General features: G+C 34.7%; 6 protein-coding genes across 11 annotated transcripts; 4 read left to right on the top strand and 2 right to left on the bottom strand.

The window, feature by feature from the left end:
- Positions 1–5,298: 5,298 nt before the first annotated feature.
- Positions 5,299–9,446, top strand: LOC129927726 (uncharacterized). Its single transcript, XM_056038108.1, has 2 exons — positions 5,299–7,360; positions 7,474–9,446. The coding sequence occupies exons 1-2, from the start codon at positions 5,299–5,301 to the stop codon at positions 9,444–9,446; spliced, it is 4,035 nt and encodes a 1,344-aa protein (XP_055894083.1).
- An 8,885-nt stretch (positions 9,447–18,331) lies between these two features.
- On the top strand, positions 18,332–24,276 carry LOC106060052 (uncharacterized). The gene is made up of 4 exons (XM_013217801.2): positions 18,332–18,451; positions 19,430–19,532; positions 20,302–20,497; positions 22,248–24,276. Exons 3-4 carry the CDS (start codon positions 20,302–20,304, stop codon positions 23,069–23,071), a joined length of 1,020 nt encoding a protein of 339 aa, XP_013073255.2. The 5' UTR covers positions 18,332–18,451; positions 19,430–19,532; the 3' UTR covers positions 23,072–24,276.
- A 14,028-nt stretch (positions 24,277–38,304) lies between these two features.
- Positions 38,305–45,129, top strand: LOC106060053 (nocturnin-like). Of its 3 annotated transcripts, none has more exons than XM_056039215.1 (3): positions 38,305–38,440; positions 40,744–40,990; positions 41,623–45,129. In XM_056039215.1, the coding sequence occupies exons 2-3, from the start codon at positions 40,816–40,818 to the stop codon at positions 42,441–42,443; spliced, it is 996 nt and encodes a 331-aa protein (XP_055895190.1). In that variant the 5' UTR covers positions 38,305–38,440; positions 40,744–40,815; the 3' UTR covers positions 42,444–45,129. The 3 variants fall into 3 exon arrangements, with proteins under 3 accessions (XP_055895190.1, XP_013073256.2, XP_055895191.1); XM_013217802.2 differs by lacking the exon at positions 38,305–38,440 and adding an exon at positions 38,447–38,596; XM_056039216.1 differs by lacking the exon at positions 38,305–38,440 and adding an exon at positions 38,633–38,926.
- Positions 45,130–48,046: 2,917 nt separating this feature from the next.
- On the top strand, positions 48,047–67,079 carry LOC106053621 (glutathione S-transferase C-terminal domain-containing protein-like). Of its 4 annotated transcripts, XM_056037157.1 has the most exons (16): positions 48,047–48,164; positions 48,833–48,940; positions 49,060–49,118; positions 49,834–50,031; positions 53,418–53,606; positions 54,959–54,994; positions 55,195–55,265; positions 55,392–56,127; positions 57,637–57,860; positions 61,242–61,308; positions 61,461–61,557; positions 61,865–61,980; positions 63,117–63,251; positions 63,512–63,718; positions 65,101–65,164; positions 66,246–67,079. In XM_056037157.1, the coding sequence occupies exons 4-16, from the start codon at positions 49,858–49,860 to the stop codon at positions 66,383–66,385; spliced, it is 2,256 nt and encodes a 751-aa protein (XP_055893132.1). In that variant the 5' UTR covers positions 48,047–48,164; positions 48,833–48,940; positions 49,060–49,118; positions 49,834–49,857; the 3' UTR covers positions 66,386–67,079. The 4 variants fall into 4 exon arrangements, with proteins under 4 accessions (XP_055893132.1, XP_055893134.1, XP_055893135.1 ...); XM_056037159.1 differs by lacking the exon at positions 49,060–49,118; XM_056037158.1 differs by lacking the exon at positions 48,833–48,940 and having other exon boundaries at positions 48,063–48,164.
- A 14-nt stretch (positions 67,080–67,093) lies between these two features.
- LOC106053620 (PAN2-PAN3 deadenylation complex subunit PAN3-like) lies at positions 67,094–108,049 on the bottom strand. Its single transcript, XM_056037155.1, has 18 exons — positions 106,584–108,049; positions 101,286–101,374; positions 99,954–100,100; positions 98,767–99,106; positions 97,412–97,563; positions 97,255–97,326; positions 94,144–94,248; positions 93,932–93,992; positions 92,921–93,073; positions 92,465–92,581; positions 91,091–91,219; positions 90,367–90,517; positions 89,936–90,014; positions 82,736–82,875; positions 81,173–81,302; positions 80,455–80,519; positions 79,722–79,860; positions 67,094–73,939 (listed from the first exon to the last, which is right to left on the bottom strand). Exons 1-18 carry the CDS (start codon positions 106,654–106,656, stop codon positions 73,790–73,792), a joined length of 2,292 nt encoding a protein of 763 aa, XP_055893130.1. The 5' UTR covers positions 106,657–108,049; the 3' UTR covers positions 67,094–73,789.
- A 3,840-nt stretch (positions 108,050–111,889) lies between these two features.
- Positions 111,890–131,514, bottom strand: LOC106053622 (hsc70-interacting protein-like). The gene is made up of 10 exons (XM_013209204.2): positions 131,365–131,514; positions 128,315–128,500; positions 127,324–127,589; positions 126,605–126,689; positions 126,189–126,299; positions 123,611–123,713; positions 114,235–114,351; positions 114,006–114,069; positions 113,548–113,624; positions 111,890–113,037 (listed from the first exon to the last, which is right to left on the bottom strand). Exons 2-10 carry the CDS (start codon positions 128,434–128,436, stop codon positions 112,873–112,875), a joined length of 1,110 nt encoding a protein of 369 aa, XP_013064658.1. The 5' UTR covers positions 128,437–128,500; positions 131,365–131,514; the 3' UTR covers positions 111,890–112,872.
- Between the last annotated feature and the right edge of the window lie 9,402 nt (positions 131,515–140,916).

Genomic DNA, 140,916 nt, shown 5'->3' with positions numbered 1-140,916 from the left:
TGAAGAAACCCGAAGCCTTTACACAAGATTTCACCAAGACTTCAGTTGATGATGTTAAGACTGTTGAGATATCAATTAACAGTAACTTACACTCCAGGTTCAAAAATGCAAATAGCTGATCCGTTATCGCCTTAACCCACTACATCAGTGGTCAAGAACAATCAAATTCCGATGATGACATGGTTATGGGAATACATAACGGCACAGTTTCCAGGAAGTGATCAGAAGATTGTTGGAATTAGACGGAAAACTGAATCTGGTGCTAAATTGAAACAGAGAAGGTTGGCCAAAGTTAAAAACTCAAGCTCATGAAACAGTAAAAGTATATTGGCCACTGGGCATAAAAGGGGGACAAAACTAGAAGTGAAAGAAGAAACTAGAGGTGCACAGAAACAAAACAAATAACAAATTTCTTCAAAAATAACTGTTGTGAAAGGATCTTGGTGTATGTGTGTGTATGTCGCAGAGCATGAGTGTCACCCTTAAGTTGCGCCCCTGTTCTGTACCTGTCCAGCGGTTGAATGGGTCAGCCTAGCGGGGTAGCGAGAGGTCAGGAATGCAGAAGTCAGTAGAGCGGCTAGGCTGTTAGTGTAGGTTGTGAGGTAGAAACTAGAGAGGAAATAAAGTGCTGTATTCATAGAAAAGAAAGCTAGTCGAATTTGTTACTTCAATGTTTTGTGGTTCATTAAAATTAGAAAGTCGTCACATGTTTGGTGGAGCAGCAGTTCGATCCAGCCCTACAGTGTCCACTGTTGGTATTTATAGTGTATAACGGTCGCCTTGTTCGGCACGCCAGGAATTAATATCTGGCTTTATTACACCGATAGTTGTCACACCCAGTCTAGCAAGTCTTGATACCTGCGTGTGAAATACCGGTACTTTGAATACACTGTATCTCATATCCATACGTATCTGACTAACAAATAGGCCTATCTTGTGGCAGGAGTTCTGTATAGTTCCAAGGATATATAGCAGCGAAAAGCATTAGTCTACATTAGTCTACATTAGTCTACATTAGTCTACCTCTTAGAGTTGCACTTGTAGTACATCGTACATCGATTAACATTGGACTGCATAGTGACGTCATCAATGCAACCTACAAGACACTTTAACTAAAGCAGTGTCTGACATCTAAGACAATATTTCCATTTCCATGTGGGTGAAACGTAGACAGATTCAAGCTGCAACAATTTAGACCAGTGTGAGTTCTTCGGACACATTGACAACTGTGTGTGTGTGTGTGTTCAAGGAGGAGAGACAGCAACATTGAAACATCCAGCAGCTAAGTAGCTTCCCTTTCCTCGTTTTCAAAATTAACGCTAATATTTGGGGGTTTTGAGTATTGAGTTGAACATTCAGCTAATAGTTTTAATGTATAGATGTTGATTGTTTTATTGTATAGCTTGTTCTAGTGTGTATTTATTGTCAGTAGAGAGTGTCCTAGGGTAAATGGCGCATTGTCAAGCGCAAGACTCTCTTGTGATCATAAATACTTATATATTAGATGTGACAGAGTTGTGCATACATTCTGTTTACTCTAATCTTCTAGATCGCTAACATAAAATCTGCTTATTTTTGCCCTGTGTCTATATGGATGAAAGTTTGACAGTACCTATTTTATCGTGCCTTATTTCATCAAAAAACAAGATTACAAAGAGAGTTTGTGTTACACAAACTCAGAGGCGGCCCCCGTCGAAGTCGGATCCCTGTCGGATCTGCATATTCGCAAATAATATTCAAGAGGTGATTTAATTTTGATGTAAAATGTTTTACACGTTTCGGATGTTCCTTCAGAGTTGAAGATAATTACTTCCTAGTCCAAACCTCCCGCAGGACGACGGGGGATGGGAGCGGGCAGGGTTTGAACCCTGGGCCATCCATAAATCTGAACGACAGTCCAGCGCACAAACCGCACGACCAGGCAGCCATCCGATGGTCAAAAGTAATAATGTTTCAAAGATTCATTTGCCGTAAATTTAAAATTAAATTTAATAAAAAAAATAGTAGATTAGTTTTAGTATATTAAAACATTACAATATTGATCAAAACGTTTGGAAATGAAAATCTACACTTTTTTTTTACACTTTAAGTTTAGAAATTGAAATTCTACATCTTAATCTAGTCTATTTTAGTCTAAACTAGATCTAGAAATTCTAGATCTAGACTCTAAAATAATTTTAATTAGAATATAAATCCAGATCTAGATATACTGTAATAAAAATCTAGATCTAGTTTAAAAAATCTAGATTAGATCTAAATCAAGATATCATTCCTTTTTTAAACGCGAGTCACATAACGAGGCTTAATAAACATTACTATACCGAGTTCTTTTTTCATTTCATTTGAAGAAAATTAATTCCATATAACGTCAGAGGGAAAAAAAACACTACGTCACACGGCCTAGCTAGACTAAAAATCGCCTTCATCTATAAGAGCCATTTATCGAGTGTTCATAGACTTTGGTGCACCGAGTGCGTTCTTTAAGCATTTCATTTAAAGAATTCATTCCATATGACGTCAAAGGAAAAAAAAACAGTACGTCACAAGGCCTAGCTAGACTAAAAATCACCTTTATCAACACGAGCCATTTCTCGAGTGTTCATAGACATTGGTGCACCGAGTGCGTTCTTTTAGCATTTCATTTAAAGAATTCATTCCATGTGACGTCAAAGGAAAAAAAAAACACTACGTCACACGGCTTAGTTAGACTAAAATATGTTTTCATTAATACAAGCAATTTTTTCGAGGGTTAATAGACATTGGTGCACCGAGTGCGTTCTTTTAACATTACATTTAAAGAGTCCATTCATATGACGTCAAAGAAAAAAAATTCCATTACCTCACAATAGGCTAGTACCGGTACCATAAAAAAAAAATGTCTTTATTTACACGAGATATTTAACGAGGGTTCATAGACATTGGTGCACTGAGTTCTAATAGATATTATTTAAAAAGGATCAAAGCCACATTGTTTTTGCGTTTTGTCTGTCAGTCGGTCTGTCCGTTATCTTGATATAAAAAAAAACAACTAAAAGTTATTAAAAATTGATTAACCTTTATTTTACGTTTCAAAACATCGCAATAATTTTTAGGTATGAACACAATTGAAAAGTTTATATAATAGATTGTTCCGGATGTTTGTATAAATAGTAAAAGAAAAAGAGAATTTCAGATAAATGTAATACCGTTAATTAAATTTTTTGGATGGTCTCGTATAAAAATTAGATGTACTACAGCCACGTGGAGAGATTTTCATACCTTACTTTGGTGTTTGGATTCTGTTTTCCTTAAAAATCGGAACATAATATTAACGATAATTAGATTTTTTAATGTTTTAGGTAGAAAGTTAAATGTACTGTAAGAGAGTAGTGAGTTAAAATATTTTTCATAAAAATCCGTAAAAACATTATTTCGTAAATGAGAAGATTATTTGTTTATTAATTAGAAGAGGGAGTTCAAACAATTATTTGGCGTTAGTAGATTTTTAAATAAATTCGGAAATTTCTGGCGACGATTTGTAAGAAACAAAATCCGGAACTTTCTTTATCGATTACAAAACTTCTATGTTATGTTTTACAAGAAAATTAAATGTCTAAAAAAGTAATTTTCAGTAATCAATTCTAGTAAATTACTTTTTTTAAAAGCCTTATGCGATTTCAAACAATCATTAGGCATAATTCATGTTTTATAAAACAATATCCGGAACATTTTTACACTTAATGAAATATAAGTCAGTATAGAGATTATGATTTAGCATTAATATGCTATTTACATAAAAAACGGAACAACATATTATTGATAATGTGTTTTTGCAACGTTTAAGCATGGAAATGGAATGTAATATAAGTTAGAAGAGCAAACAAACATTTGTTGGCGTTGATTAGTTTTGCACAAAAAAATCCGGAACAATCAATTTTAGATACTTAAAACTATTGAGATGTTATGGGAGGAACATTAAAGGGTAAATCAGATTTTCAATAGCTTTTAGAGTTCTAGTTTTTTAAATCTAATCGTGACGGACAGACCGACCAACAGACAAAACGCACAAAAATAAGCTTCTTTTATTCGGATGGGGGCACTAAACAAAAATAAATAAAATCTGATTTTTAAAAAAAGTTTAAGGAATTGGTTTAGCACCTGATCATGTTGCGACGTTACGCTACTGCACGAAAATCGCTGCATAAAAAGTCCATTTAAAAAAATGTGCGTGATATTTACATACAAAGTGCATTATTAGCCTTTATAAACAAACAGAAATGTTTTCTTTTAATTTTAGCAGCTAGTTGACCAGAAAAAACGTCTTTAACTATTATTTGTATTTGTTGTAAACATTTCCTGTACATTTTAAAAATATATTTGACTTAGTGATACTGAAAATACACAAAAATTGTCCATCTTTGTTAGCATATTGTAACATTGCCTCCCTTACATTTACGTAATTGTTTTAGAATTGGTGTATTTTTATGAAAAAATCGCTTGCATAATTAATTTTATAAATTAAACGGTTTGCTTTTAGAAAACCAAAAGTAGCCGTTGCACCTAAACTTTTCAAGCCGGATTTAATGATGAAATAATATTTTTCATATCTCTTCTAGTTTTCGAGATCTGAGTGTGACAGACGGACAGACGGACAGACGGACAGACGGACAGACGGACATTTTGCACAAACCTAATGGCGGCTTTTTCCCCTTACGGGGGCCGCTAAAAAATCAACTCCCAATTAGCTGTAGAATAGTGTAAAAGACGTATTGCTGTAGCCCTTGTAGTGGGTAAGTATTTCCATTGCCAGGTTAAGGGTTCAATCATTTTTATTTTAGCTTTGAGGTGTGTGGCGGTGTTGACATGGAGAAAACTATTAGTGAAGTTGAGAAAGTAGAAAGATATTATGCGTTGGGAGAGAGAAGAGGGTTATCGGGAACAGAGCTTGACCAGTGGGTGCAGAATTGCCTAGACCAGGAAAGTGAAAGAGCAAAACGTGAGGCAGATAGGAAAGATAAGCAAGCAGAGGCGGAAAGAAAAGAAAGAGAAGCAGAGGCGGAAAGAAAAGAAAGAGAAGCAGAGGCGGATAGAAAAGAAAGAGAAGCAGAGGCGGAAAGAAAAGAAAGAGAAGCAGAGGCGGATAGAAAAGAAAGAGAAGCAGAGGCGGATAGGAAGCAGCAGTTAGAAAAAATTAAATTGGAAAATGAGCATAAACTGAATTTAGAAAAACTAAAAGGCCAACAAGGAACTAGTGAAAAAACAGTAAGTAAAGAGGGAAGTAATACAGACATACCAGGAGAAGAAAGAAATAAGACGGACATGCTAGGACGTAGTAGCCGACTATTTGAAAAAATTCCCAAATTTGACGAACAAACAGATAACCTAGACTCTTATATACGTAGATTTGAGACCATAGCGATATCCACAGACACCCGACAGGAACTTTGGGGACCGCAACTACTGACATTAATAGGGGGTAAAGGGCTAGATGCATGTCAGACCCTGACTGAATCAGGCATGAAAGATTATAAGACATTAAAAAAGACTTTACTGGAATTCTACGACTTTACAGAGGACGGTTACAGACGAAGATACTACGCTATGAAACCCAAAGACGGACATGATTTTAAAGTTTTTGTTAATGATCTGACAACGACATTCGATAAATGGTTTGACGCGACCGGTCTAGACAAAACTTTTTGTAAGCTCAAAGAGTTCCTCTTAATAGACAGAGTACTAACTTTGTGTGACGGACAATTATTTGGATTTATACAAGAAAGACAACCCCGAGATCTCAAAAGTTTGACAGAACTGTGTCAAAGGTATATGGCTGCTCATCCGGACAAACGAGTAACTTGCCAGACTGAGCAACCTGACATTGTATTTGCCACTAGAAATGTATCGAATATACAAGTGGGGCAGCGTTCTCGACCCACACTTAGGCAACAGAATGATGGCATGAGGCCTAGGAGTTTGTCCACTATAGAATCAAGGCGCTGTTTTGAATGTGGCACGTACGGACATATAGCCAGAAACTGTAACAATAGTCGACAGAGAAATAGGGGAGGAAGAGGAGGCCTGCATCAACAAGTGGGGTACAGATCAGATTACAATAACAGAGCCTATGTTGCAGTGCTTAACAAGGGTGATGGGGAAGTTACTTGTTTCACTACGCTTGTAGGCGAGAAGAGAGCCTTGACTATCAGGGATACGGGAGCAACACTAATCGCAGTCAGAGATACATTTGTCGAGAAAGACCAATATACTGGGACCTGGAAGCAGGTTGAGGTCTTTGGAGGACAAAGGTACAGCTGGCCGGTGGCTAAAGTGATTGTAAATACACCGTATGTGAAAGGAGAGGTGATGGCTGTAGTTTTTAAAGATGGCCCATATGATTTGATCATAGGTAACATACATTCACGAATGCCACATTTAGGAAAAGGTGAAATCAACAAATGGTGCAGAGAAGAAGTCCTATTAATGGAGACCAGACAACAAGCTAGACAAAGACAGAGAGAGGAGACTGAAGCAAAAACTTTGATTAGTGACCACGGCATAATGGAGAACGCAACAGATATGTCTCTAGAAGAAAATGGCAGTGTGATTCGGGAGTCTCATAGCGAGAGTCAAATGTGGTCGCCAGAGGAGTTTCAAGAAGGGCAGAGGTCCGATCTGTCACTAGAGAAAATATTTAAATTTGCCATAGAGAAATCAGTGGTGAAGTCGAAAAAAACGGAACATTCCTTTCTGATCAAAAACAACACGTTGGTACGGAAATATACAGATACAAAGGGGGAGCTAATACAGCTTGTGGCGCCACAAAAATATAGACCCCAAATTTTGCATCAAGCCCATGACTTGTCAGTCGCAGGTCATTTGGGTATATTAAAGACAAAACAAAGAATCCAGACAGCCTTCTACTGGCCCAATATGACTAAAGATGTAACAAATTATGTTAGGTCATGTCAGGTTTGTATGCTTAAAGACAAACGACCACCAAGACAGGCTCCATTACAGCGAACAGATCTAGCGGAGAAACCCTTTGAAAAAATAGCCATTGATATAGTGGGACCAATGAACCCAATGTCAGCCAGGGGCCATCGATACATTCTCACAGTAGTTGATCTCGCTACCAGGTGGCCAGAAGCTATTCCTCTGAAGTCCACAACTGCTGATGATATCACGTCGGCATTGATTATGTTGTTCGCTAGAACGGGGCTCCCAGATACCATTCTCTCAGACAGAGGACCCCAGTTCGTAGCAGAACTAACCAAGCAAATAACTGGCACACTAGGAATTCATCAAGTATTTACCTCACCATATTGCCCTCAGAGCAATGGGGTCTGTGAAAGACTGAATGGAACAATCAAAAGTATACTGAGTAAGGTGTCGTCCGAGAAACCAGAAAACTGGGATCTACTTCTTCCTTGCGTTTTGTTTGCGTATCGAGAAATACCGCAAACTTCCACAGGATTTTTTAACCCTTTGAGCTAGTATATGGAGCAAAGCCTAGGGGCCCTATAGACATTCTGAAAACTTTGGTGTACAAACAGAACATTGACCCCGACAGCCGCACCACGTACGAGAAAGTGATAGATCTCCGAAGCAGAATCGTCACTGCATGTCAGGCAGCGAGAGCAGCCCTAGAAGAAAGGGGGGAACTAGTTAGACAAAGAGTCAACAGAGGTCGAAAATTAAGACTTTTTAAAGCCGGGCAACAAGTTAGGGTTCTTCTCCCTTCAAAAACAAATAAATTGCAACTAGCATGGCAAGGGCCTTTTGCAGTCACGAAAAGGATATCCAATGTGGATTATGAAGTTGAAATTAGAGGGAAAAGAAAAATTTTTCACTCAAATATTCTTAGTGATTTTCACCTACGACCTTGCGAATTAGAACTGGCCAACGACAATGGTACAACTGAATCGGCAGTGACAAGTGGCATAGCTCAAATAGCGTGTGCATTTCTTTGTGAAGAAAATGATGGAGATGACGTAGGTCCAGAATTACCGCTACTCCCAAGAGAAAAAGAAGACTGGCATGATGTCAAAATAGGAGCTGCACCACAGGGAGTTAGAATAAAAATACTGGAGGTGTTAGAGTCTTTTAAAGACATATTAACTCCTACACCAGGAAGAACAACGACAATTAGACATGACATAAAGTTAACGTCAACAAAACCGATTAAGTTGCGGCCATATGACATCCCATTACATCACAGAGATGCAGTGCTAAAGGAAATACATGAGCTACTGGAAGAAGGAATCATCGAGAGATCGGACTCACCCTACTCAGCACCAATTATTATTGTAAGAAAAAAAAATAAGGACGAGATAAGATTATGCGTAGATTACCGTCACCTCAACAAAGTAACAGTGCCAGATTGTGAACCCATGCCAAATCCAGAAGATTTGTTTGTTAAGTTAGCACAAGCAAGAATTTTCAGCAAGTTAGATTTGTCTCGGGGATATTATCAGATACCCCTTACAGAAAGAGCGAAGCCACTCACCGCCTTCATCACGCCGTTTGGACTCTACCATTGGAACTACATGAGCTTTGGCCTCTCCAATGCACCATCCACTTTCAACAAACTAGTTCGACGAGTTCTTGAGGGTCGTACAGATGTTGTAGCTTATTTGGATGACATCTGCTTATTCCACAACAGTTGGGAGGAGCATGTAAAGGGCATACAATCCCTGCTATTGTTATTGAGACAGCATGGTTTGACGGCCAGACCCAGTAAGACAGAGGTTGGAATGGGCGAAATCCAATTTTTAGGGCACGTCGTTGGTAAAGGTCAATTAAAACCTGTCCATGGAACGGTGCAGAAAATTTTAGAGCTGAAGACGCCTACATCACTTAAAGAAGTGCGAGCTTTGATAGGTCTTTGCAACTATTATAGGAAGTTTATCCCAAATTTCGCGTCTTTGTTGGAACCTATCACTTCTTTAACGAGAACAAAGACTTACGGGAGAAACACAGACACAGAGCTCAGGACATCCAAGAAGCTCGCATGGAATGATGAATGTGAGCAGGCCTTACAGAACTTGAGACAGGCCTTTCAGACGGAACCTATTCTGAAATTGCCTGATGAATCAAAGCCTTTCACCCTTTTTACTGATGCCTCATCCGTTGGCTTAGGAGCCTGCCTTATGCAGGAAGTACATGGTGATTTACATCCAGTATTATATTCCAGCAGAAAACTGTCGGAAACAGAAAAAAGGTATGCAGTGATAGAAAGGGAATGTTTGGCAATTGTGTGGGCCATCAATAAGTTTTCCAAATACTTAGCAGGGGCACCATTTGTTCTGCACACTGACCATGCACCTCTTATAGCATTAAATACTAAGAAGATGACCAGTGCAAAACTGACACGTTGGGCTCTGAGTCTTCAAGGCTTTACGTTTCAAGTGGTACCGGTGCCTGGCAAGGGAAACGTTATTGCAGACACATTGTCGCGGAATGTCTAGAACAGTCCCTGGACGGTAAGTTCGTTTTCTTCTCCACCCTCCAAAGTCTAAGTGTAACTAACTAAGGTCATGATGTCCACGGTAAGTGTCTGAATGTTCAACTCTGGGTGGGAGAAATAAAAGTTCAATTTTTTATAAAGAGGAAAGGTAACTGCTTAATTTTGCTATATCATTCCATGTCAACTTACACACAACTCTACATATCAACAATGACTTTAACAACAACAAATTTCATTTTAACTATTGTTGAACAGTATCTCCTGATAACCCTGAAAGCAACAAATTGTATCTCTATTCTCTATGAATTCCAACTTGAACTTCAAGACTACATAGGTACATTGTGTATAACAACATTGACGGGGATTTTCAATGTGCATTAACTTTCATGGACGACCCGCACATATTCACATGGAAGTCGCTCTGAACGAAAAACATGAATGTTGTCAAGAGCTGATTTCATTGCTGTTATTATGATTATTCTAATTCTTATTATTACATTTATTTCTTATTACTCTTTTATGAATTGCTTCCTTATGTTCTATGTCCTTTAATTTTTATGCGTATCTTTTCTTGTATCCTTATTCTCCTTTATTGTGTGATTCATACTTTATCTGAAATTTGTTCCTATTTTATAAATCACTTTCATAGGATAGTTAAAATGTTAGTTTTAGGATAGTTTGATGTGCTGTTGTACCAACAGCTTCTGAAAGGTGGGGGGAATGTTGTGAAAGGATCTTGGTGTGTGTGTGTATGTCGCAGAGCATGAGTGTCACCCTTAAGTTACGCCCCTGTTCTGTACCTGTCCAGCGGTTGAATGGGTCAGCCTAGCGGGGTAGCGAGAGGTCAGGAATGCAGAAGTCAGTAGAGCGGCTAGGCTGTTAGTGTAGGTTGTGAGGTAGAAACTATAGAGGAAATAAAGTGCTGTATTCATAGAAAAGAAAGCTAGTCGAGTTTGTTACTTCAATGTTTTGTGGTTCATTAAAATTAGAAAGTCGTCACACTAACGATGTCTAACTATATAAAGACAAATTATAGTTAGGTTGCTTCTAATTTCAGAACAGAAACAACGTTAGAGTTCGGGAATCCCCCTTTTCTATGTTTCAATTCTTACTATGTGGCTGCAATCGGAGGGTATCTCTTGTTTTTAGTTCTTTCGCGCGCAAACGTCAAAAAAAACAAACAAACAAGGTTACAAAGACAGTTTGTGTGGAAACACAAACTGAAAATTGGCCCCCGAAGTGGTCCACCTAGGCAGGTAAAAAGGCAGGTTTCAATATTATCAGAATGAAATTCTATCAAAGACAAATGACAGAAAATAATGGAGAAAAAAAGTTAACAGATCTTGCGTGGTGCCCCAGCGGTCCAGCAGACAAAAGGACAGGTGAAAGTGAATGTGAAGTTAGATGTGAACCTGGCTTAACTGATGTCTTATAATGAATATCTAATTGATCTAATTGTTTTGTCAATGGTCAATCTCTTATTCCTCAAGAATAAAACATTTCCGTAAAAAAAAATAAAAAAATACAAGATTACAAAGACAGATTGTGTGGAAACACAAACTCAATATCGGCCCCCGAAGTGGTCCACCCAGGCAGGCTTCAATATTTTCAGAAAGAACATCCAAATGAAATTATATCAAAGACAAATGAGAGATAAGAATGGAGAAAGAAGGTTGACAGATCTTGTGTAGTGCCCCAACGGTACAGCAGATCAAAGGATAGGTGCAAGTGAATGCAAAGTTAGATGTGAACCTGGCCTAACTAGTTCCCCTTTCAGACCTTGTGGTCTATAGGGCAGATGATGTAAAGTACATGTTTTTGTGGCCTACGGTTAACGAGGTTGTCATGTAGCCAGCACAACGACCAACCGCCTTTACTTTTCCCCAACTAATATCAGGTACCCATTGGAGCTGGGTGGACTCAGAGGCGCCTAAGGATTCCGAAGTTGAAAATCCCAGTCTTCACCAGGATTCGAACCCAGGGCCCCCGGTTCGGAAGCCAAGCGCTTTACCGCTCAGCTACGGCGCCTCTCCTGGCCTAACTGAAGTCTTATAATTGATATAATTGTATTGAAAAGGCTCGATCTCTTATTCGAATGCTCAAAAAAAAAAAAGAAAACATTTTCGCAATTAGAAAAAAAAAGTGCACGAAAATGACGTTTACAAGATTATTATTCGTGTTAATTTAGGTCTAATTTATGTGGTGGGTTCAACACAGAATTATGACAACCAAAATGACGAAGCAAGTCAGGAGGCTTATTTCAAGTTTAATGGAGTAGGTGTGTAGCAGCAAGTTTCAATGGAGGATGCAAGCAGGAAAAGGAATTCAAATCTCAGCTACCGGGGCAGAGGTCAACTTGACCCTTTTGCTGACCGGTGCTTGGTCAAGTTCAGCCGACCCGTATATCAGGTCCTCCCCACTACAGAGCCCCTAGCTTGAAACGACCCGTCTCGGGGCGTTTAGCCTAGTATGTTTCTGGAAACAGAAACAACTGTTTCTTCTCCGAACAGCCATTTTCTTGGACACCATCTATGTTTCTGGCCTGTAGTGTACTTGAACCTTGGATTCTACAGGGTGGCTTATCAGGTTTCTCTTTGTATCAAGAATGTAGCTGGTGCTGTGGGCTTTCCATCTGGTAATCAAGGACACTAAAATCTTTCATAGATGTTTGGGAACCTGATGGTAGTGCGGTAGTGAGGGGTGAACCAAAAAGTCTCTGTTGCTGATGGCACTGTTTGTTTCTCCTGAATAAACAGGGTCTGCGGAACTTATCAATCCGGGACTTGCATGGCTGACAAGCCTCAAACTTTCTGTCTCTGGATGTAGAGCCTGGTTGGGTAAAGTGACTTGCACCACGGGTGTGAATGCGCCCAGCCTGTTTATTGGCCCGTTGTCCTACTTGGTTGGCTTGTAGTGAAATGGCAAGTTCGCTCCTGCTAACTAATTCGGAGGGGGGAGACTTGACTGTTTCTCTGGCAACCTGCGGGGCCTCTCTACATCGAGAGCTAACATTAATAGGCACGTGTGATGGCGTCATATCTTTTATAGTGTGCTTGGATTTAAAAACATCTTGGGTGTATCTTACTCCTTGTCGAGAGGATGCGGTTTGATGCACTGAAGGCAGCTTAATAGTGGAGTTTTGGGGAATTTCCAGCTTTATAAATCTTGATCCAAGTACAATGTCATACAATGAAGATTCGAAAACAGCAGCTGTAATAGTACCATGGACAAAACGGGACTTGACATGCACTTTAGCAAGACGTACTGTTTTGGGTGGGATATCTAAGTCAAGAGATTGAAGGGTCACTGATACATCCATAATGTCTTCAGGTCTTACAAAAGATCTACTGACAATAGCATCAAAAGAGCAGCCAGAGTCTAATAGACATTTAGCCCTACGTCCATTGATCAGCACTTCCTCTTCAACTTGCGGATTACGTCCAGATGAAGATAGGTTGTTCGTGTATCCAGGAAAAAGGGCGGCAATTGTGTGGATTGGCTGTGATCTGCATTCATACAAATTGTGTGAGCGGCTGTTGTGAAAATAACACCATTTTCCTAACTTCTGCCTTTTAGGTATTGTGGGTGGATTTTCTGAAACAGGGGGCAATAGACCATTGACAGAACAACCAATAGCACTTGAGTGAATCAGAGTTTCAGGTTGTGACGATTCCAGACATTGATTCGCCACATGTCCAGACTTCCAACAGTTGATGCAGACTGGTGCTCCATCCTCAGCATATGGGAAGAATCCCCTACTTGTTTGCGCCCAAATCAGCCCTGCATGTGCTGTGGGGCGGTTAACTGCCCACTGAACTTGGTGGCTTGCCTGTGTTTGGGGGAGAGGCTGGTCGGGGTATGGGCTGCTCTGCCCATTTGCTTGTTGAGTGTGCTGTAAAGCCTCCAATAACTCCCCAAACCTGTTCAATTGGGTACTTACCAGTTCGCACCACTGGTTTTGTAGGGAGTTTCCTCGGTCCTGGCTTTCCCATTTGAGGGCCTGGTTTCTAACTGCAATGAATGTTATTGCTGGTTCCTCCTCCACCAGTCTCAGCAGTTCCCTACGTAGTGCAGAGTCGTTCAGCCCGTGGACGAATTGGTCCCTCAGCCTTGCCTCGCTGAAGCACTCAACTCTCTCCCGCCTTTGTTGGCTTACCGCCACCGAGTGTTCGCAGAAGAGCCGGTGCGAGAAGTCTCGAAGGGACTCTGCTATCCGTTGAATGATCTCAGGAAGACCACCTCGGCTTCTCGCACTGGCATAGTCTGGGCAAACGCCTCAAGGAGGGTTTCCAACAAGGCTTCCGGGTCACTCTTTGTCCTTGAGGTCTGCAAATCGAGCTCCTTCCTGGCAGGGCCGCTGACATTGCTCATAATGACTGCCACCTTTTCCTGTGCAGAATAAGGCCTGAGCTCCCATGCCTCTCTTATCTCCCTTGCAAAGTCATCAGCCGTTGGCTCATCGGCAGTGCCCCTACCACTGAACTGGCGTATCCGCTTTGTCTGTTCCGCGATTATGATAGGCCGTTGGCAGGCCAGTTTCAGGGCCTCTAACTGAGCCCGGAGGGAAGCGACTTCGGTTTGGTCCACTCCTGCTCCTCCTTCTGGCTCTCCTTCGCTGCCAAAAGGATCGACCTCACCCCAATCCACCGCAATGTGTTTTGTCCTGTTCTCCATTGGCTGCAGGTTTTTTTTTTGTTTAATACAATTATATACTTTAAAAAAATAACTACCTAAACTACCCTGAAAGAAAAAAAAACAACCGGAATATCTCAAATAGTACAATATAATTTTTAAAAAGTACTTGTTCAGCTTCTGACTTGATTGCAAGGTTCCGAAGGCTCCACTTATCGTCTGACAGGGAGGTCTGGTAGACTCTTTCTTCGGATCCCACTTCTGACACCAAAAGATTCTGTGGTGGGTTCAACACAGAATTATGACAACCAAAATGACGAAGCAAGTCAGGAGGCTTATTTCAAGTTTAATGTACACAAAAAAAACTGCAGCCTTGGTCAAAACAATGAACTTAGGACAAACACAGTAGGATCAGACAAGGTGGTATTGGAGTAGGTGTGTAGCAGCAAGTTTCAATGGAGGATGCAAGCAGGAAAAGGAATTCAAATCTCAGCTACCGGGGCAGAGGTCAACTTGACCCTTTTGCTGACCGGTGCTTGGTCAAGTTCAGCCGACCCGTATATCAGGTCCTCCCCACTACACTTATAATGCATACTAATTAGCTTTTTCTCTTTAAAAAACTGCTTGCATAACTGATTTTAAAAATTAGATTTTTCGCTTTCAGAAAAAAAAAGTAGCCATTGCATCAGAACTTTGAATGGTCTAAAATATTGTGATGTCGGATTTTCAATATCTTTTCTAGTTTACGAGATCTAAACGGGACGGACTGACAGACGGACAGACATTTCGCACAAAACAAATAGCGTCTTTTCCCCTTTCGGGGGCCGCTAAAAAAAAATGTTTTCTTTGGTTTAGGACTTTAGGTGTTCTATAGCGTATAAGTGGCACTGCAGTTCACGCGATAATATGAAAAATTACTTATTAATTGTTGTTTTAAATTATGTTTGACTTTCTCTTTAAAAAAATAATAAACATAAACATTTTTTTGTGTGTAAATATAGTACTTAGTACCGTATAACAGAACTTACATAACTTAAGAATACACACATAAAAAAAAATTTTGACTAAAAATCTACAACCGTTTGCATAAATGTGTTAAAAATATGATACATGGTTGGCCACCCTAATAAAGAGCCTTAAGTGTTTGTTACTATTAATAGTGAATAGTTGTAAAAGTGGTGTAGGCCTATTTTTATGAAAAACTGCTTGCATGATTTAAAAAAATAGATTTTTCGCTTTTAGAAAAGAAAAAATTAGCCGTTGCATCAGAACTTTGAATGATCTAAAACAGTGGCGGACTGGCTATATGGGCATTTGGGCAAATGCCCGGTGGGCCGATACCTAAATGGGCCGGTGGGCCACCGAAAGGGCCGAATGTATGCCACTATGTATTAAATTGTCAAATGTTTTATAATATTCTCTTATAAAGGCGGCATCGTATTTAAACCCTTAAAACGCGTGTGGTAGTTTAGTCTCTAAACATCAGAATTGTCATTCTATTTTGTATGAACTCATTGTAAAACAGCTCAGCACTGTAAGGGTTAAAAGAAATCTCTCTACAGTGCAATACTAATTTGATCTAGCACATTTTCCGAATAATGTTAAAGCCTACATCCAGAGACATTACTACTAGTAGGCTGCATCCTTTTAAAGCCTACACACTTAGCGATTAAAAAGCAACATAAGGCCCATATTTCTGATAAAAATATAGAGCTTATTGTATGCATGTGTACAGTTATTGATACTCAAACTCAACATACCGATTTTGAGGACATGCATGCCTATAATTGGATGCCCATCATATTATATGCAATTTATGGGCCTGATGGAATAGAAATGCCCGGGCCGATTTTGACACCCAGTCCGACCCTGATCTAAAATATTGTGATGTCGAATTTTCACTATCTTTTCTAGTTTACGAGATCTAAATGGGACGGCGACGGACAGACAGGCCACACTAATAGCGTCTTTTCCCTTTTCGGGGACCGCTAAAAATATGTCATGACAGATTAATTTTTGAGTGCAATCACTGTAAGTTATTATCAATTTTTGAAAAATAGTTTTAAAATTTATGAAAATTTATGACATTTTATTCAAATTTGCCTTCTAAGGATTCTTTACTAGTCTAGTATCTTTCATAGAAAGGGGGGGGGGCGCTGGCGGATATTTTTCTAAGAATAAATACAAAAATGGGGCGGTAGACCGTTTGATCGTCTTAAGAGCTGAGCCGAAGTTTGAAAAAAAACACCTGTTTGGATGCCGAACAGTAAAAAAAAAAAAAAAAAACCTGTGTGAACACAGTTCTGTTTGGGAGAGACCCGAGTCAATGCCTATGTAAAGCATTGCTGTTTCCAATGCCTTTGGCCCCGGGCGCATGCTTGGCTGAACATGGCCGAAGGACGAGGACACCGGGAGCCTCCGCCATTTTCCTTCGTTATACCAAGCTAACCGTGGGGGACTCGCCATTTATGTAACGGTCTCTTGAGGAACAGCGCATGGATGTGTGACAGGTTTATGGGGACTCTTTTGCAACTCCGCCCGTGCAAGGGGTGGACTCTCGTCTACCCCACGGGAGTTATGTTTCGCCATTCATTTAGCCTAGTTACCCCCTCAAGTAACTGTTTCCACCCGGATGCCACGATGAGGCAGAACAGCGTATCCGGGGGGCGGTAGACCAAACAAGGTTGAAGACTACTGGTCTATATAGACCAGAGGTTCCCAAACTTTTTTGTCTCGTAGACCCCTTGCTATGTTTTCTGGTTTTCGGTAGACCCCCTGCTTAACTTATACCGGTACTGCATTTTTGCAAATTCACCAACTCCATTTTTTTAAAGTAATTTCTAACTGTAGTGAGTGGAAGAGTAAATAAGTAATTTAAAGCTACTTTGTAAGTTAGAGAGCTCTATCTTTTTTATTCATAAAATTCAAATTTATAACCAATTTAAATAACAATTGATACGTATTACTGAAACCACCAAACACACTGGAAATGTGTTATTGTTGTTGGTTTTTTTTTGCAAGTTCATCATCCATTGTGAGGGATTTTATGTTTCATATAGGAATTTGTTGTTCTATGAAGTAGTTCTTCAAACAAAAAATATTAATTAATTAATTAATTGGCCTTAAGTATCACTGTATTTGTATTTCTTCATCTTTTACATCTGGCTCAAATATTGGGTCCGCAGAACTGTTTTCTTAAACAGGAGAAGGGGCGAAGTAACTGGGGTCTAAACCAGTAAGCTTTGGGAAGGAGGGACTCATTAGCCTAGGTTTCAACCCACCTATCAGGGGGGAAACAGAATTCAAACCTCTGCTTCCTTTGCAGATATACCCAAACATGGGAACTGTTTCGTAGGTCAATCCCGAAGAAAAATAAGGAGCAGAAGATCCTTAGGAAGTATGCAGCACACAGCGCTACACCCTGTCAGAGCCTGCGAGGCCACTGATCCCAAACTGTATATGTTGTTTGCAAAGAATTACATAAGAAGCTTTTGTTATAACTCATACCACTGATGTGTCTACTGTATTGTTGCTTAAAGAAATGTGTTTAAAATAATATCAGATGTACATTTGTGTAAAATAGTTTTTAAAACTACTTTAACAGCTGGTAAAATCAGTGATTTATCTATAGTGTTTTCCGGCTATAAGTAAAGAGATCTTTTAAGACCCGCACACACCATCATCTTCTCTATATGACTTTGAAGAGAGATTTTGTGGACTGAACTTTTATCTTTGGGATTTCTAAAGTTTTTCAAATCTTTATCTTTTTATCAGGGTGGCATTGTCTCAATTGATCCTCCAGCATGATTATTCATATCATCATAAAAAGGCACTTATGAAATCGTTTGTTTGACAAGGGAGAAATGAATTCCAATTTTAAATAACCAACGCTGTATATTATCTACATTTATTTTTGTTACATGTAGAAAAAATTAAGCTATTTAAATAAGTATTGAAATTAAATATAACAATTTTTCGTTTGAGTAGCAGGATAGATATTGAAAGGATTAACTAAGGTACAAATCATATATTAGTGTATGAAATAATTACATTGATGAGATGTGAAAATAAAAGTCCCGACCTGCTGAAATAAAATCCATTTTCGTAGACCCCCAAGGACATCTCATAGACCCCCAATTTAGTTTTTCACTTTCGTAGACCCCTTGGAACTCTTCGTAGACCCCTGGGGGTCTATATAGACCACTTTGGGAATCACTGATATAGACTACTTTGGGAATCACTAATCTATATACAGATCATTCCTCACGCAGACGCATTAGTTTACCGGATGTAGGAAGTTCGATCGTCTTATTTACTAAACATCTCTAGAATCTAGATCTAGATCTAGCTAGATTCTATCTCTAGTGACTCTAGGTAATAATAGTAATAAATAATAGGTCCAGATCTATATATAAATGTTACATCTATTATATTACTAACAACGGTGCTAACCAAGAGTGATAGTACATAGACATAAGTATAGATCTACCATAATTTAGTAGAATTATCCTAATCCTATAGTGAACTATAGTCAGTAGTCAGTATAGACAGTATAGTATACTATACTTAACTATACTGACTATAGAATAGAATAATATTTAAATAATATAGTTTATATAGTCTTACAGTTACAGTTACAGTTTACTAGTCTTAGTCTTAGTACTCTTATGAGTCTTAGGCTTAGGTCTAGATTACTCTAGATCTAACTAATCTAAGTTATAAATAAGTATAAATTATTAATAAATAAGAACATTACGATTATTCTAGATCTAATATTAGATCTATATTAATATAATTTATATATATTATTTTATATATAGAGTCTATTATAATTATATATTTACTGTGACTATCTATGTGTATCATAGTCACTATACTAAATAATAAAGTTAATTAAGTTAATACTAGTTAATTAATTAATTTTTATTTTTTATATTTAAAATTTAATAGAATAAACTTGATTCTTGATAATAGTTTTAGCCTTAGGGGCCTTAGGAGTTTAACGGTAGTTAACCCTCCCTAGCCCTAGGCTAGTACTACTACTAGTCTAATAGATATTTACTAGATCTAGAGTCTAGATCTAGTACTACACTTGTCTACACTGTAGTCTACAATAGTACAATAAAACAATAGTCTACAGTCTACATCATCAGTTTTCAGTACATTATCTAGTCTCTAGTACTAACATTACTAAAGTCTAATTTACTTACTAAGTTGTAAGTTCACAATTATTCATTTTATCACTACAAAAAAACTATACTATACTGAAAATTCTAATTTAAAATGCATGTTACATAATATATCTATATATAATATTATATAATTATCAATTTGAATGAATTATACTCACAGTTTCAGTGTCACAGACACAGTACTCACTACTTAGCCTTTGGGCAGCTTGGGATGTCTTGCTAAACTTTACCTAAGCCTAAACTAGCCAAAGCAGTAAAGAAAGGTAAAAAAAAATATAAATAAATAAAAAATTGTGAAAATAGAATCTAAATCTAGAGTCTAGATTACTAGTAGAGTTAATAAAAACTAGAATCTAAGAAGAGTAGTCTAGTGACATCCTAGTCAGTAGATGTAGATTTAGATCATCTAGATGTAGTAATAGATTGGTAGATCTAGAATCTTAAAGTCAATTCTAGTCTGAGTAAGTCTCTCAACTCTTAGTAGAAAAGATCTTACTCTTAATAGGCTTTCTACTTAGTCTTCCCAGATAAGTGAAGTGGTCACACAAATGTTCTCCCCCTCTATCATGATTGGGTTCTCTTCTCTGTTATTAATCTTCATAACTTCTGTTTTCTTTTTATTGATTAGAAGTCAGGTCTTTTTTTTGCTTCTTCTGAAAGTCTATTCAGTTTGGTCTGAACATTTTGTTGTGAATAGAAGAAGAGGCAGATGTCATCAGTGAAATCCAGGTCCTCTAAATGTTGTGTAGGGTCCATGTATGTCCAATATGTCCCTTGATAATGACTCAGTGGATTGGACAGGCACTGAAAGGCCTCATGTAATTTCCAATGTAAATGGCCCTGAACCATTCGGTAAATCCTTTGTAGATCCCATCCATTGTTAGCCAGTTTTATTTTTAACTCTGTGTATTTAAAGCTATGACTTTAACCAGTCCTGAAGATGGTATATATCTTTATTTTTTTAGTTTCAGAAAACATTAAATAGTTTTACCTAATTGATTAAGATGGCTCTTTTATTGTGTAAATTGTTAGATGACCTCACCAAAGAAAATTACAGCTGCTAAAACTGAAGGAACCAAGAAGTCTCTGGTACAAAATGCTGTATGTGTAGCAGAAAAGAATTTGAGGAACAGCCCTGTCTTCATCAGTTTAATCATCTTTACAGCTCTGCTTTTTTTTGCCGTTCTTTTCTTCAATCTTCTAGCTGGAGATCCATCTCTAAGTAAAGGTAATGTAAAGTTAGATATTTTACTAACTAGGGTTTATATAATGAACATTGTGACTCTATATGAATCCTTAAGGGATCAGAAGTTTACTTTCACCCATTGTTGTCAGTTCACCGTTTAGTCAATAATCTAAGAAATGTGACAGGCATTTAAGTTATTGAAAATAATACTGGTTTTATCAGTATTGTTTTTTCTATTTCTTTCTATCTTAAAATAATTCTTAACCTTTTGTCAGGTGACTTTTAGAAATGCTTACCATTCTACATATATTCTAGAATATAACAATATTATGTAAAAAAAATAATTTAGTTCCCAGTTTTATTCTGATGCTAGGCTTTTTTTTTTCTGCACATTTTTTTTTATTTTGATTCTTTATGCAAATTAATAACAGCACATGTGAAATCATTTTCCCTTAAAGACTGAAAATGCTGATACAATATTATATTACGTGTGCAGCGTACAGAAAATTGGAGCACTATGAACAAGGATATTATTGACATTATTATTCGTTGAATAGGATTAAAGTTCTCATAATTTATGACTTGTAGTTCTGTGTTGGTGTATGATAAAACGTGTCTCATCTTCTCATAAGTTTGAAAAGACCATTTCAAAATAGGTATATCAAGCAGTGCTCTTTCTTTTCATTAAAGTTTCCAGTGGAAACCATTTAAATTGAAAATCTGCTTGATTTACATTTGCTTCATTTTTTTTTCCCCTTCTATGTTCTTATTGAAATAAAAGGGTTCATTTGAAGTCAGTTATGCCCGAATTCTGTTCATTCCTATAAAATATAAACTGGAAGATTTTTTTCTCCACCACATAAATCTGTGTCTAAAAGCTAAACAACACAGTGAGTGATGTCATGGCAGATTTTTTGTTATTACATGATTTATTTAGCAATAGTTGATGGAAACGTAGGTATGCTATATGATTCAGAAATTTAGCTTCATTGGTACTGTACATTAATTATTGGATGAACATTACAGATCTATTAGCTTTTATTTTCATTGATTATTAAGTCCTCTAAAGTATTGTAGAAAAATAAAATAAAAAAAGAAATAGTCAAACTTTTTGTCTTCTCTAACGCATGTACAATGTTGTGGCCTCTAATAAATTCAGTAAAAAAAAATAATAATGTTCAGTACTGGTAGGTGTGGTTTTCTGAAATTCTGCAAGTTGGTTTTCTAAACTAAGTACACTGTATGCATATTTCTGGAAAAAAAATTAGAAGGAAGTTCAGGTTAATCCACACTTGTGTGCAATTAGGTTGTTGTTCATTGTCTCTTGCAGCTGTCTTTTAGTATTTTTTTTTTTATTATCATGTATTTAAAATAATGTGCATATTTGTTAGTCATGTCAAACACTGACCAATATGTGGCTGTGATCTTGTGGTAATTCTATAAATTGATTTTATTGACGCTAACACTCAGGCAATGATGGAGATCTGTTGTTTGAATACAATAAAGTATAACACAGTTCCAATATAGAATATTGAATAATTTTTGCACAAACTTAGTTTGTAGAATAAACAGGCACATTAAATTATTTGAGTATAATACAGTATAAATGGATTGAATAAATAAATTTACAGTAAGAATATAGAAATCAATCAAAATTATACGACTATGAACAATCTTGTCTCCCCTGGAAAATCTTGAAAATAGCTGCAGTTTAGAAGATCAAGATTAACCCATTAGCTCCTTTCTAATTTAACTTAAATACTACAATGTTTTTTCTTTTTATTCTGCACAGGTTTATTCATCCATGGAATCGCTAATATCTCTAACCAGTTTCCTTTAAACATCACACCAGCAGGATGGGCTTTTTCAATCTGGGGTTTGATTTATTTGAACCAATTTGCTTGGGTTCTCTACAACCTTGCATTGATTTGCCGTTCCACACCCAACGGACCTGCCTATCTCAACCCCATAATACTCTCCCCAGCTTTTCTTATTTTTTTTAGCATAAGCTCTGCTTTCAATATAGGCTGGCTGTTTTTGTGGGACAGGATCCTGTTCATGGCCTCTTTTGTTTTCTCTGCTTGCATTGCTCTCTCCTTATTTTTGACTCTGGCTATAGCCTCTGTTAGACTTGTCATGTTCAAGGATAATCTGGTTGACCAGGGAAGAAAAAATGAGGTCACTTTCCTTCAAATTGCTGTTGTAAATGGTATCGGCATGTATGCTACCTGGGCTTCCATCGCAACCTTAATTAACCTGGCTGTAGTTCTGGTCTACAAGTGGAGCCACCCCATCTTGAATGAGAATGCTTCGGTGATTAGCTTGGGGATTCTTACATTCCTGATCATTGTCTACATAGGCCTAGATATGACAGTGCTTGACCAATACACTCGTTACACTTACTCCCCCTATGTCACTGTTGTCTGGGCCCTGTCTGCCATTATTGCCAAAAACTATGACCAGTCGAATATTTCATCCATCATGGCGGTTGTGCTGCTGGGATCTGTGAGCCTTGCAGGTTTGATTAAAGTAGCGTTGACATGCTACCGCAGTAGAAGGATCAATTATCAATACAGACAAATGAGACGAGGACGACCAGCTAATACTGACAACTAAAAATTCTGATGTGAATGTTCAAGCTAGATTGGACAGATTAAACCAAAAAAAAAAATGATCTGTTTATTTTTATTTTTTCTGCTAAGTGACATAATTTATATTTAAACTGAATCTTTTTTTCTTTTGGCTAGTTTTATCTTAAAATATACCGTAATGTAATTTTTTTTTAAATGTGGAAATAGAATTTTTATTAAAGTTTAGTAATTGAAAAGGGGAAAAAATGACTTAATTGTCCACATCAATATAACAGCAAAATGTTTTATAGTATATCAAATTTCTGTAGTTGTCATCAAATATTTTATCTTGTTGAATATTATTTATAATAAATGCTACTGAAAATTATCTCAGGAAGCTGAAGACTTTTTACCATTTTTAAAGAAAGTTTTCTATTAATAAAAATGACACAAATTGAACACCTTATGAACTATCCTGACATACAATTACTCATTGAAATAGGAGGAACATAACAACACTGAGCATGCCCATTTGATGTCGGCACTTTTTGTTTTGGCTTCCATTATTAATACCAAAGCTAACATCTAGAAAGCTTTCTTGTAGATTTTTTGTTGAAAGTGTTATATTTTTCTCATAGCCAGATTTGTTTAATTAGATCTAATATTTCATGTTTGTTTATTGTCCATTTGCATTCATTTTCATAGAGAAGCAAAACTTGCATTCACACAAATTGGGTTCTTATTGTTGTTATATAATGTAAATATGTTATTATTTTTTGTGTGATTGAATAAAACCATAATTTGTAAGAATGTTTCCTTAGCTGTCTGTTCTATGATTCTTCTTTGCTCAACTGTGGCAACAGAACTGATGGATTTGTACTTATCTGTGTACTTTTTGTAATTCTTGTAGTTTTGAATATATATTGTAAGTACTGGTACCTTTTATAATCAATGGCTGAACAAGACAATTATTTTATTCTTAAATATTTTGTTTAATTTGTGAATGTTAGAACTTTTTATTTTTATGGGGGTGGGGGGATGCTTTCATTTGTTTCCTGAAAATAAAAGTTTTGTTCCTAATTGATTTACTATTGTTGCTAATAATTAATTATACTGTTTTAACATGCAGCTAAAAGATAAGTGTTAATGATTAGGCCAGTGTTGATATACACTTTCATGAAGTAGCTAGCTTTGAAGCTGTTGTAATGTTCAATGTGCTAAGAAATTAAAGTTTTTTTTTTACTTTGAAAATTAGTGCATTTCTTGTCTTTTTGTTTGCTGTGTGCAACATGTAAGTAGTAATATCTGTACAGTGGTCAACATTGTTGGAAAGATGTATTATTGTATGTTTGCTTAGACCAATAAGAGATACCTTATTTTGGCATTTACATTTTTTGACAGGTAATACAATAATACATAAGAAAATCTCATTAAATATTAGGATTCCTTTTTTTTTTTTTTTTAAACTAGAACTATGGAGCCTTTTATTTTTAATGAAAATCAAATGAAAGGAGAACAACACTTTTTTGTTTTCAAAAATAAACATTTTGTTTAAAAATAAAAACTCATCTTAGTATCCCCTAACTGACCTCCTGGTATCCCTTTCAATGGCAGGCCCGTGTATTCTTTGATGTTGTCTTCCCATTGCTTTCTCTGTCTGCCTCTTGGTACTGTTCCCCGAAGAAAGGTTTTTGCAGCCTCTGTGGAAAAAAAAAAACAATATTAAAAGCATAAAATACCATTGACTGATTGGTTCATTCATTCATATCGAGAGATCTTAGAAACTGATGAACGGATTCGTATATTTCCTACACAGGCTACTTACTTCTTAGGTGCTTGCTGAGAAACAGTTACGACAGATTCGAATTCTGAACGCCGCATTTCGCGAAAACCCTGGGATTTTAATACCTACGAATTCTTGGTCTAACCTAAGGCCTTCTAATAGGGGTTCCAGACAGAGGGTGTATAAAAAAAGAGGAAACGGGACACCCTTGACAAGACCGATATTTTAATGGGGATCCGCTTACTAAGAGATTCAACGACATGGCCTAAATTGTGCCGATGTGCCTCAAATAAAAAAAAACTAAGAGATTGTTTGATAATTAGCTGATTTGTGGCATCCGTGTAGACCAAATACATATTTTTTTTATATATACATATATATTTACATATTTTGTCAGGGACTTGTCTATATTTGTCTTGTCTAGTACCGGTATCCAAAAGAGGTATTCGGGGTCCACTCTGTCAAAGGCTTTTTCTTGGTCTATGGTCATGAGGGCTGCCTTCCATGTCCTATCAGAAGGGGGATTAGGGGTTTTATTCTAAGGAAAATCATTTTTGTCAGCAGCTTGTAGTCTGTGTTCAACAGGGAGATCGGTCTGAAATCACTGGGTGTGATGTTGTCTTCGGGTTGTTGCTTTTTGTTTTTTTTAATAGAATAATGTATGCGAGATTAAAATCTGTTGGCGTCTGTCCAGTTTCTAGTGTGTCTTTATAAAGTGTTAGTAGTAGGGGCCCTATCTAGGGGAAAAAGGTTTTGTAGAATTCGTACGTCAAACCGTTAGGACCTGGGGCTTTATCGATGTTTTGTGTAATGTCTAGGGCAGCCTTCAATGGACCTCATTCACCAATCGTAGGCCTAAACAAACAACATTTAGCCACGTGATTCTATATATCTTCTATACAAATTATGTAATTCATAAAGGCTGTCACGTGATACGTATTTTTCATTGTTTCATCATTATTATGACGTGGCTAAATGTGTTTATTTAGGCCTACGATTGGTGAATGAGGTCCATTCCTCTAAAGTAAAGGAGGGGGGGGGGGTCTGTAATTGTTTTTTTCTGTCGTCGTTATTGTCTTACAATTTTCTATGAATTTTTATTTGTATGTCTATGTCTGTCAGTTCTTTGTTATACATACCGTACTTTGAAGTGTTCCGTCATTATTTCCAAGATTTTAAAAACATTTTGCGTTTCTGTTCCGTCTTTGTCTTTTAAGGTTTTTATAGTCTTGTCCTTTGTATGTTCTGTTCTATCGCTAAGAACACTTTACTAGGCTCTTCCGCCATTCTAGGTTTCTTACACCGTATCTCGGCCCCTTTGTATTTGTACATAGTTATTGATTCCAATTGTTCCTTTATTTGAGCTTTGTCTATTTCATCCTGTGAAACTTGTAATAATTCTTTCAGTCTTTCCTCTTCTTGACGTCTTTTTTTTTTAACTTTTGGTTGCAGCCAGGATTTTTATTTGTTGCTTGAGTGACTTTTTCATTCTAGGCCATATTTGGATCAAGTGACATTCTCTTTGGTTTTCTCCTTCTATAAACTCTAGCGTTCTTTTAATTAATATTAATGGATCCTGTAGTAGGCTATTGCTATTGTTTATCTTGCAATGTGTGTCCATCTGGGTTTTTTTTTTTGCCACCTTTTTTTCCCTCCTAGCCTTAATAGCACTCCTCTGTGGTCCGTGTAGTCTGGCGTCTCTTGAATGTGTGTAACTCCAAATAATTTACAAGTTACGGGTGTGTAGAAATATCTGTCTATTTTTGTCTCCACAGGGTATGAGCAATGTTTTTTTTTTTGGGGGGGGGGACACGACAATTCGTTCACTGACATTTCGTTCACCGACAAATCGTTCACGACTTTTCGTTCACGCGACAATTCGTTCACCAAACATTTCGTTAACCCGACAATTCGTTCACGCGACTATTTGTTCACGCGACTATTCGTTCATGTGACATATCGCTCACGGACTATTCGCTCACAGACAACTTGTTCACCGACAGTTGGTTCACGACAAATCGTTCACTAACAATTCGTTCACCGACAAATTGTTCACAGACAAATCGTTCACTGGAAATTTCCAAAAACAAACAAAAATGCTAGAGATCGGGCCTAATCCGAAATTCTTTGTTATTTTTAGCGGCCCCCGTAAGGGGAAAAAGCCGCTATTAGGTTTGTGCAAAATGTCCGTCTGTCCGTCTGTCACACTCAGATATCGAAAACTAGAAGAGATATGAAAAATATTATTTCATCATTAAATGCGGCTTGAAAAGTTTAGGTGCAACGGCTACTTTTGGTTTTCTAAAAGCAAACCGTTTAATTTATAAAATTAATTATGCAAGCGATTTTTTCATAAAAATACACCAATTCTAAAACAATTACGTAAATGTAAGGGAGGCAATGTTACAATATGCTAACAAAGATGGACAATTTTTGTGTATTTTCAGTATCACTAAGTCAAATATATTTTTAAAATGTACAGGAAATGTTTACAACAAATATAAATAATAGTTAAAGATGTTTTTTCTGGTCAACTAGCTGCTAAAATTAAAAGAAAACATTTCTGTTTGTTTATAAAGGCTAATAATGCATTTTGTATGTAAATATCACGCACATTTTTTTAATGGACTTTCTATGCAGCGATTTTCGTGCAGTAGCGTAACTTCGCTACATGATCAGGTGCTAAACCAATTCCTTAAACTTTTTTAAAAAATCAGATTTTATTTATTTTTTGTTTAGTGCCCCCATCCGAATAAAAGAAGATTCTTTTTGTGCGTTTTGTCTGTTGGTCAGTCTGTCCGTCACGATTAGATTAAAAAAACTAGAACTCTAAAAGCTATTGAAAATCTGATTTACACTTTAATGTTCCTCCCGTAACATCTCAATAGTTTTAAGTATCTAAAAATTAATTGTTCCGGATTTTTTTGTGCAAAACTAATCAACCCCAACAAATGTTTGTTTGCTCTTCTAATTTATATTACATTCAATTTCCATGCTTAAACGTTGCAAAAACACATTATCAATAATATGTTGTTCCGTTTTTTATGTAAATAGCATATTAATGCTAAATCATAATCTCTATACTGACTTATATTTCATTAAGTGTAAAAATGTTCCGGATATTGTTTTTATAAAACATGAATTATGCCTAATGATTGTTTGAAATCGCATAAGGCTTTAAAAAAAAGTAATTTACTAGAATTGATTACTGAAAATTACTTTTTAGACATTTAATTTTCTTGTAAAACATAATATAGAAGTTTTGTAATCGATAAAGAAAGTTCCGGATTTTGTTTCTTACAAATCGTCGCCACAAATTTCCGAATTTATTTAAAAATCTACTAACGCCAAATAATTGTTTGAACTCCCTCTTCTAATTAATAAACAAATAATCTTCTCATTTACGAAATAATGTTTTTACGGATTTTTATGAAAAATATTTTAACTCACTACTCTCTTACAGTACATTTAACTTTCTACCTAAAACATTAAAAAATCTAATTATCGTTAATATTATGTTCCGATTTTTAAGGAAAACAGAATCCAAACACCAAAGTAAGGTATGAAAATCTCTCCACGTGGCTGTAGTACATCTAATTTTTATACGAGACCATCCAAAAAAATTAATTAACGGTATTACATTTATCTGAAATTCTCTTTTTCTTTTACTATTTATACAAACATCCGGAACAATCTATTATATAAACTTTTCAATTGTGTTCATACCTAAAAATTATTGCGATGTTTTGAAACGTAAAATAAAGGTTAATCAATTTTTAATAACTTTTAGTTGTTTTTTTTTTATATCAAGATGACGGACAGACCGACTGACAGACAAAACGCAAAAACAATGCGGCTTTGATCCTTTTAAAATAAATTCTATTAGAACTCAGTGCACCAATGTCTATGAACCCTCGTTAAATATCTCGTGTAAATAAAGACATTTTTTTTTATGGTACCGGTACTAGCCTATTGTGAGGTAATGGAATTTTTTTCTTTGACGTCATATGAATGGACTCTTTAAATATAATGTTAAAAGAACGCACTCGGTGCACCAATGTCTATTAACCCTCGAAAAAATTGCTTGTATTAATGAAAACATATTTTAGTCTAACTAAGCCGTGTGACGTAGTGTTTTTTTTTTCCTTTGACGTCACATGGAATGAATTCTTTAAATGAAATGCTAAAAGAACGCACTCGGTGCACCAATGTCTATGAACACTCGAGAAATGGCTCGTGTTGATGAAGGTGATTTTTAGTCTAGCTAGGCCTTGTGACGTAGTGTTTTTTTTCCTTTGACGTCATATGGAATGAATTCTTTAAAAGAAATGCTAAAAGAACGCACTCGGTGCACCAATGTCTATGAACACTCGATAAAAGGCTCGTAATGATGAAGGCGATTTTTTTTATAGCTAGGCCGTGTGACGTAGTGTTTTTTTTTTCCTTTGACGTCATATGGAATGAATTCTTTAAATGAAATGCACTTAAAGAACGCACTCGGTGCACCAAAGTCTATGAACACTCGATAAATGGCTCTTATAGATGAAGGCGATTTTTAGTCTAGCTAGGCCGTGTGACGTAGTGGTTTTTTTTCCCTCTGACGTTATATGGAATTAATTCTTCAAACGAAATGAAAAAAGAACTCGGCATAGTAATGTTTATTAAGCCTCGTTATGTGACTCGCGTTTAAACAAGGAATGATATCTTGATTTAGATCTAATCTAGATTTTTTAAACTAGATCTAGATTTTTATTACAGTATATCTAGATCTGGATTTATATTCTAATTAAAATTATTTTAGATAATTTCTAGATCTAGTTTAGACTAAAATAGACTAGATTAAGATGTAGAATTTCAATTTCTAAATTTAAAGAGTAAAAAAAAGTGTAGATTTTCATTTCCAAACGTTTTGATCAATATTGTAATGTTTTAATATACTAAAACTAATCTATTATTTTTTATTAAATTTAAATTTACGGCAAATAAATCTTTGAAACATTATTACTTTTGACCATCTGATGGCTGCCTGGTCGTGCGGTTTGCGCGCTGGACTGTCGTTCAGATTTATGGATGGCCCAGGGTTCAAACCCTGCCCGCTCCCATCCCCCGTCGTCCTGCGGGAGGTTTGGACTAGGAAGTAATTATCTTCAACTCTGAAGGAACATCCGAAACGTGTAAAACATTTTACATCAAAATTAAATCACCTCTTGAATATTATTTGCGAATATGCAGATCCGACAGGGATCCGACTTCGACGGGGGCCGCCTCTGAGTTTGTGTAACACAAACTCTCTTTGTAATCTTGTTGTTTTTGGTTTGTTGTTAATATTTTGTTAATGAGGACAGTATGTGATAAAAATTATACTTAAAAGAAAAAAGAGATCTTACAAGCTAGCTGAAACATTTAAACGGGCCCTCACTTTACTATAGGTAACATTTTTACTTTCAACATGTAGGTGTAGGCCTTCTTTTACACTCATGTCCGTCATGTAGTCTTGTTCGCCCTACCCATATTTGCTATCTTCTTAATAGCGGCCCAAATGTTTAACTAACATACCCATTTTATTGACATCTTATTAACAAAAACAAAGATATGCACAGACACACGAGTATTTTTTCCACAATCCTGTCAGTGTTTTTACGAGAGATAATTTAGATTTTTAACAATGGTACTATATTTGGTACAATATATGGTTTCACTGTTCAACTCTGAACGTCACATACTAGATGCAGATCTAAGGTTAATACTTATCAATTAAGACATCTAAGAAAAAAAAAACTAAGTAGGCCTACATTTAACACTAGGAAATATTTTGGTTCCCTATCAAAAAAAATATAAATTTATCGCAATACAACAAAACAAAATTGTTTCAATAAATTTGTTATTGAAGTCCAAGCAATCAAATTAGTCTATACCAGTGATGCCCAAAGTACGGCCCGCGGGCCAGATCCGGCCCGCGACGTGAGTCCATCCGGCACAAGGTGTAGAAAATCCCCCCTTTTTCCAAAAAAAAAAATTGTAAAAATGTATCTTTACTTACGTTAGGGGCTTAGGGTCCTCTATTTTTTGTCCTGAAGATAAGTTCCATGACATTTAACATTTGTGCGTTTATGAAATAGGTATCTGAGTGTAGAATGTACGTTTTCTACGAGGAAAAGTGACACGGTTCTTTACTTTTTTTGAGGAACATGATAATAAGCCAACATACTTGTTTCATCAAGAAAGTGTGGCTATTTAAAATAAAACAACAACATATAAACGACATTATGAAACAAATGTGATGGCATTCTTTGTTTTAGCCGCGAATAAAAGATTGTTAAACTAAGCCTAGAAATTGGAGGATTGATGGGAATATTTACCAAAAAGAGACAGGAAAATGACTCGGATGTAAAGCTAGCTACAATGTTGCTCAGATTCTAAGTATAGGAATGAAGCCCAATCTTGCTGATATTTTAAGTAGAGAAATAAAGCCATCTTCTGACTAGGGGAAAAAAAGATACATTTCAAATATCCCATTAATTAATGAAGCACAGGATCTACGGGTTTCAAGTTAATATCGTTTTTTTAGGCCAATTTTTTTTTTCATGTGGCCCGCGACATGAGTGTCGGAAATAAAAATGGCCCGCGGGTCGAATTAGGTTGGGCATCACTGGTCTATACCAATGGCTGGTCACATATAGAAACACGTTAACTAAAATATATATTAAAAAAAAAAACTCGTTTTAAAATTGATGGAAAGTACTAAACTAGTGTCTAGTATTTTCAATGTTAACAGATTGAACATGTGTATAGGCAATGTCCAATAGCCTAAAGTTTTATTTCTTCCAGAGGAACCAGTCTGTCTAGCACTCAACTAGGTGTTAACTAGAGTATCCAGATGAATGGGTAGATTCCCGGTAGATGAATAAAAAAGAGGGGGTATATTAAAGGTGAAAGTAAAAATGTTACCTATAGTAAAGTGAGGGCCCGCTTAAATTTTTCAGCTAGCTTGTAAGATCTCTTTTTTTCTTTTAAGTATAATTTTTATCACATACTGTCCTCAATAACAAAATATTAACAACAACAACGAAATTAAATAAACTCGGATTAGACCTGATCTCTACAAATCTTTTGTTTTTGGAAATAATAGCTACAAAAGTTTTAATGTAAATAAATTAAACACGCAATGAGAATATATAGGCCTATATTAATGTAGTGGATTGGATACCTTTTCAGGAAACACCGGCCACCCCGATATCCACGTGACCCTTCCCCCTAGATAGCACCTTGTGTCCGCGCATAAAGAGGCAGCCCAAAGTGGGCACTGTCCATTCGACCGGCATTTCTTGTCGCTGTAATGTCCGTATGTTACTGGACCTAAGTCGTCTCCACTCCCTTTTGTGCTTGGTTCTACACCATGTGTTCACGTATGGCTGCAGGTCTTTAGCGTATAATAAAGTTTGGAATCGTCCTACGAGTTCCTTTCATCATTTAGAATTTAGTTGTCTTCTGTGCCAAACCCACCACAGAAACTTGGTAGCACGAGTGGGGTCAGGAAGAGAGACAACACTGTTGGATCAGAAGACGTCTCAGAATCTGCTTCCTAACAACCGAAACTAAGAAAGTGACAACCAGACGTAGATGTCTACAAGTAACAGTTAGTTTATTCCTGTTTCCGTACTTTTAAATATTTTCTATTTTTGTTTTCTTCTATTTGTTTCAGAGTAGTTAGAGTTAGTTTAGTATTTTTTAAGATAATTTGCTTATATTTTCTTATTTGTGATTTTATTTAGCTTGAAAATTGTTTCTGTTGAGATAGATTTAGTTATTAGGTTACTATTATTGTTAGAGTTTCTTAAGACCTGCAGCCAGATGGAGAGAAATATGGTGGAACCTAGTTCAGTGAAGGAGGGAGACGTGGGTCCCACGTGCAGTGGAGGAGAGCCGGAGGGAATGGAACGTGTAACTAAGGGGATGTTGACTCGACTACAAGCTGAATTTGAGGCATTGAAACTGGCCTGTCAGCGCCCTCATTACATCATAGAACCTGCTAGAAAAAATGAGACAGTTCAGTGGGGATGGCAGAAATGTTGAGGTTTCAATTGAAGATTTCGTCAGAGAAATAAGAGATTTATGGGAACTTTGGCCTTACCTCTCGCCTCAAGAGAAGACAGCAACCATTCTTGCGAACATAAGTGGTCCAGCTCGAGTAGAGGTAGATCTTCAGCCACCTCATATCAGAAGTAATCCAGAAGCTCTGCTCGATGCACTTACCTCTGCGTTTGAAGTAATCATACCTGTGCGAGAGGCAGAGATTACATTTCTGATGTCGCAGCAGAGAAGAAGTGAGTCACTGCTTGAATTTTCTCATCGACTTTTTAAGGAGTTTACAACGGCCATCAGACAAGAACAAAGAGAAGGCTTAGATTGCTTCAAGGAGGAAAGATTGAGGGACCAATATGCCAATGGAATCAGTGATCCTGACCTACGTAGAGAGCTGTTTAAGTTCATGGCGCAACATCCCCAGACAAGCTTTCAAACGCTACGAAACTATGCGTTCAAGTTGGAGAACCAGAACAAAGATGCAGTTCGAGCCCAAGAACATTGGCCTGAAGTTCTCTTAGCACAGTTCGCCAAACTAGAGAAGCAACTTGAAGAGATAAAGGGGTCCGGGTATAACAGTCGGCTAAGTTCAAGGAACCCACTCTCTAGTCAACAGCATAGTCAATGCAGACCAACACAAAGACACATGGAACATAGCCATCAAAACAGAAGTCGACCAACAGCACCACCGGGTCTTTTGTGGACGAGGACCAAGAGAGGATTCTTCCCATACACTGATGATGGATCACAAATCTGCACCCAGTGCTGGGAAGCTGGACATGTAAGGCGTCACTGTCAGCAATCGCCACAACTCACTGCTGAGGTTGTATCTGTGTGCAATAGTGAACCCATTGTTTCACAACCAACTCACCAAGTAGTGCAACGAACCAGTGAGCAACAAGTTGATGCAATTTCCACTACAGATCAAACATACCCCGGATCGGAAAATAGGAACTTTATCTCTGGGCAGCAAAACAAGAACAGGCATAACAGAGTCCGGAGGACACATAGACAAAAAAGAAACTACAGGCAGTTGAACCAGCCACAGAGACGATTTCGCTCACTACTCCCTATCACACTTTCTACAGCTTCCCAGACATTATGTTTAGAGAAAGACAGACCACTTTGTATGACCGATGGAACCAGCACGTTACAAACTGGAAAGATGTTTGTCGTTCCAGAAGACACTGACAAGAAACAATTGTTTCAGTTTTCAGAAACCTACTAGGCTGAACGCCCGGGGACGGGTCGTTTCAAGCTAGGGGCTCTGTAGTGGAGTGGATACCTTTTCAGGAAACACCGGCCACCCCGATATCCACGTGACCCTCCCCCCTAGATAGCACCTTGTGTCCGCGCATAAAGAGGCAGACCAACGTGGGCACTGTCCATTCGACCGGCATTTCTTGTCGCTGTAATGTCCGTATGTTACTGGACCTAAGTCGTCTCCACTCCCTTTTGTGCTTGGTTCTACACCATGTGTTCACGTATGGCTGCAGGTCTTTAGCGTATAATAAAGTTTGGAATCGTCCTACGAGTTCCTTTCATCATTTAGAATTTAGTTGTCTTCTGTGCCAAACCCACCACATTAAATTAACATTATGTTACTATCCAGTGAACGATTTGTCTGTGAACAATTTGTCCGTGCCGTGAGCGATATTTCGCGTGAACGAATAGTCGCGTGAACGAATTGTCGGGTGAACTAAATGTCTGGTGAACGAATAGTTGCGTGAACGATTTGTCGGTGAACGAGATGTCAGTGAACGAATTGTCGTGAAACCGTTTTAGGGTAGTTTTCCTTTCCTCTGGCCGTAACGCTCTATATGCGTCCACCAAGCGAAAGGTTCCTTTGATTTCTCTTAAGAAATCATAAGTTTCCCCAGTTGACCGAGGGAGTGTACCCTGTGTGTTTGTGTATTGCTTGTTAAATGTGTTTCTATGTAGTTAAAGTCCCCCCCCCCCAATATTATTAAAATTGTTTCTCCTATATAAGTCTGCTGTGTAATGCTTCGCTCAGAGTTTCGAAAAAGTGTGGTCTCTCTCTACTCAGAGTCGGAGCGTATGTGTTAATAAGTGTGTATGCTTGTTTTTTGTGCTTCTACCTTGACTATGACCACCCTTCCACTGTCTTAATAGTGGGCCACTTGGCCTCCTTCAGTCGTAGAGCGACTATAGTTCATCTCGAATACTTTTTCACGTGGCTGTGGAGCCCTATTTTGGAGAGACACTCCCGTCCACAAATATTGCAGGTTTAGGTGGCTTTCGCTTTGGTGGTAGAGAAGCTGGCCATTTTTCGCATGGTAGCCTACGCTTTTCTTTCAGAGCTGAGGCCCATGTTTTTTCGCTGTCCTTAGCTTTCTTGGTCATTATCTATCTCCATCTAGTGCGGTCTAGAGATATTTATTCACAATGGTCAGTATCAATGTTCACTGATTTGAGGTCCCATTTTATTACATATATGTAACGGAGGTGGGAGCGACCAGTTTTTCTTGAGCCAGTCGCGAATTGTCCGTAGAGAATGACTTTCGGTAGGCCGCAGGCGATTATCCTCCATCCGGCAAACATGACCGAGCAGGCGGCGTTGTCTGAGGATTGTAAAAAAATTCACAAAACTATAACTTTCTATCGACTTTCTATGCACTATTCAATTTTAATCAAAGGCTTTGCTGGCCTAATAATTCTTTTCGGAGATATTCGGATTGTTTTTTTCTTTCGTCATCGATCATGTAGGGCTACCATATGTATAAATAGTGTAGTTTTGTTTAGAATGGAAGTATCGGGATCGTAGACATAGGCCTATAGGCTACCATATCTAGACTGGGACACCATGTAGAATATTCGCATTACACATATAACAAACTAGTGTTTAAGAGGGAAGACCATGGGGAAGACATATTAGGAACTCCATTTATTACGTAAACACAAGCGGTGTAGCACTGACGCGCTAGTGTGCAAATGTACATATAATACCAATATGTTACAGAGATTTTTTAACACCACAAAAAATGTGAAAAAAAATTTTAAGTTGAAACAAGGCGTTGTTTTGTAAAGCAGTAATAAGAAGTAAAGTTGTTGTTTTTTTTTTTCTACCGTAACCTATGTAACATAGATCTAGATTAAAATCTAGTAATTGAACATCAAAAATAGTACTCTCGTCTCATAATTATTATTTTGCAATTTTTAGATACATAATCTAGAAAGATCTAGCTAATCAATCTATTTAAATGTACATATAAGATGATTAAAATCAACAGATATGAATTATTTCGATCTAGGATTTTTTGAAACATTATCTCAACGGAAACTAAAAGGAAATGGATTTGTTTCATATATAATAATACTAAGGCTTGTCTTGGAGTCCGAAGATTAGTGGGGAGTGCAATATTTCCCGTGGCTGCGCAGCGCCAGCTGTGACCTACATATTTTGCCACATCCAGGGAAAGCATAACCATTGTCTGCAGGTGGTCGATTTAGATTTTCTTTTCGCCGTCTGCGTTTGTCCTCGGAAGCGGATTTTCTTTTGGTCTCAAATGTGAATCCCGCGGCCTTCGTGAGTGACTTCCAGGTGTCTCGTTCTGAGGCCGCATGCAACCAGGTGCTCTCTTCTATGTCAGCCAAGGAATGTTGACGCCTAAGCTAGTCCGTCGAGCCTTTGGTTTCGTAAATGTTGATTTGTAGATATTTTTTGTAGACTCAAAAAAATTTCTTGCTGGAAATAGCATAAGAAAGGAATCACCCCCCCCCCCTTTTTTTAAGCGAAAAAATCTAGGGAAAGCTTCGCCAGGCGCCTTTCTGCGTTCTGGGCTTAATAATTTTTTTTCCTGGCGTCTACAGCACTTTGTTTCTCTTAATATGCAGAGATCATGTGAAAAAAAAAAGGTTAAAATTTAACAGGCAAGGACGTTCCGATATTGAATTATTTTCTTGCAATCAGAAGGCAATATTCATTCAAATTTTAAAAAGTAAAAGTCGCAAGGGAAGCTAAGTCTAATAAAGAAGGAGTCAACATTGGTCAATACTGTTATACTAAGGATATTCGAGCTACACATAAAGCACGTATGTCTGTAGTGGACGTGATGGTCTTAAGATCATTTTCTTGTTCAGTCAGAGATTTCATTTTTGTCACACAAAAGTCGTCAAAATAACGACTTTCAACAGTTGTGAGAATTTCTGGCCTAAGGAAGACATTTGACTGGTTTCATATTAGGACGTTGGTTAATTACTACAACAAAAAAGACAACTTTTAATCTTACTCTTGCAAAATAATTTGAAAGGCTTCTCCCCTTCCACATGTGTCATTCCCCCCTCCCAGTTTGAGAAACACTGCAGAGAAATGCAAGTTTTTAATGGGCTTGATCGTCATTTGATTATATTCATGTTAAACGAGAGGGCTTGTAACAGGCCTGGGCCTGTTCTGTTCACGTCGATAGTACGATTGTACGTCAATCGAGAGAAATTTATCAGTTCTGCCATAAGAAGGTAGAAGACTTTAGAATTGCGTTGCTGAAGACGCATTGAAAAGTCTTATTTAAAAAAAAAAAAAATTTAAAAAAAACAATGTACCTCATTTACCAATTGTAAACAAACAACATTTAGTCACATGATAATATTAATAAAACAACGAAAAAAAACTGTCACAAGATAGCCATTTTGTATTAAAAATGAGATTGTAATTTGTATAGAAGAGACAGAATTACGTGGCTTAATGTTGTTTGTTTACGATTGGTGAATGAGGTCCATTGAATCAATCTTGTAGATAATTGGGAAAGGTTCTAGTCAAAATATATTTTTTAATTTTGGCAACAATTCCGTTTTACTTGATTAATAATAAAATATGAAAGAATCGTAAAATCGTAATGCAAATACAACCAACTTTTGTCCCATTTTCAGCACTTAGCATTTTGGACATTTGTAGGCCTACCAAAAATAAAGTAAATTAAACTATATAGATCAAAGTATGTTTGGGTATCTAGCTAATCACTTATTTTTGTCTACGTTGTCTGTTTTTTTCAAAGTACAATTTTTGTCCACTTGGGTGTCACCCGCCTGGTGGGTGTCACCCGGTGCGGACCGCACACCCAGCACCTGCCTAGTGACGCCATTGGTACCATAACACTAAATATGTTAACTCTTTAAATCCTACATCTTTAAATGCCCGTGGCAAGAGACATGACGGATAGAGATATATGCTAAATGTAAATTGCGGGGCCCCTGCCAGGCGCGGAGTCCAATTTGAACAATAATGATTAATGTACCGTTACGTTCCTGGGAGGGCCATCACCGCTGGGGAACGGTACAATGGATGCGGACTGGGTAGTAAGGCTTTCTTATCTTCACCACGTGCAAGTACACTCGCTAGAGAAGAACTGAGGTATAATATCCCACTGGAGGCCCTGTTTTGTTTGTCGTTCTTAGCCTTTCCGCTTTCCAGGAAGGACGTTTCTACGGAGGCGCCACGCTGAGGCGACAGGAGCATTTCCTCCTCCGCTCACCGGCACCATAGTTTTCACACTCATTGGTCTATGTAGATACCCTTGACCAGACTTTACATAGGCATGATCTTTATTAATTTTTTAAAATGGTATACTAAGTAAACACAACACCGTAAAAAAAAAAAAACACCATCATTTTGATTCTACTTCGACTACAATGACCACATTATTAAAATAATCATTAAATCATTATCATACATAATTAATCTAATACACTGTAAGTGACTAACTCAACTAACTGTAGTTGTAGTGTAGTGTAACTATAGAATAATAGAATTTATAAATACACTAGATTCTAGAGTGTCACTTCTCTAGATTATGCCTAGAACCCTAGTTAGTAGTTACTAGATCTAGTCTTTAGAATTAGACTAGAAGACAGTAAAGTTTTAATTAAATTAAAGTTAGATCTAGAATTCTAGATCTAGAATCTAGATTATTTGGACAATTTGGTAATATTTCTAGATTATATTAAATATAAAGATTATTCGTCTCCTTTGATGGGAAGTTTTACCAATTATTCTAGATCTACTACTATTAGTCACATTTAGTAAGTGTATATAATATATTTATTGACTATCTATAGTATATATTAATATATAGATATAGATGATTCTAGATTAGATTATCATTAGATTTACTCTAGTATAGACTGACACTATTCTATAGTATACATTCACATAGATATAACATAGATATTTATTATAATATAAATGAAAAACTGTCAGGAAAACCAGTGAGTTGGCGGAGTTTAGGTCATTGGTTAATAATATGAATGACGCGTAGCCGTAGGACGTAATCATCTTCTTTTTTAAAGTAACGTCTGTATCTTATAAGATAAGAACAGAATCAACATAAAGAGTTCATTGAATGACTAGTCAACGAGAAGTGCTAATACAGTAAAAATACAGTCTGATTAATAAAGAAGGAACATGTTTTTGTATCAATTTGTTCTAGTCTTGATTGACATAAGTCACTTACTCCAGGATGATTTGACGTAATTTTTGAATGACTAGTCAACGAGAAGTGCTAATACAGTAACAATACAGTCTGATTAATAAAGAAGGAACATGTTTTTGTATCAATTTGTTCTAGTCTTGATTGACATAAGTCACTTACTCCAGGATGATTTGACGTAATTATGAAAGAGCAGGTGACTGTTGTCTTTCAAGATTTTTTTTTTTTAAAAGTTCATTTAAATACAGGTATGGTAGTGTTGTGCTTTTGGTGTTTTGATGGTCTTTTTAATAATGTTGTCTGTATATTATTTATCTTGTTTGTTTTTTCTGAAATCTATTAGGAGTTATTTAGTTTTTGGGACCTTCAGTACTAAAATTTTGTCAGTGCACCAGTTTGTAAAGATTTCTATCGAGCTTCTATACTCAGTTTCGTCTCTTGAAAAAAAAGTCAGACTATGGCAGTATCATCAGAAAATTTATTGAATTTAACTGAGTCATAGAGGCTTCTTATGTCATTGGTGTAAAGAGTGTACAATACTGGATAAAGTACACAACCTTGTGGAGCCCTCCTACTTAGTACTAGGATGGAAAATTTTGTGTTGTTTTCTTTACCAAAATAGGGCATTGGGTTAAGAAGCTTAGAACCAATGCTAGTATGTAAGGAAATACGAAAAACATGCATATATATGTAAGGGCTGACATTTAGATTACTCAGTTTGTTGATCATTATATGTGGCTATATATTTTATATATGGTGTTGAAGTCGACGCTTATTTTGTTACATTTACTCTTCTAATTAGAATAACAGATTGCAATAATTGCAGAATAATAGGTATACGAGTTAACAGTTAGTGTCTGGTCATTTGTCTTGACATTTCTTAATAAAGGTATATGATATCCCAGTTAGTATTTTCATTACATCCTTTTATTGTTTCGATAGCCTCTTCAGACCACATTTTGACCATTTTTATTGCTTTCTTTGTTGTTTTAAGAGTAGGTTTGTATAAGACGGACGAGTGTATGGTCAGATTCTCCAAGTGGGAACAAACATTTACATTAGTGAAGCCTGCTATATGTTTACATAGCATTTGTCGAGCATTTGACTCTGTATTGTGGGAAGGGAGACTTACTGGTTACAGTTTGGCAGGTTGTTGAAATCTCCAGTAACGATACAGAGTCTTGGGTGTTTTGATCCTACACATTGAAGCACATCAAAAATTTGTTTATTTCTAAAAGAAGAAAGTCATGACTTAAAACTATATGAAGTATGCAGTAAAACAACAATATCTTGTAGTCTCTAGGACTATAGCATAGCTGCAAAGTTGCAAATATTTGTTTTTAAAAAATATTAAAAATGAATTTTATGACTCAAGTTTTAAACTTTCAGTGTCTTTTTTTTTTCTTGCAGATGTTGCAGAGATTTATTTTTACATAAGAATAATTTTTGTACTTTGTGGGGTAGAGTCATTCAAGTTTCATCATGACAGAAAGTGAACCTTATACTCAGCTGATCAAGGAAGTCAGAGAAAAAAGCCAAAGTTTCAATCCTAGCCCACTTATAAAACGTGATTTTATTTCACTTTCTGATGGCCAAAATGAAAACATGCGAAAGGATAACATCTTCAGAATCATGCAATGGAATTTACTTGCTCAAGGTATGAGTTGTGATCTTAAACTCTTAGCTCATAGCAGTTTAATTTTGGTTTGTTGAAAATTAAAATTTTACCATTTGAAAAGAAATTATTTTCAAATGTTGAATAATTTTCTTTTTAAAAATTTATTTTTTGCAGTTACTTTTACATGATCACCCTGTATAGTACATTTGGTATTCTAGCTTGTATAGGACCCATTTAAAAAGCTAAATTTTGTTACTATCTCATAGTTTCATTGATTATTTTGACATTTTATAGCCCAGACTGCACATTTTGGAAGATATCCTATGGCTAGCAGACAGTGGACAGAACATTTCTTGAAGAAAATGTAGCTTTTGTGTATTATTTGTTTAAAATTTAAGATGGGGTTGGAACTTGGAAATGTTTGCTCAAAGGAAGTAATATTTAAAAAAAAACAAAGCTGAGTTGTATTAAATTGTAACATTTACATAATTTTAACCACTGGATAGAATCTACTTCTCCAGACAAAAATATCTTCTTGTTCTATTAAGGAAACTTTTAATGTCAGTTCTATCAAACTTTCACAATTTTATAAAAAAGAATGTATAATATATCTTATTAAAAGTTAAGTTTTAAAAAATACTCAGTATTTAATTTTCTGTATTTCTGTTTAGGTCTGTGTCAGTCAAGTGATGGATTTATCCTTTGCCCTTCAGCTGCTCTGAACTGGTGCTATCGCCAGTACCATATACTAGAAGAACTTCTTTCATACTCAGTGGATATATTCTTCCTAGAAGAAGTAGACCAATTTAATTATATTAAAACATGCCTGGAAAAAATAAACTTTGATGGCCTCTTTCTGCCAAAGCCTGATTCACCATGCTTGTATGAAGCTGAAAACTTTGGCTCTGATGGCTGTGCCATCTTTTGGAAAAAGGATAAATTTGAGCTGATCAGTCATGATGAATGTATACTTTTGAATGATGCCAAAAAGAAAACCAATCAGGTTTCTCTCATCTGCAAATTCAGAGACTTAGCTTCAGGAAAAGTTTTCATGTGTGCTGCCACACATTTGAAGTCCAAGCCTGGCTATGAGAATTACAGGTTTCAGCAAGGTAAATATCTAGAAAGTATTCTGCGTGAAAAAGCTGCTGGACTTCCACTGATCCTATGTGGTGATTTCAATGCAGAACCCTCAGAGTTAGTGGTCCAAGTAATGAAGTCAAGTGAGCTGGGATTCCGAAGTGCTTACTCCAATCTTTCAGAGGATGGGCAGGAACCACCATACACAACTTGGAAAGTGCGTTCAGGGAAATCAGGAAAGAATGAAGAGGCTTGTCACACCATAGATTATATTTTTTACACAGAGAAAAATATAAAGTGTGTCAAATTGCTGAAATTACCAACAGCGGAGCAAATTGGTCCAGGCCGCTTGCCATCCTATTCATATCCCTCTGATCATTTATCACTAGCAGCAGACTTTATACTTCTGTGATCGTTTTCTGTCATAATGTATTTTAGTTGCATAAATAGCTATTTTTTAAATAATGTGATGATATTAACTCAGAAAAAGAACACTTGTATTGATTTATTAATAATTTGATATTTTAAACACTTAACCTTTGTAACATAATATTTATAAATATGACTGTTTCCTTAGAATTTGAAGTTGCACTAAACTATCATTAATCCTGAGCTATTTACCAGACAATATATAGTTGATTTTAAGCGTGTTCTTTTTATATACATGCATTTGAAATCTAGCATGTATAATTAATCAGATATACTGACCCATTGTTGTTAGGATAGTAAATTAGCAAATAACAAACAACTTAAAATTAAATACAATTTATTTTTGTCTTAATTGTTGTTGTTTTTTTCACTTTTGTAGCATAGATTTACCAAATTATAAGTACTTCAGGTTTTATTGGAGCAAGAAAAAAATAATTCTGAACTATATTGTGGATTTATTTAATATAAAAAAATTCTTTTCTTGACACTATTGAGTCTTGGATTCATATATTATCCATTATTTGTACGTAGAGAAACTATGATTTCTGTGATGTGAGATCTGTTCTTTCATTACTACTAATAACTGACCACTTTGCAGTATACCAGTACTCATGAGGAATATGCTTACATACATTTTTTTTCCGCTCCATGCCCTTGTTTTACTGAAGTTCTTTTTCTAGCAGTAGGTGGCCTTGGTGTAATGCTCTATAGCATATTTTACAATCTATTGTTTAAAGGAATTGTATATATGATAGCCTTTTCTTCTTTAACATTTCTGAAGGTAGGAGGCTAGTATTTTTCTTAGACTTAGACTTAGGTCCTCCCGCGCCGTTCGGCGCATTGGGCCTCAAGCTGTCTCCATAATGATCTGTCACTGGCAATGTCTGAAGCCTCCTCCCATCTGGTGTCCACTGTTCTGAGGTCCTCCATGAAGATGTGTCGCCAGGTAATACGAGGACGTCCCTGTTTGCGCTTTCCTCGTTTTGGCTTCCAGGTTATCGCAACTCTTGGTGTGCGTAATTCATTTTGACGTAGAACATGTCCCGCAAACCTCATGCGACGCTCAGTCACAACCTCACTAAGTGTTCGACTCCCAGTTCGGCATAGGATTTCCTTGTTTGAGATCCGGTCTGTGTTTCTAGGAGGACAAAAAAGGAATCGTAGTTTGACACACTTTTATAGGGTGGATCTATTACTACCTCTGCATGCCCCATCACATGATAGTTGCTGGATAGACTGAATGATGCTGATAGCTTGACCACATTTTGTATCAAGTAGAAAAATAACTCTATAAACTTTGTTTTGTGTTGCAAAAAAAACAAACACATTTGTATTGCTTTTTTAAATGATTTAATGATGGCAGAACCACTATACCTTTTAGGGAATTATGATACCATGTTAACTTTCCATTGTAAACTTCATTCCCTCACATAATATTTTTTAATAAAGTCCAACATATTAAAGACTTATAACTAATTCTTAATTTATCTTAGACTTTTTAATGTGTTTGAGGATACATTGAAAACCTGTCAAGTCATTTGTAGCACGTCAAGCTTTTTTTTTTTTTTTTTTTAAATGTTAGCATCATGTTTGAAATAACATTATAGGTTGAACTTTATTAATTGCAATTGTATTTGGCTGAAATCGACATTATAAAAATTTGAAATATGATATTTTGATATATCACTATATATATATGGAGTTTGTATCTTAAGAAATATTATATGTACATGTACCCTCTGTTTTTATGAAATGAACGATTTTTTCTAATCATATTTATTTAATTAAAGGAACTTACAGATATTTTTACCCCCTCCCCCGACAGTATTACATAACAAGATAATTCAAATTTAACAAGACTTATTATTAATTATCATTTTCCTAAATTACATTTCTTATCATGGTATCTTTAGAATAGATGAGGAAAGTATCTAGTTTTGTCAGCGCTACAGTGACATATTCAGTTGTTTCCCAAATACATATGCATTGGGAAAAACTGTGATGTTAGAAAAAAAACATGGGGTATTTTTTTTTTAACTCGTGGTCTAGCCCTTCCGCAAAAGCGAACGTCATGGGACCACTGAACCTGAAGGGATAATGCGATAATGTTTGTTCTACAAATATATTGATCAACCATATCTACTCTCTATTGACTGACCTCATTTCTCCTTTAGAGTGATCTAACATTTAAAATATCCCCAAGCAATGTTGTCCTTACAACCTTCCTATCACATTAGTCTGTTTAAAATAATATGTACTTAATTTGTTGGTTTTTTTTTTTTTGTATTTTGTTTCCCTTTTTCCCCCTAGTTGTTATTCCTACCATGTTGTTGTCAAAGTAACATCACAAAACTATGTTGTGGCAAACTGTCATCTTTTTCTTTTCTTGATACAAGTTGATGTCATTATGAGTTTTTGTTTGAAAACCAATAAGTAACTGTTGTAGTGTAGAAGTGAGCTGTGTGCTAGTCATATACAACTGTGGTCATTAGTGGTCTTAACATGTTGGCATTGGAATAGTCTTGGGCAGTCTAACAAAACTGTAATGTGATAATTATTTTTTTTTACTACAAAATTACATTTTTGTTTAAATTATAAGAAATTTAAAAAATGCACATTTTAATTTTACATCTTGTTGACAAAACAAAAAAATAAATAATTTTGCAATAGTTTTTTTGTTTTTTTTTATTGATACAGTGGAATAGCAATCTTGACAACAGGGTCAGTTTGCATGCATGTGAATGTACAGTTTGTTTTTTATAGTTGTAAAAGAGATATCTGCAAACTGCGTGGCAGAGAAAAGACCAGCAAACTGCCCGGTTAGCTTCCTATGGGACTGCAAAGCCCTTACAGCGGCGTCTCAGAACAACACCTCTGAGAACGGGGTTCGTACGCGGTCTAGAAAAAGTCTGGAATTAAAAAAAAATGAATTTCAGTCTGAAAAACGTCTGGAAAAATTACTTTTCACTTCGACTGAACAAAAATGTCTGGAAAAAGACTGGAATTTAAAAAAACGTATAAATATTTCACGCAAAAAAAACAACAAAAAAAAAACGTCTCAATTTTTGTTTTATAATGATACTATGAGAACTACAACAGTGATCGCCACTACCTCAATGTGGGTTGGGGCACTGGCGTCAGCCGTCAATAGGGAGGCGAAGCGACAGCAGTATGATTGGCCAACTGGAAGAGTAGAAAGGGACGCCCGCAGAGCACAGTGAAGATGACTTCGTATGGAATATGCTCTCTGTCGTTCCCACCAATCGACCTCCACCTGAACTGTCAAACCTCCATTGCACAGTTATGAGCCTGTTTCTTTTCGAAACATAAAGCGCTAAGAAGTGGGCATTGTTATAAACATGCCATGCACGCCGACTTCCAAAGCGCCAACGCCAAGCTAGTGCAAATTGTAAGCACTGTTAGAGACTAGACTGAGAAGGAGGTTTACATTAGAGAGAAGCATGGAGTTCCGATCAAGTCTCTCTCTCTCTCTACTCTATGGCCTCCTTCAGCTGTGAAGCGACTATGGATCAGCTCATGGAATGAGACGAATGCCTGGGCATTAGCTGTGGTCGGAACGATGTCGCCCTCACATCAGTTCCCCCTCTCCACGCAGCTGATGTATCCAATGGAACGGCGATACAGTTTGGGGTCAGTGGCGTCGCAAGTTCTGCCAGGGTGTAGCACTGGGTGCTGCAAACTGCCGTAGGGTCGCCAGCTCCTGATTTTTTCTCAGGGTTGACTCCCGAAGCCTTTCCCATGATTGGGTATAGCTGCAATCTTAAGGCAACAGAGGTTTTCCTTCTAAAGTCTAGAACTTATGAAAAGGCTATGCTCAAGGCATCAGACATTGTTATTATGTGTTTGTGATGTCCTGAGAATAAACATCTGTATCGTTGATTTTTTTTTAATGAAATATAGTAGGCCTATAGTAGGCCTATATATATGGCTCCATCTGTCTTGTGAGACAATGGATGCGCAAAGCTGAGTCACTGGCTTATGTAATATAAATTAATATTTACAGTAATATTTTCAACCCATATTACAAAGATGATTTAGGCCTACGTAAAAAAAAAAGCAAAATCTTCATGATTTAGATAATATAAATTAATAAGCCTATTAACAGTAATATTTTCAACCATTGGGGTGGTGGCTGAAAATACCTGTTTCAATCTTGTTTCTTTGGCAGTTGCTGCTTAGTAGGCCTATATCGAGTCGCCCCACCCGCTATTCTTTAATGCCAAATGCACTCATTAGCAGAAATTATAAAAAGGAGCGAGGATTAATCGCTTTCACTATATCGCCCCTCGCCTTTCCAGTCTAAGACATGATTTTTTAAAAAAATAGAATAGTCAAATATGGCGACAGAGTTTATGTAATTTCACATGAATTTATCATAATTTTTTAAAGAAAGACTGCTTTGGAAAATTTAGAATTCTTAAGAAATTGTTCAGTATAAGATTAACGATTGAGATGAGTGCTGAATAGAAATAATCTTTTCCTGGTCGCCTATTTCCATAGCACCCTTTTCTCAATCTGCTATTTTTCTAGTTAAATACATTTGTGACTATGGAATCTATCTAATTGGTCCACTTAATTTCTCTTCCACTCCCGAAAATTTTTGAGCTTGAATCATAGTTCTTTAACAAAACAAAGTTACAAACATGCCTATTGAACAAAATGTATCACTTACAAATGCGCTTTTTTTTTTTTAAATATTTATCGAATAATTTTTTTTTTCGGTGGCGATCCTCAAAGCCTTAATCTAAATATGTGGGGTATCTTCAAATCGTTTTATTTGTAATGTAGTAAGGGCCTATAAATTCATATTAGAATATTTTTTAAAACATTATTGAAAAGGTCATTTTTAATATGCTGAATATAATGAGCTGTAGATGTCAGGAGAATGCGTTTCTACAGTGAAGAATGCAACGGGGCTACGCCCCGAACCCCACTGATACATAATGAGCTGCAAATGTCAGGAGAGTGCGTTTCTACACTGAAAAAATGCAAGAAAACGCCCAATCCAAAGTTCTGGATACGCTAGTGATATAATATGACTGGTCAAGAGGTATTGGCTCAGGCTGATCTGAGGACTATCACTATCAGACTATCACCTCCATTGTCCCAGATTTGAACCCTTCAGATTAGGATTGGCTGCAAGTTAGGTAAGAATTTAATTTATAGCATATATAAATTATATTAGTGACAGATTTTTTTTATTTGTGTAATTTCTTAAACTATAATACAAAAAGAAAAAGTATTGGTTTGTACGATGGGCCGAAGGCGATTGCATGTATCGCCCCTCCCACCTGGTACAACCCTTTTTTTATTTAATATTTACTAATGATAAAATATGATATTAGAGTGTGGTGCGACATAATATAGGGCCTACAAATGGGTTCACATATCATTATGTATTATATAGATATTCAACTAATTTTGTTCACAAACTGTGATTTCTCCATAAAAATAGGACCGCCCCCCACTCAGAGGGCTAGAGTGGGGAGGGCAATACATGCAATCACCCCCTTACCCCACCGAATCGGCCAAAATACCTGGTCAAGGTCGTGTAAACTTGTATGAGATCAACATAGGTCAGTGCAACCTAACCCCCGACTCGAAAACTGGTCTAAAAAAAATTAAATTAATCTTAGATTCTAGAATCTAGATTCCATCATAGTTCATACCCAGAAAGAATTGTGTAAATTTTGGAGTTTCTTATTATTGTATATAATAATAGATCTAGATTATAATATATATTTGGATTATATAGTAATATACTTACTAGTCTGGATGATCTAGCTAGAATCTAGATCTAGACTCTAGTACTCATTATAATGATAGTATTAACTATTATTAGATCTAGTTACTAGTAGTAGATCTACTAAGGGTACTAAGTTAAAGTATGGCCATGGCACCTCTAAGAACTGTTGACTTAATTTCCCATTTTACTGGCAAAAGGGTGGTCTTTGACAAGTATTAAAAGTATCCTGCTGAAATCCCCAAAGCTTGAACTTAATGACTTACCAACATCTGATGTTCTTCCAGAAGAAGTCATGGAAGTTTTAAAAAATCTCTTCACTTATATTTAGTTTATAATGCTGGGACACCACCATCACTACACCCCTGTACAAAAAGGCGACACATTCAACTGCTCTATTAACTACCATGGCATTAATTTACTATCATTAACAATAAAAATTCATTGCTAAAATATTCCTTTACTGACTGCCCAATTCCCTAGTAAGCAATATAATGCTCTCTGAGAGTCAATGTGATTTACAGCTGGTAGAGGATATATTGGACACGATTTTCGTACATCATAATGTTAAAAAAACAACCACAGGTTTTCTTTTTCTTAAATTCTAGATATTTCAGATGGTGTACAATCTGATCAGCATTTATAACACTTGACAAGCCAGTTAAAGTGCTCCTAAGAAAATATTATTTAAATTTTTATCAGATCTTGGATACACGGTATATAAAATTATTTTCATTAAAAAAATATAGTAACAATTTACTTTTGATGATGATTCGATTTAATATAATATAACAACAAAACAAATACATATATCTATATTTTTTTTTTACTTTAGGACTGAGACTATTCGGCATGGTCATGTTTCTTATTAAACTAATTTTATTTTAAAAAAAGGTAACATTTACATAGGGTTTTGGCCACCTGCCATTTATTAATCTTATTGTATTTAGATCTAGAATCTAGATTTTATTCTATATATTTATATAGACTATAAAATGTTAAGCACATACATATGCTGAAGTTTCAATAATTTGTAGATCTAACTTTTAGATCTGGGACTTAATAGAAATAGAATTAGTCTTTACAGTAACATAAGTATACGTATCTAGATCTAAATCAGTAAATCTAGACCTGTCACCTGCTTGGTCGTGTGGTATGGGAGAGAAACTGGCTATAGGTCATGATGGTCAAATTGATGGTCATCGATGGATCCTAGTTCAAACCTTGCCCATTTCCATCCCTTGCCGTCTGCTGGAGGCATTGCCATGGGCAAATAATCTAACAATCTTCCTTTCTGAATAATGTCAGAAACTTATAAAACATTTTAAGTAGTTCTAAGATATGAACTGTCCTCAATCAATTAAATCAAAGTGTCTGACTCACTGTCTCTGCTTGAGAAAGTCAAATCAATTGTTCCTTGCTAGCCACACAAAACATTTATTAATCTAAATTCTTGACCACAGAAACTTAATATTATTTCCAAAATTCACCATTATTGATTCTTAAAGAGGTTCTTCATAAATGCTAATTAAAGTTCAACTGTTCACGTACATTAAATTAGTAAATTAACATTTGTCTTTTTAAAAGTTCTGATGCTCCCTATTCACAGATTATTATAAATACAGATCCAGAAATGAAGGCCAAAATCTACTTACACGGGGATGAGTCAGCTGATGGCAGTACCTTGCACTGTTCATTGTCATCAACTGTCATTATCTTCCTCATTCGCTACTGCCAGACTCATCAATTTGAGTTAGTCTTTGTCACTGACAGGAATTCATCCAATTGTTGTTCTTTAAAATTAAAGGTGATTCCTCAAAATATTTGTACTTAAATTACTTTTTATTACATATTTATGGGTTTTGGAAAATGATCAGCTTTTGGTTAATGGATTAACTAATTAGACAATGGTTTAAAATCTTTGTGAGGCTTGGGAAGTCTCTAAGCTGTTATCTTGAAAGCTCTGAATTGTTATAAAGAAAAAAACATGAAACAAAAGGTAACTAGCCCTCTCAACATGCTATGATCCAGATAGATAAATTAATGAAAACTTAACATTTGGGAGATCTGCACTTGTAGGGATGTGGAAGGAAGAATAAGACTGAACATAGTCATGTTATTTATTTCTGTACCAAAACAGAACAGGACATGGTTTTGAGATCTATTAGATTGTTATCAACTAAAATTTTGTTTTGAACTTCTTCATATGAAACAATTTATTTAAAATCTTTTCATAATTTCTTGTTGAGCTCCATATTGATGATCTTTTAATTTGATGATATTCAAATTGGTTTGTTAACTATCACTACTTTTGAATATTTTTCTAGTTGACAAATTGAAATTTAATTTATATTAAAATGTACTTAATCATTACAAGACCTCATGCTGCCACAGTTTAGAAATTTCATGCCCTACAGTTTAGAGAGTTAAAACTTATAAAGAAAAGTTCTGTAGCTTAAAAACTGTCCAGAAAAGGCTTTACATGGGTGTGCAAGGTCATTTAACTCAGTATTATTTCTTGTTCATTTCTTTTTTACTTAACATTCATTTAAAGCTAATTTCAATTTTTTTTTTAGTTTTCAATACAGTTGAGAGCTATTAAGAAATACGCTGCTAAGTAATTTGAAATGGATTAAATATTTAGTTCACGTGTAGCCATGTTTAAACTAAGGGTGCACCGGATAGTACTTTTTGATATTCGGTCAGAGCCAGATATGACCGGATAGTAAAATTTGATATTCGGCCGGAGCCGAATACCTACATGACTCAAAACTTTGCAAATCTTCTAAATAACATCCATATTTTTTTTTTCTTTTATTTACCTTCTTGCTTTAAACTCTATTACTGATTGATAAATTAAAATTAAAAGCATTTTATAACAGATATGCTTATCGTAAACTAATCTTTGTAACATGAGATAGTGTGTGTTTATATATGAGGCCACCAATTGTAAAGTAGTATGTGGTATGACCCATGTAGTATATATAAACTTATATGTAACTAATGTAAATCTTTCAAAGGTAAAGTGCAATCTTGGTTTTAAAGTGTAAATCTCTCCAAGGTTAAGTACAATCTATTTGCGACTAGGCACAGTGTATCTTTTCTCCAGTACTTTTAAAAGTTCAATAAATCCAGATTTCTTAACTACTTGGTAAAGTTCCATGTCAGTTGCAATCATCTTTGCTATGGCCAAGTGAATGGATTTAGCACTATCACTATTAATATCCCACAATTTAGCTTTTCTAAGACCTCTTTAATCCCTGGTTGCTGCTTGTGTGTGAGGCTTGACGAATCACTGGAGCTCGTATACGTAGTGGCACATTTTCTTGAATAAGTCTGAGTGTTTCGAGTGTAGATGATTATCATAGTGGTGGTTGAGAAGTCTTTAGCTTTGCCTGGTTTACCACGTGATAGTTCTATTTTACAAGCATTGCAAACTGCTTTAGAGATGTCCATTTTTTTGACATTAAAGTAATGCCATATAAGTAATGACTTTTTATCAGCCATTATTATTGATGTCCAATTTACTAAAGGTCCTTACAACCCACTTTTATACCCGTGGCTTGTGTAACAAAATACTTGTAGGGGTGTGTCCTGTAGTTCAGCACCCTAATTGACATTTCTCTCCAAGTAAACAAACTTAGTGTCATTATCTAGTGACCTCTAGACAGAGTCAATATGTCTTAGCAATTTGCGTTAATCCATTCTGGCTTAAGAATGGTCAATGTTTATCAATACATTAATTGTCATGGATTAAACAAGCAAGAAGTTAGGGGTGTTGAGTCTTTTGAGCCCTCCTTTAAAGATACCTCTGGTCAGTGTCTTCTATGCTAATATACACAGATCCTTTCTATTTGTATCTACATTAAAATTAGTTCCTAGCTTACTAAGCTATTAAATATATATTTATTATTAATAATATACTCTTGGTTTTAGGGTTGCAAAAAATCATTTTTTGTACGTGTGTTTTTTTCCAACCTCATAATTGACATTTACCTCCAAGTTAGCAATCTTAGTAACATTGTAGAGGTTTGTCTTGTAGTCCAGCCCCCTAATTGAGACTTAAAGTAAACAAACTTATTACCCGGTCAACAGTATAAAAGGTGTGGCTTGTGGTCCAGACCCTTGATTGACAACCTATCTCCAAATAAACAAACTGATACAAGGTTAACCTTTTAGAGGTATGGCTTGTAGTCCAGCCCCCTAATAAAAATTCTTCTCCAAGTAAACAAACTCACATCCCTCATAAGATGTGACCTCTTGACTGTGTTAACATGTCTATCTGTGAACTCAATGTTGTGGACTAAACAATCAAAAGGGGGTTGGGGTTGCTCATCTCTACCTCTGGAGATATACCTGTACATCTAGACAGATTATCAGCGTGGCGTAGTTAAGGAATATTACATGTTTACTAGACCACTCAAAGGTCAAGACAAGCTTTTAAAATGTGCCAGACATCGCTGCTATGTATGTAATCCAAATTTATAATGTAAAGTTTATTTCTATTTAGATTAACACGCCTTGTCTTTGTACTAAAAGATATTGGTGCATAGTCATAGTTTTAAAAGCAAATTCTTTTATTTGAAACACAAACGTCAATGGATTTCAGAACTGACATTACTAAATCATGTCCACTTATGAATATTGGTATATTTTTATTGACGTGGAGATTTAGTTTGAAGACATTCAACAATTTCCTTCATTGAGTATTAAACTTCTTGTAGGACATCGTTTATCAGCGTCGACTACCTTTATATTGTTTGCCTTTCACCTGTGTTGTTTTAATATTTAAGTGTTACCTCCATTTGGCCTATCTGGAAAAGACTTAGCGTAGAGGTGTCTACAATATTAATAAAAAAATATAGGTACTACGCTGTAGTTTTTACTATCTGGTTTACTATTCGGCAGTGATATTTGGCCGAAGCCAAATATTGCAGAATAGTGAAAAATGACAGAATATTCGTCAGAAGCCAAAGCCGGAGTGACTATCCAGTGCACCCCTAGTTTAAACAATATACAAGTTTTTTTTTATTTAAAAAAAAGCCAAACAATAAAATGAAGTATGATTTAATAAGGTTTAATTGCACTTTAAAAACAGTAGTTTCAACATTTCTCAGTGTCTACTGATCTTTAGATACAATTTTCTTAAAGCACTTTTCTTTAAAGCAATATTTTAACCATTTTTTTCCCCAGTGTCTTACAGACTTAAAGATACAGTTTTCTCCATGGTCTGATGTGCCCTCACTGGTACAGAATGTACAGTTACCCTCTCTCTACCAGCCACACATGTCACTGGTTAGATCTGGTCTATGTGTACTACTCCGCCACATAGTCCAAGAGGCAGACAAAACGTTCCCTGAGCTCAAACTGATTGATGTTCTGGTAATTGTTACATGTATTTACTTTATATTTAGTTCTTGTCTGCCAACCAGAACTTAGTCATGATTCAGTTCTTTTTTGCCAGCTAGAACCTAGTCAAGATGGAGTTCCTGTCTGCCAACCAGAACTAAGTTGCGATGTAGTTCTTATTTGCTAATCTACCAGAACTTAGCCATGATATAAGGGGGCTTATGACGACTATATACATGCTACAGCATGGGACAATTACAATACTGAATAAGGCAATGATTCTGATTGAGAAGAAGAAGATAAAGTGAATCTTAAATCATCTCTAGATTTTTCACTTGAGCAACCAGGATTAGCGCCATATTTAGGATTTACGTCACATATTATGAATGCTTTTATCTTATTGACTGATTTTACGCCTTGAAGCTTTTGTAAAGAATTATATTTACTGTCAAGGGGCGGACTGGGCTTCATAGCCTTAGTTGGCAGCAATTCCATGAGATGGAAACTGCGAAATAAAACCTACAGCCATCTGCTGTCCACAGCTGTCTCAGACTACTGAGCCACTGTGGTTGACATTTGGCCTAAAGAGTGGTTTTGGTCTGTGCAATCCACATTGCACTATAAAAATACATGGCGTGGCTGGATGCCTAACTGCAGTGTTTCATAAACTACTGGAATAATTAACTAGTAGGTCACCACATGAATTAAACTCTCTAAAAAAATAAGCAAAGTGATCTGCTAAATTCTCAGAATGTGCAAAGTGTTCCATTAAAGAAAAAGTTTGGGAAACACAGCTAGACAGTGTTTATGGTGTTGTACAATTAGAAAGATGGAAACTTTAAGGGCCAGCTTTAAATATGTTTAAAAAAAAAAAGAGAAAAAAATCTGAGTAAATGCAATTCTTTGGACTAGCTACACTTATAAGTGATTCTCAGCACTGGTTATTGTTTTGTTTATTATTCCAGCTGATGTCTTTGAATTAACAACTAAGCTACTTGTTTGTTTATTTCTAAAGTACAAGCTGTGCATAGTATTCACATTTCTGTCAGGAAGTACAAGTTTTAGGAATTCTAATCAGCGAGAAATAACTGTGACATTCATGTTCACTTAAGTAGGCTGGCAAACAATTTACTATTTGATGAACTCAATTGATTTCATACACTTATAAATAACCTGTATCTACTGGCATGACTTGCTATTTGATGCTGATATACTACTTGATGATTTAAAAACCAATTCAGTGACATGAAGGGACAATACAATGATCACCATTTTCATTTTGTTTTTCTCTATCCCTCCCCCCACCCTCCCCTCTTCTCTTCCATTAGAACAATAGATTTTCAGATTTATAGATCAAATGTTGACTCTTTATTTTTTTCCCACAGGGTTTCCGAGAAGGGAGCATGAAGATGTGTGCTGAGGTAATTTATAGTAATTTAGATATTTGGTGCTATTTTAACTCACTAGTGAAAGCTCTGCAATAGCAAAATAGAACCTTAAAGAGATTAATCTTAATCTTTTATCATTGCACATTTATGCTATTTTCTTATAAGTAATAAATAAACCTTTTTTTTTTCCTCAAATGTTAAAGAATTATTAAGTTTATTGTATATGATTGAAGGTATCTGGCTGGACTAAGCTCTGTGAAGTGGATCTGGCACAGTCTATTTTAGAACTGATCAACTCAACCAAGTAAGACATTGTGTGGTTGTAAATACCAAAAATATCCTCACTTAAGAGTAGTTAAAATTTCTCTTTTCAAATTTTGTCTTTTCATATACAGATTTAATTATATAACCATATTTGCTTGTTTTACAGAGATGCCAAAGATTTAAAAAATCAAAAACTACCACTGTCCTGCCATTTCCTGAAGCTGGAATCTCACTTTCATAAAAAGTGTCGAGTTCACAATGATAACAGACAACGCAGGGCTGAATTAAATAGAATAAAAAAGAGTTTGATTCAGTGCATAAAGAAAGGTTTGAATCTGAAGAGATTAGAAAATGAATTTTATTCTTGTGAAGATTGTACAGCGCTAAGTCCAGTCAATAAAACTATTGGCAACCGAATAAGTGATGAGGTTAATGATAGAACTAATGCTGAGTTTAATGATAGGACTGATGCTGAGACTAATGACACCCAAAGAGGTTTCAATGTAAACAATTCAAATTTTTTGCCTCATCTTGCAAAAGTGGCTCTCAAAGTGACCACAGATAACTCTGGTGTGATATTAGAGCAAGCTGTTCATTTGAAGCATGGAATTCGTAGAGTGAGAATCAAGAAACAATTAGGTGACATTAGAGCTGTCAAGAAAGAAAAAAAAATTTCTGATCGAGCTTCCTGCAATCTCTCTGATGGAAAAGATTGTAAAGACATACAAATTCAACATCACAATGGAGACACTGAAAATTCCTGTTTTGATTTAACTTCAGACATTTGTAACTTGTTGGAGGCACTTACAGTTCAAGATGTTGAGTATGTTCATACTTACACAGAGGGTATAGAGATGACATTAGCTGACCTCATCCTCTTTGTTTATTTCTACTGTCTTTTGGTGAGCGCTTGGTTTGCTTTTCATTATTTCATTGTACTAGGACAACTTTGACTGAAACATTGTTTTGAGGTATCTCTTTCTCTGTGCTATCACAAAACACTTAAGTTGTAAATGGAACACCTGCAATAAAAAAGTTCTAATAATAAAAATAAGAATATGTCTCAGAATTGTTACATATCAGCTTCTGTAGCAGTTTATACCAATCATTTTAACTGCATCACACTTTATTAGTTTTCAGCTTATTAATGTACTCAAAGCAATTGAACCTTTGGAAATCAGTTTATGATATTTTTATGTAAATTGAGTTAAAACAAGATTCCTCTAGTTTAAAACAAATCGAACATGAAAAAATTTTTTTTTCTGATATTGCTTTATTTCAAGCTAAATTTTTTGTACTTAAAAGTTTACACAAATTTTACCTTTGGTTGTGTGGCCATATAGCATTTAAAAAAAAGCTTTATAGATGTTACAACATTGGGCGTGGTTTTCTTTTGACTAAATAATAGAGACCTGTTAGTGTGTCGTTGTTTTTTCAACTAATTTATATCCTACATCTATTTTAGTCATTAACATACTTAATTTTTCTATTCCTAGTTATTTGAATGAAGCTATGCTAATATAGTCTCAAATATGTTTTCAAAATATTAACATTTGAATATTACAATTTAATTAAAAATGAATAATTAGACATAATAACTATAACATATGAGTATCTTAAGAGTGTGAGGAATTTTAAACAATCTTTCAATTGTAGTTTTCATTTTTTTGCAGTGAAACACTGCTGCATTCATCCTTATCTTTGGAATCGAAGACATTGCCATTATTATTGTTAAAAATATTAACATTTTACAATTTACATATAATTTCTATATTATTATTTAGTGTGTTAAAAATTTGAGGAATGTTTGAATATTGAATATTGCAGTCAATTATATGAGTAAGAGCTAGATTATTGAGTTCAATTTTTGTTTCAAGAATGCCTACATTATTTCATTTCCTACTCTCATATTAATATATAAACCAAACTATATTTATTTACCTGCCTTGAACTGTCTCAATTTTCAAAATATTGAGTGTTCAATAATATAAAAAAAACTACTTATTATTCATCATCAAATCAAAGAGTTCAATCAGCACTTTAAAATATTTTCAAAATAAGAAACATTGTGTTTAACTTTGATCAATGTTATGTGGTTTGCCTTTACCTAGATTTCAATGTATGAAATCCTATTTTTAATAAAACTTATAGGCAATTCATGGCATTTCAATTAAAAAAAAAAGAAAATTTAGAAAACAAGTCAAAATATTTGTTAAATATGTATTATGTGATATCTTTGAAATCAGAAAATATAAAAAAAAATATAACCCATTTTTAATGAAATTAAAATTTTATTTATTTATTATTATAAATGTCATTTGACCTATGCTTCTCTTATTTAGTCTTCATTCATAAGGTCTTAAACTTCTGATATATTAATATTACAATAATTGTATAATTATGACAACCAGGAAGCCCTAGACTTCAACAGCTCTAATCTTGGACACTATGTGCCTGCTATCATGTCATGGTTGACCCACATGTCCACCCTATCTACCATTGTCGGTGTTAGTGAAAGTTTGGGCTGGGAGGTTGGACGCTTGGTGACACATCCATCAACTGCAGGAGCTGATGAGATGTTTGTACTGGCAGTGGAAAGTACGTCTGCTGTTGATGATGATGAAATGGAGTTAAGGTTAGACAAACAGCAGACTGTTTTATCTTCTTTCTGTTCACTTTATGGCCTGCTTGTTGCTGCTGTAATGTCTTGCTGGGGTCTCCTGGAGGAATAAAAGTGAAGTGATACTTTCCTCAAGAAACACAGAAAACACTTTACAATGGGGCTACATTTCAATGATCCATCTGTGTAATTGGGACTCCACTGAAAAATATTTTAAATTCATTTTTATAATACCTCTTTTCAAGTCACTCCTTTATGGAATCTCGGCAAAGGGTGAGTGGACCCTATTCTCGAAAATGGCTCTAACAATTTTCCTAGAAATTTGATAGTTGATGTATATCGTTGTAAAAGAATTACTAGCTTGTTGGCCACACTGGGAAAACTCTGGTTTGACTATTATAATTTTAAAAAGTTTAAAACGAAAATAATTTAATTTGGCTAGAGAACTAGAAAATATTTATAATCAACAGTCTCTACATCTTCAAATCTTGGGTATATTCATTGAAGAGTTTCATAAATTAATGTTCAGGAACCATTCTCTAGGTCTAGATCTAAAGGGCTATCATTAGAATATTTTGAAGTCTTGTAGATTTAATTCTTAAAGTAACCAGAATGTTTTCTTGGGCTGGGGAGATGTAACAAAAACATTGATTAGTTAGAGCAAAATACTTGCTGTATAAGATGAAGAAAGGAGGTATTGTCATTTTTTACAAAGTATTTTGTATATTTGTCTTGTAGATATGCCTGTTCTAATAGTGGCAGTACCCTATTTGAAGTAGCTTCCTCTTCAATTCTCACTCATTCACTATTGCATGGGCATAGCCAGGGGGGGGTTTTTGGGGTTCAAACCCCCCCCGAAATGAAATCCCCCCCCCCCACCCCCGAAGGGGGGAGTCAGAATTTAGTGACTGATTTTTTGCTTTGATTTTGTTTATTTTAGTTGAGATTTTAATACTAAACCATCACTTGCCCCAGCAGAACCAAAGGGATTTTGAGTTTAAAACCCCTTACCAGGGGGTTTTGAGTTTAAAACCCCCTACCAGGGAGGTTCGAGTTTAAAAACCCCTACCGGGGGGGGGGGGGGGTTCGAGTTTAAAACCCCTACCAGAGGGGTTCGAGTTTGAGGATAAAAAATACATCTTCAGTGTAAGAAAAAAAAAAGCAAAGTACGCACTCAAAATGTTATGAGCGTTGCCAAAAGGGGTTTTGAGTTTAAACCCCCATTCAGAGGGGTTTGATGCTAAAAGTACCTCTTCAATATAAAAAAAAGCAAATTACACACTAAAATTATTTGAGCGTAGCCAATCCAATCGGGGGTTTTGAGTTTAAACCCCTCTTCTACAGAAGGCTTTTTTTTTAAAGTTTAAAGCCCCTCCAGATGATTTTGAGTTTAAGATCCCCCTAAAGAGCATTTTGAGGTGGAAAACCCCCAACAGATGATTTTGACAATAAAACTTCTCTTTTCTAAAGCAAACTACAGTCACTTAATTCCAAGAGCGTATTCAAGAGAGGTTACACATTTTTACCAGTGGCTGGGCTCCATTAATAAACTGCAGTGAATAGCCATCTGCCGAAATTGAAAAACACTAAATGTGGCTCAACAAAGATGGCTAAGACAGATTTTTGGAGTCAGTTATAGAGATCGGGTCTAAATCAAGGAAATCCTATGCCGAACTGGGAGTCGACCCCTTAGTAAGATTGTGCGAGAGCGACGCATGAGGTTTGCTGGACATGTTCTCCGACAAAATGAATTGCGCATAAGAAGAGTTGCAATGAGATCCTAGTACAATTTAGCGCCACACTTTCATGGAGGTCTTCAGAGCAGGTGGGAAGAGGCTTCAGACATTGGCAGTGACAGATTTTTGTCGCCAAATACGCCGAACGGCGCGGGAGGGTCTAAGTCAGTAAGAATATCATATTAGGTTTTTGAAATAACTGTAGATACCTCAGAATATGCATTTTGTTAGCTTTCAATACAGGAAATAGTGCATAGCCCCGCGCTCGGGGAGCTCCCGGCGCTCCCCAGACCCCCTTGCTAGCAAGCACGGGGAGTTTACAATTTTTTCACTAACTCCAGAAAGTACCTATTTTAGAGTAGAAAGAATGAAGGGTCAGACGCCACTCATTCATGGAGGTCCTCATGGCGGGTGGGATGAGGCTTCAGACATTACCAGTGACAGATTTTTATGGAAACAGCTTGACGTCAAATGCTCCGAACGGCGCGTGAGGATCTAAGTCAGTAAGAATAGCACATTAGGTTTTTGAAATAAAACTTTTCAATAGCAGGAAAATGCATTGTAGATACCTCAGAATATGCATTTTGTTGGCTTTCAATACCAGAAATAGTGCTTGGCGGCGGGGTTACAATTTTTTACTAACTCATGGAAGAACCTATTCTAGGGCACAATAAACGTCTTCCGAAAGAATGAAGGATCAGAATGTAATAAAGATTATGTACACACACACACATAAAGACATATACTTTTTTTTCCGTGGGGGTGGGGGTCGGGGGGGGGGGGGGGGAGAAAAAAATCCCCCCCCCCCTCCCCCCCCCCCCCCGAAAAAAAATCCTGGCTACGCCCATGCACTATTGTATTGATATTTAGACTTGGTACATTGATCTACTACATTCATTGCTAAGAGAATATTATTAGCTGCTTCTTCAGAGTCTGCATCATCCTGAAGCTTTTTCTTGTTAGAGTAGTCTTTTGTATTTTGTTCTATTTTTCTTTACATCTTAATGCATTGTTTCCTTTTAATTGTCTATCTTTAGCTCTCATCTCATTTGACCAAAGAAGATTTGTTGTAATTTGCACACTGCCTAGATATGAGTATTCTACTCATTAAGTTTTTTTTAAAGCATTCATACACAAAATTCTATTTTGAGACTTGTTAAAAAATAGACGTTTATTTGTTTCTTAAGACAGCAGTTCACCAGAGAAAGTGTTCTGCCTGCATGTTCATTACTTATCTACTAATTAGATTTGAACTCAAAGTAAACGTTGATACACATGAACTCAACCACTGTACACCCATAAAACTTTAATGTTTTTCTAATAAATTTACTCTAAGCATTATTAATATTTAATTTGTTTAGAAAAAAATGGAATAAAAAAAGATACAACCCTCGGGGACCATGATATTATATCTTTGTTATCTTTTTTGGCCATATTAGTTAGGGGGAAGAAACAATCTTTACATTGTCATCACTGTTTGAAATGGGGCATGTTTGCAAAACTTTTCATATAGCAACAATAAGTGAGGGGAAAAAATACATAGAATCTTAATAATTAGCCAAGATAGATAGTTAGATAGAGTTGATTGACTTAATCAAAGTATATTAATGCATCTTTGCATAGTGCATATGTCAACATTTTTATGCTTGACTTATTGCAGTCGATGTGCTAAAATGAAACATCGAGCCCTCAAATCAGATATTGCTGATATTCTGACCAAATTAAAGGTATTATTTCCATTAATAATAGACTGTTAAAAAAGTATTAAAGAGCTTAAAAATTTTAATATGAAGTGTGTAATTAAAATATTTGTGTCTATTTTAGTAACTAAGGCAACAATGTTTGTTTTGTCAGTTAACTAATTTTATATCTTCCGCAGGACAGTAATGTTACACCATTGAGGGGAGATCATCCCTGTGGAGATCAAGTGCATTTAAATTGGTCCTGTCTGCCAGCAGATGTCCACCCTAAAGAAGGTTTTCACTCACTTTTATATGCTGAATAAAACTTTACTAAGGGATTTTTTTTTTCTTAAAATTAGTCAAAGGCTTAGTTACAACAATGTGTTACAATGTTTCTTAGCTGTTGTTACTCTTGATGTCATTCCTAATATTATTTATCTGCAGTTACCCTTGATGTGTTTTTAAATGTTTCTTAGCTGTTGTTACTAATGCGGTCATTCCAATTGTTTCATTTACTCAGTCTGTCTCACAGGTTATAGAATGATGAACCTCTGAAAAATAAAATATTTTAGGGACATTTTGAATGCTATTTACTTGTCAGGTGATGTTCCCGAGAGCAGAATGTTTCGAAAATGTGAACAGTTGGAGAATCTAGCTACAGCTGTACAGGCTCTGGCCAAACCAGGAGACATACTGATAGACTTTTGCAGTGGTGGTGTAAGTTGCACTGGATTTTACCAGTTGTCAAGCTCAAACCCTTTTTTTTTACTCAAGTCATGACAGTGAGTAAATATCACTTTCAGTAAGCAACAAGAAGTACTAACATCAGTAGAAAACATCAAGTAAAAAAAAAACCCATCAAGTATTAAACATCACATACTAAACATTGGTAGAAAACATCAAGTTCTAAACGTCAGTAGAAAACATCATTAGGTATCATTAAGGAGAGTTATTATTTTACAATTCCTTTTATCAACTTGCTAAGTCTTCATGGGCTCAAAAAACAAAAACCTGAAACTGCATGGTCACGGATCTCGAAAACGGCTATAATGATTTTCCTAGAAATTTGAAAGTTTATGTATATCTTTGAGAAACGAATTATTAGCGATTGGCCATACAGGGAATACTCGTTTTACTGTTTAAATTTTTCAAAATATTTCTTAAAATTTGGTTTGGAGGCTTAGACAATCTATATCATGAACAGCATACGCTAGTGGGTACCCTGCATGTATTCATTAAAAGAGTTCAATAAATAAATAGATTTCTAGAACATTTTTGCACACTGTCTTCTAAGTCCTTATCTCTAGGCCTATCACCATCCTAGAAGCTTCCATCCCAGTGTTTCCCAAATGTTTTCCTTAATGGAACACTTTGCACATTGAGTATTTAGCTGAACACTTAGCTTATTTTTTAAAGAGATGAATTCACATGGTGGCCTATTAGTTAATTATTCCTGTAGTTCGTGGAACACCTATTCAGCTATGTGGAACATTAGCGTTCAGCAAAACACAGTTTGGGAAACACCATATATCTAGATCCAGTATTTTAGACTAGACTACTGACTTTTAAAGTTGCCATGTCTGGATTTGTATCACCAAACCACAATTTTATATACTGGTACTAGATTTATACATGAGCTAAACCAGGATTTTTTTTTTTAGGGTAGAGGGGGAATGGGGCATGGTAAAAATGTTTCCTTTTTTTAAATTTATTATACATTTAGTTTTAAGGATGAAGTAATCAGATTAGATATAGAAAGAAAAAACATTATTCAGAAAAAATAGCTTTAAACACTTTAACAGTTAATGTATAAGATGGTTGATGTATTTAAATAAGTATTTTGTCTCTTTCAGGGTCACCTTGGTATTCTGATGGCTTACCTTCTGCAAGAGTGTAATGTCTTTTTGGTGGAAAATAAAGAGGAATCACTGCTTAAAGCTTGCTCTAGGATTACTTCCCTTGGACTTCAAAATGTCACACTTTACCAGGTAGAAGCAATTAGTAATATATATAGAGTATAACATTATTGACTTTTTAGGAAACAGAAGTTGACTTTATAACTATTTTCACAAGGATATGTTGAGGTCTAGCAAGAAGTTGATCTTGTTGATTACTTTTTTATTTCCTATAGTAATGTCTAGCACACCTAGAATTATGTCAGATAATTATTGAACTTAAGAACTAGTATGCTATCACTTACTTCCCTTGCTTAGTGTTCAAGTCATCCCAACTTTGTAATTTTCCTTAGTGCAATTTGGATTATTTCATTGGAAAGTTTGATGTGGGCACTTCTCTGCATGCTTGTGGATCAGCAACAGACATGGTTCTACAACTCTGTCAAGACGCTCAGGCATCTTTTGTGGTATGCCCTTGTTGTTATGGCAGCATCCAGAAAACCCACTTAATGAGCTACCCTCGTAGTCAGCTGTTTATACAACATGCTGTGACTTATAAGGTAAATATACAATTAATAGTATTTACTGTCAAAGCAAAGGACTATTCAAATTCCAAATATGAATAACTTTGTAATAGTTGAGTAGCACCTTACCTAACAAAATATCCATTTGTTACTTTAAAGCAGGCTAAAAAATAATTTTGTTCTGATTTAATAGTTTAAAAAAAAAATTGTTTAAACAAAAAAGGTTGAATTTTGGAATATTTTCTTTGTGGTAAGATTTATTGTTGGACAGTATAGTTTTTGGATGTTGCTAATTTATAACATTTTCTTTCTAAAACTGAAGTCCATGGGTCAGATAAGGTAATTATCACTTGTTTATTTGGTCAATAGTTGAGAGTTATGTGACCAGAACATATAAATGTCAGTAACTTAATCAACTGGCTTGACTCAGGGATAGGCTAAAAAATTTTAAACAGCCTGTATCAGAATTTGACTTTGTCCCCAAAACTCTGTTACTAAATCATGACTCTAACTTCTGTAGTTCACGACCCAATTTGTCATGTTGTTTCTTCTTCTTCATTCTTATTATATTTTGGAGGGTTCAGTTGAACTGCACAGTGCTTTCCAGATCTGGCAGCTCTCCATATGTTGTTTTTTTGTCTTTAGGGGGGTTTTGGGGACAGTGTTAAGACGTCGGGATAAAATATGCAGCTCTGAAGGACATGGTGGGCATTCACTGGTAATGATCCAGTAGGAAAAATCTCACTAGTCCCTATTTTTAGCTTCTGTAACATGTTTTGTTTCTTTCTGTTGTGTCTGGTTCTGGCCTTGTTGGGATTGCTTGTAACAGGCATAGTTTTTTTTTTAACTTTGGGTGAGAGCTGATCTATTTCTCATTTATTCTACTCATGTTGGGATGTACACATGACCCAATCTTTCCCAGCCTTGTGTGTTGTACAAACCCTCTTAGAAAAGAGATACAAGTTTCAGCTCTTTACACATTTACCTAGTTACTAACACAACAATATAATGTGACACTGAGTATGGAGACACTGATCTTACTAACACAGCAACATAATGTGACACTGAGTATGGAGACACTGATCTTACTAACACAGCAACATAATGTGACACTGAGCATGGAGACACTGATCTTACTAACACAGCAACATAATGTGACACTGAGCATGGAGACACTGGTCTTACTAACAGAGCAACATAATGTGACACTGAGCATGGAGACACTGATCTTACTAACACAGCAATATAATGTGACACTGAGCATGGAGACACTGATCTTACTAGCACAGCAATATAATGTGACACTGAGCATGGATTCACACCTGCGTTACATTGGCTCTTGAGATATTGCTTCTTATGCTTGTACATCAAAACTAATTTAGTTCAAAGGTCTAGCATTATGTCTTTTTTTTTCCTAGGAGTATCTGACACTGGGTCATGCTGCTGATCAGACAGAACACAACATTACTATAAAAGAGAGAGGTAGGATAGAAAGTTTGTTTTTTTTTTTAAAGAAAAAAACAAAATTAAGAAATAGAATGAAAGCATGATTTTGAAAGTCTTTGAGAGTAAATGCCTTGCTTACTGAAAAGGCTTCCCCAGCCCTCACTGGCAGCAGTCTTTGGCCATAGTTTTTGTTGACCCCCAAGCAGAGGTGAATATGTCACAACTATTTGGCCTTAGTTTTTGTTGACCCCCAAGCAGAGGTGAATATGTCACATATATTTGGCCTTAGTTTTTGTTGACCCCCAAGCAGAGATGAATATGTCACATCTATTTGGCCTTAGTTTTTGTTGACCCCAAGCAGAGGTGAATATGTCACAACTATTTGGCCTTAGACCATGTGGTCTTCAGCCAAGCGATGCCCACAAATGTTTTCCTATTTGTCTATCCAGATGATAAATCAACAAGCATGTCAGGGCTTATTGTAGTTTAATGAAGTACTACATTTGTTAAAAAGTTAACCTTCATTTTGAGAGGTCAAGGTCTATGGGCCAGGTGTTGATACTAAATGTGTTATGCTGCCAGCACAAAAGTGATCACTGACTTTTTGACAATTTAAAAACTTTCCCAATGCTTTCTAAGCACTCACATTTAAAGTTATCAGAGATAAAACTTGTCATTTAGGCTTCAAAGACATTGTTTTGGTATTTATTATCTAATTTTTTTGCCATTTATAATTTACAAAAACATTTTAGGTTCTTGTTTGTATAAAATTCAAGAACTTCAGATGAAGTAAAGAAAGTGGAGGTAACTTTGTTCAACTCTGCTTGAGTTGTCTGGTATGAGAAGGAGCTCATTATTTCTAGTTAAACTCAAAATGTGCAGTTGTTGTTTTTTACTTAGACATTATTTTGCAGCCTAGGCAACAGTACAGAATTGTTACTTTAGACAATTTATTTATTAGCAATGACCATTCTAATCAAAGAACACTTTTTAACACTCATTTCACTTTTCTCAAGCTATACAAGTTCTCTCTCCCCCCCCCTTTTTTTTTTTGCCAAGGATTGACCTATGTAACTTTAAGTGCATTTTAATTTGTTTATATTCAATACAATGCAAGGTCACCTCTGTATGGATTTGATAGACACAGACAGGCTTCAGTATGCTCAGCAGATGGGATACGTTGTGACCCTGACCTCACTTCAACCGCTCTCCTGTACACCTAAGAATAACTTACTGATAGGCAAACCTAATGACTAGGAAAATACAATTCTCATAAGTGAATGTTCAATGCCAAGAAATCAACAAAGAACTGAATTTTGTTAGCTCTATTTTATTAACTAATTACTGTTAGTTTTTACATATTAGAAAACTTTGTTGACTTGAATGGTATTCAGAATACAAGTGATGTGGATAATGCAGTATTAAGAGGGGGGGGGAAAACTTCTTGCTTTTTCCATCATCTGTCTAAATCTGTTTTGTAATTTGATTTTTTAACAAAATATACCCCCCCCCCCCCTTTCCGCATCTATTTAAAAAAAAAACAACTTTTGCTCAGCACACATCTGCCATGTATGGTATTGATGTCAGCTCTTTACTCTTGAATTAAGGAAACTGCTTTTGAAAAAACATCAGTTCTACTCTTCTTCCAGTATCAGTTTGACAAAGATTGTATGAACTCACTGTCTGGTCAAAAGTAGGGACCTTGTTCTCCTACACTTTCAGAGCAAGTTGAAACTTCGCACAATTAGTCATTGGCATAGAAATGGCATGAATCAATACAAAAAATTAACCAATTTTTAGTCCTTTACTGGAGTTCTTTCCATTAGATAAGCATTTGTGTTTTAAATTGATATTGTGTATATAGTTTTGTATTATTTTGTTTTATAATTTTAAATTGATATCTGACAGTTGTTTTTTTTTATCACGCTTCAATAAAATGTTCACACGGGTACACACACGGGTACACATGTTTGAATGTTTTATTTCTTCATAAAAATAGTTCAAGTTCATAAGAATTCAATATTTACAATAACAGTGACAGTATATAACAAGACATCATAACATTAATAAGTCTTCATCTGTTGCCACAGCAAGCTTTCACCATAGCCAATATATTTAAGCACAGATTAGGTTGTAACATCAGAATTTCCATGAGATATGAGATAAATAAATAACAAACAAATCCTTAGCTATACTTTTAACTCACATTTTCAATTGTTGGACTAACCTTTTTTGTTTAGTAAAATCCTACTAACAAGTTCTTAGAAAAAGTGAAATAATAATGGTAACTGCCTTCCTAAAGTTGAAAAATTTATTAGAGGGAACATACAAAATGTCCTTAACTAGATATATCTAGTAGCTCAAGTTTTTTTTTTTTGGGGGGGGGGGATTTTTTTTCATTTTCTCAATTTTGTAAGACCTGCTTAATTTACCCTCATTGAGTCAACCATCATGAAGGTCCATTTGAAAAAAAAAAGTGAATTCTTTCCCAAAAAGCTATAGTAAGGGAACATAACACACAAATGCATATCTAGAAAAAAAAAGTCCAACCAACATTTAGGCACACTTCAGAAAACAAAATTTCAAACAGACACACAAAGCTGCCATGACAGTGGTTGGAAACATAAGTGAATGGCCATGTGATGACTGCAAAACTCACTGCATATCTATAAGCATACAATTCAAAGTCATACACAAAGGGAAAGTCCACTGGAAGAATGTCTGGGCAAGATAAATGAACACATTTAAAAATATTAAGATATTTAGTTGGCATGGAAAAATTTACAATCTAAGATCACAGCAGCACCAAGATCTGAAACCATTTTGTGCTACTAATTAAGATCATTTCAATGTGGGAAAAATCTACTAATGACTGAAAGTCAACATGGACTAAAAGACGGGGTAGAGAAAATGAGATGTGACTTCTTCCTGTGGACCCATGGAAACAATTTCAAAGAAATAGAAACACTAGTACATTGGTTAAACCAGACATGCCATGAATTAGTACAAAACTAAAAATGATAAGTCAAAGTCAGATCAAACAAAATCAATAAAAGGGGGAAACCAAAGTATCAGAGTGTCCTACGTCATTTGTGATTGTGTTGCTCTCAGGATTGGAGTCATGGACAAAAGTCAATCAAGGGAACAAACTTGCCTTCAAACAACTGAGAATACCTTCAAAACAACTTTATCACCACATTTAAGTTTATATAATCCAACATTGAATTAAAAAGAAAAAAAAAACATAAAAGAATAATTAAATAAAAACAAAAAAAACTGTCATTTTAAATAATAAGATAACCTGAAGAGTTAAGCACTGAGACCCTAAACTCAGTTCATTAAGATTCTCATCTAAAAAATCAATACCTGCTAACTACATTTTCCTCAATGTTACAGTATTGCCTTACACTACCATGTTCATTTCGCAATGGTTTAATAAACATTAATGGAAATTCAAGTAAATCGTTGACAATGAATGTGGAATCAATTTTTTGAATCATCAGCTAAACCTTGAAGCCGGATGTATTGGCATGATTGTCATTTTGACAGAGCCGTTTTGGTGTGAAACGATTAAGCCACATTATATATGATTATTTTATGCAAATCTATGTTTTGTATGTGTGTTTGTGTTCAAACATATTTATTGTTACAATAGTTATTTGTGTCCAATGTCCATTAAATTTGGGATTTAAGTTTCTTGTGTAATTATTGTTAAGTCACTAACATAGGTGTGTGTGTGTGTGTATTTTAATAGTGTCAAAATCAAAATGAAACAATAGATAGAAATAAATCTTTAGTGCAAACAAAAATAATGTATTTCATTGATAGTTCCTCAAATAAAAAAAAAAAGGATAAAAATGATGTCATCCTGTGTTTCACAAACCCTGCATATTATTGTATAATTGATGCTTGTATAATTGATGTGTGTGGAGAAAGCATGTCAGTATTATGGTCCCAGGTAGAAATCTGACCTTTCATAGTTTGTACGTTTCACATGTTCCCTCAGAAATGAAGATTATTACATCCAAAACCCCCCACTAGATAGCAAGGATTGCATTGGGCAGGATTTGAACACAGGAGACATGTTCTAAGCACTTACCACACGAACAGGCAGCCATTCATAGTTTGCAATATGCATTCATGAAATTTTTTAACCTTTTTTTTTTCAGGACAAGGGGGGAGGGTTAATGTATGCTACTGTAGTATAGTGTAGTGGAAAAAACAAAACAATGATTATTATACAATTTTATGAATTATCATCAGAGCCTTTTGTGACAAAACGGCTCAATCAAAATGGCTGCATCAAAACATCGTTTACCCTTCATCACTTAACTGCCATCAGATCAAAGTACAATGAAACTTTGAACATAGTTGAAACATTTAGTTACATCAAATACAAAATAAAGCAATGCTTACAAAATGTTTAAAACAAAACTAGCTAGCTTCTAGGTCACATCAGAAAAATCGAGTGTAAATCTTTTATTTCAAAACAAAATTTTGGTCCACGATGTCACTAAAAGCACAGCTTCATAAAACACTAGTTCAGCTTCTTAAGAACCAATACTACAAGCTATAACATCTCTGTGCTTTATCTTAAATATGTCTATACATTTTTTAACCAAAGTAATACAGATAAAAAAAATAACTTAGGCTCATATGTGTCTGCTCTTTCACCAATCTTACTGTTACACTTGCACACAATAAACATACCCTTCTAAGAAGTGAATATGGAACAAATAACAGACATATTTTCTCCCTATTGTTCATGTTAAAAACTTCATTTTCAGAATCCAATGAGCTTAGGAGTCATTGTCATCAAACTCCAGCAAAATACCATTCAAATCATACAACTTATGACTTACACTCAAAACGTGAGGTCTTTTAAATATATAAGCTACAACTGATGACTAAAAACAAATGTTTCCTAGTTGCTGGGAGGGGGGTTGTGCTTCAAGCAAAATAAAAAAACAACATAAGAGTAATAACTCTATAACATCATTTGATTTGCGAAAGTACTTCAACTAGTTGATACTTTAAGATCTCCCCTCTGAACCAAAGTTTCTTTGAAACAGGACACTGTTAGTATGTGTACAGACCATCATGTGATCACAGACTCATATATCCAATAACTGGCCTACTAAATATACTTATACAATAAAACAGTATGCACAATAAAAATGAATTCAATAAAACAAGATAACAAACCAATAAAACAAAACCTCTAAGTACACAATGTCTCCATGACAACAGGTCTTCATCCTTCCCCAAGACCCCATCTTTCAAAAATACAATCATGAAATGAATTGCCAAATTGAAAAGAAAAAAGCATGTCTAAGAATTGGGGGGGGGGGGGGAGGAGAGAGAGAGGTTGTATGAATACAGCATCCATCAAACTGAATGTCTTTTTGTACAAAGTTATGCATCCAGTTCACAGCTTCGTCTCAAAACCATCAAGTGATCTTCATCAAAACCTGAACACTCTTCAAAACATGAACTAGGCAACAGTAAGTAACAATTGGATCAATTGTAGACAAAGTCATAACACATTTCAAAGGAAATAGTTTGTTGTAATAATATTCCCTAGTTTTAGTCAACAAAACTGATGGCAGTACATTTATAGAAATAATGATTAACTGCATGCTGACATATGAAAAGGATATTTTGGTTTCTTTATTTAAATATATCAAAAGAAAATTTCTTAGTTTGCATTATTTCACATTTATATAAACAACAAAACTAAGAATTGATACACAAGTTTGCCTATAGGAATTAAAAAACAATACAAACAACAACAAAATGAAATACAATAATATATTTTTTAAAACTTGATTAAAGGCCTGGTGGGAATCAATTCTCTAGGCATTTCATACAATTAAAAAGTATCCACAATATTTACAGCTAATACACAATTTGAGAGACAATAGAAACATTTTGAATACATTCTTGTTTTTTATACAAACATTTAACAGCATTAACTGTTGTTTTTGTTTTTTTAAATGAATGAAACAGCAGCACTTACCTAAATATTTAGAGTTGAATGGGGATAGATTACAAGAATTGCCAGATTTTTACATGAAAAAGGTTAAGTATTAAAGTTTACTTTGTAAACATAATTAATGCAAACATGGTACAAGAAAGTCATTGCTTGATGAGAAATGTTTTTTTGGAACACATTCTTGGGTAGTCTATTGTGCGTTACATCCAAAGGTTTCACAAAAAGTCATCTCGGTGTATTTCTAGAATCATAGAGATTTATAGAGACTAATATCTAATGCTCTTACTCTCTCCTGCCTCAAAGTTAGGAAATAAATTGCTAACAATGAATATATCTTACAATGCATTCTTTTCATCTGGAAATCCCACCATTTTACCCAAACACTAGTTTTAACAAACTTTTCTTTTAGGTGCTTGTTAAAACAAAAACTGCCTTCCAGCCTTCAGGTTCCAGTATGCAAATGGAATGCCTTATTAGACATTCTATCAACTAAAAGGATATAAATGAAGTAATTCTTACAGCTATTTCCAAAGACTAGGATATGTAAATATCTGTACATTAAATCATAAAAAATGTTTAAAATAAAGTTTCACTTTAAAAATTTAAGACCAAAGTTAAAAATCTTTTGCCTTTGAAAACTTCACACTTTGTACTTCATAAAATATTTGTTGGGAACATGTCGTAAAAAAAAAACCAACACATAAGATGTAAGTTGATCCTTATTTCTAGTCTTGTATAATTATATATATATTTGATAAGTTTTTACTACAATAAAATTATATATTCATACAAATGGATTTATGATTTTCAAAAGGAAAAAAAATCACATATAAATTTAGTGTTTCAAAATGTTCCATTAAATGAAATCCACTGTTGTATCAAAACGCTTGAACAATGTGCATTTTAAGTAATCTCAGAAACTTTCCTTAGGAAACTTGTGGAAATCACAGACTAAAGAAACTATTGCTCTATGTATAATGTAAAATGTTTAGTGTGTAAGCTGAGCAAAGTAATTTAAATGTAACAATTAACAGGTAACAAAAACTATGACTTTTATCATCAATGTTTAACCATTGTCAAATTTCAATGGAATAATCTAAGAAAAACAAAAGGGGAATGCTGTGAAAACAGCCAATAGAAATAATGGTCAGATATATTTTGTTTTTCATTTTAAATTTTAAACAATTTTGCACTTTTAAGAAATATGGTAATTCCTTTAGGAAAACACTTAAGCAGAAAAAAGAATCAAATCATCATTGTAACGAAGGAAACAAATTACCATCAAACTTCTACTATATTGGAGTGATTTATGTTTTCTTTTTAAAAGAACATTTCACATCCCAGATCATCTTGACATAATGGCATGGATAGTAGGAAACTATAGCATATACATAATGTACCAGTGGCGAAAAAAACAATTTCTTCAACATATTAAGGAAACAGCTTGTTTATAAAACATGGTTCAGTTTTAAGTGGGTGTTAAGACATTGAATGCTTTTCCACAGTAATTCACAGTATATAGGGTTCAATGTAATGAGTTACAAGAGCCATTTTCTTATCATTAACGACTATGTAAAAGTTTTGACTTGAAGTGTATCACAATGCACATCTTTAACAAACATTTTCAACATGAACATCTCACTCATTTAGCTACATATTCAACATGAACATCTCACTCATTTAGCTACATATTCAACATGAACATCTCACACATTTAGCTACATATTCAACATGAACATCTCACACATTTAGCTACATATTCAACATAAACATCTCACACATTTAGCTACATTTTAAACATGAATAATCCCCACATTTTAAAGTAAAATTTTCATTTTGTTTTGTTTGACTTCTTAGTAATCATTTTACTTAGTACACAATTGAAGTGCCTACTCTCAATATTAAAAAAGAAAACATTTGTCTGCTATTAGTCTAATCAAATCTTTTATATTTGAAACAATATTTTCCAGACATAAATGTGTCAAGAAAGAAAAAAAAGTAAACATTTACTTTTGCATACATGGTTAAAAACAATTGACAAGTGAAAACAATCTTAAGAGAGAGTAAAGCCTTGACCCACAAATAAAGGACAAAGCATTTCAACTTAAAAATGTTAACTTTACCACTTTTTCAAGCTATAAAAGCTGTATAAGCTTTATCAGTCTAGGATTATTAATATTCCTACATGATTTCCAAATGGCCAGTTGCTATTGAAGACTAACCCAATGAGATAAATATGCAACCAGACAGTGTAAACCAAAGAATTCAGTTACTAGTACATCAGTCAAGGCATCACACAGTCACAGAAGTGAAAGTTAGGTATACATACATATCAAGTAAACAGAGCTCCAGCTCACTCTATAGTACAAAAATACATATTTTGCACAATGCTGTGTAGAAAGTAACATCTCACTAAATAGACTCATCGGAATTCTAAGAACTAACAAAACACTATGTGAGCACATATGAAACTTAGGTAGAATTCTTTTCAAAAGACTTTTGTAAATTACTAGAAAGAAAAGTAATCCCTGATTTATTTAAAAAAAAAAAAAAAAAGAACTGTGACATTAGATGTGTATGCAGTTAGAAAAGTACATCTCCATCTTAAAGAGTTCTCTTCTCAGAATTCAGGCAATAACACATGTTGTACAACTTACATGGCGTTGTTAAGAAAAGGAGGAGGCTTGGTTATGTTGGGACACCAACTCTTGAAAACACGACTGGAAACAGCGTTTTAGCTCAGAGTAGGACACCACAAGCATGCTGTTTTCATCTCTGGAGACCAAGAGCACTTTCTCTGGAACACCAGCATCAAACTGGGGAGAACAAGATCATTGATGGCTAGAGTTGTTGGATGTTTTAGTGGGAGAACAAGAGTCTTGATCAACAATCATTGCTACATTTCTGTATGTTTTAGTTGGAGACCAAGAGTCTTGATCAACAATCATTGCTACATTTCTTATATGTTTTAGTTGGAGACCAAGAGTCTTGATCAACAATTATTGCTACATTTCTTGTATGTTTTAGTTGGAGAACAAGAGTCTTGATCAACAATCATTGCTACATTTCTTATATGTTTTAGTTGGAGAACAAGAGTCTTGATCAACAATCATTGCTACATTTCTTATATGTTTTAGTTGGATGAAATTAAGAACTTTTACTAAAAAAGTATATCTGTAATAATAGAGACCCAAAAGAAAATGTTTCTTGTTTGTTTTTTTTTAAAGTTAAAACAATTAGAGTATTTGTAAAAAATATTTTTATAAGTTTGGTCTTTTTATTTAAATCTAAAAAAAAATGTTTTTGTAATTAAGAATCTTTACAAATTTCTGTTCAACCAGAGAATACTTAGTTTTCTTGAATGTATGTGATGCTTGAACACTGAACTAGCTTCAAGTCCTAGAAATTAGGAGACCTCTACAAAAGAATATTATTGGCCTCTTTGAGATTGGCTTTTTATTCCCAAAAGCAATAAAACTCAGAAGGCATGTTCAAGTTACTCTATCAAACAGTTTGGAAACCAAAACAAAAGGATGAATGACTTGGAAGGGTAGAACAGATTATCTTGTGTTGTGATGAATGACTTGGAAGGGTAGAACAGATTATCTTGTGTTGTGATGAATGACTTGGAAGGGACGTTCTCAGCAATTACAATTCTTGCTTGAAAAAGTTGCTGGACAGCCATGCACCTCTTGTCACTCGTACAGTCTCAGTTAGGCCATCTGCACCCTGGTTGACGGAAGACATAAAGACTGCCAAACTTATTCGCCGACGTGCCGAACGTACATTTCAAAAGACAGGTCTGACGATACATCGACAAATATACATACGAGAAAAAAACAAGGTTAACCGTATGATTAGAGACGCAAAAGCTAGTCATATTCGACAAAAAATCGAAAATTCTGATTCTTCAAAGGAGCTATTCAGGATCACCGCTGAAATGTTAGGGGGAGCAAATAACGAACGTTTGCCGTCATCTATCCCATTATCTGAACTTCCTGATTCCTTCAATAGATTCTTCATTGGGAAGATTGAGCAGATTAGAAATGACATGCCATCCCTCTCATCACAGCTTGACCACTCTCCAATTTTTCAAAATACTCCTTTTTGCGAGTTTCAGCGTGTATCTGAAGATTATGTCAAAAGTACTATTTTGAAGATGCCAAATAAGTCATGTGACCTTGATCCCATTCCAACCTCCTTGCTCCTTGAATGTTTAGATGAGCTTGTACCTACAATTACCAACATTGTGAACTCTTCACTGACTTCAGGCATTGTACCACAGCAATTTAAGCATGCACTTGTCAGGCCCTTATTAAAGAAATCCAGTCTTGACCCGGAATGTCTAAAAAACTATCGCCCGGTTTCAAATCTTCCCTTCCTGTCAAAGCTTCTGGAGCGCATCGTGTTAGTGCAAATTCTTTCTCATCTTGAACAGTACTGTCTCTTGGAAGAATTTCAATCTGCATATAGGAAGTGCCGTAGCACAGAGACAGCAGTGGTCAGGGTACTAAACGACTTACTTCACAATTCCGACAAAGGCCACATATCAATTCTTTCTATGCTGGACTTGTCCGCAGCCTTTGATACGCTAGACCATGAAATTATGATGGCCAGATTCTCTGCAACTTTTGGTTTAGCAGGAGTCGTCCTAAAGTGGCTTGGATCCTACCTGACGGAACGCACCCAAAGTGTCGTTGTTAGCGGGACGGAATCAACAAGCTTACTTTTGAAGTACGGAGTACCCCAAGGATCAGTTCTAGGCCCAGTACTGTTCACTATGTACACATATCCACTCAGCGGTGTCATACGGCCAACCGGCATCTTATACCATTTCTTTGCCGATGACTCACAGTTATACGATTCATCAGTACCCTCAGAGGTGTCCCATCTGGCAGAGAATATCAGTGGTACCGTTGCAAGGGTGAGCGATTGGATGGTTGAAAATAAACTCAAGATGAACGAAGACAAGACAGAAATAATTAAGATTGGCACTAGGAACAATGTCTCAAAAGTTGAAAGCACAGATTCTCTCTTTATCTCGAACTGCCATGTTCCTTTTGTCCATGTAGTGCGGAATCTTGGAGTTTTCTTCGACTCAACACTATCTTTCGACCCACACATAAATCAGCTCTGCAAAGGTCTTTATCTGCAGCTGCGCAGATTAGGCCAGATCCGACCATATTTAACAACGGAGTCAACAAAAACGCTAGCTGTGGCATTCATACTCTCCCGCCTTGACTACTGCAACGCCGTGCTAGCAGGTATACCTGATGACAAAATAGCCAAGCTGCAACGTATACAGAACAACGCCGCTCGAATAGTCCTTAAAAAAACTAGACAAGATTCTGCTACTACGCTCTTGCGCACGCTCCATTGGCTTCCCGTGAAAGCGAGAATCGATTACAAGGTCGCCACACTTTGTCATCAGTGTATATATAACAATGAGATGCCCTTGTACCTTAGCGAACTGATTACTCCATATGTCCCCCAGAGAACCCTGCGCTCAATGGACTCAACGCTTTTAGTAGTGCCACGTTTCTCCCTCAAAAGCTACGGTCTGCGTGCTTTTTCAGTTCACGGACCAAAGGTTTGGAACTCACTCCCCATTGATCTCAGACAGACAACATGCTATACCACTTTTAAGAAGAACATTAAGACCTACTTGTTTAAAACTTTTTTAGATTAACTGTTATTTCGGCAGTTGTGTTTATGTTTGTAATGTTGTTACAGCGCCTTGAGCCTACATTTTGTTTGTTAACAGCGCTTTATAAATAAAATTATTATTATTATTATTATTATTAAGGGTAGAACAGATTATCTTGTGTTGTGATGAATGACTTGGTAGGGTAGAACAGATTATCTTGTGTTGCAGGACAGGACTGACTTGTCAAGTTGTGAACAAGAAAGTCATGATACCTTTAAAACCTCTACTCCATTCTTTAAAGTATTATACATTACCATTAAAACTCAAAACCTCTACTCCATTCTTTAAAGTATTATACATTACCATCAAAACTCAAAAGCTCTGAATTCTTAAACTTCACAAATGTTATCTTATCTTATATATTACAGATGTTGCTTCAAAAAAGAACATAATTACGCCCTACGCATTTCATGTGTAAAACTAGAAATGCATGTTAACTCTTTGACTCCGGAATTACTTCGGAATTATTTTCCACTTTTGGACGGAATTAATTTTTCCGCCATTTCAGAGTGCGCTACTTTGCTTCAATATAACTTGTATAACTTTTTTATTTAGTATTGGAAAATAATAAATTTGATATAGAATTAAAGAGAAATGGATGCTCTTTCCATTTCTTATGTTTTCTAGTTTGCAAATCATGTTGTTTTTGTAATTTTGGGTTTTGAATATAAAAATTAAAAATGAAAAACTCACCAACTGACATTGAAAATATCCATCCAAGTGCATGTTTAAAAAAATTTATTGTTCAAATTAAATCCAAATAGCTTTTTTCTCATTTTTATCCATTTGTTTACAGAACACCATAGAAGAAACAGCAATAGATGCAAAAAATAATAAACTGGAACTAATAATCCAATGTCACTACTTTAACTAAAAAGCCCATAAAAAAAGCAACACTCTTGGAACAAAACACTTTTACCCTAAAACTAGTCCAACTGTAAAGCATATATATATTTATAGTATTTTCTTCTAAAGTTCTTCATGTACTTAGTATATAAATATTCCTTCTAGTTGTGATATTCATGGAAGCAGTCAATATGAATGTGTGGGTTCGACTCCCATCCAGCGCAAACATAAACCATTCTCCCTGACCTACAGTGTTTACATACATACTCTGTCTTTCTTTATAGTTATAGGTCTCCATTCTCTGAAAATGGATCTTATTCTAGCAGGGGTGTTCAATTTAATCCTATGGTCAGCATAGCTATTTATTTTGCTGACAAGACTATCAACAATGTGATTGTCAATGAAAAAAAAAAACATTCCATCTCAATAGATGCAGTGATGACTAAGTCTAGGTTGACAACCCAATTTCTTGGTGGAACAAATCTGAAATTGATCTGTTTCAGTGCCTAGATGATAGATCTAGAGATCTACCTCTATCTGATTAGATTTAGATCTAGATGATGTAGAGACAGCTAAACTAGTTCTAGATCTACATTGAACATTAGCTGGGGGTGGAGCTGCTTCATCAGCTGATAAACTTCATCATTACTAGACCTAGCCCTAGGTCTAGATCTATACATTAATTTACTAGATCTAGATTCTAGATCTATATAATTAGATTTATCAATATCACCATCAGATGAAACAAAATCACTGTCATCTGAATTATTATACTTCTTTATCAAAGAAATATTTAGATCTACAAAGTTTATATGGCCTTGGTTGAAGCTCCATGTTAAAAAAACAGGCACACAGAAAAAATAAATGTCATCTCTTTACAAACTTCGTACAAAATAAAAAACACTTTAAATGAAGGAAATTCCGGATGTTTAGCAAAGGGAAACTATTCTAGATAAAAAATTAAGCAATAAAAAACAAGAATTGGAGAAATAGAAACGAAAAAAATAAATTTGAAATAGCCAATGCCCCCAGCGTTGGTCCGACTTTTTTCCCCTTTTTTTAAAATCAACGTCCTGTGAGTTGTTGCGGAGCCAAAGAGTTAATCAATGACTTAAATGCCGCTGAGCCGTTGGCTGATTCAAACAAACTATTCCATTCTCTAATGGCACTAGGAAAGAAGGAGCACTTATATGAATTTGTTCTAGCATATTGAATAAGAAATGTGCCTTTATCTTTGTGTCTTTCTGAGTATTTCATTAGCTTTTGTTTTTCTATTTATAAATTATGGTCTAGTGTTTTATGTAATATTGATACTTTACTTTTTATTCTTCTGTCCTGAAATGTCTTTAAGTCTAGTGATTTTATTAATGGTGTTGAAACATTTGTTTGTTATAAATCTCACTGCTATAGTTTGTATTTGCTCTAGTTTCATTATGTTTTCTTGAGTTGAGGGATCCCAAACAGAGGATGCATATTCGAATATTGGCCTAACTTAAGTTAATATTTTAGTTTTATGTTCTTGTATGATTTGTAAAGATTTCTTTTAATAAAGTCTAATTCTTTGTTTGATTTTTTAATAATTTTATAAATAAGGGGATTCCGTAATAACTTTTTTTTTTTACACCTAGATATTTTGAGTTTTTAGTCTGTGTGACTGGTTTACCACGAATAAAGTAAAAAGTTTTTATTTGTTAAAGTTTTTTTGTTACTCTTAATAACTGGCATTTTTTGGGTGGAAAGACATGCTCCAATTTCATTCCCATTTCTCTAATTTTTTTTAAAATTTCAGTATCTTCTGTTGTTTTTATTGTGCAATCGTCTGCAAACAATCTGACTTTTGTTCCTGTTAGCAAATAAAATAGATCAAAACATGATAGAAGTTATCAATATTTATGTTCACACCTCTTGAGAAGATAGCCAGCAAATGTAAACACTGTTTAGCCATAGCCTAGTACTTTGATACACTCCATCACAAGTTTAAACTTAGTTCCAGTTAAATATAACATAATAAGCTAAGCAATGGTTACAAAAAAATGTGACTTTACTTTGTTCAGGCTCTGAATAACATGAGCCACATCTATCCAAGGCAAACCATTCTCATCCACTTGATGAAACAAATAGTCACGATACAGTTTCAACATGAACCTGTCTCCAGTCTCTGCCCAGGATGGTTCAGTTGTATACCTTGAAAAGTCAATAGTATAACAGCAGGACATGAAATTCAAAGATACAACTATGCTAGGAATTAAAATTAATAATTAGATGATTACAATGAGTTGAATTAAGTTTTCAAATGATGATATTGGATAAATACATTGAGTTGAATGAGCTTATAAATGATGTTATGGATAAAGTCATTAACTATTGTTTCCTTCTGTTGTAAAGGAAGATTCACTTCATATGTTTGTATTTATTTCTATTGCCAACAGTTCAGAGAGGTGTTCTGTGTCTAACACAAAGACTATCACTCAACTTTCCTCAACTGCTGCATCTTGAACTATATGACAACAAGTGTTATGGACCTCAACCCTGTCATGAGTAAAACAAAGTCCCCCATCTCCCCCCACACTTGTTTTAATGAGCAGTCCACAGCCACAGCATAATGTGGGCTATTTAGAAAAAATGTACTAAACATTTATACCTAAGTATATTTTTATTAATCAAACATCTCCATGTCTCCTAGATAAAAAAAATGCTTAATAATATAACTATCAATAAAATCATCCACACTCTAATGAGAAGAATAATTTAACAAATCAAAGAAAAATTCTAACTTACTCTGGCCTTTCATTGATTGATCCTAATTTGATCAAAATTCGAAACAATCTTCCATTTTCTATTTCCTAGAATGATAAAACTAGTCATTACTTGAAGTATACAAGAAGTCATTTCACACACAGTACCTACTAGAAATTGGATAATCTTAGGTAAATTAATATGACTTTAAATAGTTGTCAGTTATTAGGTGACAAGTTCTCATATTATTAGCTTACATAAGATCTGAACGAAGTGGTCGTCTCCTTTCCATTAGGACTTAAACAGAAAGATTTAAAAACTCCTTTATCCCACTTTCGGTCAGAGTGTTACAAGATCATATGTCGTCATCGAGAAGTACATAGAAGTCGAATTCATTAAACGCTGGTTCTGAATGTGTATGTGTTTCGCTTGTGAATGTTGTTAGAATATTGTCATTGTACAGTAGTTACACTGAGGTTGTCAATTGTAGTCAAACTGAATTTCCATTTGATTGGATCAATAAAAATTATCTTATCTTATCGATGAAAATAAGTCTCACCATGATTAAAAAATGTGTCAACGTTTTCAATATTATTAGCCAGTAGTTAATAAAGTTAATAAAGTTTTCTATGTAAATGTTTACACCTATACTAGTCAAAGTACCAGTGTACTCAATAGTAATGGCATTAAAGTCATGATACAACTAAATGCTGAAATGCATTACATTTGTCTTAGCAACTAATGCAAAAAGTTCATCAACCTTTGCCAACTCATACTCCAGGACATCACTTCGTAATGTAACAGTATCCAATTGTGTAAAAAACCTGGCACCAATCATAGGCATCACATCATTCACACTGCGAACTCTGTTAGTATTCTGTAACAAATAACTGTCAAGAAAATGTGAACACAATTAGTAATTGGACAAGAAGCTGATGAAGAAAGAGTAATCAACTCTACATAAATAGCTGCTGACAAAACAAACAGGATGTGTTTAGGCTTGAGAAAGTTTTTGACTAGATCTTCGTTCAATGTTTAATTATAAGCAATCTACTATTTTCACTATGGTTACAGAAGGAGATCATTTTTACAAGCACTCAAACTTTTCTAGAAAAACATTAGAACCAAGAATTTTTTAAAAAGAAAAAACTAAAGGAGAAACTATTCAAAGAGGCTAACTACTTGGATTTTACCTCAATGCCTTTAAAAGCACTTTTTTTTGGTCCAAATTGGCCCTCCATACTACAATAAGAGCAGGGGACTGATGGCAGAAATGAAAACACACACAATAAGAACAGGGGTCTGATGGTAGTAATGAAAACATACACAATAAGAGCAGGGGTCTGATGGCAGTAATGAAAACATACACAATAAGAACAGGGGTCTGATGGTAGTAATGAAAACACCCTCCATACTACAATAAGAACAGGGGACTGATGGCAGTAATGAAAACACCCTCCATACTACAATAAGAACAGGGGACTGATGGCAGTAATGAAAACACCCTCCATACTACAATAAGAACAGGGGGCTGATGGCAGTAATGAAAACACCCTCCATACTACAATAAGAACAGGGGGCTGATGGCAGTAATGAAAACACCCTCCATACTACAATAAGAACAGGGGACTGATGGCAGTAATGAAAACACCCTCCATACTACAATAAGAACAGGGGGCTGATGGCAGTAATGAAAACACCCTCCATACTACAATAAGAACAGGGGACTGATGGCAGTAATGAAAACATCTGCTATACTACAATAAGAACAGGGGGCTGATGGCAGTAATGAAAACACCCTCCATACTACAATAAGAACAGGGGACTGATGGCAGTAATGAAAACACCCTCCATACTACAATAAGAACAGGGGACTGATGGCAGTAATGAAAACACCTGCTATACTACAATAAGAACAGGGGGCTGATGGCAGTAATGAAAACACCCTCCATACTACAATAAGAACAGGGGGCTGATGGCAGTAATGAAAACAACTGCTATACTACAATAAGAACAGGGGACTGATGGCAGTAATGAAAACACCCTCCATACTACAATAAGAACAGGGGGCTGATGGCAGTAATGAAAACAACTGCTATACTACAATAAGAACAGGGGACTGATGGCAGTAATGAAAACACCCTCCATACTACAATAAGAACAGGGGGCTGATGGCAGTAATGAAAACACCCTCCATACTACAATAAGAACAGGGGGACTGATGGCAGTAATGAAAGATAAGGCAGTACTGAAGCCCCTCTCTACCAAACTCAGGGGAAGAGAACTGCCACCAAACATTGTTATGAAGAAATGGAATCCTTACCAAATCAAATTTTTCAGATCTGGAGAATAGTTTCGCTGAACACCTTCGATGGCTGTCTGGATGTTATCTCTTTGAACACACATCAGGTTGTTACAGGCCAAGGCTAGTATTATCTTTCCTAGTGCTGTCATGTCTTCTTGCTGTTGTAGAAGAGAGAATGGCAGCCTTAAGCACACAACTTCATCATCAATACCATTATAAAATCCTTCACTAAGACTAAGACTAAGACTAAGACTAAGACTGCTTTATTGATCCTTACGGAAATTTGTTGTGATTACAAGGACTCGTTTCTCATATAAAGACAACACAACAGAAAAATACACATAAATACAACAGACAACATAAAGAGTTCATTCAGCGACTACACACAGGTATCTTGGTGCATTTCATGTTCCCTGATCAATGAGTGGCGGTGATAGAGTCTGACCGAGTGAGGTACGAACGAGTTTTTGTACCGCTCCGTTCTTGTTTTGATTGACAGCAGTCGCCCACTTCGCGACGACCTGGCGTAGTTCTGATGGAGCGGGTGGCCGTTGTCTTCCAAGATTTTTTCGATTTTTCTTAGGCACGTTTGTTCAAAAAGTTCCTTTAAATGTGGTAATGTTGTGAGTGTAATTTTTGATGCTTTTTTAATGATATTTTCTAGACGTTGCAACAGTTTAGATGAGGCGTTGCCTTGCCAACAACTTATTCCGTATGTTAGCAGATTTTGTACAGTCGCGCCGTAAAATGTCTCAAGGATCTTCTTATTTAATTTAAAACTGTTGAGTTTGTATAGAAAAAAGAGTCGCTGGGCTGTTTTCTTTGTCAGAGTTCCAAGGTGGTCTTCCCATGAAAGCTTGTTGTTGATGATAATGCCTATATATTTATATGCCTTTACTTGTTCTATAGATGTAGTGTTTATTTGCAGTTCACGTATAGTTTGTTTTTTCTTTCTAAAATCTATTATAAGTTCTTTAGTTTTTGTTACATTCAGTTCTAGAAAGTTGTCGGTGCACCAGTTTGTAAACTCTTCTATCGAGCTTCGATACTGAGTTTCGTCTCCTGAAATAAGACCGACTATGGCAGTATCATCAGCGAATTTAATGAGTTTAACTGAGTCATAGATGCTTCTTATGTCATTAGTGTAAAGAGTGTATAGCACAGGAGAAAGTACACAACCTTGTGGAGCACCCGTACATAGTACTCGAGTTGACGATTTGGTGTTGTTGACTTTAACATACTGGGGCCGTTGGGTTAAAAAGTTTAGAACCCATGCTTGCAAGTAAGGGCTTACATTTAAGTTACTCAGTTTGTTTATCATTATCTTATCTTATCTTATATAATACAGACGTTACTTCAAAAAAGAAGATGATTACGTCCTACGCGTCATGCATTTAGTCATGCATATTAACCAATGACTTAAATTCTGCCAAGTCACTGGTTTTCCTGGCTAGCTCAGGCAACCCATTCCATGCTCTAATAGCACTAGGGAAGAAGGAGTATTTGTACAAATTTGTCCTAGCATATGGGACGAGGAATGTGCCTTTATCTTTGTGTCTTTCAGAGTATTTTATTAAATTTTGTTTTTGTATTTGAAGATTATGGTTCAGTGTTTTATGTATGATTGCTACTTTACTTTTGAGCCTTCTGTCCTGAAGGCTTTCTAAATTTAGTGATTTTACTAAAGGTGTGGCTAGCTCAGGCAACCCATTCCATGCTCTAATAGCACTAGGGAAGAAGGAGTATTTGTACAAATTTGTCCTAGCATATGGGACGAGGAATGTGCCTTTATCTTTGTGTCTTTCAGAGTATTTTATTAAATTTTGTTTTTGTATTTGAAGATTATGGTTCAGTGTTTTATGTATGATTGCTACTTTACTTTTGAGCCTTCTGTCCTGAAGGCTTTCTAAATTTAGTGATTTTACTAAAGGTGTTACTCTAGTCAAATGTGAATATTCGTTTGTTATGAATCTCACTGCTCTATTTTGTGTCTGTTCCAGTTTCTTAATGTTTTCTTGAGTTGAGGGGTCCCAAACGGAGGATGCATATTCTATTATTGGCCTAACCAAGGTTAAGTAACATTTTAGTTTTATGTTCTTATTTGATTTATAGAAATTTCTTTTAATAAATCCTAATGCTTTGTTTGATTTTTTTGTAGTTTCATCAATATGTGGATTCCATGATAGTTTTTCATTTATTATAACACCTAGGTATTTTGCGTTTTTAGTCTGTGATACTGGTTTGCCATGAATAAGATAAGTGGAATTAATTTGTTTTAGTTTTTTTGTTACTCTTAACAACTGACATTTTTCTGGGTGGAAAGACATGCTCCAATTTGATTCCCATTTCTGTAATTCATCTAATTCTCTTTGTAAAATATCTGTGTCTTGTGTTGTTTTTATTGTTCTATATATTATGCAATCGTCTGCAAATAATCTGACTTTTGTTCCTGAACTAATGCAATTTGGTAAATCATTTATGTAAATAAAAAATAGTAGTGGACCCAAGACTGTACCTTGAGGTACACCTGAGTTTACTGTTATCGGTGTTGATTTAGAGCCATTTATTATTACAGTTTGTTCTCTCCCTATCAGAAAGTCTTTAATCCACTGATGCAGTGGACCATTAATGCCGAAATATTTTAATTTTTTAAGCAAACTATGGTGGTGAACTTTGTCAAAAGCCTTAGAAAAATCTAGTAAGATAGCATCTATTTGTTCACTATTATCTAAACCTTTTGAAAAATCATCAATTAGTCCTATTAGTTGTGTTTCACATGATCTATATTTCCTAAAGCCATGTTGGTATGGTGTGAGGACATTATGTTTGTTTAAGTGGTTTATGATGTTGCTACATATTATGTGTTCTAGGATTTTACATGTGATGCTGGTAAGTGATACTGGTCTGTAGTTCCCTGGGTCAGATTTTTCTCCTTTTTTAAATAGGGGGGTGACATTAGCTTCTTTCCAGTCCTTTGGTACTCTGCCCTGGTTAAGTGAAGCCTGAAAGAGTATTTTGAACACTGGGGCTAGCTCATTACTTAGTTCTTTGAGTAATCTAGCTGGAATACCATCAGGTCCAGAAGCTTTATTTGGTTTGGTGTTGGCTAATAGTTTTTGAATTCCATTTTCTTGTACTACTATATCTTCTATGTTGTCTACTTGGTTCAAATTCAGTAATATGTCTTTGTCTCCTGGGGCTGAGAATGCTGATGCAAAGTATTTGTTTAGAATGTTTGCTTTAGTTTCATTATCATTATGTATTATGTTATGTTCATCTTTTAATGGCGCTACGCCTGTTGTTTCCATTTTCTTAGACTTAATGTATGACCATAGGTTTTTGTTGTTATCTTTAGATATTACATTGTTTATGTATTCACTCTGCAGCTGTCTGCTTACTTTTTGGGTTAAGTGTTTAATTTTTATATACTTTTTGTAAACTCTTTCTGCATTAGTTTCTTTAAATTTTCTATAGAGGTTTTCCTTCTGTTTACAAAGCTTCTTTAGTCTATTATTAAACCAGCATTTATTTATTTTGTTTGATGTGTATTTAGTTGGTATATGATTTTCTATTATGCTTTTAAGATGGTTTTTAATGAAATTCCAGAGGTCATCGACTGGTTGGTTAATGTCTTTTTCTAATAAGAATGTTTGTTGAAAGTTTAGTGCAGCTTGGTGTAGTTGTGTTAGGTTACATTTATTCCAGAGTAAGATTTTTCTTTTGGGTTTTGTATTGGCTACTGCTTTTATCTGACTGTGTATTTTTATGATCTCATGGTCTGATAGACCAGGGATAATTTCATAATCAACTACTAATCCAGGTCTGTTGGTTAAGAAGAGATCTAATGTGTTGTTTAATCTAGTTGGCTTTTTAATGATTTGATCTAAACTTAGGTTGTGTAAAGTTTCTATGAAAAGCTCATTTATGTCCTTAAGGTTTTGGTGTTTATCTATGGTTAGTGTTTTCCAATTTATATCAGGTAGGTTGAAATCACCCATAATCCAAAAAACTGCATTTTTATTTGTCTCTTTAAGTGTAGTAATCTGATTACATAGTTCCTGCATGTATTCTAAACTAGAATTTGGTGGTCTGTAAATGCTGCCTATTATTAGGGATGTTGAGGTGGTATTAATTTTACAAAATGTTGATTCTACATTTTTTGAGTTAGGTAAGGTAATTTCTTCTGCTATAAGAGTGTTTTTTATTGATAAAAGAACTCCTCCATGATTATCAGCCCTATCTTTTCTAAAAATTTCATAATTACTATTGAAAATTTCTGCATTATAAATTTCAGGATGCAGCCAAGTTTCTGTTCCTGCAATTATGTCTGGTTTCTCACATTCTAATAAAATTTCTAAGTCTGCTGTTTTGTTCCTAATGCTTTGAAAATTTATAACTAAGGTTTTAAGGTATTTTGGTATTACTTCTTTAGTAGAAGGCCTAAGGCATAATACACAGGTGTATTCATATGGAGACATGATGCATGGTACCATTCATCGCAGGTGTCACATTGAATGGCTTTCTGTTTCAGGGTGCATATTTTTTTGCAGATGTTGCATCTATCTTTAGATCTAGGCCCTGGATTTGACTCTACATCTCCTGCCATTAATATTAACAGTGATAGGTATTTATTTCTGCTGTGTCTGATTGAGAACTTCCATTTGTGATGGGTAGTCTTCTTTAATGTTATAGATGTGTATGTTAGGTTATTTTTGAAGTTGCATTGTTCTAAAGTGTGATGATTGATTATGACTGTTGTTTCCTTTTTAAGTTTAGTGTTGACAAAGGTAGATCTAGTTCTGTGTTCAGCTAGTGTGCATTTGGTGATTATTAGGATAAATAGCCAGAGCAATTTCATGATGACTGTTCTTGATTTTAGTTTTTAAAGGAGTCTAGTCTAAATCTAGTTTAAGGTTTACAATGCCTAAGTTAAGTCTAAATCTAAAGTGAAAGCTAGTTTACAATGACAATTAAATCAAATCAAATGGTTTATTAAATTCAAAATGTGGACCTAGACTAGATCTAGATTCTAGATCTAATTCTAGATCAATATATTTACGTGTATAACTAACTACATAGAATATTACTATTAGTTATTATTAGTAGTATTAGTAGATGATTAGTAGATCTAAAGCCTTAATTAAAGTCTAAGTCTAACACTAGACAGACTAGATCTAAAATCTAAGGATATAATAATAAATATAGACTAGATCTAGATCTAATAAATTATTATAAATTATAAGGATTAGTGAGACAAAATAGTCCTAAGCTAAGAATTGTTAATTTGAATTAATTAGTAGAAAAAATGCTGAATTAAGTTAAATATATAATTTAAAGATATTAGTTTATTAGTTAAATAGCTTTTTTAATGAATTTGGTTTGATTTAATACAACAAAACGAAAAATTTAACTCATCTCTGATTACAGTAAACAGGGAGCAGCCATCTTGCCAAGAGCGCGTAAGAAACTAATTATTAAATATTCCATTAGATGTGGCTGTATGGTATTGAAAGCTGAGGAGAAATCTACGAAGAGGACTCGTGCATATGTTTTGGGTATATCGAGATGCTTATAAAGCTGGTCCAAAAGCAATAGAATGGCATCCTCAGTTCCTCTAGCTGCTTTGTATGCAAATTGGTGAGGGTCTAGGCTGTTATTGACTTTTGCTACAAGTTGTTTAAGAATATATTTTTCAAAACATTTCATAACAATAGGTGTTAGTGCTACTGGGCGGAAATCATTTAAGCAATCTATTTTTGGTTTCTTAGGCACTGGTATGATTTCTGAAGTTTTCCAGATGTTTGGAATTACGCACGTTTGCAATGACTTGTTAAAGATATGACAGAAGATAGAAGAAATTTGCTCCGCACATAGCTTGATCAGCTTGCCACTAATTTTGTCTGGTCCACAAGCTTTTGTTACGTCTACTCTCTTAAATAACAATGTCACTTCATCCTCCGTTACAAAATTGATGTAGGGCTCTTGTTTTCCTTTGGACAGAGTGTTGAAAAGTTCTTTGTGTAGATCAACAAAATCTTCTTTGTCAAAACGAGAATAAAAATAATTTAGTTCGTTGGTGAATTTCTCATCATCAGCCACTAAAATTTGTTTTCGTTTTGAGGCGCAGCCTGTTATTTTCTTTAATCCCTCCCAGCATTGTTTTGAGTTGTTCTTTGCAAAGAAATTCTCAATTTTTTCTTTGTATGTTTTTTTCCCTTCAATTATTGCTTTTCTCAGTTTATTTTTAGCATTTATAAATTCTTCGTTGCTAGCCTTATACTTTGTTTTCTTTTCAGTAATAAGGTGTTTGATTTTTTTGGTCATCCAGGGCTTATTGTTTCCATAGACTTGTATTGTTTTTGTTGGAATTGTTAACTCCTCGCAGAATGATAGATATGAGGTAACAGTTTCTGTTAGTTCGTTTATGTCTGGACAGTTCTCAATAAAGATTTCCCAGTTAGTTTTCTCAACGCATCCTCGTAGTTTTTCTACAGCCTCTTCAGACCACATCTTGACCGTTTTTATAACTCTCTTTGTAGTTTTAAGAGTAGGTTTGTAATTTGGTATAAGATGGAGTAATACATGGTCAGATTCTCCAAGTGGGAACAAACTTTTACATTTGTAAGCCTGCTTAATGTTTACGTAGCATTTGTCGAGCGTTCTGCCCTGCCTTGTGGGGAGGGAGACATACTGGCAATAGTTTGACAGTGTGTTGTCAATATTTAGGTTGTTGAAATCTCCAGTTACGATACAAACAGAGTCCGGGTGTTTTGATTGTACATTGTGTAACACATCAAAAATTATTTCCGACGCAGTCGCTGTGTCAGCCGTCGGTGGTATGTACACAACAACAACACACACCTGGGTGAATTCTCTAGGCAAGTAGTAGGGCCTAAGTGTGACACACATAAGTTCAATGTTAGGGTCACAAATTTTATTCCTGATGTTCACATTATTGGCGTTGCAGTATTCCTACTTTCTTTCATGCTAACTAGAAATTGTTATCAATAAATAAAACAAAACATCATTTAATTCAATAATCAACAATACAGTTTTAAGGATTAGGTTCTTTTTCTTCTACAGCTGTTAACCAAATAATTTCTTGCCAGTTAAGCTTCTAAAAAGACATCCTTCAAAGGTTTATATGACCATGGATATGCTTTAACATAACTCTATAACCAAACAAAAGTTATGTTTTGTACAAGTTATGTGTCCTACCTTATAAACATTGATGTTGACTGGTGAACTAGCTTCTGGTGTAATGATATCTAAAATACCAATACAGTTAATCCGTATTCTGTGAAGGTAATGAGTGTTAGCTGATAAATTCTTAAAACAAACTAACACACCTAAGATAATTTTTTGTATTGGTAGTGTTAATAAAAAAAAATATTGCAAAAAGTTCTTTGATAGAAATTAAAATATTGATTACAAAGAAGAAAAAAGGCATAGCATATCTCTGCCATAGAGTAAAACACCAGATATTACAACAAAAGGTCTCATCTCTCACTATCTGATAGACAAAAATGATTGTGAAAGCTCATGTGCTTGAGTTATTTCATTTACGCAGACCACAGTTTGTGAATCATTGCTTAGGTGTATACTTCTCTAGAACCAGTATATAAATAATTCTTCAAGCATCCTCTTACCTATATTTGCCTGTGACAATAATACGTGAAGGATCTAAAGATCTGGCAGCAAGATTGGCTGCATGGATAGCTCTCAGAGCTGAACTCAGCTGTACTATGTATGTCCATATTAGACTCTCTGGAAGAAAACTGCTGCGTCCAGTACTGGCATCTGAAGACAAAGAAAATACTTTGATTCTGAGATGAAGGAAGAGAAAACACTTGGAACACTTGCCTAGATACATTAGTACTAAAACATTTATAATTATAATAATTAATATAATTATAATAACAATTATAAATGATTTGCTTTACTGTCATATAATACATGTAATGTAAGTTTTGCCCAAACATATTAAAATATTTAAATTCATTAAAAGTCATTAGTATTACAAAAATGATTTCCAAATTTTAAATAAAGTCAGTTCCAAAGAATAGAATAAAATGTTATTACTAAATTTCAATCACACCCACACACTGAGACCTATATATTAAATATAGAGTGTAAAATGCCAATCTAGAAAAGATTGTGCAGAAGATAAATGTTGTACCATGGATTTTGGTTAAATATTTTGTTTCCCAATCAAATTTTTTTTTCAATGATTAGGAATGGGTCTAGCTATTGTTTTCTCCAATCATTATCAAATGTTAAGAGTGTGCTGCATATTGTTTACAAGGGATAAGTCCAGGGAATTGCAGCTTAAACCTACCTTGGAACTATTTGTACCAACTACATGAATCTTACTTTTGCCATGCTCGCCCCTTGCATAATGATGGTGATGCTGATGATTGTAGCCATTCAGGTGTGGAGATGGGAAGTGCACAGACATAAGTGTTTCTGACCCTGGGTGGTAGTCATACACAAACACAATGGCTGTGCACATGCAAAAAGAGAAGAAAAAAAATTTTGTAATAAAAAAAGGACTTGAAAAAAAAAGAAGGTGAACTGATCTTACTATACCAGGGGTGGGCAAATTACAGCCCGCGGGCCACATGCGGCCCGCCAGATTGTTTTATGCGGCCCGCGGACATATACAGAAATAAGGTGTAATCAAAGGTTGATGTTGACTGACTATAATTTGTCAGCAGTAACAAGGATAGCAACTAGTAAACTAGTTCCATAGTTCTGGAACATTACGAACGATTGTAAACAGTTAAATACTTTACATTAAGTACAACTGTACATTTGGGTTTAAAGGTTGTGATGTAAAAAGACAATAGCAAATAAAAAAAAAATCTTAAAATTTGTTTCAGAAATCGATAATCGAAAAAAAAGAATGTATAATACAGTATAAATATGAATTAACAGACATTATACACAGTTAGCAAACGTATATATATATATATGTGGCCCCCCATTCCCAAAATTTTTTGAATGCGGCCCTCAATGCAAAAAGGTTGCCCACCCCTGTACTATACCATAATAATAAGCTTAATAACAAAAATAACAGATGCCTTTGTTATATTCATTTAAAGTGTCACATTTTATTATTATTAGAGCATGGTGCTCATACAATTTAGGGTTCAAAACCTAATTAGTGTCAATATTCAAGATTAGCATTTAAGGACCTTTAAAGTTTAACTTAACTTCTGGGTCTAAAAGTATTTTGACAAGTTTGGTGGTTGTGATGAGCAAATAACAACATTGGCAACAGAAACAGGAATTAATTTTTTTTTTTAATTCATAGACCTACCAGCCTTAAAGGCAACTTTGGCCCCTTATGGAAAGTGGATCAATATATATGACCATTGCAATAACAAACCAGAAGGCAAGTAAAATGAGAAATATAAGTCTTGAATGATCACTGAAATCCGGACATTAAATGTTTCCAGCTATATAGATCTCATACATTCTACTGGATGTTGTAACCCAAAAAAAATTATTCAAATTGAATTGATCAGATTCGTACTTTTACCATTTGTCAGTTGATATATTTTTGCTATAAAGATGATGGATCATTAAATTTTAATGTAATTTAAGACTTCTAAGGTTTACCTTTTGAAATATGTACTTTCAAGTGACATAGTTGAATGTAGGTTTGTTCTAATGCATTTTCTAGCAACTGTTACTAACTATATTGTTAATAAGGTAATCATCCTACCAGGGAATAACACTTACAATTATCATTAAAATTTTTGGTGGTGAAGACTTCTTTAAGTGACACAACATTTGGGTGATACAATTTCTTCCAACTCTCAATGATGGTGTTCACTTTTGTATTAGCCAGACGAAAACCTGAATCATAAAAACAAAACACTATCAAATCTTGATAAATCAAAAGTTGCATCACAAAACAAAACACTATCAAATCTTGATAAATCAAAAGTTGCATCACAAAACAATACACAATCAAATCTTGATAAATCAAAAGTTGCATCACAAAACAATACACTATCAAATCTTGATAAATCAAAAGTTGCATCACAAAACAATACACTATCAAATCTTGATAAATCAAAAGTTGCATCACAAAACAATACACTCTCAAATCTTGATAAATCTACATTCAACGACTGAATGAATGCCTCATAAATATACCAGTACTTGCTACTTTGAATAGTTTCAAATATTTACCATGTATCCTCCTGAGGCAGTAGTACAATCCATCTTTAGTGCATACAGCCTTATAGGTGGTTGATGGTAAGTTACCCAAGGAAGGCTTTGGAGCACCTGTTCTTTCCAGTGGACACAAGTTGACATACTTGTCTAACTCAGTTGGCAGTTCAACTGAAACAGGAGAAAACGTAATACTGTATATGCATTAAGATCAAATAAGATGACTGTTTGGTCATATGTAAAAAGCTAAACTGGGTTTTGAGAGTCCAGTGGATCCATTAAAAAATTGGCTTGAATGAACTTTGCAAGTGAAAGCATGTGTCTTGGGAAGAAACCATGAAAAAGAAAAAGAACACTACAACAAAGAAATGATAAACTTCAAAAAGCTTGGCAATAAAAGAAGTTGTAAAACCAGTCAGCCCTAGGATGCACAGACTGACCAATAAATGTGTCCAATAACCAAAGAAAACAAACTACAATATAATTCCTAACAGGACAAACTTCGAATTTACATCAAAACATTTAATTTCAGTATGGACTATGTTACCTAATGCAACTAATCAATCCTTTTCGTACAGACACTAATGCCTTATTAGATTAATTTACCCAAAACAATATTATTTCAGAGCAAAAAAAGGATAAAAATCACATTTTTCTTCAGTGGCACAGACTTCACAAGAGCCTACTGCCCAACAAAAAAAAAATTAAAAATAGACAGTTCATGAATTAACAATACTAAAACAAACATATCAATAACCATGTGAAGAAATAGTGTTAGAATATAAGACATTTTAAACCTTTGATAATGTTAAGAGAAATAACTAAGATGAATACACTTCTGTATTAATAGGGACAGAAATAATTAACTCGTAAACCAAAATTAATTTTTCACTTTATACTTCAATTTTTAGAAAATTTATTCAACCAATGTTTATACTATCCCTAGTATTTCTCACTGGAAGATTAGGATTTACATTTATATCATTTCAAAAAGCTATATTCAAAAGATTATATATGGGTTTGACTGACCTGATGTAGCACAAGATGGGTCAACTTGCATCATAGTTAATACATGTCGATTTAGGATATCCTGAATAGAAAACAAAACAAAACTATCAAACCAATAGTAATTATGATTTAAAATATCCTGAATAAAAAACAAAACTATCAAACCAATGGTAATTATAACTTCAGTTGGTAAAGAATATTTAAATGTTTTGAGAATATCAAATCTAAATTACCAATTTCAGCTCATCTGGTGCAAAGTACTGTACAACAGGTGACTTCATCTTGAGGTGCACTATGTGAGAGGGCATACCAGGATAGGCACAGAAGGACGGCAAGGTCTGTAATAAAAAAAAAAACTTCAGGATATTAAATAAAGAAAATCAAGTATAGATTTAAAAAAAATAAACCTTCTATATTATACAGTTTAGATGAATAGTATTCTATTATTTTTTAACTACTTTAATGAAAAACAAAAAAATATATATATTTGGAACATCTATCACTGATATATTCTTAAAACAGTTGTAAAATAAAATAATTAAAAAGCATTAGCAACAAAGAAAGAATAATATTCAAAGATAATGAAATCTCCAGTAAAACATTGGATCAATAATTTCAAACTCATTTTTTCCTCTGAACAAACACATCCATCCATCCAGGTGCACTACAGCTCATTGAGGGCTCTGGTTTGCTTCAGCACATTGTTCCATTAAGATCTCTCTTGAGATGTCTAAACACTAATTTGTTGTAGATATGCCTCTACATCAACAACCCATACAATTCATCGTATTCCTGGTCTGCCTTTTGGTTTTTGCAGGTATACAATTTTAGTTCTTCTGTACTCTGACATTCTTTCAAGGTGACCTGCCCAGCAAAGTCTGATCCTTTTTTATTTCCATCACTATATGTGGGTCTTCATACAATTGTTTATATCTCATGGTAAGAGCATGTCCGTCCACCACCTAGTTTCATCTTATATAGCAACATAGATAGTATTTTCCATTCCCAAGTATTTAGCCATTTGCTGATGTTTTTGTCAGTGTCCAGGTCTCACTTGCAAACATGGCTACTGGTATTATGGATTTGTATATCATTCCTTAACTCTTTGACTCCGGAATTACTTCGGAATTATTTTCCACTTTTGGACGGAATTAATTTTTCCGCCATTTCAGAGTGTGCTACTTTGCTTCAATATAACTTGTATAACTTTTTTATTTATTATTGGAAAATAATAAATTTGATATAGAATTAAAGAGAAATGGATGCCTTTCCATTTCTTATGTTTTCTAGTTTGTAAATCATGTTGTTTTTGTAATTTTGGGTTTTGAATATAAAAATGAAAAATGAAAAACTAACCAACTGACATTGAAAATATCCATCCAAGTGCATGTTTAAAAAAATTTATTGTTCAAATTAAATCCAAATAGCTTTTTTTCATCCATTTGTTTACAGAACACCATAGAAGAAACAGCAGTAGATGCAAAAAATAATAAACTGGAACTAATAATCCAATGTCACTACTTTAACTAAAAAGCCCATAAAAAAAGCCACACTCTTGGAACAAAACACTTTTACCCTAAAACTAGTCCAACTGTACAGCATATATATATTTATAGTATTTTCTTCTAAAGTTTTTCATGTACTTAGTATATAAATATTCCTTCTAGTTGTGATATTCATGGAAGCAGTCAATATGAATGTGTGGGTTCGACTCCCATCCAGCGCAAACATAAACCGTTCTCCCTGACCTACAGTGTTTACATACTCTGTCTTTCTTTATAGTTATAGGTCTCCATTCTCTGAAAATGGATCTTATTCTAGCAGGGGTGTTCAATTTAATCCTATGGTCAGCATAGCTATTTATTTTGCTGACAAGACTATCAACAATGTGATTGTCAATGAAAAAAAACAACATTCCATCTCAATAGATGCAGTGATGACTAAGTCTAGGTTGACAACCCAATTTCTTGGTGGAACAAATCTGAAATTGATCTGTTTTAGTGCCTAGATGATAGATCTAGAGATCTACCTCTATCTGATTAGATTTAGATCTAGATGATGTAGAGACAGCTAAACTAGTTCTAGATCTACATTGAACATTAGCTGGGGGTGGAGCTGCTTCATCAGCTGATAAACTTCATCATTACTAGACCTAGCCCTAGATCTATACATTAATTTACTAGATCTAGATCTATATAATTAGATTTATCAATATCACCATCAGATGAAACAAAATCACTGTCATCTGAATTATTATACTTCTTTATCAAAGAAATATTTAGATCTACAAAGTTTATATGGCCTTGATTGAAGCTCCATGTTAAAAAAACACGCACACAGAAAAAATAAATGTAATCTCTTTACAAACTTCATTCAAAATAAAAAACACGTTAAATGAAGGAAATTCAGGATGTTTAGCAAAGGGAAACTATTCTAGATAAAAAATTAAGCCATAAAAAACAAGAATTGGAGAAATAGAAATGAAAAAAATAAATTAGAAATAGCCGATGCCCCCAGCGTTGGTCCGACTTTTTTCCCCTTTTTTAAAATCAACGTCCTGTGCGTTGTTGCGGAGCCAAAGAGTTAAGGGGCATGGTGGCTGAGCGGTAAAGTACTTGGCTTCCAAACCAGGGGTCCCAGGTTCGAATCTTGGTGAAGACTGAGATTTTTAATTTCAGGATCTTTGGGCGTCTCTGAGTCAACCCAGCTCTAAAAGGTACCTGACATTAGTTGAGGAAAAGTAAAAGGTGGTTGGTCGTTGTGCTGGCCACATGAAACCCTCATTAGATGTAAGTCACAGAAACAGATGACCTTTACATCATCTGCCCTATAGACCACAAGGTCTGAACGGGGAACTTTATTACTTGTGTATTATTCCTAGATATTGTTTTGCTCTTAAGTAAATGGTGGGAGCTAAAGAATGCTCTGTTACCTCCTGCTATTTGATACTTTATTTCTGTCAAAAGGTCATTTTTTGAAATTTATTGTACCTTTGTCAATCCTAGATATTTGAAAGTTTGAACATTCTCAAATTTGTGGTCATGAATATTAATATTTTGTTCCTCTGACTGTCTCATCATTTGATATACTTGGTTGTACTGTCATTGACCTTAAGTCCTGCTGGTAGAGATGCTTCTTTCAGTTGTGTGAAAACTAGCAATGTCAGAGATATCTTTATCCAATAAGGCAATGTCATTAGCATAAGCAAGGTATTGTAGAGGTTTGGCTATATATTGTTTGAGCACATATATGCCAGTTAAAAATTATATTTGATTTGATGCTAGAAATAGTATCAGTGAACTCAAAACAAAACAAAAAGCTAGAAAAAAAATGAATCAACTCACCAGCTGAGGACCTTCATTTTGTGGTTTAAAATCCTCAGCATTATAAAAATAAGTGGTTCCTCCTACACTCTCCTGTCACAAGAGAAAGAAATGTTGTAAGTGTTATCCAAGTCTGGAAAGAAATAAACTACTACCAGATGAATTAGTGAATTAATACCTGCACCAGACTAGATGAAGCAGACTTGTGGGGAATGGTAGCCTGCCTGAGTTGGGTGACTGGAGAATTAAGGCGTCGAGAAGCCAGTGGAGATCCCGAAGGTGAGATGCCTGGACTGTGAATAGGACTGATGTTGGAGGTGTACACGAGACCTAAAGACAAAGAGAATCCACATTGACATAGAACCTATATTAAATAATTTATATACAAATATTAGTGGTACACCAGATAGCACTTTTTGATATCTAGCCCAAGCCAGATTCCATCCCTACAAAAAATCTCGGGTTACTGAATATTTTGCAAAACTTTTAAATAATATATATCTATGTTAAATATCTTTTCCCCTTATTGTTTTCAACTCTCTCATTGATTCATGACTTGAAGTGGATCAGCAATTAGGAACAGATACCACAGAAAATCTTGTGTCAAATATGAAATTGTGTGTGTACGAAGCCCCCAGTTGTAAAGGGCAGGTGTGGGTTGGTCTTTGTAGAATATATAAATGTATATTTAACTAATGTAAAGCTTTCAAAGGTTAAGTGGAATTTGGGTTGTATAGTGGGTAGATATATTCATCTTCATATATTTTAAAGCACAATATTTGATTTAAATTGATATATTTATAACATTATAAATGCAGTCCAAATTTGGAAAAATATCCTTGTCTTCCTAAGTAATTAATCCCTCCTCTTTCTGGATCGACTCTTGTATCTTCTAGTCAACTGTGCTGTCAGTACTGGCCGCAAGGTTGTTGGTTGTATTAAGATTTCAGTTAACAAAGTTCAGTTCTTTGTTTAATATGTAGATATTGATGATATTATATGATATGCAAACCAATTTTATCAAATGTCAATGAACAAAGCCATGGAAAATAATGAGTTCTGTTGCAGTTTTAATTGAAACATCAATGACACTATCTGACTTTTTATCACACATAAGGGAAGGGAAATGAGCTATTATAGACAAATATGTGACCACTGAGCTGTTGGTTTTCATGAACTGTTAATGCCCAACTTTTGTTTATACTGTCACCAATTAGATGTAACATAATTTTAATCTATCAAATAATGAAAAACATTCATTAATAATTCAAAGCTCCTGATAATGCATTTTAAGTTCAAGCAAAGCTTCATATTCGTCAAGAGTTGGATATATTAAAACTATGGCAACATACAAGAAACATTTTTTTGTTCAATTAATCTGAACTAAAATATCTAATTTTCCATTCTAAATAAAACTTCCCTGCTTATCAAAAGTAAAAATCTGTTTCAGATTGCATAAACAGAGTTCAAAGAATATGTCAGCAAGTGAAAGTGGCAGTGTTCAGATGAAGGACACAAACAATGACATCTTACCATTGGTTGAGCTTGTGCTGGCTGCTGTGGCCACTGACCCAGCCACAAAAAGTGGTGTAATAAAACTTGGATTATTGGATGTTGTGGCAGTGGAGCTCTGCACAGGTGGGCCAAATATTGGCCCCATGCTGGAAGTCTTTGGTGTTGTTGGCCCATTCTGCATGGTATACATTGATGTGTGGTTGCTCCCTAAACTGGTCTGGCTGCCAGAGCTGGAAACAAAAGGCCATGTTGGGGCACTGGGGTTTTGGCCAAATATTGAAGCATAGGAAGTGAAAGATGATGTGCTGGAACTGTGAGGAAGCCCAGGTGACTTTGGTTCAAAGTCGTTGGCTATGGTCTGGAGTAATAGAAACAAAATTGATAATATGTGAGTAAAATTGATAAGAACATAATGTCATAACCAACATCCTATATTTAAGTGACTTAAATTAATAGTTGGATTAACACCTTTCCAAAACCATATAGTAAGTACTTATGGTATGCAGTTTATTACCAAGAGAAACAAAGGTAAAAGGCATTTCTCAAATAGTTTAAGAAATCAAACAGAAAATATATTAAGTAAAAATTTTTTAAATACTTCGAAATTACAATCCTAACAAAATATTTCTAGCATATCCAGCTCTCTGAATCTATTGTATTGTTATAACCCTATTTGCGATGCAAAAGGGTTAACTGTGTGTGATCAGCAGACATATGTGACACAGGCCAGTAATACAGTTTAGCGTGCTATATTGAAAGGCAAGGGACAGTACTGGCATGAACTTTGCATGGTAATAGAGCCTGTGTTATGGTCATCTGATCATAAGCCGGCAGACCAGAGACACAGTGTGTAGGAAAGCGGCAGTTCAAGACCGGAGAGCGTTGAGACTGGGACTGTTAGTCAGTCATGAAGTCCTCCAGTGAAACGTACGAGTCCAGGAAGAGACAGTAGAGTTTATGAGTTTAGTACAGTGATATACAGTCTAACGTTGTAGAAGTTGATTGTGTTGCCAATTGTGTCATATTGGCTGTTTTATTTGACCCTTATTAAAGTACAAGATTATTGTAGAGCTCTTGTTGTCAGGTTCTTGATGTGTTAGATGTGCTGTGTTGTATTTAACAGTGTTTACAGAAGGCCTGCTTAGGAGAGAATGTAACAGTATTAGATAAGATAAGATAGATCATGCGGAACTATGGAGACTTACTTTATTGTGTAGTGGGCCTACTGCGAGATTCAATGCAGCAAAATCATCTGGCATTTGGTCCATCGCAGATGTTGAGGCATACTGCTTACCTGAAATTGGATGGGGTGCCCCCATACTGCTCCTCGGACGGGCAGGTACTCCTACCCTCTAGGAAAAAAATGGCTCATTTTAGTTTTACCTATGCTTTTCTTTATTTCCAATAGAAAAGAGTTATGTTCTTCATTTGTACAGGTTTATGGTCAAGCAGTTAGAATGATCATATAGCTGATCTACTCAGTAGTAAAATACAAACAGAAAAAAAGTGAAACAATATCATTTTTTTTAAAAAGTGTGAGTTGTTTTTTTGGTTTGTAAGATAACTGTCATGGCTGTCAGGGGCAGGTATGGCGAGAGTGATTATGTTATTTCTTTGTACTATTTAAGTATGAAAGAGTTATATCCCTTTGTTTATTTCTCCTCTTTTCTCTCCCCCCCCCCCCCCCAGGCATGAATGTGAACAGTATACACGTGATGTTTTTGAATGGTAGTTTTTCCGCTGGTTGATAGAGTGGATTGGTAGTTCGTTAGTTGTATTATGTTCCTGGACTGGTGTTTTGTGTATTTAATATTTACTGAGGTTGATATCATTTTTTGTGCTCAATCAGATACTATCAGATACTATTAAAGTATTAAAGTATTATTTGTGTTATTCATATATATTTGGAGTCGGAGTTTGTTTGTGATAATTATTCGTATTTAAGTAACCCCCTAACGAGCCTAACGAGCCAAGTCGAGAAACACACCAACCAAGTCCAGCCAAGCATAAGTGAACCCTGACAATGGCAAGATGTTCAATTTGTAATAATAAGTGCTGAAACTTTCAGAGCATAATAGTTTAAACTTAAACATTAGATTTAGTATCATGGATAATAGACTCACAAACTACAAATAATAACAAATTTAGTTGCTTTGATTTACAGTACTGAAACATCCACATAAAGTGACATATAATAAGTACAATTTTAACAAAACTGACCTACCATAGTTTGTAATTTTCATGTCAATTGTTAAAACTGAGTCCTAGCTAGAAAATGTTCACTTACAATAGAATGATACTGTCATTTTTTTTAGAAGAAGAGAAAAAAGGCCATGAATTATTGAATCCATTACATTGGTGAATAGATATGCCAGGATGTTAGACTTTAGACTCAGGCAACTTCTCAAGATCAAAGATAAAATTCAAATTTGATAAAATAATGCATGCAAATTTATTTTTTTCATTTTTTACAAAAGATTTCATAGAAATTTGTTTTAATTTCTTTTTAAAGGTCTATAGATCTAATTAAAACTTACAAATGGTGGAAAGTCTTGAATTCCCATTGCATTGAATGTGGCACTAAAATACTGATCGCCATTAGAGCCCATCTGATCTCTTGGTAGACCTGTAGGTAAAGTCGCTGGTTTATAATTTAAAAAAAAAATGATTTTTAAATAGGTTATTTAAAAATTTAAAGCTGGTATCCTTTAAAATGACTTAAAATTGTACACGTTGACAACTTTTAAACAATTTATCAAAGGCACAATTTAATAAGGATCTAAAATATTTAGCAGACGACTAAGTAAAAAAATAACTTTTGTAGTGAGTATTGTCAGCGTTATTACAAAGTGGAACTTAAAAAAAACACAAATTTAACTATTGAAATTTAATCTATGCCTCTTTTGTTAAATTCCAAAGTCCACTAAGCAAAAAAAAAAAAAAAAAAAAAAAAACATATCTCTATATATAATTCTCTTTGTGGCCCAACTATGCGGGACATCGCGAAAAAGTGATGGAAATATAACGCTTTTATTTCTGAAGGTTTGACTAGAGTTACCCCGCGTAGTTTCGCGGAGACAGAGAGCGAGGCTCAGAAAAAAAAAGGGGGGGGGGAGAAGAACAAGTAATTTTTCTCTTAATACATTCTATATTTGACTAGATTTATGTGTGTATTTTTTACACAAGTCAATATCTGGTATCATTAAAATAGTTGCATGTTTTTTCTGTAGCTTTGTTTTGATTTTGCCCTTTCATATCCTAACCATAGCCACAGCTTCACATATATTTCATGGAGTCGACAGGCCTTTCAATGTAGTTGAAACTCCTGCATCAGGTTATTGTTTATTTTTATCAGTCGCATATTTCTGGAAAAATGTCATGAACGAAACTGTTGCTCTCAAACTTCACAAAATGGCTGTGAGCTTTGTTTGCGAACATTGGGATAACTATGGTGACACCCTGCCCATTGTTCTTACTCACGGAAGCAGTCATACACTCTGCCTGACAATACGCTACCTACATGAATACTTCCAGCAAATAGCGGCGTATGCTACGCAACAGCTCGACTAGTTATAAACTAATAAACTATGCCAGTTGTTCTTAAAACTTTGTTTTATGAACACTAAGAATCTTCTAAAGGGCATTTTATGTAAAATTTAAAAATGTAATCAAGTGTACAAAACCTGATTGCTTACATTTAAAATAACACTTGTACAACTTATATTTTACATGACATTGTTGGAATTTTGTTTAAAGCACTAAGGGTAACTTAGTTTTATTGAACACAAGGTGTTAGATCCTCACAACATTTTGTTGATGCCCACATAAAGCTGACATTAGATTAGGGTGCTGTTTCCTAGCCCAATGTCAAATCTGCAAACAGGGAGCTCAAAGTCAATGCCTAGGCATTTAATGGTTTAGGGACAATTGAAAAAATTGGTTGTATAGATTGTCTAGCTTTTAGAAGAGCATGAAATTCAGTTCTAGTACTTTTGTTCCAGCAAAGCTTTAACTAAAGCTAGTTTGAAACATTGAATTGTACCAGATCTAGCCATTAATCTCATCAACTGAACATTTCATTCAATCTTACAATAGTTCTTTGTCTATTTTGGGATTCCTCTGTATTATTCTTTTTAATGATACATTTTAAAAACACAAAATCTATATCATGAATTAAACAGTGACGATTTTAGCATTATAATGCTTACGATTTAGGAACTTTTTGAAAAATAGAACTGGCTGCAAGGCCAAGTGATAAAATCAAACCCAACCCGCTCCCATTGCCCCCCCCCCCCTCAGGCTAGGGCATTATAATTTTCATATTCTAAAGAACATTCTAAACATGTATACAACCATAAAAAGTATGTTAATTAAAATCTATTTAGAAAGAAAAATTGTGTCCTAATGTGAATACAAAATGATGATTATGAGGGTGATATAAATAATAACTGTCACACTCCAGTGTGTAAACTAAGGGAGATTGGACTGGTCACAAGTGTGTATAATCTCATGCTGGCAGAGCACAGTTGACTGACCAGTGGAAGGTCAACTGTATGTAATATCAGGTCACACTACAAAAGCACAGGGGAAAAAAGTGCAGGACAAAAGATTCTCCCAGAAAAGAAGTTATTTATTTGAATATATGCACAAATGTAGTTCACTGTAAAAGTTGATAGAGAGTACAAAATGAATGTTCTTGATACATTGATATTTAAGAAGGCTGGAGTTGCTAACCGTGAGAGTTGGAGAAGAAACTTAGTTGATAACTAGATTATATACGGTTGGTTAGTCTTTGATCCAAGCATTCACTAACAGATGTTTGTGCCACATAATTGATGTTAGGGGGCCGAACAAAATTTCTAATAATAGTTTGTGCAAACACTGATAGAGCAGGAAATCAAAAAACGCTATTGTGGTCTGACTGGGCATACATTGTGAAAAACAACAGAAAATATTGCAAGATAGGCCCTGGACTGGAACCCACAGGGGAAGAGAAATGAAAGAAGACCAAATTAAACATGAAGAAGATTGGTAGACCAAGAAGCAAAGGAGACAGACATAGACCCAACTGAGGGGGGGTCTGATGGTGAAGTGCTGTTGCAGCCCTATGCAAAACTGGGAGTCAAGAGGACTAATTTTAAGTCTTTGATCATCATTATTATTGTTTTGGTATCTACACTTTCTATTTGTTTCATGCTTGAGTTTGAAGAAATGCAACTCAAGTAAATGACATCTAAAACTGTGTCACTTTATTGTGTCTTAGTAGTGATGAACTTTATCAATGGCACCTCAGAATATGCATATATACATGTCAGCTGATTGTGGAGAAAATATAACACTGCTCACCCTTCAAACACAATCATGAAAATAACATTTCTCTAGTACAAATAATGTTCTACTCTTGTACTAAATTTAAGTGAACTAAGAGATGCCGTGTATTTAACTCTTTCAGTGTAACTTTCTGGTGAGTGCAAAGTTTCTTTGACATGTACTGAATCTCAGCTTCATAACAAAACTTATTTTCATCAACACTTTGTTTTATTTATTACTTTTTTGTAGCCAATTCATGTTCTTTTCAAATAAAATATTAATGTTAGATTATGTAAAGAAATAAAAGTTATGTCAATTTTAGTAACTCTAACCCCTTCACATCTTTGCTCATCCTAGATAAGTCAATTTTTCTCTGTCAAAACAAAACGCACCTTATATAAGCAACTTATCTACATTGAAACAATTTACAGATATTTTACATTAATAAAACAAAACTAGAAACCCAAGTCTTGAATTCTATTGAGGTTTGGATGATGAGCTTACAAATGATTAGTTATTAAGTATTATTAATAATTTAATATTGTGTTACGAAATCCAGTAACTTTTATACTAGAATTAATAACACATTAAGGCAACTTTTTTTTTAGGCTGTAACTTTTTTATATTTTTGTTTTCATCTGATCTATTGGTCATATTTTATCTAAAGTATGTTTTTTTTTTATCATACTGAATATTAAATTGAAAATATAAGCACCAGTTGAACTAATTGGGATTTGAAGACTGTTTTACGTTCTTGTTGCTTTTTTTTTTAAAGAAGACCTTTACTTTCTCTCAAATATTTCTTTCTAAAGATGAGGTTAATTTCACTTTCAAGAGCATATATATTAAGCTGTAATTGTAAAAATTACATAAAAATCTATAATTTAAGAGCCCTGTCTGACTGATTCACTTGGGATGAACGAAAAAATATGAACATTTAACCTGTTATTACTTACCTAGTGCTTAAAACAACTAAACACCTTTCCTGATCAAAACAGCAGTGGTTAATTTTCCAGAAAAAAAAATTTTTTTTTTTCACAGTTTCGTTCCAGTATCTTTTTATGATGCCAAAATTGTAATGTTCAATAGCAAAAACAATTCTGCTTCCTTTTCGTTCCAATTTTTTTGTTTAATTTTAAACATTTTCTCTTTTAATTTTTAACCATGTAGATCTTTACTTTAGAAAACAGTTGAAATAAACAAAAAGCAATTAATAAAGCTAATTTGATATTTTCTTTTTTTTTTTTTTGAAGTTGAAGTCTTTAGTATTTTTAAAGCATCAATTTTATTATAACTGGATTGTGCTTATATCGAAAAACAGGGTGGTCTCTAGAAAAGCGGAAAATTTGTCAAACAGCTATTTATTTTTACAAAGGATAACTTTTAACAACTTGTTCACATCGACAATTCTGAAGCTCTGTTAATCAAGCTCCAAGCCAGTAAACCATGACATTTAAAGTCTGGAATTTTGGAACTTGTTTTTCATGATCTTATCTGTACCTCAAATTCTCCGCCTTCTAGTGACCACCCTGTGTATTAAAGATAAAAAACTAATAATTAATAAACTAATTCTCAAAATGAATATTAGGGCCTAATAATCTTTTTTTTTAAAGTATTTTTTTTAAATTTACTTCATTGGGGGGAGGGAGAATTATTTTATCCTTCAAAAATGTGAAATTTCACCCAGTTATTCCTTAACATATGCCTATTTAAGGGGTATTATCACATTAGTATCTAGAATTAGAATTTTTAAATATTTGAATTATAAATAAATCGATTTTAATACTTGAATCAAAACTCTTGCAGTTTTTAGCATTTGGGTTTTGCTGGGGTTGAGAAACATAGTCCTTGAAGGACTATTGAGCACGACAAGGCCTAAAATTGTTTTACATATTTGGGTTGTTCCTTCAGAATTTAACATTATTACATCCCAGCCCAAACCTTCTGAAGGACGGTGGGCAAGCTTCAAAGCTGGGACCATCGAAATGACAGTCCAAAGGGTCTAACACTATGTGTGAAGTAAACATAACTGGAGGGAGAGAAAAGTGATACTAGACTAAACAGGCCACAAGAAGTTGTGTGCACTAGAATTCACTGGATAAAGTATGTTAGGCAAGTGCCTAAATGCGGGCTGTTTCACTGGAAGTGAAGAAAAAAAAGAGGGGGGTTCTGACCAGAATACTATACCATGGAAGTGTGGTACAAAGCGCAGGATGCAATTTAAGAAAGGTGATTCAGACATTTTATTTTAATTTGAAAAAAAAAAGGGGGGTTGTATACCGGTAAAAATAAACAATTATAATTACCCCAGGAAAAATTGACATACTTAGTCGTGTTTAATGCTAGTTACATTTAATAATATTTTGTTTTAAATTTTTAATGAGAATGGCCTACAGACTATTTTTTAAAAATATATCTGTAAATAGATCTATTGATGACATTATATTTATAGCCATCATTTCTGTCTTATTTCTTAGATATATAAAAAAAAATATAGTGTATCACTGTATAACAAAGATTATTACCTTCTGTGGATTGAACTGTTCCAGTCCCATTTCTAAAAGTACTTGAACTGCTGGAATTAATATTCTGTTGCATTTTATCAGCAACAATATCAACACTGAAGACAATGTGTAATGGACTTAACAATATTAATCTTTTACAATTCTTGTTTTTTTTTAATTTATGGTTGATTTCTATTCTAGAAAGATTCTATTTATCTAGGTTTCAGTTAAATAAATAGATCTATGATATTTTTTATGTCTTATTTGTGAAATCTTGGAAAATAAATTTCAAGTCTTGTAGAATATAAACAAAAAGGATAATTTTAAAAGGCTACATGGTCATTGTCATTATGTTTCAAATACATTTGAATTTGTAAAGTCTTTTTCAGATAACGAAAACGCCTAAGACATGAGATTGCAATCTTAAATTCTAATCATTTTATTCCAAACATTCTGTAATAATGAGAACGTGTATATTTTATCAATTAAACGGTAAAACCAAATGTAGGTTACGCTATCTGCTATCACTTTGTGAGCCTTCTAGATCTACTATTGTAGAGCAAGTAGTGCAGTTGTACACGAAATCATATGTTTCCATAGCAAATCCAAAGAAAACAATATGTTCATGAGGCTGATCAAATCTTTGTTTTCAAAGCTGTAATTTATAACATAGCCAACTGTGCACAAACCAAAAACACCGTTGTTGATTTATAAAGGTTACGAGGGGCACAGTCTAATCGCTTAGTAACTGTTCGTTGCACTACTCTAAGCGTTGTGTGTAGTTGTAGATCATCATCATATCATCTCCTTTCTCGCTTTACGCCGTGTTAAATGCATACGAAGAGAAGCTGGAATAGTCATAGAGGTCTGGATGGTTACTCTAGATCTCGAAACAAATGAGTCGAGTTGAGAATTCACATGAACTAGATCTGGATAATTCTCTTGTAGAATGTAGGCCTACTTGTAGTCTAGTTGTACCGTTGTAGATCTGAGTCTAACCTAACTCACAACTGTAAAAGTGTAACTTGTATTAGTGACTTAGTCAAAGTAATTACAATAACTACTCTACTAACATGGGGAGCATACTGAGTTTATTAGTTATTTTCGAAAAGCCATAAAATTTTAAAGATTCGATAGCTCAAGTTTTTGTAAATATAGCAGGTAATTCCAATGATTCAATAAAAAAAATCTGTCCAGATGGTGGGGTAGAAATAAAAACAAACACGGAATCCCATTTTCTGTTTTGAACAAGTCCTCTGCTACACAAATCTAAACGAGGTCACTGCGCATGTCTATGCAAAAAGGTATGATGGGATCTGTTAGGTCGAAACTATACCATGTTTGCTTATTTAGCAGATTTATTTTATTCGTTTAACTTATATATGCAATATGCTGCTATTGGATCTATTATTATCATAAAACTTTTGCAACCGAATAACAGTTTTAGAAAAATCAACATTGAAACAATGGGTTGAACATTTACTATAAGCTAATAATGTAACCAGGATGGTACATCTAATCTGGCGGTGTTTACATCACGTGACATGTGACCTAATTTTCACGGACTAGTCCACTCAAAGGGTCAAAAAAGGTCAATCTGAGGGTAAATGAATCTAAACATAAAACAGATAACAGTATCAATTATATATATATAACAATATATATATATATATAAATACACACATATACAACTTTTTATTTTTTAAATAGTAGAAGTAAAAGAAGCTCTTTTTTTTTCACTGTAAATAATATGGGTACTACAAGGTTTAGGAAGATATTAAACGTTATTTAATCATGTTCCATGATTAAATCAGTATTACAATTTATATAAAACAGTATTTTCCAGACTTTTTCATTAAGGCTTAACGGAACACTTTCAACCTTTCCTGTTTGGAGTTTATGGTTGAGATATTTTTGTATTTAAAAGAAAGATCGAGCTCCATCAGTTGTTACACTTGCCATCATGTTCCAAGCATACCCGACACAGTTCTTCAAAGCATTGAATAAATACTTACCTGAGATTATGTCCTAGATTATTAAGTGTATCTTCGTTTACATGGAACTTTTATAATGAGACAGTTTCAATAATTCGTGTAGGTATTCTTTTTAATATATTTGAATTTGTATATGTATATACTTTGAGCATACCAGATTTCTGTAGGAGTCCCTGGCCGCATAAAACACTCCGGCGGGCCGCGGGCTGTAATTTGCCCACCCGTGCTCTATAAAGATCAACTCAGGTGCCATTTGGCCCTCACTGGCATAAAGGAAAGTAGCTGACAGATGCTGGCCCCTGAAAGAGACAGTTGGAGAGATTTCACAAAGGCATGGAGTAGCCTACATTTGATACCCATTGAGAAGACAGGCGCAGAAGACGAAAAGAAAACTAACATAGACCGCCGGCGGACAACAGCTTTGTCTGCACGAGATGCGGAAAAATATGCAGGTCGCAAATGGGTTTGCTTAGTCATGTGAAAACACTGCACTCATCCTTAATCTTCGGAATCGAAGACATATCCATAACTATTATGTGGAGACAATTGTGAAAAGTGATGCGCTATTTCTTAAACTGATCGAGAGAGAATGGCCGTTCTCTCTACGTTCATTTTGTGTGTGTGTTGGCTGGTGTGTGAGTAGTGTGCATGCTTGTGGTCGGGGGTACAGTGTCGGCAAAGTTCGGGTCTTGTTATCCTTATGATTGACAGGGCAAAGTATTTGGAGTGTAAGGGGTGTTGCTGTAGATCAGTGGCCTTCAACCTTTTTTGGCCTACCACCCCCTTTTCGTATATTTTCCTTTCAATCCGCCAGTAAGAAAAACACTTATAAAAAAGCGTGAGAAGGCAAATTTGAACAACGTGTCATTTATTTATTAACTTTTATGCTGTAAATAAATTTTATCGCCAAAGGCGATCTTCTTTGGCAAGCTTAGAGGACGGCGTTACAGAGGTTCCCCCCTCCCCCCCCCCCTCTCAAGATCTATAAAGTTAACCCAGGCGCCATTTCGCCTTCAATGGCATAGAGGAAAGTACCTGGCAGCAGATGGCTTCTGAGAGAGAAGTTGGAGAGCTCTCACAAAAGCTGCGGGACTATCAGTTGAGACTCAAAAACCATTATTGAAGACAGGCGCCAAAAGACGGAAAGAAAACTTAAATAGACGGCCAGCGGACACAGGCTTTGTCTGCACGAAATTCGGGAAAATATGCAGGTCGCAACTGGGTTTGCGTAGTTATGTGAAACACTGCACTCAGCCTTAATCTTCGGATCGAAAGCATTGCCATAATTATCATCATACAAAAATTGTCAAATAATTTGCAGCGATTACATACAAAAACTAATCTCATTGTCATGATTTTCTTTCAAATCCTAAGAATAGTTCCTTTTTAAATTACTGAATATTAGAGCCTACTTTTTTTTTTAGGTTTAATTATAAATTTAGTTTTATTTTTAATATAAACATTATTATTGCTTAATTCAGTACAAAACGAAATTAAGCTTATGGGAACCTTAATTTTTGTGCCTCCTGCAGTCTGACAATGTTAGAAATGTCAAGTTTTAAATGAGCCAAAGCAAGGCTACATCTAGGTTCACCATGTATGTTGATGGACAAGCTAACGAATAATTCCATTTCCGACCACAGTTTTAGAATTGTACTGAAACCTTTAAGTGCAGCCATATCTCTGTTGTGCCTCCTATTTCAACATTCTTTTTACATTTTGTAACTCTATTTTTTCCTGCAACTCTATTTGAACATCAGTCACAGATGCTTAATAATTGTCATTTATATATATTTTTTTAAAATTTGAATTCTAGAAGCGAATCGTCATTTCTTCAAAGAGAATTGGTATGTGAATTGCATAGATATCGATGTCCTTAAGCAGTAATTCATTTTTCAACAAACAAGTTATGTGAGACTGTAAAACCCTTTAAAATAGATTAAATACCGGTATCTCGATACAAGAGAAAATGATATCATCAATGAAAGTCAATTTCTTTCCCTTGCAGTCGGAGCTTGGTTTCATTCGTGTTAGATGCCGACCATGTCAAACTGTTGTTTTTTATAGACTGCTTGAAGTCATCGCCAGCCGTTGAATCTTCCAGTTTCTCAAAAATAAAAAATAATTAAAAATTCCAAAATTGTATTTAAGAGCTTAGCAAAACGAGCAATAACAACTCCCATTTCGAAATCCGATTACAATAAGAGTTGAACATGTTGCTTATCATTTGTTTCACAAAACTGTTGAAAGACGAGCTGATTTTCGGCATGGATTTGTATTTGATTTACAATTGTTTAGGAAATAGCGGGCTACAATTTAAACAAGATATTGCCTGTGTATCCTAACTCACAAGGTGAATAGATCTGTTCTTTAGTCTATATTACTTATGAAGCTATTGTAGCGTTCAACCACTGATGGTTCCCAATATGGCGTCACAAGTTACATAACTCGACAATTTGGGAAATAATATTTCATCAAAAACTCAAAAGTCTTTTTGTGCTACAGATAAGTTTGGAACTATTTGAATGTAGTTTTGGTGCCCCCGTTGAAGACCACTGTAGTGTAGATAAACATCTAGACCTGACGAATCAAAGGACAGCTTTTTGCTTGCCTTCTGAAAGGATGGGGACTTTGCATGCATTGAAGACAGAAATGAAACAACCGACTGAAAAGTGGGGGCTAACTTGGATGAAAAACAAAGGTTTTTTTGTAAGGCCTCAGCTGATTGGCTATGTAGGTAGTAGTGTGTGTGTGTGTAGGTAGTAGTCCTCAAAGTGTTCTACACAATGCAAATATTCTATTAACCTTGGGAGCCAAGCACTTAACACTCGGCCACAACGCTGCCTCGCACAAGTTTGATATTAGCCAACATTAATAACGTGACTGACTTCCTAAGTTTGATATTAGCTAACATTAATAACGCGACTGACTTCTTAAGTTTGATATTAGCTAACATTAATAACGCGACTGACTTCTTAAGTTTGATATTAGCTAACATTAATAACGCGACTGACTTCTTAAGTTTGAGATTAGCTAACATTAATAACGCGACTGACTTCTTAAGTTTGATATTAGCTAACATTAATAACGCGACTGACTTCTTAAGTTTGATATTAGCTAACATTAATAACGCAACTGACTACTTAAGCTTGATATTAGCTAACAGTTATAACGCTAACATTAATAACACGACTGACTTTTTAAGTTTGAGATCCATCCCATTTGACTGGGAAAGTGATTCCATATTACTGAATGATATGATATCTATTTACATGCTGTGCATGTGGAATCCCAACTCAGTCAGCACCTCCCTAAACAAACCCAAAAGCAATGTAAGAACATGTCAAATCTTTATTAACATTGAACAGCTACTTGCATCAGAATTCAAACGAACACAAAAGGAAACAAAAAAAATAATCTGGCTTGGTATACAGTTATAGAACAAAATACTTCATGAGTGCAGATAAAAAAAAACAGTGTTTATACATTTATCTCTCATACTTTAGTAGACTTTTGACATCCACTTACAGCATATTCAAAAAGCAGCAGTAATAGAATTATGAGGAAAAATAAAAACACAGTTTAAGATTTTAATCTCACAAACTCAAGTGCTAATCTTTTTTTTTTCTTTATACAAATAAAAACTGGTCTAAAAAGGCAGTGGCTTAGCATGTTATACAAATAGATGTGGAATGTGGGATTCATTTTTTTTTCACCTATACTATAGTAATGAAATGTGTACTTTATAAAATCATGAGACAAATCAAATCAGTACAGATAATGAAATGTGTACTTAAGCTCGAGATCAATCAAATAATCTATCTGCTTTGTGTTGCATGAGCGAATGATAAAAAAAAAAACATGCCTGAATAAAAATTCTTTACTTTAAGCTTTTCCTATATAATAACATACCAACTGTTTAGACCAAATTAATCTAGAGTTCTGGGGGACAAAGACAAAACAGAAAATGTTCTCTTTACAAGAACTCATGAAGTAAGTTAACAAACAATACAAGATACATTGCTGCTTAGCCAGGATACTGGCAAGAAAATGTAGTTTAAAAAAACAACAGGTATTGATAGATACTAAATGAAATGTAAAACTCTCTTCATGATAATTCACAACTAACAAAATACAGCCACTAAATGTAACATGGTTAAAATGTGCACAGATCATTCACACAGTTAGTAATGATGACTAAATACTGGTGCCACTCTTGGAGAAGATGTTTTCTGGTGAGAACAAATTGTGTGTTTGAAGGCCCACTTATAAACCACATCAGTTCTTTCTTGACTTACAGCCATACAACAAAACTATCACACAGTGCCGGGGAAGCCACTGGGTTTGGGACCACCTTCACCACCACCAAATTTGGTTGCCATTTTGTTTATGAGTGCCTGTACTTTAGGGTTGTTCTGATACTTGGAAATATTGGCAGGATTCATGGCAACATCCTGAAAAGCTTGAGCAACCTCAGGGTCCTGTGAACATTTGTTTGTTTTTAAATACCAGTACTTTAGAATATGTTCATATGAAACAACACATTTTCAAAACAAACTTGGAACTAATTTTTGTGACTAAAATTTTAAGGCGAGTCATGGCTAAGTGTTGAGCCCTTGGGCCTTTCTATATACCAGTGTATGCATAGGTCATGAATCTTATTGGGTATTAATGTTGTATTTATTTAAGCCAACTTATTTCAAATGTAACAAAAAGCAAAGGTCAAATTTTTAGGGAGGGAAATAATGGCAGTGCAAGTGGCAAGTTGAAGACATGTGGGAAGTCTTACAAGAAGAAGAATGCTATCTTGTCATACTGTACAGCTTGTATCAATAGTGTTATAATAGTTGAAGAGGTCACGTCTATTTTAGTTTTTATCAACAAATCAATGTGAAAATTTGTATAAAAGTAAAAAAACAACACAATATTAACCATGATATCAGCAGTATGAAAGCTTTATCACAAAATAAAAATCAACTTTAGGGTACTACCTGGAAAGCTTGCAAGAGTTCAGGATCCTGAAGTAATTGACTTAGTCCAGGCATGCCAGGCATTCCACCAGCTGAGCCTAAGTAACAAGAAAAACAAAAGTTAGGACTGACAACTGAGTAATTGTTAAATTACCTTTAAACTAGTAGGTCATAAGGTACATGTTTTAAGGCAGCCTCTCAAGTTATAAATACCACCTTTGAAAAGGTCAATTAAAAAAAAGAACCAGCTTTCAACACTTTCTTGTAAATTCATTTATAATAATAAAGTCTAAGGCACCATTCAATTCCAAAAATATCTAGAACTTTTTTTCTTATGTGTATCCAATAATATAATATCCAATCCAAAGATGACTTTAATACCATTAGTAGATGCATTAGGATATATTTTTTAATGTAGCTATAAGATGATAGTTAGGCACCAGTATAATTTTACAATGTATTCAATATTTTAACTATACCTGGGAATGCTCCTGGGAATCCAGCAAAACCACCATCTGCATCATTGTTGGCATTTTGCTGTTGCTGTTGAATAAAACAATGAAATAACTCTTTTAAAAGAAACCATTGAAAAGAAATTTTTATTGAAATTTGAATTCGCACTTATCATTATGCTACTTCCTTATCCAAATGACAGCATTACATTCTTTAATTACACAGGTAATTTCAAAGGCTAATCAAATCTTAAACCTCCTTTAGTTTTTCATATTCCTCTCGAGATTTTTTCACTCTCTCTCGTCTCTTCTTTAACTCTTTTTCTTCCTTGATTCTCTCATACTTTCTCTTGTGTTCCATTATTTTTTTGGCCTGAAGAAGAAAAAAAACTTGAATTAAAATTCAAACATCCTTATAGTGCTGATGAGGGATTGCATATATTGTTGGGATACATCAGAATTAGCAGCTACCACCCAATTAAACCACTGACATTTGAGAACAATCAGATTGTCTTCTTGACAAACCCCAAAACAGAAGCAGGGCATTTTGGGGCAACTGTTTAGTACAAAATGTTTTAGTCCCATTTATTATACAGTACATGATCATTTTAAATTAAAAAGAATGATACATACAGGATATCTATGTTTTATGTGTGTTTTAATGTATTTTTTATGGTAATAATTATAGTTATTTTTGTCTATTAGATTTAGGATTTAAGTTTGTTTAGTAATTATTGTTATGTCACTAACATTATAATGTGTGTGTGTGTGTATTTTATAATATTGACCAAAAAACAAACAAAAACCAAATGCAAATTCTAGTGCAAATGATTTATTTAATTTAATGTACCTCCAACATAAGAAAAAAAGAGAAATCTGATGAATGCCACCATGTGTGTTTCATACACTTCACCTATAATTTATGGGGGTATCATGGTCTCAAGTAGGAATAGGACCTTTCATACTTTATGTTATATATGTTTCCTCAGAATTGAAGATTATTACATCCTAGCTAAACCTGGATGGCATATAGGCTATGGCGGGAAGGGTTCGAACCCAGGACCATTGAGACAGCATACCACATGACTAAGCAGCCATACCTAGTTTGTAAGATGTGTTCATAAAATTGTCAAAAGTATTACAACTTTATTTTAGGAAAAAAATGGGGGGGGGGAAGGGTGTTAAAATATAGACTATAGCATTAGCAGTGTTTCCCAAACACTAAACTTTGCAAGGCTTGTCTAGGTGTTCCATGAACTATTGCAGTAATTAACTATAGATATGATTTTATTTCAAAAAGAAAATAGACTTATGAAAGATAGGTTTTAAATTGTAAAACTTCACAGCATGTTTTAAACATTTTGTACTAACAAGTTTTTTCAATGTGTGTTCACAATACCAATAAAAGAGACAGTGTTAAAAATTGATCCAGAAGTCAGTCAGTCAAAAAATGTGATTAACTTAAAGGACATTTTCCTCAACTAACTTTAACAGTTCACCAAAGAAAGCAATTCTTACAATCTTATCTTATCTTATATAATACAGACGTTACTTCAAAAAAGAAGATGATTACGTCCTACGCGTCATGCATTTAGTCATGCATATTAACCAATGACTTAAATTCTGCCAAGTCACTGGTTTTCCTGGCTAGCTCAGGCAACCCATTCCATGCTCTAATAGCACTAGGGAAGAAGGAGTATTTGTACAAATTTGTCCTAGCATATGGGACGAGGAATGTGCCTTTATCTTTGTGTCTTTCAGAGTATTTTATTAAATTTTGTTTTTGTATTTGAAGATTATGGTTCAGTGTTTTATGTATGATTGCTACTTTACTTTTGAGCCTTCTGTCCTGAAGGCTTTCTAAATTTAGTGATTTTACTAAAGGTGTTACTCTAGTCAAATGTGAATATTCGTTTGTTATGAATCTCACTGCTCTATTTTGTGTCTGTTCCAGTTTCTTAATGTTTTCTTGAGTTGAGGGGTCCCAAACGGAGGATGCATATTCTATTATTGGCCTAACCAAGGTTAAGTAACATTTTAGTTTTATGTTCTTATTTGATTTATAGAAATTTCTTTTAATAAATCCTAATGCTTTGTTTGATTTTTTTGTAGTTTCATCAATATGTGGATTCCATGATAGTTTTTCATTTATTATAACACCTAGGTATTTTGCGTTTTTAGTCTGTGATACTGGTTTGCCATGAATAAGATAAGTGGAATTAATTTGTTTTAGTTTTTTTGTTACTCTTAACAACTGACATTTTTCTGGGTGGAAAGACATGCTCCAATTTGATTCCCATTTCTGTAATTCATCTAATTCTCTTTGTAAAATATCTGTGTCTTGTGTTGTTTTTATTGTTCTATATATTATGCAATCGTCTGCAAATAATCTGACTTTTGTTCCTGAACTAATGCAATTTGGTAAATCATTTATGTAAATTAAAAATAGTAGTGGACCCAAGACTGTACCTTGAGGTACACCTGAGTTTACTGTTATCGGTGTTGATTTAGAGCCATTTATTATTACAGTTTGTTCTCTCCCTATCAGAAAGTCTTTAATCCACTGATGCAGTGGACCATTAATGCCGAAATATTTTAATTTTTTAAGCAAACTATGGTGGTGAACTTTGTCAAAAGCCTTAGAAAAATCTAGTAAGATAGCATCTATTTGTTCACTATTATCTAAACCTTTTGAAAAATCATCAATTAGTCCTATTAGTTGTGTTTCACATGATCTATATTTCCTAAAGCCATGTTGGTATGGTGTGAGGACATTATGTTTGTCTAAGTGGTTTATGATGTTGCTACATATTATGTGTTCTAGGATTTTACATGTGATGCTGGTAAGTGATACTGGTCTGTAGTTCCCTGGGTCAGATTTTTCTCCTTTTTTAAATAGGGGGGTGACATTAGCTTCTTTCCAGTCCTTTGGTACTCTGCCCTGGTTAAGTGAAGCCTGAAAGAGTGTTTTGAACACTGGGGCTAGCTCATTACTTAGTTCTTTGAGTAATCTAGCTGGAATACCATCAGGTCCAGAAGCTTTATTTGGTTTGGTGTTGGCTAATAGTTTTTGAATTCCATTTTCTTGTACTACTATATCTTCTATGTTGTCTACTTGGTTCAAATTCAGTAATATGTCTTTGTCTCCTGGGGCTGAGAATGCTGATGCAAAGTATTTGTTTAGAATGTTTGCTTTAGTTTCATTATCATTATGTATTATGTTATGTTCATCTTTTAATGGCGCTACGCCTGTTGTTTCCATTTTCTTAGACTTAATGTATGACCATAGGTTTTTGTTGTTATCTTTAGATATTACATTGTTTATGTATTCACTCTGCAGCTGTCTGCTTACTTTTTGGGTTAAGTGTTTAATTTTTATATACTTTTTGTAAACTCTTTCTGCATTAGTTTCTTTAAATTTTCTATAGAGGTTTTCCTTCTGTTTACAAAGCTTCTTTAGTCTATTATTAAACCAGCATTTATTTATTTTGTTTGATGTGTATTTAGTTGGTATATGATTTTCTATTATGCTTTTAAGATGGTTTTTAATGAAATTCCAGAGGTTGGTTGGTTGGTTGGTTGGTTGGTTAATGTCTTTTTCTAATAAGAATGTTTGACAAATTTTAAATTTTACAAATGTAGTTCTAGATCTAAATCTATTTTCAACTTGTATTTATAATAGCAATATGTTTGTGTTTTTATAAATCTTAAAATGTATCAATTTAGAAGTGAAATTTTCGGTAAATCTATGTCTAGGTCTCCACTAAGTCTTCGTTAATGGCTTTACCATAAATTATGTTTATGTCTGCTTACTAGATCTACAATTTTTCATTTGAAAAATCAACGAGGCATCTTAATTTTTTTCAAATTTTAAATATCTGTATTCAAGTTTTCTTAATGCCTGGTACAATTAAGCTAACAAGTTACATGAGAATGTTGTAATTTTATGTTGTTATTTTTAATCTACCTGCTATTTTCTGTATTTAGTATGATTACTTTAATGTAAAATGGTGTAGAATTTGATGCAAAATTGTTCTTATTACAGAATTATAATAGTCTACTATTTAAAAACAACAACAAACTAACTATCCAATGGAGTTTTGGTTAATAGCAGAAACTTAAACAAATGAAAGAACAAGAATATGTACTAAAGTGCTTGTCACTGAAAAAGAAAATAATTCAAGAACTGTTGCTTCTTCAAAATTTAATACTTATAATAAATAATAATTTTGAATATGATTTTATTAGTATAGTATAGTGAAAAAACAAAACAAAACTTATTATAAAAAAATTCAAACTATATAGAAAACTATAGAAAAGTAACAGAATTCTAAGATAGACCAGTTCTCATTCAAATTTAGAAAGAAGCATGTAAATATAAATGCAAATAATCTCAACCTTAAATTTATGTCTCTGTAAGGTTACATAGAATGAGACAACACATGTTCAAAAAATAAAAATTAGATCTATCCTAAACCTGCCCTTGTAAAGGTAGAGTGTCACCAAGGAATATAGATCATGACCTTCAAAGCTGCATTCTTTCTCAAGAATACTAAAGAACACCTTTTGAGAAGACAAACTGCATGGAGAACTGCCTATGCTGGAAATTAGATATACGACTTTACCCTCAAATTTGATGGGAAATAAAAAATAAAAAAGAGTGATAGGTATCTCTAACCAGTTTCAGCGGAATGGAGGATAAACCAGCCTTCTCTATTTAAAAAGCTATTGTAATAGCAGTAGTCCACCTGCTTAAACACAATATAATAAAGGTTACTTTTTTTAAAAATAGTTAACTGTGGGCCACAGGAAACAGATTACCTTTACACCATCTGCCCCATAGATCGCAAGGTCTGAAAAGGGAATACTTTTTTTTTTAAGCAAATTAAAAAAGAAAAAGAGGCGAGGGGGAATTAAATAATTGCACACTAAAAAAAAAAAAAGAATAGATCAAGTTCTATTGTCTAAATGATGATTATAATTATACGTCTTAAAGACTGAATGACTGTGAGGAACTTGCTTCACAGCTCTGGATCTAAATTCTAGATCTAGATAAGATTATGGATGAAAGCTGACAGAAATAGATCTGCAAGTTAACTAAATGCACTGGTGGACAAATAAATCTGAGAATTAGGCCAGAGACTTAAATTTAAAAGAAATCTATCAAGGACAAGGTCACTGTTGTTTTTATGTGTCCTCAATATTTCTAATGAGAAATATTGCCTTATGCTTATTGAACAGAATAATGTAGTAGATCTAGAATCATCTAAATCATTTTTGCAGTTACTTAAAATCATAAATACAAAAACAGTTTGTAAGTAGTATTTTATTTATTCAGCCTTCTTCACCTTTAAAAAATGGACTCTCCCAATCAAAGGTCAAGGTATTTTTTTTTTGTTTTTTTTGCTTTTCATTAGGATAGATACGTCTAGAATATCAACATAAAAACCTCAATCTAATACAAAAGGATAATACTCTCAATAGTTTAATAGAAGATCATATTAATATTCTTATGTTTAGGGATCATAGATCAGGAACATATAGATCTAAAATTTTTAATTAATTTTCCCCTTTTCACTTGATTTACTAGATAGATCTAGATTTACCATTTTTTTCCCCTACAAAAACAAAAGTTACTATCTAAGAATCACTTATATGTTGAGTATACTATATTGTTCAGTGTAATATATTGATCTAGCTTGAACATGAGACGATATGTACAATAATTACAGTAACATTTAGTGAAAATAGGTGACTAAGAAAAAATAAGTTGGGGTTGAAAAGGTGTTTTCTTACCCACAAAATAATAAAAAGGATGTGACAAGAAGTCTTTTTTTTTTTAAATACATTGTCTATTGATTTACAATGCACTAAAATAAGTGCCCACTATTACTTACACACTCTTAAACATACAAAGGTATCTTAAGTAACAAAATAAATAATCCTGCAACATAACCTTCTTTCATTCTTAGCAATGCAAATAATTAAAAAAAAGGTTTCTGGTAAATGTAACCATTGTGGTTTCCATCATGACAATATCTTAGTTACCCTCGACTAAACATAAGTGATAAAAGGTTAAATTTTCATATTTTGTCATCTGCAGCAAGTGACAGATTAGTGATGAGTGAGGGCTTTTAGAAATATAATGTCTTCATCTTCCTTGAAATAGATGCAAAGGATATTTTTTGTTCTACTTAAATCTAAAAGAGTACTCCGTATTTCAATTCACTGGTTTTAATTGGGTGATTTATAATATGAAAAAAAAAAGTGTATATACACTTCTGAAAGTGTTCCCTTTTGTTTTGTTTTTAAAAACTAAATATTGTATATTGTATGCACATCTGTATATACATTATTAAAATAATAACTAAACAGTATTTATTTTTTATATATTTTTTTTTGCCTTTAAATCATACGCTTCATGCAGATTATCTAATCTGAGTGACACACTTTTCTGATTCGTGCAAAATATTTTTCTTTAAAAAAAATTTAGATCATCATCTTTCCTTTGAGTTCCTCATGGAACATAGGGCCTCCGTAAAAACATGCCACTCTCCACTGTCTCTTGCTACTTTTGTTTATGGCTTCCCAGCTCTCTCCGGTCCTCTCGACCTCCTCTAGTATACTGGTCGCCATGTTCTTTTTGGTCTTCCTCTGCATCTTGTCCCCTGGGGAGTTCCACTCTAAGGCCTGCCTAGCTCTATTGGTATCTATTCTTAGGGTGTGACCAATCCATCTCTACTTCCTCTTTAAGATCTGCACCTCTATATTTTTTTGCCCACTCATCTCCCACAGTTTGTTCATTATTCTACAATGGCAACATATTTTTAAAGAAAATGTTTCATAGTTTATTTACGTCTTGGATGTTCCCTCAGAATTGAAGATTATTACATCCTAGCCCAAACCTGCATTGTGGTGTTTCAGAGCCAATTGTCTGAAAAAACTCTGGTAATGACAGTTAATGGAGACAATTGTATTTCACCAACTATTTTATTGAGCCTTTTTTAAATCAATTATTTTGCTAAATATGTTGCTTAGGATTACATTTCCTTTTATCAATCTAGTAAAACAGGTAAACACTTTTGTGTTCAAATGTCACAAATAAAACATCCCATTTTCCTAATCAAATATGCATTACTGTTATTCCATTTTTTTCTAAAATGTTCATTTCTCTTGGCCTAGTTGAACATTTGTTAATAAATATAAAAGTTATTACATTTGTTATACATAATTAGTTATCCATCTAAAAAATTACATGTTTATCTCTTTTTAAACCATATATTTGAAATCCAAGCTATAGTTATCATCATTATCTTCAAATTTTACTATTTAAGTATAAGCTTTAGAGACACCTGTAAAGTAAATCTTGCAGTTGCATTTAATGTGTGTTTTCATACAGTCAAGAGAAAGTTACTTTACTCCCCCACAGCACTCATTCATGAGAAGTGGTTAAAGTCCTGGGAGGAATCCGACAGAGCCTGTGGTGTCTGGCAGCCTATGCATCACGCAGATCACGACAATCCATGGTGGCCGTTGAAGAGGTCAGACCAAGCAATCATTGTGCAATGTAGGACAGAATACTGACCTATTGGGGCATACTTTGCCTGGTTTTGTCCGAACTATGACTCCCGTCACTGCATATCTTGTACAAGTGTCTTCAGTTCCGGGAGCTGGGGTGGGGGACGTGTCTGACAGTCACTCAACTTGTATGGAGGTTATAAGGCATTATGCCTTAAGGCCCAGTTTCTTGCCAGAGCACTACAGGAAGATTAGTCCTTCCTGCTCTGTTCCCAATCGGAGTTCATCTCAGGCCATTCAGACTGCTACTGTTAGTCCACAGTAAAATCAGTCTAGTACAGTGATCCCTGAGTGAAGCAGTAGGAATCCAGGACATGATAGAGACTAGTAAAGTGCAGTACAGCGATTGTGTTTCCAATTATAAAGTATTTGATTCTTTACTTATTAGACTCATTAAGGTATAATTTTATTTGGAGCAGAGTTGTCAAGTTCTTGTGTTTGTTGTTTTATTCGAGCACTATTTATATAAGCAAGTTAGTTTTGAAAACTTAATTAACAAAAATACATATTTCATAGCTATATAAAGTGATATAAATGTACCTTTATAAATGATAATTTAACTTCACCTCGATCATATAAAAAATGTTTACAAAAGAAATAATGGCACCTGTAGTAGATCAAATTTTTTCCTTTCAAAACAATCTTTTCTCTTCCCATTTTCCTGGACATATGAAATCTTCACTAGAGCTATGTCACTAAAAACCAGTCAGTGCACATACAATACTGGTCTGCAGTTCAAGTCACTTTTACTGTTACAACAGATGTACTTTTTAGTTGGGAGGGAGAAGTATGAAAGAAAATGTAAGGCTAGATATTTATTTTTTGTTTAGGCTTGAATTAGTCATTATTGAACAGCTCAAAGCACATAGGTCTAAAACTACTTTCAATAAGATTGTCTTCCTTCCTCTATCCTCGCAACAATAGAGAATCAGAGCAATCATTTCTTTGCAGCCTAACTGAAATATTAACTACTATTGCAATACAATGCTTTGTTGATGGTAGACTATAAATGCAGCACACCTCCAGACAAAAGTTACCAGCAGTTTTTTTTATTTTGTAAATCAAGAACGTTCATGTCTCATTCAGAACAAGATATACTTAACTAATCTTTTTTTTTTTAGTGAAAACAGGATGTGCATAGTTTATATATACATTATATATATATATATATATATATATATATATATAAATGCTGCTATGGCAGAGTATAAGGCGAATCTGAGAAACTTTTGTTCTCAAGTTCTGAGATTCCATAATGGGCACACCCAGGCAAGAATACCATGTTCTGCTGGAGACCAGTGTGGACAGCGTAGAGGTACTATTTCCCTTGCAAAGCTGTGCTGAGTCACACACATTTCCTGTAGGAGGGGTGATCATGTACCAGAAGGCTATCTTTTTTGGTGAGCCTTTCTCAGCTTTTTTTTTTCATAGTTACTATCTTTGTGTTTTTAAAACCAGAAATAGAAGCTATTGGGTTCAGCAGCACAAGAAGCAAGGTAAGGGGTAATTAACACAAGGCGATGCTTTGAGACATATTTTTAAAAAATATTATCAGCAAAAAATTTTAAGATCATCTCATCTCTGCCTGTGGTCCCTTCTAGAGCATAGGCCACCAACCAGCTTCATCCAGGCATCTCGGTTCTGGGCGAGTCTCTCCAACTGTCCCAATGTCCTGCCCATCTGCTTCCAAATTGCGGTGCCATGTATTCCTGGGCTGTCCCCTCTTCCTCTTTCCTTGGGGGTTACAGGTTAAGGCTTGCCTTGTTATGTTGGATGCAGGGTGCAAAAGATGCTTTGAGTAATCTTTCTTTTTTTTAATATTAGCAACAAATTAAAAAAATTGATGGAAATTCAATAGTTTCCATCAAAATAGACGAAAATCCTAGCTAGCCGTAGGATAATTTGAAGATTTAAAGAGCTTTTAATTTTTTTAAAGAGATCTGAAAAGTGCTATGTAATCTTCCTGGCACTGCACTTTCATGTTGTTTCCAATCACATGTACAAGAGACAAGAAGTAGTACTATGCTACTAGTTGGGAAGCCTTGGCTACTTACATTTGGTGTCACCTCATGCAACCATGCATTGGCATCATCATCATAATCTAACTTGCATGCTAAGGTCAGGTCATGATAGGCTTCTTCCCACTGACCCAACAATCTGAGTTAAAAAAGAACAACACATGAATCAATACAAATTATCTTAGGTTACAATTAGCACACAACAATTCTAGTTTATTTATAAAACTTACTCTGAACAAAATATTTTTTATTAATTTTTTTGTGGAAAATATACAGGTATCAACATATTTAATTTAAATGAAACAACACATGTGAAGGTATTGTAGCTTTTTCAGAAAGTGGGACAGTATACAACATTTATTAAAAAAAAAAAATGAAAAAAAAAAAAAACTCATTAAACTGACTGGTTTAATTAGTTCAAAGCAATTTTGATGTTAAAGCAGAGATGCCTACATGCCAAAATGGAAATGTGTATTCTCAGACCTGGAAATGTGTATTTTGAGGGGCTAATGTGTATTTTCCTAAAAATAAAGAAATATACTCAGGAAAGACTAAAAATCATTCAAACTCGTAATGTAGCAATCCTAAAGCTAACCACAGCATAAAGTTATATCAAACATTTTGTACATTTGTCAAAATATTTACACTTTTAGTCTTTCTCATAGACTTTTCTAGACTATGTTAGAATGATGCAGTTCTTGTCACTTGGCAATGATTTTATGATCATAATGCCTCTAGTGTTTTCTACATTCCATAATAGTGGCAACAGAAAATTCATTCACAAGAATGAACATTTTTATTACCAGTGAAATTAGACTTAAACCAAATGTAATGTTTTGCTTAGCTGGATCAGTGACATCTAAGACATCTAATTCTATAAAAGTAGTTTTGTCTATATTCAATTGCTTTACAAGGTATCCAGACACTGGAAATATTTTATCACATTTTAAAGAATTCAGATTTTCTTCTTTCAGACCATTCTTTGCAGAGTTAGCAATGAAAGCTTTAGTATTCTCTACAATCACTAATGCCAAACATTTTAAAGATTTTTTTCAGGCAAATAATTAGTTATTGAACTTGTTTCTAATATAAACGCTGGGCTATTGAGTCTGCTGAATAGATGTTGTAAGATAAAGCTATTTATTATGGTTTCTGGTGCTTGAAGTTGTTTTATAAATCAAATGTCTTGATGGAGGGCGCAAATACACTCAGCCTTCAATGCCCCTGATTTCATTCTTTGAATTTAGACCATCATAAGTGATGGAACTTGTCTAGTTGCTAGCTAGCTTTCGATCTGCCACAGAAGATACGTTCTGCAAGTCAAGGAACATCAGTTTGATTCCCTTTACCATGCTAGAGAGAGAGATTAAGCTCAACCACTATTTCTTCTATTAAAAACTCTGCCTTTTTAACTATTGTATCAGAAGAACTCTTTCCTGAATTTGGTGGTTTATAGCAAATTGAATCTAGAGCTAGAATAGGTCTAGATCTGTAAACAGTTTCATTAACAGTTGATTGGCTTTTAATGTGCTCAGGGCTATTTAAGGTAATTTAACAGTCCCACAGAATAGTAGACTCTATCTACAGTGAATGTGAAATACTAGTTGTGAATGTGAAATACTAGATCTAGACCTATATGATGATGTTAGAACAGCTAATTTTTCCCCCTTTTTAAATTTTAGATTCCCTAAAGGATGAGAAAGGAGATCAATACATCTCTTGAATTGATAAGATGGCAGAAATAGCTGTTTTTCGGTAGATCTAGAATTCTAGATATAGTAAGATTTCTAGAGCCTTGAGACTAGACCTAGTCAGTAGTCTAAATATATAATTAGATGTACTTTGATCTAGATTAGTTCTAAATCTAAGTCTGGTACACACCTGGTCACATCTAGATCTAGAATCTAGACTAGAATAAGATTTAAATCTAGATCTCATTCTAGAATAATCTAAAAAAGTCTAGTAATCTAGACTAATCTATTTAGGTCTAGGCCTAAATCCTAATTCTAGTATTTATAGTGTACGTAAATTCTATTATAATAGGTGCTTGACATCGTAAAATATCTCTAGTTCTAGATCCAGTCTAGATGAATTAGAACTAATCAATCAATTAATTCCCAATCAGTTTGAAGACATAATATAAAGTGACACATTGAAAGGAACTGCGTATTTTCAGATGTTAAACCGCTCGCGCATATTTTTGTGTTCATTTGCGTACAAAACATGCAAGATGTGTACTTATAGGCAACTCTGTTAAAGACATTTTGAAAGAAATAAAATGACCAATTCAAAAACAAGAATTAATCTACTTAAAAGGTGAGTCATGGCTAAGTGATCTAATGGTGTAAGGCTCAGATAATAGTTTATAAAAACATTTGAAGAAAAGCAATATTTTTTTTAGGTTTAAAGATAACTTGCACAAACAAGAATAATTGAAACTTAAATGTTCCCAATTGAAACACATAACAGGGACAATATATATGATAAGGCTTCTTCAAAAGTTAAAAACAGAAAAAAAAAACATTTACAGAAATAAACAGAAATCTAGCATAAATATAGATGCTGTGCCATAGATAATCAAGAATTAATCTGTTTTTAATGTAGTGAAACCTACCTGTAAGCTCTTCCTCGCCACTTGTATCCCTGAGCAGAATCTGCATTCAATTCAATGGCCTTTGTACAGTCATGTATGGCTTTCTTAGGCTTGTTTAACTTCAGGAATACCCTACAAGAAAAGAACAGATACAAAATTAGAAACATCCACTTGTGCAATAGTAACTAGCAAATTTACAATATGAAGATAAAATAATTATAACTTCTGAATGAATGAAGAAAAAAAACTAAATAGAATTCCCCATAAAAGTTCTCTAGGAATTTATCAGTGATACCATTTGATTATTTCATCTTTCAATCATTTCAAGCAGTTAATTTGAGGGGAAAAAAAAGCATTTGTTCTAACTTCTTAAAAAAAAAAAGGAAAGAACTTTAAATATTTCTAAAACAATTAGTTGTAGCTGAAGCAACACTTACATTGCTCTCTTAGCATACATGAGAGCAGAAGATGGATTCAATTTGATTGCTTCTGTAAACAACTCAATGGAGTCCTCAAGACGACCTGGATAATATACAGACCCTTCGACGTCAACAATTAAATTAATGTGAATAATCAATTCAAAATCGCATAATATTTAGAGCCCTATTTAAAATAAAAATTACTACAATAATAATAATACTACTAAATGTTTAGGAACAAATCAACACTAAAGTGCAAATTCATAGGTGCCAAATTAATAAGTAAGACAAATATTGAATTTTATGTATGATAATGCTGGCTTATCATTCTAAAATGTGTCCAATTTATCTTTATTTGTTTAATATATTTACATTAGCAACTGGCAGATGGAAAAAAAACATGTTTTAATGTTACTTTTGAAAAGTTATTTAAATTCTCTACAGTAACAATAATCATTTAATTTATCCAACAAACATAATGTATTATGTGTAGGCTCATGGTGCTATGAGAACAAAAGACGAAAACATGAGTTAATCTGACAAACTAATCTAAAAAAGTTTTGAACAGATAGCTCTTATCAAAGCAGCTTATTTTTTTAATTTTTTAAACAAAAAGTTCATATTATTCATTAATGTAAACATTTATATCATAAGGCAGCTTCTAGATTCAATTTTTTTTTTAAAATGAGGACAACTTTAACTATGATTTTACACAGGAGAAGTTAAACAAATTATACCTTCTGCTGAGGCATCCATGGCAGCTGATCTTTTGGCATCAGCTTCATCAATGATTTCATCTGTCACTTCAGCATTTTCATCTCCATACTCTGGCATGTCCTCATCATTGTCTTCAATAACACCATCAGTATTTAGCTCCAGGTCACTCTCAACATCATCATCATCTTCAATATCCTCTGTTGCTGATGCATCATTTGTGGCTTCAGGCTTATCTCCTTCTTTTGGGGATTTATCTTGCTTACGTGGTGGGATTGTTGCACCCAAACTAAAAGAAAAGGGTATAAAAAGAGTAAAGCAGCCTGAGAAAGATGTAAAGAAACAAATTAGAGCAAGGAGCAGAGAGACATTATATTAAATACCTTACATACGCAGACAAAAAAACAAGTTGGACTTTGCTAATACTGTACATTGCCCCGGGCGCATGTTTTGCTCACTACACCTCAGGGCCCAGTACAAGGTTGAATCTGGCCTATCACATATTTATTGATTATAATTGAAAATAACATAGCAAAGTCTGAAAGGGAAACTTACTTTACATTAAGACTTCAAGACAACAACTGTTAGCTTAAAAATGATACACTTATAACTTTAATATTACACTAAAGAACACTGAGCTCTACAAGAAACGCTAACACTAGACGCTGGATACATCACTCTTTTATCACACTCTCATAGCACACAACAATACAAAATGAACTCTCTTGCCAAGGGGAATAAGTCTACATACTAATAACATACACATACTACCAACATACACATAAACACAATCTCAACAACATCATCAATTATCGACAGAGACTCAACCGTGTTCTTTTCTGTATTAAGCATTAGTTGAACAGCGTGAACTCAGTCCAAACACAATATTACTATCCAAAAAAAAAGTGCAGGCTATAACTAGACCATTAACTATTTCATGATCCCAAAGAGTGACATTTTATATTAATTAACTTGAATTGTTGTTTTTTTATGTAATTATATAAAATTCTTCACCTTTCAAGATATTTTCTGTAAAAATCCAATTCTGGCAGATGTAAAATCTCTGGTGTCGCTTGGCATATTTTAACAAATGCCTTGAGCATCTGAAGCTGCTCTTGCTGAATGCTGGTTGCCATATTGTTTCTCTTTTATAGTGCACAAATACTTTTCAAGTATATCTTATCAAGAGTTTTTAAAACACTGAAAAATTAACCAAGCCTATATTAAAACTTTGTGACCGACCATCTCACAAAACATGTAAGTGTTGTTAAATATAAATTTGCTTGTAAACTATAAATTGTATAAACATCCTATACCTAAATTTAAGCTTTTTTTTTTTCTTCACATTATTTATAAATGACCAAAATGTATATGCCGCTTACATTTGTGGTCTGAAACTGAAAATCTTACATTTATTGAAGCATCACATCCGCTAGCGCTAATGGGACATTAAATTACTTTTCTTGACTAATAATGATTCGCAAATGCTTGATTTAGTGTTTAAGATGCAAATCAGGTGGTGTAATTTACAAAGATAAATAAAATGTTTACAAATAACCTTGACACAATCTTTAAAAGAAAGGAAGCTAAAGTGACAAAGTTCCCTTGCACCTCAAGTTGCAAAATCCACCATTATTTCATTCCACTGTCCAATGACATGAGATGGAATACTTGTAGCTTAGAATGAAATTTTTAAAAAATCTTCAACACCTAAAAATAGGGTGATGCATAGGCATACATTTTAGTGTTGCTTGAATTTAATAAAATATGATAATTGACTTTAAATGTGGAATTCTGATATCTTAAGAGGGTCTGTCATAATTATTATTACAATTAAAGCTTTGTTTTTAATGAGATTAAAATTCAAATGGTAATTTCTTTTTGATAGGTTTTTAACCCAAAAGCTCCCTATTTCTAGACCCGATAATTTGTTTATTTTATCAATTTTTACATTCTAAACAAGTGAAGTTCATAATTATAAATGAAATCAGATTTGTGAGCTAGAGGGGGGGGGGGGGGGGAGTCTCGCTGGCTGACATGCTCATCTTCATTGTTCCATGTCAACCAATGTTAGGTCAAAATACCACAAAAAAATAATAACTTTCTAACTGTTTAACTTACACTTATAATTTAAACACTATTGGAAAGTTCTTTCAAAGTATTTTTAATGATGTACTAACGAAAAAAATAATTTTCAAAGATAATTTTTTTATTTCACATCCCTATAATCTATATAGATCTAGAGACTGTCTGAAAAAAATTATGGCATGGTGTCCAGAATCAAATAATGTGGGTCAAATTTGTCTGAATTAAATGAAAACACATGGCTCTAAGTAGTCATCCTTATTCTCATTAAACTAAAGAAGATTTTGATACTTCATTTTCTTTTGTATGTACTATATATAGTAGATTCTTATATTAGGCACACCGTATTCGGGAACTAGGTCAAATTTTTATTTTATTTTTTTATTTGGTGACGGTTTAACTTACAAAAAAACTGAAAGCAGATTCTTATTCTGCAACTAAAGGACTATAAAAATAGCTGTGATTCTTTGAATTACCACTCATTGTCAAGATTTTATTTTAAAATAAATCAGGTCACTTCATGCTCCTATAATAAATGCAGTTTTTGTGCTTTCTCCTTTAGCGCACATCGATCACCGTTAAGAAACACCACTATGTTATTGCTAATAAATTATATCTGTGTTAATTAAAAATTATTTAGATTGTATTAAAAGAAGTAGATTCACTTCTGCAATATGTATTTATAGTATATTGTCTCTTTATATATGCCTACCTATACAATCTATGTGTAGAAACAGACAGAAATAAATCTCTATAAATCATAGATCTATAAATTAATTATTATAATTTAATAAACATGATATTTTCAACTAGGCTACATGTATTCTCTGTCTCTTTCTTTTAATTCCCATTCAAGGACCCTCTTCTTTTCATATTTTGGATGTTCGTTTAACATCCCCTCCCTCCCATAGATGCTTATAATTCTTTTCATGACTCTCTCCCCCTTCCCTCCACTGCCTGTATGATAGGTTGTGACACTACACGCTTAGTGTATACCTCTCCTCACCACCAGCTCTCGCCTGGCGTGATCACCTGCAGTGGGCATGGTCTCTGGCTTCAAATTAGCAGCCCGCACTTTTTCTTTCATTCATAAATTATATATTCTAGATATCTCGATCTAGGTCACTTTTATTCATTGAAAAAATCATAGATTTATTAATCCCAGTAATATTTCTTATTACGATTTTGCCTTGTGCACTATAGGAGAATGTGTTAAATTCATTATTAATGTTGAAACACCTCCTTTTTTAATTTTATTTAACAGCTTACGGAATAAATGTGATTGAAATGTCTTTCTAAAGATGTTTGGAAGCTTATTTTGATAGATCCACCAGCCTACGATCAAACAGGCTCATAATATAGCCTTCATCCCTTTTATGGGTATGAATTGCCGGGGGAGGTTTATACAATAGCTTTACATACTTGGTTACCGAGAATCTAAAAAACTGCCATCTGCTTTGGAAAAGCAGAACAAAAATACAGAAACTTATCTAAAATTGGACATGCACTGTCCCGAAACATCGTTTTTAGCTCCAAACATAAAAATAAGTTAATTATAAACAAAAAAAGCGAGAATTCGATGAGCTGTGCCTAATATAAGAAGCTACTATATCATGTGTCGAACCAGGCATTGTCAAATAATGCGCTGTCAAAGTCAAACTTTGAAATTTTGGCCTATGCCTATGAATCTAGATTCTAGGACAGGTGTCCGAATACTCGGAATAGCATAGATTCTAAATAATAAACTACTGACTACTCTAGTCACTAGACTAGTGAAGTGTCTCTTAATTAAATAGACTTCTAAGTGATTAACTATACTTATAATTTTTATAGGAGGCTAGATAAATTTAGTTTAGATCTAGTCTAGATCTAGAATGTGGGTGCAAAAAAAAAAAAAATGCATAAAAATCTAGACGATTTGTAGATCTAGACTCTATATGAGTCGATCTAATCTTAAATCTAGATCTAGGAATACTTACACAATTTTGAATAAAATACTTGCTTAAAATGCATAGAATCTTCTCGACACTCAAAGTATTTCTCAGTAGATCTAATTCTAATGGTTTGTGTTTTGTATAGTATGTACTGGACTATTTCTAGCGGTGGGTGGTATCGATTATCTTTCAACATATCGATTTCAACAGCTGTTGAAATGTTATGATCAGCCTCTGCGTTTTTCTGTAAGTGGAAATACTTCCGCACTTACTTTACTTTTAGTAGTATTATTATCACTTTAAGTAAGTAATTATCACTTTTTTTTCAACTATTGCTTTAAATGTTGGAATCTTTGAACCATGTTGGGCGACTGGCTATATACATTTACCGATTCTCAATTGGCTAGTGGGTAAAGGGATTTGGGGGCTTGGGGAGCTTGATGGACTCTTTAGGGGCCCCTGCATTTTGACATTCGACATCATGACATGAGATAATGTACCTAATAAATATTTAAGTCTAAAGTGTGGAATACAATGCAACTGCCTGCAACCTGATACATAACAACATGAATAGCAAGATAACATGATATTGTTATAATGTAAAAAAAAAAAATGTGCACTCATTTGGGGGTCCCCTCAAGTGGAACTGTGGGAGCCTGGGGGATTTTCAAATTTTGACCCACTCTTCAACTACCCTATCTACGTCACTGTAATTGGCACACATTTAAGCTACTATACTACTATTTATAATAATAATAATCAGGGAGAGGGGGGGGACTGGGTGTCGGCCCGGGCAATAAAATACGATTCAGCCCACAACTTATTGATTGCATGATTGCATATGATATGTATAAAACTAAACCATATATGCAAACTTGATTTACATGTAGATAGAATTATTTATTTTGTAAAATTATAATCTACACTTGATGGCGCCAATTAGTGTTTTACGCTCTGGAGTGTCGTCTCGATATTATGTTCTCGGGTCGAACTCCCTCCCCGACCGCTCGGGATGTTTGGGATATTTTGAAGTAACAACTAAAACATTTAAAGCAAAACAAACCAAAAATGTGAAAAGGAAGTGACGTGAAACATTCTTGCAATAAATATAAATGTATCCGTATTCAAAGAATAAGAAAGGTCCCTTATTAACCCTTATATCAACCATCTGTTGAACTAGCTTACAAATCGTCTCTGCTTTTGTGTCCATAACAGTTTCTAGTGAAAGTCAGCCGCCTTCAATATGAAACCCTGCAAGTGTTCTTTATATGTAAAAAAGTGTAGAAGCCTATTACTTTACTTTATAATACGAACATTTTAACAGCATTCAAACTAACTCAAAAGTGTAGTTGGTGATTTCAAAATATTCTCCCCCCTCAGTTCATTAATAGCCATTGGGACAATAATTACTAGACAGCAGTTTTTGCTATCATCTGTATAAACCATCTCCACTGACTCCACAATATATAAACATCGGCCTTATAGTCCAGGTGTCATATTTCTAGTCATCAATTTCTTACGTCAATTGTTAACTCTTTCTCTCCTAATCGATGATACTAACGTTGATTCCACCAGAATGTGGTAAAAAATTACGGAGAGAAAGAGTTAATGCCTACTCCGGTAAGTCAACGTCAAGTAGCATGATTGTCTCAACACACCACTCTACTGTTTCGTGATCGCATTTAGAGACACTCCATTATTTAAAAAAAGACATCCGAGGTTGAAGAGGTGCATGTCTATCTAGACAGGCTTTATTATAGTTAGGAGTTAGAGCGACTAAACCTGCATCTTTATGGATAGGAGTTGGTCTTTCGATTGGTCTACTGCTTCGTCTAACTTGGCATGATCTCCAGGAGTAAATGGAGTTGTGAAATTTGTCATGAGATTCAGCAACGTTCCCCTATTAAACTGGCGAGGGGAATTTTAAATCAGTCATTTGACTGCATCTCTTGAGGATTTCAGCAATTTTCGCTTTTCATCTCTCAGTTTTAGCGGCCCCCGAAAGAGGAATAGATGCTATTAATCTGTGTGGTCTGTCTGTCCGTCCGTCCCTCCCGTTTATTGAAAACCCGACATCATGATATTTTAGACCTTTCAAAGTTTTGATGCAAAGGCTACTTTTTTCTTTTCTGAAAGAGAAAAATTTAGTTTTTAAAATCTTCTATGCATGGCAAGCAGTTTTTTTTTCAGAAAAATTCACAATTTTTACTATTAATCTTATATTATAAAGTAGAATGTGAGGCGTATGTATGTATGTATGTTACTTATAGACATCAAAACCGCTTGACCAATCTTGATAAAACTAGGCAGGAATGTTCCTTGGGTACTAACTTAGACCGTAGTGTATGTATTGTAGCCCTAAAACAAACTTAAGACCCTCAAAAAAAAAAAAAAAGTTGTCCGACTCTATTAAAGCAATAGTATTTATGGATCTAGGCCATGGTTAACAATGTTGACATGAGAAAAGATCGAAAGGATTTAGACCTAGATCTAATTTTAAAAGAAATACACTTTGCGCAGATAGTTTTTTACTTTGACACATGAAAATACAAAAGAAGATCCATTGATTTCATTATATAATAAAATTAACCTTCAATTTTGTGTTTCAAAAGCATTTTTTACATAAATTAGTTCCTGATATCTGTTACTACAGATTTCCTGGCGAACATCCTTTCATTAGACATTACCAAATGGTTACACATTTACATCTACTGAGTCTATTCCTAGGCCTAGGTCTAAAACTCTTATTGAACTCTAAGATGATAAAACTTCTTTTCGCAAAGATAGTTTTATGCTTTAACACATAAACATACTAATTATTGTCCATTCATTTCATATTTTAATCAAATTAACATTCAAATTTGTTTTTCTAAAGCATTTTTAATACATTCGTTCACTGTTCGCCGTGTTGAGATAGACATATATTCATTCATGAAAAAAGGTCACGTATGCGCAACACAACTCTATAAAAGCCAATTTTTAACTCTAGACTCTAGATTAGTGTAGATTTAGATCTATGTCTACCTCAAGATCTACTTTATACTTTAACACATGAACATACAAAATTAAGTCTATTCATCTCAAATTTTAATCTAATATATGTAGGCCTAAAAGCAAATGTTTTAATTTGAAAAAATGGATTTAAGCCTATTAGCTATTTTGATTTCATAGCTTCCTTTTTACAATGACACATTCGCTTTACTTATTACATTATTATTTCGTTTAATTGTTTACAAAACACTCTCACCTATATCGACAGTAATGCGCAAATAAAGACCCGCGGGTCTCGGATAACATATGTCTAGTACTTTATAATAGTAACAAACTCAGGCCGCTATTTAGTAAGGGAGACGACTATTTACCATATTTCATAACACATTTATGCAAACGGTTTTAGATTTTTTGTAAAAAAAAATAATTTTTTTTTTAGAATTGTATTGCTAAGTTAAGTAAGCTCTTTCATAATGACTAACTGTGTTTACCAAAAAAAAAATGTTTTCTTGTTTTTTTAATAAGAGAAAAAAATCTATTTAGTATGCATATAAGTGGAACATAATTTTAAACAACAATCAATAAGTAGTTTTATTTTGTATTATCTCGTATACTATCCGACCACAAAGTCACCCAGAATACGGCCCGCGAGTCAGATCCGGCCCGCGAGGTGGTTCCATCCGGACCGCCGATATGTCGGCACTAATTGTAGAAAATCACCCTCCAAAAAGAAAAAAAAAAGGTTGAAAAATGTATCTTTACCTTCGTTATGGCTTCAATCTTTCTCTGACGGATTTTTACCATGACCTTTAACATTTGTGCATTTATAAAATGGGACCCTGAATGTGGAATCTACCAGGAGAAGTGAACGGATTTTTACTTTTTTGTAGAAAATGATAATAAACCAACATATTTGATTTGAAAAGAAAGTGTGGCTGTTTTAAAAACAAACAATTTATAAACAGATTATTAAAATAAAAATATGACGGTATTCTTGATTCGTTCAACTACGTCTAGACATAGGAAGATAGATGGGAATATTCACCAAAAAGAGACAAGAAAATGAGTCAGTGGTGAAGCTAGATACAATATTGCTCACATTTTAAGTAGAGAAATGAAGCCTTTCTCTGAAGCTTACTATATATATATATAGTATAAGCGAATCCATTATTTCGGAATATGTGGCTAGTCTCTATGGCCTCCTTCAGTCACGAAGCGACTATGGATCATCTCATGGAAATGAGATGAATGCCTGGGCATTAGCTGTGGTCGGAACGATGTCCCCACACATCAGTTCCCCCCTTTCCACGCAGATGATGTATCCAAAGGAACGACAGTGCCGTTACAGTTTGGGGTTAGCGGCGTCGCAGGTGTAGCACTGGGTGCTGCAAACTGCCTTAGGGTCGCCAGCTCCTGATTTTTTTCTCAGGGTTGACTCCCAAAGCCTATCCCATGATTGGGTATAGCTGCAAGGCAACAGAGGTTTGAATTCAGAGTTTTTCATTCTCCTAGGTGGGTAGCCAGCCATGGCTAACGAGCCCCTCCTGCCCGAGTCTTTACTGGTTTAGGCGCCAGTTACTCGCCTTTGCCCCTTCTCCTATTAGTGAGAACAGTTCTGCCGGACTCAATATCTGAGCCACACGTGAAGGCCAGGAGTTGGACTGGTTGTCAGAGGCTATTTGAGATGCATGCCATTAGGAAGTATTTTATAGGTCGTGGAGTGCTTACATCCATCACCACTTCCGGCAATGACAACCTTGCAGAACCATATTGCTACTAGGCCTATTTTATAAAAGGAAGACCTGGCCAATTACGTTAACGGGATTTTCTGACATTTAATGTATTCCTTTCGGCCACCCTCATCGGCCCACTTAGGCACCGGCCTACCGGGCATTTGCCCGGTAGCCTTATAGCCAGTCCGTCACTGTTCCTAATGCATAGTGGCATTTAATCCCTGTTACTAAGGTATATAGTGGCATTTAATCCATGTTACTAATGCATAGGAAAGGGGGGGGGGGAAATAACCCTTCCCCCCCCCCCCCCGAAAAAGAATCCTGGATACGCCCATGTTATTCATCCTATTAAAAAGTACCTTTTGAATAATATTTTACTTGAAAAATATTCTAATACGACTTTACAGGACCTTACTACATTGCAAATACAACGGATTTGTTCCTTGAAAAGGTAAGATACCCCACATATTTTATTATTATGTTTTCGTCTGGAAAGGGGAGAGGGCGGTAGAGTGAAAACGTTAACCCTCGCTCCTTTTTATAATTTCTACTAATGATTGCATTTGGCATTAAATAATAGGGGGTGGGGCGACTCGATATAAGAATTTAATTTATAGCATATATAAATTATATTAGTGACAATTTTTTTTTCTAATTTCTTAACTAAAATACAAAAAGAAAAAAAAAGTATTGGTTTGTCCGATGGGCGGAAGGCGATTGAATATATCGCCCCTCCCACCTGGTAAACCCTTTTTCATTTTATATTTACTAATGATAAAATTTGAGATCAGAGTCTGTGTGCGACATAATAGAAAAAAAAAATAGGGCTAGAGTGGGGAGGGCAGTAGAGACAATCGTCCACCCACCACCTCACCGAATCGGCTAAGATACCAAAAGTGTAATATAAAAATTATACAGTAATTCAACTAATTTTGTTCACAAACTATGATTTCTAAATAAAAATATGACCGCCCCCCCCACTCAAAGGGTGTAGGTGGGAAGGGCAGTAGATGTATTCGCCCCCCCCCCAACCCACCCAATCGGCTAACAGGGGAACGACATAATATAAAGATCGGTTAAAATATCAATAACAAGTTTTAACCATATAGATATTTAATTGATTCTGTTAACAAGCTATGATTTCTACAAATAAATTGGACCTCCCCCCACTCGAAAATTTATGGGGGGGGGGGGCGGGATTGATGCCATTGCCACCTACCTACCCCACCGAATCGGCCAACATACTAGAGGGGGGGGCGAAAAAAATCTAAAAATAGTTTGAAATACAAATAATTAGTATATATTATTAACATAACTAATAAATTCGTTTACAAATTGTGTGATTTCTTTACTAAAATTCGTCAGCCACACCTTCTTTGGGGCGATCGCCCCTACCGCCCCCACCCCCCCCCCCGATCCGCCCGTGATTCTAAGGCCCCCCTCCATACAACACACGTGGAGCTGATGAGAAGGAAGTAGCTTGACTTCCTCCTTGAAAAAAAAAAAAGCTCTTAAAATGTAAATTATAATTTGTAATGTATAAGGCGCGGCAATGAATGGTCTAGGCCTAATTTAAAGCGCAATTAATTAAGGCTTAAATTCCGAATCGAGGGGTCCCGGGTTCGAATCCTGGTAAAGTCTGGGAATTTTAATTTCTGGATCTTTATAGCGCCTCTGAGTCCACCCAGCTCTAATGGGTACCTGGCGTTAGCTGGGGTAAAGTAAAGGTCGTTGGTCGTTTACCGTGGGCCATAGAAACAGATGACCTGGTCTTTATATAGACCACTTTGAGAGTCACTGATCTAGACTCTATGTTCAATCAGAGTGTTAATATATTTTATTTATGTGGTAAAAAAAAATAGTCTAAAATCTAAAGATTTGACACGTCCAAGAAAAATGTATAAGATAAAACAAACACTGTTTGTATAATAGCAGACGGAACTTATGAGTTAGTAAACATAGATTCGATTCCAGTACATTTTTAAAAGCCCATTTCGAGTTAGATTGTCGTCCTTGAATCTCTGACTTGTTTTGTCATGTGTAGTCTAAAATGTTGGTCTGTTTTCAATGAAACGAAAGACGAATCGGAGAGTGAATCTAGATTCTAGATCTAATGAAAGATCAAGATTTAGTAGATATAGATCTAGAGTCTATCGTGTAGTAGCTCTAGAATATAGGGTAATTACCGAATAGAGATCTTTTTCATAGATTAGCTAATTATATAGAATAGATCTCTAGACATAGACTGATAGAGAACTACTACAGTAGAAATTACAAATCCAAACATTGATTGTCAGGTGACAGGAGTGTTTAACTTCAACGCGAAACAAGTAACAATAAACTAAAGTTACTTAACTTACTAAGAGTAAGAGAAGAAGGAGGACTCATGATATGACAAATTTCAAATATGATGATGATGTTCATGAAACGAAATGATCACAAAATTACCCTATTAGGCTTACTAGATCTAGGTCTATATAGAAATATAGATCTAGATCTAAATTTCTAAATCTATAGTCTATAGTACTATTTATAACTATTAATAAGTTACTATAGTTACACTATAGTATATACGTATATTGTCGTATATATATATATACTATAATTATAATAATATAGATCTAGAATTGTCAAAGAGGCCAAGAAAAACGTGACTTCCCGTAAACTTAAAGCCATAGATATTGCCTCCTTCAAAATGGACGTGACCTCTTTGCTGTTGCAACAGAGCAACACAGACGTTCTCAGCAATTACAATTCTTGCTTGAAAAAGTTGCTGGACAGCCATGCACCTCTTGTCACTCGTACAGTCTCAGTTAGGCCATCTGCACCCTGGTTGACGGAAGACATAAAGACTGCCAAACTTATTCGCCGACGTGCCGAACGTACATTTCAAAAGACAGGTCTGACGATACATCGACAAATATACATACGAGAAAAAAACAAGGTTAACCGTATGATTAGAGACGCAAAAGCTAGTCATATTCGACAAAAAATCGAAAATTCTGATTCTTCAAAGGAGCTATTCAGGATCACCGCTGAAATGTTAGGGGGAGCAAATAACGAACGTTTGCCGTCATCTATCCCATTATCTGAACTTCCTGATTCCTTCAATAGATTCTTCATTGGGAAGATTGAGCAGATTAGAAATGACATGCCATCCCTCTCATCACAGCTTGACCACTCTCCAATTTTTCAAAATACTCCTTTTTGCGAGTTTCAGCGTGTATCTGAAGATTATGTTAAAAGTACTATTTTGAAGATGCCAAATAAGTCATGTGACCTTGATCCCATTCCAACCTCCTTGCTCCTTGAATGTTTAGATGAGCTTGTACCTACAATTACCAACATTGTGAACTCTTCACTGACTTCAGGCATTGTACCACAGCAATTTAAGCATGCACTTGTCAGGCCCTTATTAAAGAAATCCAGTCTTGACCCGGAATGTCTAAAAAACTATCGCCCGGTTTCAAATCTTCCCTTCCTGTCAAAGCTTCTGGAGCGCATCGTGTTAGTGCAAATTCTTTCTCATCTTGAACAGTACTGTCTCTTGGAAGAATTTCAATCTGCATATAGGAAGTGCCGTAGCACAGAGACAGCAGTGGTCAGGGTACTAAACGACTTACTTCACAATTCCGACAAAGGCCACATATCAATTCTTTCTATGCTGGACTTGTCCGCAGCCTTTGATACGCTAGACCATGAAATTATGATGGCCAGATTCTCTGCAACTTTTGGTTTAGCAGGAGTCGTCCTAAAATGGCTTGGATCCTACCTGACGGAACGCACCCAAAGTGTCGTTGTTAGCGGGACGGAATCAACAAGCTTACTTTTGAAGTACGGAGTACCCCAAGGATCAGTTCTAGGCCCAGTACTGTTCACTATGTACACATATCCACTCAGCGGTGTCATACGGCCAACCGGCATCTTATACCATTTCTTTGCCGATGACTCACAGTTATACGATTCATCAGTACCCTCAGAGGTGTCCCATCTGGCAGAGAATATCAGTGGTACCGTTGCAAGGGTGAGCGATTGGATGGTTGAAAATAAACTCAAGATGAACGAAGACAAGACAGAAATAATTAAGATTGGCACTAGGAACAATGTCTCAAAAGTTGAAAGCACAGATTCTCTCTTTATCACGAACTGCCATGTTCCTTTTGTCCATGTAGTGCGGAATCTTGGAGTTTTCTTCGACTCAACACTATCTTTCGACCCACACATAAATCAGCTCTGCAAAGGTCTTTATCTGCAGCTGCGCAGATTAGGCCAGATCCGACCATATTTAACAACGGAGTCAACAAAAACGCTAGCTGTGGCATTCATACTCTCCCGCCTTGACTACTGCAACGCCGTGCTAGCAGGTATACCTGATGACAAAATAGCCAAGCTGCAACGTATACAGAACAACGCCGCTCGAATAGTCCTTAAAAAAACTAGACAAGATTCTGCTACTACGCTCTTGCGCACGCTCCATTGGCTTCCCGTGAAAGCGAGAATCGATTACAAGGTCGCCACACTTTGTCATCAGTGTATATATAACAATGAGATGCCCTTGTACCTTAGCGAACTGATTACTCCATATGTCCCCCAGAGAACCCTGCGCTCAATGGACTCAACGCTTTTAGTAGTGCCACGTTTCTCCCTCAAAAGCTACGGTCTGCGTGCTTTTTCAGTTCACGGACCAAAGGTTTGGAACTCACTCCCCATTGATCTCAGACAGACAACATGCTATACCACTTTTAAGAAGAACATTAAGACCTACTTGTTTAAAACTTTTTTAGATTAACTGTTATTTCGGCAGTTGTGTTTATGTTTGTAATGTTGTTACAGCGCCTTGAGCCTACATTTTGTTTGTTAACAGCGCTTTATA

The sequence above is a fragment of the Biomphalaria glabrata genome, chromosome 8 (assembly GCF_947242115.1).
Source record: "Biomphalaria glabrata chromosome 8, xgBioGlab47.1, whole genome shotgun sequence".
NCBI classification, from domain to species: domain Eukaryota; kingdom Metazoa; phylum Mollusca; class Gastropoda; family Planorbidae; genus Biomphalaria; species Biomphalaria glabrata.
The sequence above is the reverse complement of the archived record's forward strand: the minus strand, read 5'-3'. Positions and strand labels throughout refer to the sequence as shown.

Excerpts from the sequence above, each read along its gene's own strand:
- LOC106053620 (XM_056037155.1), bottom strand. The coding sequence starts at position 106,656 with ATGCAACAGAATATTAATTCCAGCAGTTCAAGTACTTTTAGAAATGGG. Across the intron at positions 90,518-91,090 it reads AAGGGGCGAGCATGGCAAAA|ATGCCAGTACTGGACGCAGC; the intron begins GTAAGATTCATG and ends CTTTGTCTTCAG. Across the intron at positions 82,876-89,935 it reads TCAACATCAATGTTTATAAG|CAAGAAGACATGACAGCACT; the intron begins GTAGGACACATA and ends CTTCTACAACAG.
- LOC129927726 (XM_056038108.1), top strand. The coding sequence starts at position 5,299 with ATGCTAGGACGTAGTAGCCGACTATTTGAAAAAATTCCCAAATTTGAC. Across the intron at positions 7,361-7,473 it reads AACAATCAAAAGTATACTGA|TATATGGAGCAAAGCCTAGG; the intron begins GTAAGGTGTCGT and ends CCTTTGAGCTAG.
- LOC106060052 (XM_013217801.2), top strand. The coding sequence starts at position 20,302 with ATGACCTCACCAAAGAAAATTACAGCTGCTAAAACTGAAGGAACCAAG. Across the intron at positions 20,498-22,247 it reads AGATCCATCTCTAAGTAAAG|GTTTATTCATCCATGGAATC; the intron begins GTAATGTAAAGT and ends TATTCTGCACAG.
- LOC106060053 (XM_056039215.1), top strand. The coding sequence starts at position 40,816 with ATGACAGAAAGTGAACCTTATACTCAGCTGATCAAGGAAGTCAGAGAA. Across the intron at positions 40,991-41,622 it reads ATGGAATTTACTTGCTCAAG|GTCTGTGTCAGTCAAGTGAT; the intron begins GTATGAGTTGTG and ends ATTTCTGTTTAG.
- LOC106053621 (XM_056037159.1), top strand. The coding sequence starts at position 49,858 with ATGAAGGCCAAAATCTACTTACACGGGGATGAGTCAGCTGATGGCAGT. Across the intron at positions 55,266-55,391 it reads GAACTGATCAACTCAACCAA|AGATGCCAAAGATTTAAAAA; the intron begins GTAAGACATTGT and ends CTTGTTTTACAG. Across the intron at positions 56,128-57,636 it reads TTTATTTCTACTGTCTTTTG|GAAGCCCTAGACTTCAACAG; the intron begins GTGAGCGCTTGG and ends TATGACAACCAG.
- LOC106053622 (XM_013209204.2), bottom strand. The coding sequence starts at position 128,436 with ATGGCAACCAGCATTCAGCAAGAGCAGCTTCAGATGCTCAAGGCATTT. Across the intron at positions 114,070-114,234 it reads AATATGAAAAACTAAAGGAG|CAACAGCAAAATGCCAACAA; the intron begins GTTTAAGATTTG and ends TTTATTCAACAG. Across the intron at positions 113,625-114,005 it reads ATTCCCAGGAGCATTCCCAG|GCTCAGCTGGTGGAATGCCT; the intron begins GTATAGTTAAAA and ends CTTGTTACTTAG.